The sequence below is a fragment of the Mytilus trossulus genome, chromosome 14, assembly GCF_036588685.1.
Source record: "Mytilus trossulus isolate FHL-02 chromosome 14, PNRI_Mtr1.1.1.hap1, whole genome shotgun sequence".
NCBI classification, from domain to species: Eukaryota; Metazoa; Mollusca; class Bivalvia; order Mytilida; family Mytilidae; genus Mytilus; species Mytilus trossulus.
The window spans coordinates 1,102,879-1,247,057 of NC_086386.1; the positions used below are offsets into that span (position 1 = coordinate 1,102,879).

At 33.1% G+C, this 144,179-nt stretch overlaps 4 protein-coding genes across 18 annotated transcripts in view; 2 read left to right on the forward strand and 2 right to left on the reverse strand.

Annotated features, from left to right (window-relative positions):
* Positions 1-6,385: 6,385 nt before the first annotated feature.
* Positions 6,386-49,765, reverse strand: LOC134696131 (cyclin-dependent kinase-like 5). 14 transcript variants are annotated; one of them, XR_010102901.1, is made up of 20 exons: positions 49,659-49,765; positions 44,476-44,563; positions 42,500-42,534; positions 38,456-38,501; positions 37,198-37,334; positions 35,358-35,478; positions 30,108-30,167; positions 28,914-29,004; positions 27,740-27,929; positions 27,144-27,224; positions 26,037-26,209; positions 23,776-24,628; positions 20,856-20,981; positions 19,951-20,062; positions 19,282-19,416; positions 13,638-13,773; positions 12,576-12,660; positions 11,511-11,738; positions 10,303-10,666; positions 6,386-10,234 (listed from the first exon to the last, which is right to left on the reverse strand). XR_010102901.1 is itself a non-coding variant. In XM_063557759.1 (20 exons), the coding sequence occupies exons 2-20, from the start codon at positions 44,510-44,512 to the stop codon at positions 10,379-10,381; spliced, it is 2,874 nt and encodes a 957-aa protein (XP_063413829.1). In that variant the 5' UTR covers positions 44,513-44,563; positions 49,659-49,765; the 3' UTR covers positions 6,386-10,378. The 14 variants fall into 14 exon arrangements, 13 of the variants coding, with proteins under 13 accessions (XP_063413829.1, XP_063413831.1, XP_063413830.1 ...); XM_063557759.1 differs by lacking the exon at positions 19,282-19,416 and adding exons at positions 16,262-16,285; positions 18,136-18,186 and having other exon boundaries at positions 6,386-10,666; XM_063557761.1 differs by lacking the exon at positions 19,282-19,416 and adding an exon at positions 16,262-16,285 and having other exon boundaries at positions 6,386-10,666.
* Positions 49,766-54,958: 5,193 nt separating this feature from the next.
* Positions 54,959-117,206, forward strand: LOC134697210 (centriole and centriolar satellite protein OFD1-like). Its single transcript, XM_063559333.1, has 29 exons — positions 54,959-55,257; positions 57,052-57,252; positions 64,142-64,210; positions 65,188-65,218; positions 68,477-68,584; positions 69,069-69,211; positions 72,082-72,171; positions 74,898-74,981; positions 75,510-75,616; positions 76,238-76,357; positions 77,066-77,139; positions 80,420-80,511; positions 96,745-96,822; positions 97,651-97,718; positions 98,092-98,135; positions 98,521-98,672; positions 99,166-99,277; positions 100,360-100,402; positions 100,835-101,153; positions 101,710-101,815; positions 102,237-102,341; positions 102,534-102,627; positions 103,148-103,278; positions 104,445-104,648; positions 105,018-105,166; positions 105,572-105,709; positions 107,284-107,334; positions 109,376-109,428; positions 116,984-117,206. The coding sequence occupies exons 1-29, from the start codon at positions 55,162-55,164 to the stop codon at positions 117,018-117,020; spliced, it is 3,099 nt and encodes a 1,032-aa protein (XP_063415403.1). The 5' UTR covers positions 54,959-55,161; the 3' UTR covers positions 117,021-117,206.
* An 8,275-nt stretch (positions 117,207-125,481) lies between these two features.
* On the reverse strand, positions 125,482-136,825 carry LOC134697403 (protein ABHD18-like). Of its 2 annotated transcripts, none has more exons than XM_063559664.1 (12): positions 136,604-136,825; positions 135,804-135,965; positions 134,232-134,316; positions 133,142-133,242; positions 131,228-131,306; positions 130,730-130,814; positions 130,364-130,391; positions 129,953-130,091; positions 129,257-129,346; positions 128,990-129,094; positions 127,503-127,987; positions 125,482-126,252 (listed from the first exon to the last, which is right to left on the reverse strand). In XM_063559664.1, exons 2-12 carry the CDS (start codon positions 135,887-135,889, stop codon positions 126,201-126,203), a joined length of 1,335 nt encoding a protein of 444 aa, XP_063415734.1. In that variant the 5' UTR covers positions 135,890-135,965; positions 136,604-136,825; the 3' UTR covers positions 125,482-126,200. The 2 variants fall into 2 exon arrangements, with proteins under 2 accessions (XP_063415734.1, XP_063415735.1); XM_063559665.1 differs by having other exon boundaries at positions 136,672-136,822.
* Positions 136,826-136,891: 66 nt separating this feature from the next.
* LOC134697404 (probable bifunctional dTTP/UTP pyrophosphatase/methyltransferase protein) overlaps positions 136,892-144,179 on the forward strand; it is a 7,593-nt gene continuing 305 nt past the window's right edge. Inside the window, 5 exon segments of the mRNA XM_063559666.1 lie at positions 136,892-137,046; positions 137,824-137,961; positions 141,304-141,407; positions 141,963-142,027; positions 142,844-142,976. Coding sequence (XP_063415736.1) covers positions 136,957-137,046; positions 137,824-137,961; positions 141,304-141,407; positions 141,963-142,027; positions 142,844-142,976 — 530 coding nt within the window. The 5' untranslated portion in view covers positions 136,892-136,956.

The window sequence follows — 144,179 nt, forward strand, 5'->3', positions numbered from 1 at the left end:
TTATGGCAATCTTCAAATTACTGCTTATTGAGGTTAATTCTCATTATGACTTTGTTTTTAAATATTCGCCTAGCGGATCTAGATCAAATGTTGCTCCACTCGTTGATAGTATGTGAAAGATTCTAATGAGTTTAATTTAGGTTTTTTTTAGGTGAGCGATTTAGACTTTTTGTTTAGTTTATTGAGCTTGCTGTGCACTTGAACTTCATCTTTGAATCAGTGTGTCCATTTATGTTGACTGTTATGTTGCTTTCATTGGTTCGGTCTTTATCTCTTATGAGTCATACCCTAAACATAGCATACTGTTCGTCACGAGAAATTATCCATGTGCAGTCATGTAATAATACATATTGGTTGACAGATTCTTGTCACTTGTGCGCGTGATTGTTTCATTTACTGCATTCTCTTAGGGTTATCTTTATGATTTTCATTCAGGGAACTTTCTATTGTCGTTCAGCTCATGACAGACCTTGGAAAATATCTGTTTTATTTATTGTGAAAATTAAAATCACAAAAATACTGAACTCAAAGGAAAATCTAATCGGAAAGTCCATAATCACATGGCAAAATCAAATGACAAAACACATCAAATTCGAAGGGAAAAAGACTGTCATATTCCTAACTTGGTACATGTATTTTCAAATGTAGAAAATGGTGGATTAAACCTAGTTTTAAAGCGCTTAACCTCTCACTTTGATGACAGTCTCATCAAATTTCGTTATATTTACAATGATGCGTAAACTAAACAGACATAATTAATAAAATAGTCGAATAAACTCATCATAGATACCGGGACTAATTTTGTTTATACTGCAATCATCTATTTTACTATACAGATAAAGCTATACGTATAAACGTAAGCTTTGTACGTCAATGGGCTCAACTAACCTTTAAGCCCCGCCTACTTACCGGAACTACTGTATTTCATCAACAACGTCACGTCACAACCATGACAACGTGTAGTAACAATGGTCAAACTTTCATGAATTTATCTTGTTATGCATTTCCCCCGTTTCTAAGCCTCATAAAAAAATAAATTTCATATTTTAAGACACTATACGTATATTGTCTAAATATACGCCAGACGCGCGTTTCGACTACAAAAGACTTATTAGTGAAGCTCGAACCCAAAAAAGTTGAAAAAGCCAAATAAGGTACGAAGTTGAAGAGCATTAAGGACCAAAATTCATAAACATTTTGCCAAATACAGCTAAGATAATCTAGATAGAAAAGACTTAGCAAAATCTCATTGTGATAATAACAGTTCAACAAGACCAAATGGTTCTCAAAACATCAGAGATCAAACATCAAGACCCAGTTGTACAATACCTGAGAAACAATATATTGCTGTACCACAACAGACTCTGTCTTACTATTTATCAGGTCAAAATATAGTGCATATTCCTATAAACAATAGAAATACTATCGCTCAAATATGCCACCAACAATATCCCAAAGAACAAACTCCAACTACGAAAGAACATTCAATCCACCAATTAATCAAAATTCAAACTGGAATGGTGGTAGTAATATAGAAGGAAATATGTCAAGTAGAACACACCATATAGAACAAAAAAATAGTTCGGACTATTTTTTTATACCCGAGAGGCATCTAACTAAACCCAACATAGATAACGCTACTACTCTAAACTGCAAGAACATCAAAACCCGCACTACTGCAGTTAACTAATTATTGGAGAAGAATGACATAATTCTCATTCAAGAACATTGGTTGTTTCAATTTCAAATACATTTAATTAACGAAATAGGCACTAATCTGAATTTTGAAGGTAAAGCAGTTGATAAGTACAATCACATACATCCAGTCCAAGTACCCAGGAGATATGGGGGAGTTGCAGTTATTTGGAAAAAAGAAATTGACCATCTCGTAAAAGCTACTGACGACGGAGGCGAGCGTACAATGTGTAGAATTTTTAGACAACATATCAAAGCCATTACTAATTGTTTCAATATATATGCCGACACAAGGTTGCCATGATTTGGATGAATTTAAAGAGTGTATTGATCAGCTTTTTGAAATTATGCAAAAATACACAAGAAGTCATGATATTTTGATTTGAGATGACTTAAATAAAGATTTAACTAAAAAACAACAAAAACTGAATATCTTCTTCAATTTATTAAAGACTTTAATTTACAAGTCTGTTTCAATGGATCCACATATATAAAACCTAAGGGACAAGAATGCAGTGAAATTGATTAATGTATGTACAGTTATGGAACAGATAAGAACTTTCCTGAAAAGACCGTCATTAAAACCCTACACTCAAATGTATCTGACCATTACCCAATAGTTGTTTCATGTAAAACAAATCTACAAAAAAGACGAAATCAAAACGCCAGTCCAACTAGACCAAAAATCAAATGGGACAAGATAGATAAAGAGAATATAAGAACTTAGTTGATTAGAAGCTTGAAAACTTGAATATGCAGACAAAAAGTTCACCGAATAACAACAAGGAAATAGAAACATCACTTACCACAATTAGTAACATCCTAGATAATTGTGCACGCAAATGTCAACCAACGAAGCAGAAAATAAGAAAAATGAGAAATTTACAAATTTGGAACCAAGAGATATCCACAGCATATAAAGAAATGAAAATCACAAACTTACAATGGTATGAACATGATGAAGCGGGAAAACCATCAACCAATCTTAATACTTTAACTAAAAAAAAGGAGAATAAGCAAAATTTTCGCAGGGTATATAGAACAGAATTAGCGATGAAAAATTCACAACTTAAGGAAAAAATAATGAGAACTTAAGACACCAAAATATGCTTATAAACAAACAGAGAAAATCATTACGTGGTTATATTCAAGATCTGCATGTAGATGGTGAAATTTTAACTGGAAAAGACCAGGCTGAATAAAAAGTTAGTCAGTCGTTTGCTTGTAAATTTTGAGAAAAAAAATTGTAATAGCACCAGTCTGACTAGAGCCAGTCCTGACTATCAACTTGCGTTTACGGACGCAAGTGGATATATGGGGCTGTCTTTAATCATACTTTAACTGGACCTGAATTGTTTTCAATTTTATTTTTACCGAATTTTTCTCGTGTATTTCTCAATCTACGTTAACTTTCTCAGGTCTCGTTCCGAATTTGCTGTCTGTCCCGTGTAGATTTGGTCTATAGGATTATAAAGCTAGCACTTTATTTTATAAATGATTCAGAAACTATATCGGATTCACTCTCTACAGCCCAATGAATTTCAGAGACTGTTTATTCTTGGAACACTGTTTATTTAGAGAAAGTTTTTCGGCAAAATCACAAAGTTAAACCACTTTTTTACATTCCATACTAACAAACTATTTTCTGTATCGGTTTCAAAGTCTGATTGTACAATGTATTGTTCTTTTTCGCCTAGTTCTATTCGAATTCTCATCCAGATGATAATCTTGTTTCCATTTTGCCCGAGCTGTGTTTTGACGACTATTTTTACACGAATTAATAGTTGTACAATTCCGGTTTTTTTACGCATCATCCTACGTTTCTATAGGATAGATATCTACGTTCAAAAGAAAATTTCATGGGGATACGGCGTGCATCATGAATAAATATTTATTGCAACAATAAACCAAGAATAAAATAAAGTGACAAAACTCAATCTTTTATGCATAAGAACATGTATAGATAAATCGTGCAGATGTTAAAAATATTCAAGAAACAGAATATTTAAAAGTAAAGTAATACATTTTTAAAGATTAACAATGGGCAGAAGAATTGCCGGAAAACGGTAAAGTAATCTATGTCTATAAGTTAACAGTTACATGTTGCATCAAAACTCTCGGTACTCTGCATCTAGAAAAAGTTTCCGTTAAAATTGTCACATAGTTACCAAAAGATTTTTTTTAAATTTAAAATCACTTTATGATTTCAGAATCTGCTGCATTGGTGTATACATGTGTGAACGTCAGGAACGATATCTCGTGGCGTAACGTCATTCGGTATCGTGTTACCTTAACTGTCGAAAATTTTATATATGCAGGGGATAACCTCATAGATTCTTTAAATCAAATTCTAGATGACATTTTCAAAAAAGGATTAATTCCAGATCTGCTTAAAACAGGACTTCTCTCTCCTGTATTTAAAAACAAGGGATCAATTTTAGAAATAAAGAATTATCGTGGCATAACATTTCTCCCAGTTTTCTGTAAAATCATCGAATCTATCCTGAAATCAAAAATTCGGCCAATAAGTTTACCCATTCAATGTACTTTACAAAGAGGTTTCACACAGAAATCATCTCCATTAAATGCGTCATTCATCTAAGAAGAGGTAAATAGAGAATCAATAGATTTGGGAAAACTCATGATAATAGTATAATTAGACGCTAAGTCAGCCTTTGACGTTGTGGTTCATCAAAATTTAATGCGTAATTTATATCATCTTGGAATACAAGACAGACATTGGAATCTCATCAACAATCTCCATAAACATGCTTCATCTGTAATAAAACTTAATGGAAAAATGTCAAATGAATTTATCATTTCACATGGAGTGCGTCATGGTGGTATTCTCTGCGCAAATATGAGTTTTAAAATAACGATTAAATAAATATAATTCGAATGAAATTATTTTCTTCTGAATTGTCTGCCCATAGGTGGCGTTTTTAGGTTATGTGTTTTATCTGATTTGGCGGTTAAATCATTCGACACGACAGGGTCCACTCGATCGGTCACGTTTATTTTTTAATACTACGGTTTTCATAGATTTTGTATCATGCATTAAGAGGTTATTTTGCTTTACATGTGAGGGTTCACTGAATGAGCTATAATGAGTAAAATATAACATTCATAACTAGAGACTCTAAAGAGCCTGTGTCGCTCACCTTGGTATATGTGAATTAAACAAAGGAAGCAGACAGTTCATGACAAAATTGTGTTAAGGTGATTTTGATGTGTTTGTACATCTTACTTTACTGAACATTCTTGCTGCTTAGGGGGTCAATTTTGGTCATTTTGACTTATTTTTGAGTCTTAAATTGCTGTACATTATTGCTGTTTACAGTTTATCTCTATCTATAATAATATTCAAGATAATAACCAAAAACAGCAAAATGTCCTTAAAATTACCAATTGAGAAGTCTGCAACCTAACAACGAGTTGTCCGATTCATCTAAAAATTTCAGGGCAGATAGATGTTGACCAGATAAACAATTTTACCCCTTGTCAGATTTGCTCTAAATGCTCTGGTTTTCGCGTTATAAGCCAAAAACTGCATTTTACCCCTATGTTCTATTTTTAGCCATGGCGGCCATCTTGGTTGGTTGGCCGGGTCAAAAAACACATTTTTTAAACTAGATACATCAATGATGATTGTGGTCAAGTTTGGTTTAATTTGGACAAGTAGTTTCAGAGAAGAAGATTTTTGTAAAAGTTAACGACGCCGGACGACGGCCGCCGGATGCCAAGTGATGAGAAAAGCTCACTTGGCCTTTTAGGACAGGTGAGCTAAAAAGGGAAGGGGATTTAAGTTACGACGTAGCAAACATATCCAATATCATCTGTGAAACAGTTGTTCTGTAATGGTCAACCAACTCATGATAGAAAATACAAGCGCGGGAATATCGTATCATTTGGGAGATATACTCCATATGCAGGTGCTGCTGGCATGCTGCTTTAAGGAAATGGAAAGTTCAGAATGGGGAAGCTGAAATCATCTCGTTTGTACTAAAGTTTTGTTTTTAACCGACCAATATTGTCAATTTCTAGATATAAGTCAAGATATGAGGCAGACTTAACTGTATCTGTCGTATCCTTTATCTCTAGTTCGATGGCACAAATTTTGAATTATTTAGTGAGAGAACATCACAAACTGTACTAATTTATAAACTAATACATGGAAAATTAACAAGTATCAAAGTCAATAGAACATGACTAAGTGAAGGCGAGACATAATAAACTATACATTATGGAATAAACAGTTAATGCTACTTGGAATGTATCAAGGCTCTACGACTTGAAGTTGCTGGGGGGAAATGCAACAGAACTTTGTAACAGACAGACAGACGATTGCATTGGGTTCCGACTAGTTTTAATGCGACAGTCATATACAAGTTAGATGTTTAGTTGGCTATAAAACTAGGCTTAATCCACCACTGTTATTTTACTTTGTTTTCCCCTTTGGAGTTTAGGTATTTAAAACATTTAATTCAACACAAAGACGCTGCCCCAGTTCCCAGAGAGCAACATATGTGTCTCCTTCCCAAAGACTAGGTTTAATCCACCACTCTATGTTTTACTTTTTTCTCCCTCTTTGGAGTTTAGGTATTAACATTTAATTCAACACAAAGACGCTGCCTCAGTTCCCAGAGAGCAACATATGTGTCTCCTTCCCAAAGACAAAATTTATATAACAAACAAATAGTATCATTTTAATTTATTTATTTCATCCTTAATATAACAATGGCACATAAATATTTAATTATGGACGGTTTAAATGTATACTCATTTGTATAGGGACAATGTTGCAGCATATAGATAAATCTAGAAAAGACATATTTTTCAAGGTTATAGTCTCTTGACTGTACATAGAAACTTAAAGTTGTACTAATAGTCAAAACTATCAGATTTACTGTCATACAAATAGAGATTACCATAATATACATAGAGAATCAGATCAACAAACATAAATGATAATACATGGAAAATGCTAAAAAAATATTAGAGTTGTCAAAGTGTAAGAAAGAGTAAACAGATGTTTCAAGGTTTAAAGTGATATGTGTAACTGAGTAAAAAACATAAAATTATAGGAAAAAGTACTTGTAGAAATGTATTACTAAAATCTCATATGAAACAGAATCAGAACCTGAGTTAAATTCATTCAAGAATAATATTTTTTTCAGATTAATCTCCTTTTAAATAAGTTGTAAAATGCTATATCACTAAGTTCTAAGTCTTAAGATAATATTAAAGCAATGGATCCTTTTAACTGAGGTAGAATCACATACATATAAATTATAATACTGAAAGTTCCCAAAACTGAGTATACTGTGTGTAAATATAATGCTTGTTACCAATGTTAAGTTAGAGTCTTTTAGAAGCATATGTCCATATATGAATCATGAATCTTTGAAACATAAGATTAACCGTAAATTAACATGTAAATGAAGATGTGGGTTATTGTTTTAATTAGACAGTATCCCAAGGATGACATCTTGAGAGCAACATACCGTCTGCAACAAGGCAGGTGGCTTAACAATATGTCAAGCTCAACAGTCCATAACTTAAAAGAAACAATAAATGACTTGCATTACATATTAATATATTTCCAGGAATGACCTTGAAATCAATTAGATCTTGTATGCAGTGAACTGTTTCAAAACATATTGTATCACTTTTCCTCATCATCAGATGACCTTAAATAAGTTTAAAGTTGGTCAGCTATAGTGAAAATATTATTTGATTTGGGACTATTAATATGTCAAACATGATTCATATATGGAGTGAATCTTCAAAATGATGCTGCTTAAAGTTTGTCCCTAAGTTTGGTTTAAAAAATTACAAACATTTAAATTATGATCTAGTCTATTAGAATGTGGAAACTTATAAAACAATAAAATTCATGGCCATTTTACAAATAAATAAAAGCAACAACTTGATATGATAAAACAAAATATAAAATGTATAAATTCTATATCACATATGTCTATTAGGTACTATTATCAAAACACTTCTATATGTTGTATAGATATCACAAGATACAATTTAAAGCAGCAATAATGAAATAAAATGAACACAATTCATATATCTGTATCAATTATCTGCATACATGATGGTCCAACATAATAACTGGGTAAGGTCAAAACAGTCACAATAATAGTCATGTCACAGAAAATCATTTCACCATATGGAGCTGGGTTAAGTCAAAACAGTGATGATCTGTCATAATAACTGTCTAAGGTCAAAATAGTCATAATGATGGTCAAATCATCACCCAATGTGGGGATAATTTCAACTTTTATAATGTACCTGTTTATCAAAATGGCCACAATTTGGTTCTTAAATAGATCAATTTCAATAGCCACAAATTGATGATATATTAAAACAATTTCTTTAAAACGAACATCATTGGATTTAAAAACAAGCACAGCTTGGAGATGCTGTCGTTCAACGTTGATAAAATGGACCTAAAGGCTTCAAAACCCTGGCCATATCCTAGGATCAACATATTCCAAATTTTCCATTGTTAGAATAATGAAACTCCACTACTACATTATGAAATCAATTTTTTATCAAGAGGAGAGATGATTTTGGCTTTGAGCACTTCATAACATTATCACTAATTCTACAGATAGCTCAACATAAATAGCACTTTCATTATTTAAATAACTCTCTTTTAATAATCTTAAATAAAATGTCTCCACTTCTTCTAATCTTTGTTTAGGAGATTTTGCGACTAAAAAAAAGATAAAATAAGATATTTTATAAGTATAAGATCACTTGAAGTTTCATTCTTTGGAGATACATGTACTTTTATTTAAATCATGAAGTGGTTATGCTCTTAAGATAACAAAAAGAAAAGAATACGGTGTATAAGTTTATGACACTAAATCACATCTCACATATCCAGAAATCTACGCCCCTTTGCTTTTTTGAATATTATACTAAAGAAATCGGATACGGGTCACGGAAATTACATTAAAGTGATAGGGAATTTTTAAAAAATGTCTGTTATTATTTTAATTTAAGTGATAGACAGGTTGCCGGGGCAGAAAATGAATATACACAACAATATTCACCATTTAAACGAAACATAATGACTGCTGTTGCAAAAATACAGGTTCCTGAGCTATTCTAATAATCGAAGCGAGGGGCCTTTAACATTGCAGTGTAAAATACAGTCTAAAATGGCTGAAACGTTAAATTTGCAAAATTCGTGTTGAAAATTGGCTTACAAGGTCTTTACAAAAACAGGTTGCCGGTGTGAAATTTGAAACTTGAATTTCCAAAGAATAAGCAAGTCCAAACTTGTATGTATAGTCGTTGAACTTTAGGTTCCCACGTAAAATTAAAATGTCACTATTTCAAGAGAAATAAACTCACGAAAGCATTGAAAATTCACTAAATTCGCGTTCATTGTTTTGATTTTGACCGCCTGACAACTTTACGGAAATATCAGTGATTGTAAATAAGGACTCTGTGACGGGCAACTTATGATATCCGTGTTTCAAAGATTTTAATGATATCAAGCCTATCAAGCCAGTCAAGTTCAAACTTCTATCACGTGGTACAATTCTCATTTACATATTATGAATATTAACTAGCAAAACCACTACTCATTTCTGGCTATGATGGGCAAGAGAACAACATTATAATTGTTTTTCTCCATCTCACAGTCACAATCAGGTTTTGATCAGAGAGCAAAAACAACCACTTCACTGTAATGTAACGACAGCCTCTACATTGATACATTAGTTCAAGTGGTAGTCATGACATCAGGTATGCAGACAATTGTAGACATCATATTTCAAATTTCAATCAAATGTTTGATACAAATCAAAATTGAATGTAGTAAAATAAATACTAGTATATAAAAGTATTGATATGTATATAAAAGTGTATACCAGATGTGTTCTGTTTTGTTACATATTTATGTAGGGATCCCAATTCCCTACATTCTTTTGTAATCTGTATCAAGCCACTTGATTTGACAATATTATTACAATATACTTTGGTAATATATAATTAATTATAGAAATGATATTCTCCCTCCAAACATCAGTCTAGGATCACTTCAATACTATCATACAGTAAAGGCTGTTACAAGTCCAAAAACTGAAGGTCATAAAAAGAGGCAAATATTTCTCATTTTTTGTTAAAACTTTGATTCTTTCTTTTATAATCTCAATATAAGTTGTTTGTAATAAAGTATCATAATACTTAAGATTGTTTGAATCATATTCCTAATGGAAAATAACTTGACCATCTCTCATTGGAAGACAGCTTGACCATCTCTTAATGGAAGATAGATCTTGACCATCCCCAACCCGAAGATAGCTTGACCATCTCCAAATGGAAACCAGCTTGATCATATCCAAATGAAAGATAGCTTGAAAATTTTCCATAAGAATTTTGTGAGGTTTTATATTGAAAATTTGAATCAGGTTGTTTTATTTCTCTTAAAATTTTGTAAATTGGGTCAGGCTTTAACAAGAACAATTTTATTGGATCTTACTAATATTTCTTTCAGTGAACCAATGAAAAGGTGACGTTATTCCCTTCAGTGACCCAATGAAAAGGTGACTTTATTCCCTTCAGTGAACCAATGAAAAGGTGACTTGAAACAGCCTTTCTTCCATCATTTGTCCTTGCTGAACATTCACTCTCCTACAAAACATATGATGAACATTTATGTGTTGTCCCTGCCCCTATAATCGATGTGTGGTTTGCCCTTTCCACTTTTTAAAGGTCTTAATTCCCCTGGTTCTCGTGGTGAGTAATAGTCCTGATTATCGTCTAACACAGACCCAGGCCTAGATAACCAACCAGGTCTAAGGTCCACCCCTGTAAGGCGTGTGTCTGATTCAGATTTATTGTGATGCCAAACTTGGTCCATCCCTGTCAATGTTGATTGATGGGTATTTAGATGTAGTAGATGAACTCCAGATGATTTTTGTAATGGTTGTAATCGAGGATTCTGTAAGTATAAGAATAATTCATTATAAATATTATCATTGGTGGTTGACTTTTAGTAAATTTATACCAATATTAAAACAGTAATTATCAATTCGCCTTTCAGAATTTAATGCATCCTGGGTAATATTTTCAAAAGCGTACACCAAAGCGTTTTGATTGGTTTAAAACGTTATAAACAATGGAAATTCAACCAATGACGTAACGTTATTTTAACTTTGGGGTACGAACAATGAAATTACCCATGATGCTTTAGATTCTGAAACGGCCAATTAAGACACTACATCAAGAAAAATGGTCAGTCACTTCTTGATGTGCACACCAACATTTTAGCTCCTCTAAACCTGTTATGGATACTCAAACACACATTAGATTTGAAAAGCCCCCTCATGTTCCAACTCATCACTTTCAAAACTGCTGACTAATATGAAATCAATCTGATCAAAAGTACTGAAGAAATTTGTGACAAAATGTGTTTAGTTCCTTCAACATATTGAAAAATTAAAAACAATTCAATATGAATTCATACTGTCCTTTAGGACTGTAAAATCTCAGAAAGTTTTCAAGTAAATATTTGTTTGATGGCTTGACATAAAGTGTATGCAATATAGCCCCCACTTCTAGTACTGAAATATCTTTCAATCTGAACAAGACTTTTATCAATTTTTGTTAGCATCTAATGTAAAATGTTTGATATAAACATTTTTACAAATCAAGAATGCCAGTAAAATTATGAAGAATACTAGAATTCTAATTTTAAAATAATATCTTTTTAAAATTAAATAGATAATCAGAATTTGTTTGTGTCCTCATATATAAGGTTTATCACTATGAGCCTTAATCCTCACCTTATCTATTGGTGTCTTTGTTCGTTTCCGTAGTGATATTTGTTTGCCGTATTTACTTTCATACATATCCTTAGACATGTAATCTCTATTTTGTAGAGGTTCTCTGGCAGATATCTGAGCCTCACATGAATCCTCATCCATCTGCTCAAAATCTATCCGACTTGTTGTCCGTGACGGATTAAAGCGACTGGTTGGAGTTACTCTTCCCATGTTATCATTGGCTAGTATCTGTAAAATCAAAACACATATACAGTCTACAGAAAGCTAGAGAATTGTTTTATGTTCTCGTAACCTATCTCCTTCTCCTTTAACTAGTAAAGCCAAGGGGGGGAAATCTTCCCAAACATTAAGAAACAGTGACTTTCCTTAATAACAAACTCATTTGAACACTATCAGTTCTAATGCACAAAACCAAATTCAATGCACATGTTCATTTCAAAGTATAAAATTCAGATTTATATAAACTTCAGAATCATTTATCTCCATTTTTACTCCAGACACTATATGTTTCTTAAATAATATTTTCTGAAGCGTTACTGAAGAGAAAGCAGTTGTCAAATGCTCATCTGATATGGTAAAGTGACATCTTAAAGATTATAGACCATCAAATGAAAATATGGGACACAAAGTTCTCCCAATAATTACTTCTGGTATGTTTAGGTCAAGAAAGCTAAAGAGGCCTGTCACAGACAACAAGATAACTTTACAATTACAAGAATTGCTGATACATCCTAAGATTTAAATTGTGATGAATTTCACAAAAATACTTAAAATCATAAAGATTCCAGTAAAATTTATAATCAATTTTTATCTAGGATTTTTTGTAAAAAGATCCCCCGTGTTTATCTTGTTATTTTTTATACTTCCTTTTCTAAGTCTTGAGCATTCAGTTTTTATTTGTGTTAGTCGGTTAAAGAGCTCACCAGAGCTCATGTTTTTCTTGTTATTATGTATATCTATGCCGACTCTAAATAAAATTTACTTACTTACTTACTTACTTGTGTTTTTAGTCGTTGCATTATTTTATTCAGAAGTGTTTGTTGTAGAAAGAGGGAAAATAAATACCTGTAAAAATTTCTTTTTCTTTTTTTTCTTTGCGAGTTGATGCATGACAGAACCTGACTGTAGTTCTGTGTTCTCAATAGGTCGCCTAAAAATAAACATTGGTAAATAGTTGACAATGTAAAATTTGCCTTTCTGTCATGATATTAAATTAGCTATGCTATTTACCTGTGTGATTAATTGTTTTTTGCGAGCCTGTAACTTTTGTCACATACATGAGACATAGCCTCATTGTCATCAGCATCAGCCTCGGCATCCACAAATATTCACTCTGTCGTTAAAGTCTTTTTTAAATTCTAATAACTTTCTTAAACTATCCTGGATTTCTACCAAACTTGGATAGAAGCTTGTTTATGATCATAAGATAGTATCCAGAAGTAAATTTATTGAAAAAAAAATATAAAAAAATCTGTATATTACTTTTAAATGGACTTTTTTCTGCCAGTAAACAGTTTTTTAAATTTTGATTACTTTCTTAAACAATCCTGGATTTGAACTAATCTTGGACAGATGCTTGTTTTTGATCAAAAACTAGAATCTGGAAGGAAATTTTGTAAAAATATATATTTCCTATTTTTCCATATATTACTTATAAAATGACTTAGTTTTTCTTCCAGTTAACATTACACACAGTCTGCAGTTAAAGTTTTTAAAACATTATTTAGATTCATAAACTATCCTGGATTTTTACCAATATTACACAGAAGCTACTTACAATCACAAGATAGTATCCAGAGGAAAATGTTTGATAACTTTTTCCCCATTTTTGTTGACCCTGCAACTAACAGGAATTTAAGTATAGACATAGGGTTCTGTGGAACCCTCAATATTTTTTATATAGATTATAGACGATTGGTTTTCCTGTTTCAATGGTTTAACTTTAGTCATTTTTTGGGGCCCTTTATAGATTGCTGTTCATCCTGAGCCAAGGCCCATGTTGAAGGTCGTACATTGACCTATAATGGTTTACTTTTTACAAATTGTGACTTGGATGGATAGTTGTCTCATTGACACTCATACCACCCCATCTCCTTATATCTATATGTAAGTTGTGTTAATATCTACCATGAAGTCTCTTGCCCATACGGTCTATTATTATAGGTAGTCTGTGATGTCACTGGTTCAGGGTTCAGGTTCATGTACTTGGTATGTGCTCTAGCTTGAACTGCCTGATTGGTTGGTTCTCGGTGGAAACCAATATCTAGAACAAACAATAAACTCTTATGAAGCCTTATAAAAACTAGGAGAAACATACGGAACATATCTGTGTATTACATACTAGCAATATATATATATATCAAAATTACAAGTTGTATATGACTATCATAATATGAAATTCAACAGCAACAAAATATTATCAATTGGTAAACCCTGTGTTACACTTATGTATCATCTAATCTAGTATAAATCATGCAGTAAAGCTTGATGGGGCCTCCCTTATTATGTAATGGGTGAAAAGCTGATGCAATAGGTTACTTTTTTTTCAAATTTCATAATTTATATGAAAAGGGCCATGAAATTTGAAATAAATTCTAAATCTGTGAAAAGGGTGGCATGTCTGATGTCAAATCTTCTCACCCCTCCCACAAAAAAGATCAAAGTTTGCCCCTTTTTACCCCTATATTTAAGCCAAAATTAAATAGGGATAATATAAACTCCTGCAAAGATTTCAGTAATCTGATTTCTTGCTTAAGAATAACATTTGTCCTATAAAGTACATGCATATATAATATATCTGGATATTCTTTCTACAGTTGTACAACTAATTACTTTAATGAATATTTACTAATTAACATATAGCATGGGAAATACAGTTTGTCTGTCAATGTTCTAAACTGATAAGTATGGATGCTATACAAAAACATAACATAAATAGTGTAAAATAGTATTGATCTCTCATTGATATATTGTACAGCATTAGATCCTCATATTCTGTTTACAGTATTATAAATCAATATGGTTTTAAATGTTAGTTCTTGTATTTCCAGAAACATCATAGTTATAAAAGGTTATCTATCATAGAAAAACAATATTTATGTAATTCCTTTAATGCAGGGAGTAATAAATGGTCACTCCTAATTCTACAAAGCTTCTATCAATATGTGGTGCAGGATAACAGAGTCTGGCCATGTCAAAGTATTTCTTATCTACTAAAGCAAAGCATCAACATCAAGGTTGGAGAGTGCATCATACAGTAAATATATAATTAGACTACTACATTTTATTGTAATCACTTAAAATTTCTCTTCTAGTACTGACTGTAGGTAAATAGCTTAAAGATCTAACTGGAAATAAAGAAAACAAAAATCTACAAATTAATTGTTGTTGTTTGAACGCTTACATTAAAGTAACCTTTCAAATCAGAAAATTGAACTCTGACATACAAAGTAACCTTTAACATCAGAGGATTGACCTTTTACATTACACTTAGCCTTGAACATCAGAAAATTGAACTCTGACATACAAAGTAACCTTTAACATTAGAGGATTGACCTTTTACATTACACTTAGCCTTGAACATCAGAAAATTGAACTCTGACATACAAAGTAACCTTTAACATCAGAGGATTGACCTTTTACATTACACTTAGCCTTGAACATCAGGAAATTGAACTCTGACATACAAAGTAACCTTTAACATCAGAGGATTGACCTTTTACATTACACTTAGCCTTGAACATCAGAAAATTGAACTCTGACATACAAAGTAACCTTTAACATCAGAGGATTGACCTTTTACATTACACTTAGCCTTGAACATCAGGAAATTGAACTCTGACATACAAAGTAACCTTTAACATCAGAGGATTGACCTTTTACATTACACTTAGCCTTGAACATCAGAAAATTGAACTCTGACATACAAAGTAACCTTTAACATCAGAGAATTGACCTTTTACATTACACTTGGCCTTGAACATCAGGAAATTGAACTCTGACATACAAAGTAACCTTTAACATTAGAGGATTGACCTTTTACATTACACTTAGCCTTGAACATCAGAAAATTGAACTCTGACATACAAAGTAACCTTTAACATTAGAGGATTGACCTTTTACATTACACTTAGCCTTGAACATCAGAAAATTGAACTCTGACATACAAAGTAACCTTTAACATCAGAGGATTGACCTTTTACATTACACTAAGCCTTGAACATTAGAAAATTGATATCAGACAAACATATAAACATTAACACCATAGAACTCTAAATTAAGGATTACTAAGTATCAGAATCAGTAGTGCTATGAATTATGTTTCAACTTTCTTTCTTAAATGCCCATATGCAGCTCAAACTTTTATATAAGGGCCAAATAGTTATCAAAGGTACCAGGATTATAATGGCTCTAAGTCTGTAAAACTGACTTACAAAAAGACAAGTAACTTTATAAAAGGGTGAACATTGAGCATTCTCAATATAAAGATAAAATTCAAATTTAACAGATAGAAATGTGCCATATATTATATATATAGTAAAGAGAACTTCTAAAAATATAAGGGATGTATCCAAGAAACAGAATATTAGATTCTCCCAGACAATAGTGTTAAATTAATTCTCCCTGGCAGTATTGTTAAATTAATTCTCCCTGGCAATAGTGTTAAATTAATTATCCCCACTTCCAATAACTGATTGTAAGTCATCATTCAATAGTTTCTCCCTCTTTCCTTAGATACATTTCATATTTACCCACAATGCTAAGTGTTACAGATCCTGAAATTACCAAATAAACTACTGTGATAATTTATGTTTGATATGTTAATCATTGATATAACCCAGGTCTTTGTTAACACATGTAACTCAGGATTACTAAAAAAACTAGCTCTAATTGATAAATTTAAGTTTAGTAAACAATCAACATATGTTAGCAAAAGAACATTAAAAGTAGTATGTTAGTTACTTGAGCACTTAACTCCTATTAACACTAGTAACAATGTGGTTAAATTGGACAATTATTTACACAACAAGTGTTAAACAACTTGTCTGTTCATACAACGAAACTTGAATAATCAACTCAGGTGTTCACAAGTTAATATGGTGATACTTGAACAATAAACTCTTGTGTACACATGTTCATACATTGAAACTTGAACAACCAATACAGGTGTACACAAGTTCATACAGTGAAGTTTGATCAACCAACTCTTGTGTACACATGTTCATACATTGAAACTTGAACAACCAATACAGGTGTACACAAGTTCATACAGTGAAGTTTGATCAACCAACTCTTGTGTACACATGTTCATACATTGAAACTTGACCAACCAATACAGGTGTACACAAGTTCATACAGTGAAGTTTGATCAACCAACTCTTGTGTACACATGTTCATACATTGAAACTTGAACAACCAATACAGGTGTACACAAGTTCATACACTGAAGTTTGAACAACCAACTCTTGTGTACACAAGTTCATACATTATTAACTAGAACAACCAACTTGTGTGTTCCAAAGGTATTTACTTGTACAATCAACCCATGTGTACACAAGTTCATACAGTGAAACTTGAACCACCACCTTTTGTGTACACAAGTTGATACAGTATTAACTTGAACCACCAACTCTTGTGTACACAAGTTGATACAGTATTAACTTGAACCACCAACTCTTATGTACACAAGTTCATACAGTGAAACTTGAACAATCAACCCATGTGTACACAAGTTCATACAGTATTAACTAGAACAACCAACTTGTGTGTTCCAAAGGTATTTACTTGAACAACCAGCTCTTGTGTACACAAGTTCATACAGTATTAACTTGAACCACCGACTCTTGTGTACACAAGTTAATACAGTATTAGCTAGAACCACCAACTCTTGTGTACACAAGTTAATACAATGAACCACAAACAACCAACTCATGTGTACACACATTAATACATTAGGAACTAAAGCAGACAAGCTTTGACATGTGTATAGTAAAATACAGTTAATGAAAAACAGTCTGCCTGTTGTAAATCCAAAAAGTAAACAACTTATTCTTATTCACTCATTGATAAGGAATTGAATTAATTCATAAACTTCAATTATTATGGCACAATGTATATATATTTATTTGGAAACAGTCCTGAAAATCTAAACAAAAATATTTATATCTGATAAAAAGATTTCTAAGTTTCAATAAAGCAAATCTACAAAGCAAAATCACATAATATCTATTTTACTAAATGTATGTCATGTGATCTATCCCATAATCCAATGTTCCTAACTGCACAAAAACAGAGAGTAGAACAAAAAAGAAAAAGAGTGAAGAATTTCAGTTCAATACTGTGCATAAAACAGACCACAACATGACTTCTTTTAATCATTCTGAAATAGGGATGTTACTGAAAGGTCAAATCTTCAATTGAAAGGTCAAATCTTTAATTGAAAGGTCAAATCTTTAATTGAAAGACAAATAAAGAGGAACAGATTAGGCATTGTCTGATATTGAAAATTATTGACATCTTAATACAATATGATTTATAAAGTATACTACTTGATACAATATGATTTATAAAGTATACTACTATTCTCTTTGAAGAAGTCATTGTTGTGAACAAACATTTCTTATACCTGGTGTTGGACTTCTTGGTGAAGTATATTCCCTCATTGTTACACTCCCATCTAAATAAACATATCACCTATTAAATATGTGTACGTCTAACTTCATGTTACACTCCCATCTAAATAAACATATCACCTATTAAATATGTGCACGTCTAACTTCATGTGAAATCTTGTGTAGAAGCTGTGAAACAATCCCTGACAATGATTGGTCCTCAGAATATATAAGTTTCAGTCCCTTTCAATAAGATCTGTGACAGACCTTTATAGACAAGGTCCTTGTCAACAAATGCATGGCTACACAGTTCAGGTTATGTAACTTAATTGTAGATATGGCATTGCTGATTAATTTTAGTATTAAAAGTTTGTCTATCTTTAAATCAAAAGTTTTCAAGATAATAAGTTAAGAGTTAAGGTTAATTATTAGAACAAAAGATGGTTTAGTTCTTTAGTATTTTTTTAGATCTTCTTTAATGACTTTTTGTGTTTACTGTTTACAGTTTATGACTATCTTTTAAATTAATCAAAATAATAAGCAAAACACACTGATTTTTATAAAATCATGATTCAAGTGTATCAACTTCAATAACATGTCTGAACTTATGGTTTAAGTCACATTGGTATTTTTAATATTTGGAATAGCCAATCACTTTCTTGATTCTAGTCTTTCTATATGTATTAAAAGTTTTCAAGTTGAAGGCAAAACCACAAAAATAAGTAGGAAAATTTTAAGGACTATAATTTCTTTAGAGATAATTTATAAATTGAATAAAAGATAGATCTTTACATTCTTAACAATAGTCACACCTATTAAAGTTTGAAAGTTACCACATAACTACTTAAAATTTACAATTTTGTAGAATTTTGGCCATGACTGCCATTACCTTTGATATACCAAAATTGAATTGAAAAATCCAGTGGGGAAGATGTTTGAATAACTGACAAATCCCAGACATGAGGTCAAACTGCCATTAAAGGTTAAATGAAGTGAACCCTTTTAGCTTGTGAATTGAACATGCACATTGACTCAAATGTATCTCTGTAGCTAGCCATTCACCAAGCTGACATTGGAGTTAAAACAAATACACTCTTTACATTGTGACTTTCAAGCTAGCCATTCACCAAGCTGACACAAAATGTATTATAAAATTAAACCTAGTGTTTTAGATCTGTTAAGAGCAGGAGGCTGGATTTGTTTTATAGACACTGCAGGCTGTGTACCTCGAGCTGTCTGGATATTCTGAACATTTTTCATTATAAGAATTTCACGAGCTTGCTGAAGGTTGTCGTCTATTAATACAAGAAGAAATAGTGAAATCAGTTTCTCTTAGTAGATTAGATTTCTATGTTTTTGTAATGAAAACAAGGGACTGCAATTGTTGCAGTTGGCTTCATTTGGACTTCATAACTACAATAGTTTATTAATTTAAATACTGTCTCTTTAAAAAAAAAGTAAGGTTCTCAGAACCTCTGAAAATATTACTTACAAATTAATAACATAAAGGTGACCTGTTGGTTTATATCAATAAATGTGTAAGACATCCTTATTTCATTAGTATTATTCAGGAATTATGTTGGTTTATATCAATAAATGTGTCAGACATCCTTATTTCATTAGTATTATTCAGGAATAATGTGACTGGAAATTACTTGTTATACAGGAACTAATAATATCTATATATGGCACTAGAAAAGTAGCAATTAAATCATATAAATCATGAGCGAAATAATCTAGGAAATAAATTAGTTAAGGTTTTCAATAAATTCAAACGGGACAAACAAAGATAATTTTCCCAGTTGAACTGGTTTCCTCCCCCAACCTACCATAGTACTGGTTCCTGCTACGTTTGTTGACCTGCATCCCATTTCCTCCATAGTTTATAAAGCTACTCTCTCTATACTTGGACTGTTGTATGTTGGTGTCTTGGTTCTGTAGCTGAAGTCAAATGTAAAAATCAGTATTGGAGGCAAATTAAACTATAAGGGGTAGTTGGAAACCCTTGCTGTTCTTTATCTCAAAGTCAATGTGAGACCTTCAACACCTAGCAAAACAAACTCTCACTACACTGCAAATCATTCATAATTATTGTATGTAGTTAGGACAATGGCTCTATATATGTTGTGGAGACACAGTTGTGTAAAAAAATAACTAAGTTCTATTTAGGACTGAGTGCAAAGATTTTTTTCATTGTACAGTATAAACTTAAAATTTGTAAATCTTTCAAATTCCTGAATTTTCCTTTTAATTTTTTTATGTCAGTATGTTGACCTTGTTATGCACAGTAAGAACTGATTGTTTCATGGAGTTGTTTAGACTGATTGTCATTGGGTTAACTTGATTAACCGATATAACTCATTCATAAGAGAACAAATTCAGATTGGTGTTTTAAGCAACACTAAATACTTTAAGGAATGTCTGAGTTATCTCCCATTGTCCAATGACATCATTCGCCATGTAAGAAAAACTAATAGACACCATCTATACATAATATACATTGTAAAAAGAACTTATAGATATTCATGAAAAAGAAACACTATTAATTTGTGTAATCTAGTAAACTTTGTATGTATCTCAGTTTGTTTTAAACTGTCTCTTTGCGATATATATGCTTCATATCATATGACAACAATGTCATGCTGAAGAATGTACCATGAAAAGAGTAAATATTCATCTCTTTTTAAAAGAATTAAGGAAAGAGAGTTTTCCTTTGTGATAAACATGTAATTACTTTAGCATCAGATAATCTGTCTGTAATTGTCTGTATAAAGGATCCCTGGTGTGGTTTCTCCTTCTTACGACCTAATGTACTTGACTTTATTCTTTGGAGTTCTTCTTGCATAGCTTTGTCTAAGAACTGAAACAGAAAATAAATGTTAATATTTCCAAAATCTAATCATTTTCATAAAAATTTTGTTTTAAAATTATGAATTGTTGAGGACTAAAATTCCAGCTCTCTCTGGCGAGTAAAATCTTAGATGATTGTGGCTGTACTTGTTAGATATGATTGTGGCTGTACTTGTTAGATATTTTTGGGTTTTGATACTGATCAATGTGAATGAATTTGGTTTTACCATGGTTTTTTTTATTGTATCTTAATTATAAGGGAGACCTGATCAATTTTTTTTATCAGTATCTGTCTTTTATATTCTATCTGTCGATATATCAGTATGGGGACTTTTGAGTCTATAAGAAAGCGATAAGACAATCCCATTTATGTACCTTGATGATAATTGTTCATATCTAGATTTGATAAATAATAATAGCAAACAGAATGTCTAAAACCTCTTGAAAGGTTAGCTATTCAAGCATCTGTAACCCAGAAAATCTTAAAAAATTAAGAGACTCAACAAAAGTATTAATATGTTATGCCTATTTCAATATTTAACATGTATTGTCAATCTGGTATGTTAACATGGAAGACTTTTCTTATAGTTCAATCCATCTGCATCGATTGTACATGTTAAGAAAAAGAAAAAAAAAAAGAAAAAAAAGAACCTGACTAAATGAACATATCAATAAATTTTAAAAACTATGAAATGTAAAATACAGAAACAGAAATTGTGGAATAACTAGATATCATTGAGATGGAAGCCATCTCTGTGGGCCCCGCTGTCAATAATGTGGGGTAAATAAGTTGTATGGATAATCTGATATGAAGCATTATTTGAAGTTATTACATAGTTTCATGTGTGATTTCAATCTAAGATTTTAAGTTAAAACTGATAAATATTCTCATTTTACTTTCATAGTATAATAATGATATGACTGCACGATGTGAACTAATTGTTGACTACTCTAAGGTGACTTCTGGATATATGGATTGATGTTTGAACAATATGTTTAAAGGTGCTGCCCAATTGATATTTGTCACATATTTTTAGAATTATGCCTTCAATATATTATGACCCACCAAGTATAAAGTATGAAATATTAACGGTTCTCGAGAGGTAGAGCGGACACAATTTGTTAAGAACAACGAACGGATGGACAGACCGACAGACTGACCTAAGACCTAGGATGCATACATTATGACACATTCTCTGGTGTTGGTTTATATATATGTTAAGTTGAAAATGTTTGTCAGGTATAAAGTATGAAATAATAACAGCTGTCCTCTCAAAATATAGTGTGGATCAAATTTGTTAGCGATGGACAGACCAACAGACAGACAGACCTTTGACCTAGGAAGTGGTACATACATCATGACACACCCTCTGGTGTTGGTTAAAATGGATGTCAAGTATAATATTTGAAATCATAATGGTTCTCAAGATATAGAGCGGACACAATCTTCACCACAGGACACAGGATTGTCAACTGAAACCAAAGTTTTTTTTACGTTGACCTTTGACCTAAGAAGTTGTACATACATCATGACACGCCCTCTGGTGGTGGTTAAAATGGATGTCAAGTATAAACTTTGAAATCATAATGGTTATCTAGATATGGAGTGGACACGATCTTCACCACAGGACACGGGGTTGTCAACTCTAAACCAAAGTTTTTGACCTTGACCTTTGACCTAGGAAGTTGAACATACATCATGACACACCCTCTGGTGTTGGTTAAAATGGATGTCAAGTATAATATTTGAAATCATAATGGTTCTCAAGATATAGAGCGGACACAATCTTCACCACAGGTCACAGGATTGTCAACTGAAACCAAAGTTTTTTTGACGTTGAACTTTGACCTAGGAAGTTGTACATACATCATGACACGCCCTCTGGTGGTGGTTAAAATGGATGTCAAGTATAAACTTTGAAATCATAACGGTTATCTAGATATGGAGCGGACACAATCCCACAGGACACAGGGTTGTCAACTCTAAACCTAAGTTTTTTAGACGTTGACCTTTGACCTAGGAAGTTGTACATACATCATGACACGCCCTCTGGTGGTTGTTAAAATGGATTTCAAGTATAAACTTTGAAATCATAACGATTATCTAGATATGGAGCGGACACAATCCCACAGGACACGGGGTTGTCAACTCTAAACCAAAGTTTTTGACCTTGACCTTTGACCTAGGAAGTTGTACATACATCATGACACGCCCTCTGGTGGTTGTTAAAATGGATGTCAAGTATAAACTTTGAAATCATAATGGTTATCTAGATATGGAGCGGACACGATCTACACCACAGGACACAGGGTTGTCAACTAAAACCAAAGTTTTTGACCTTGACCTTTGACCTAGAAAGTTGTACATACAACATGACACACCCTCTGGTGTTGGTTGATAATCATATTAAGTATTAAGTATGAAATCATAATGGTTCTCTAGATATGGAGCGGACACGAAAGTGTTACGGACGGACGGACGGACGGACGGACGGACGGACGGACAGACGGACAGACGGACGGACGGACAGACTGATCACTATAGGGCGACCCGACTTTTAGTCGGGAGTCGGGGGCCCTAATTACAGATGTATGTATTAAACTCTCCTTTGCCACTATATGTATTCATTAAGTTTTTGGTCAGCATTAAATTTTTTTTAATTCATTCTCTTGGATTCAGTCTATAAACTGGTGCCATAAGTATCTCAGGTAAAATGTGTTCCACAAATATAATTTTCCACACGATCAAACATTGTAGGTGTCAAAAAGCAACAAGATTAACTGACATTCATATTGAGACTTACTTTTTTTCTTTCCTGCTGAGGACTGCCATGTTTGTCTACCAGAGTATTAGGAGCTTGAACATTAACGGTATAAGTGGAGGGTTTGTTTGTAGATATGTAAGTATTATTAGATCTGCCATCTCTAGGCGTCGGGGGAGGCTGATCGGGGGGAGTACTGTCTTTAGGTTTATATATTCTAAAATCTAAATCTGGAGAAGTCTTTTTCTTGAGGTATTTAGATTCTGTAAATGAAATGTCTAATTCTTCGGTTGTTGGTGTACTACTGCTGTCTTTAGACATTGTCTCGTCTTCACTAACGTCCGTCCGTGATTCTAAAGACACATTGTTAAAGTATTTGAATTCAGAATTCGTCCTATCCACCTGATACATCTTTTCTGTTTCAAACTTATCCACATTGGCTTTAGAATCAACATTTTCTATTGTAAATTTCTTATCTTTAGGTGTCCGTGGTATTATTGATTTAGCCGGAGGAGAAGCTCTCCCATTTTGCACTACAACAGACTTTTCAATGTTAAACATTTTTTCCTGTTCCATTTCTCCATTTATATTTTCTGATTGACTAGCAAATGTAATTCCTTTCTGTTTAGCAGAGTTTTTGCGTTTATCGTCTTTTTCCATCATTTCTATATCAATTCTGACTTTGGGTTCACCATTTTGTTTATCAGCGTTGGACACATTTTTCGCCTGTTTGATATATTTACTTTGTGCCGGTGTAGGAGTATAACTATCTTCCTCAGTGTCCATTCTCTCCTCCTGTCGATTGTCCATTCTCTCCTCCTGTCGATTGTTCAGGTCCTCAGTCATTTTTGGTCCAGTTCCAGGTCGGGTCATACTTAAATTTTTCAAATTTTCACTACAAAAACAAATACTACATATTATATCATACACAACATTAGGACTATAATGTATTTACATACCTATATCAGTTAATTATAGTTGTGTGGATACAACCTTGATTTTTATCAAATCTCTAGAGATTAAAGGTCAATGTCTTTGTTACTTTGTCAATGATTTCAGTAAATAAACTGATTTATCTACTGAAAGTAGTGGAGTTACTGTTACTTTTTAACATATCATGTGTATAAGCATGTATCTGTTGAATCAGTATGAAAGATACAATTAGTGAAGTGTTTTTCTAACTTGTGTTTACATGTGAGCTTTGTAAGGTGTGAGACTTTTCCTGTAAAATTTATACACCTTATCGCTATTTGGTCCAATCTGGGAAAAACAGTCATTTACACAACTTCCTGTTTGGGTCATGCCACCAAAAATAGAGGTCATCAGTAGTGAGCTGAGGGAGGAAAAACTTTTAGAAAGCGACAATTAAGGAACTTTGATAGGGAATGATCCACTTTTTCGAAATTAAAACTGAAGTAAAACATATTTGGGTTTGAAGTATTTATGGTAGTTTTATTTAAACAGGTATCATTAAAAGTATCATGTATGGTGCATTGTTTAAACAGGGTCCCAGATGGCTTCAACTGGATGAAAAAGTGTAATTTTAGAACTTATCCGGAATGGAATAAATAGCGATTAGATGTATTGGTAATGCATTGCTACTGAGCTCGATCAGTGAAGCGTGTTTGAATAAATATCTTTTGCATGCTATTACTAATATTAATTGTTAGTTACTGAACCACAGATTTAATTTTCAAAGTCATTCTTACATTGTGTTTCCAACCTATTTAATTATGACTCAATGGCTAGGTCAGTTGAGTCACAATTGTAGGACATACTGAAATGTTTAGCCAGTCACTTTTGCATGCTGTTTTTTTTTTAAATATTTACAAGAGCTGTTTTTTTTTCACTTTTGTTTTACTAATATACAAATATTTACCTGTTGACTTGGTCAGTCAAGTCACTTTTGTTTTACTTATATACAAATATTTACCTGTTAACTTGGTCAGTCAAGTCACTTTTGTTTTACTAATATTTACCTGTTAACTTGGTCAGTCAAGTCACTTTTGTTTTACTTCTATACAAATATTTACCTGTTGACTTGGTCAGTCAAGTCACTTTTGTTTTACTACTATACAAATATTTACCTGTTGACTTGGTCAGTCAAGTCACTTTTGTTTTACTACTATACAAATATTTACCTGTTGACTTGGTCAGTCAAGTCACTTTTGTTTTACTACTATACACATATTTACCTATTGACTTGGTCAGTCAAGTCACTTTTGTTTTACTACTATACAAATCTTTACCTGTTGACTTGGTCAGTCAAGTCACTTTTGTTTTACTAATATACACATATTTACCTGTTGACTTGGTCAGTCAAGTCACTTTTGCGTTTTTTGCTAGCACTATGATTGTTTAAACGTTTAATGGTAATGTGTTGATTACGATTGAGAAGTTGTTGAGTACGGAAGGCAGGATGTTGAAGGCAGTCGTCAATAGTATATCTATCTCCAGGTTCCAGTTTTAATGTATTCTGTTAACAAACAAATCATTTCATTACAAATCAACTTTCTTAAAAAAAGTATATTGAAATAGTATTTATATATATTAAGATTTGAGCAAAAATAGTAATATAAGATGATAAGAAACGAAGAGGATGTTTAATACATTTCACTTTTTCCTTGACCAAATTCCATCTCCCAATACCAACCATATCAACAATCCAGTAGCAAAACCTTCTCTTCTTCAACCAAATTAACATCACTCTTCAAAAAAACTCTCCATAGCAACCAGATTAACATTCCTATGTCATATAATTTTCCCTTCTGCAACCACATTAACATCCCTGTCACAGGACCCCCCTTTCTGCAACTACATCAACATTCCTGTCACATGATCCCCATTGAAACCACACCAACATCCCTGTCACATGACCCCCATGGAAACCACACCAACATCCCTGTCACATGACCCCCATGGAAACCACACCAACATCCCTGTCACATGCCCCTCTTCTGCAACCATATCTACATCCCTATGTCCCATGACCTTCCCATAGTAACCAGACCAACATCCCTATGTCCCATGACCTTCCCATAGTAACCAGACCAACATCCCTATGTCCCATGACCTTCCCATAGTAACCAGATCAACATGTGTCGCATAACCTCCCCATAGTAACCAGATCAAGATCCCTATGTTCCATGACCTCCCCATAGTAACCAGATCAACATGCCTTCTATATGACCTCCCTATAGTAACCAGATTGAAATCGCTATGTCTTGCTTATACTGCAATTACTGTATTGAAATATTTCAATGTTTTCTCAATTAGGTATTTACATGGTTTTGGTTTTTTATGGTAAAAAAAGTTTTGTGTGATAACAGTTTTAACTTATATATCAGATGAAAAGCTCACACTTAATTTTATTTCCTTAAAAAGAACAGTGAACCTCTTATTAATCATACCTCCATAAAGTCTATCAGGACACCACTGAGTATTCCTTGGTAACGTTTCTGTATCGTCTGTGGCCTGACAACGGAGGGAAACTGAAAGTACAACATAAATCATGATTACAAGTATCCATGGTAACATTTCTGTATCGTCTGTGGCCTGACAGCGGAGGGAAACTGAAAGTACAACATAAATCATTATATCAGGTATCCATGGTAACATTTCTGTATCGTCTGTGGCCTGACAACAGAGGGAAACTGAAAGTACAACATGAATCATTATAACAGGTATCCATGGTAACATTTCTGTATCGTCTGTGGCCTGGAAACAGAGGTAAACTGAAAGTACAACATAAATCATTATAACAGGTATCCATGGTAACATTTCTGTATTGTCTGTGGCCTGACAACAGAGGGAAACTGAAAGTACAACATAAATCATTGTTACAAGTATCCATGGTAACGTTTCTATATTGTCTGAGGCCTGACTACAGAGGTAAACTGAAAGTACAACATGAATCATTGTTTCATCTGTGGCAAAGTTTATTTTAAAACAACATGTTTTTTGTAAGTTTTTTCAAACAATTGTCGCGAATTGTACACCTTCTTACCTTAAGACCAGAAAATCGAGGATTTGTGTAGAACATTTTCATTTGATCTGGGGGCAACTGTCCCATGATTTTCTGTATAACATATAACTGGTCAATTTCACTCTCTCCTGGAAAAAGAGGTTGTCCATCACTGAGTTCTCCCAATATACAACCTATGGACCATATATCAACAGGTTTACCATAAGCAGCACTGAAAGATAAATAATCAAATATAAGCAGCACTGAAAGATAAATAATCAAATATAACAGATTTATCTCTTCATAAAACATAAGATAAATAATCAAATATAACAGATTTATCTCTTCATAAAACATAAGATAAATAATCAAATATAACAGATTTATCTCTTCATAAAACATAAGATAAATAATCAAATATAACAGATTTATCTCCTCATAAAACATAAGATAAATTATCAAATATAACAGATTTATCTCTTCATAAAACATAAGATAAATGATCAAATATAACAGATTTATCTCTTCATAAAACATAAGATAAATTATCAAATATAACAGATTTATCTCTTCATAAACCATAAGATAAATGAAATATCAAATATAACAGATTTATCTCTTCATAAAAACTTTTATTGTAAAATGGTGAAGAACAGACAACCTATCATATGTTGAATCTTTCCAGAAATATTGCAATACATGAATGTACCAAAATTATTTCTATGGTATTTAACACCTCTTCTTCTATGTGATGACTATAACAGAACTCAGTTTTCTTAAAACATACTGATTTTAAATATTTAAATAAACTGGTGTTTATTCCAAAAGATTGCCATAAGTAAGTAAGCTTGATAAGAATTAATAACATGCCACATAGTATTCCAACAGAAAAGGCTTGCTATACAACATTGTGTAAAGAAATTAATGTAGATTTACGATTCATACCAAGTTTCATTTAAAGACAATCGCTAAAAAAAACAATTCACACCTAGTGTTATTTCACTATATTGCAAGATGAGTACCTTATAAATAACTGTCTATTTTTTCAGCTTTTTCAAGAGTGTGGCCTATAAATTGCAAGAAAAATTTTGTCAGCCTTTTAATATATTATGGCTTAATAAAAATCTTAAATTTAAGTTATGCTTTGTCAATAGTGTGGCTTTACATATCCATGTAAATTTGTGTGTCCCCAAGACATATTGCAGTCTATACCTACCCAAGTAATAGTTCTGGAGATCTATACCATCGTGTGGCAACATAATCTGTATACACACCAACTAGTCCTGCATTTATACTACGTGCAAAACCTAAAACATTCAAATAGAGTCATCAACATTTCAACCATTTTTACTACAATATTATCTAAAATAACATGTGAAACTGGAAGCTACTGCTCACTGATGCAAGTGGATAATCTTCAGAGGCGGATTTAGGGGGGGGGGGGGGACAGGGGGCTCAAGCTGGCCCCCTCTTAGGTCAGTCAGTGGGCCCCCACTTATGAAAATTTCTGGATCCACCACTGATCTTAAGTGTAAAATATGCAAGTGTTCAGTAAATAGGAAATTGTTGAGTGATTAATCTGAAAAAGCATCACACAGTATAGCTGACTTATAGACTTATAAGCCTCTTTATTTATGATTGAAGCATAAAGTTATAGGAATTTTGTATGGTATATATCTTCAAATATAGTTATGTCCTTAAAAGAAGGTGAACTACCTGTCTTCCCCAAATGATAGAAACAAAACTGGCAAAATCAATATTTGGTTTTGGAAATTCAAAATATTACACTAAACATTATTTTAAATGCACAATGTTGTCCTGTATAGAACATGTGTGAGTTTAATTAAATCATGTCAAACTGTTTAACAGAGTAGAGGATTATAAACAAAGTAAGATTGTATTTCTATGTTGTGATGTTACACTATTGTTTCAGATAAGGGTGAAGGTTTGGTACCATTAAAACATTTAAACCCACTGCAATTGTTTGCACCTGTCCTAAGTCAGGAATCTGATGTTCAGTATTTGTTATTTGTTGATGTGGTTCATATAAGTGTTTCTAGTTTCTCCTTTTTTATATAGATTAGACTGTTGGTTTTCCTGTTTGAATGGTTTTACACTAGTAATTTTTGGAGCCCTTTATAGCTTGTTGTTTGGTGTGAGCCAAGAATCCTTGTTGAAGACAGTACTTTGACCTATAATGATTTACTTTTAAAGATGGTGACTTGGACAGAGAGTTGTCTCATTGGCACTCATACCACATCTTCTTATATCTATTGAACAACAATGACAATAGATTTATTCCTGTATACCTGTTGCACAACAACTGGGACACATACAGCAATAAATATTAAGTTTGGATTATATTTCACATGACTGAAGTTATCTTGTTTATATAGTTATTTTTACTTACCAAAATCACACAGTTTAAGTGTATCGTTTTTACTAATCAGAAGATTCTCTGGTTTTATATCTGAAATAAAGAAAATAGACATAATATCATTATCATTAACTACTCATATTTCAGTACCAGATTTTTTTACCATTTATATCAGCAATTAAAGCAATACATTATGAAACAACAAAATTTGTCTGAGTACAACATGTTTTTCTAAAATGATATCCCACAAAAACATGCAAAGACTAAAGTCATAGCAAAAAACTTTAATCAATAATAAATCCTGTCAAACTTTAAAGATTCATTCAGCTTTCATCTGTGAACATATAACAATGACTTTTTATCTTCTTATTTCAAGGTAACACAAATAAATATCAAAGAAATTACTCAATTGAAGTGCCAAGAGTTTGGTGGATGTAGTCTGAGGTGGGATGAGGGCCCTTATTTAGCCTACACAAATGATTTGGTGGAGGTAGTCTGAGGTGGGATGAGTGCCCTTATTTAGCCTACACAAATGATTTGGTGTAGGTAGTCTGAGGTGGGATGAGGGCCCTTATTTAGCCTACACAAATGATTTGGTGGAGGTAGTCTGAGGTGGGATGAGGGCCCTTATTTAGCCTACACAAATGATTTGGTGGAGGTAGTCTGAGGTGGGATGAGGGCCCTTATTTAGCCTACACAAATGATTTGGTGGAGGTAGTCTGAGGTGGGATGAGGGCCCTTATTTAGCCTACACAAATGATTTGGTGGAGGTAGTCTGAGGTGGGATGAGGGCCCTTATTTAGCCTACACAAATGATTTGGTGGAGGTAGTCTGAGGTGGGATGAGGGCCCTTATTTAGCCTACACAAATGATTTGGTGGAGGTAGTCTGAGGTGGGATGAGGGCCCTTATTTAGCCTACACAAATGCTTTGGTGGAGGTAGTCTGAGGTGGGGTGAGGGCCCTTATTTAGCCTACACAAATGATTTGGTGGAGGTAGTCTGAGGTGGGATGAGGGCCCTTATTTAGCCTACACAAATGCTTTGGTGGAGGTAGTCTGAGGTGGGGTGAGGGCCCTTATTTAGCCTACACAAATGATTTCTTACAAAATTAAGTAGTTTGAATCTCAAACATAATAATAAATTATCTGGAAAATTAAAATTGTAATATGCTTGAAATACCACGAATATTTACACAGATTTGGAGTCAAAAGTAGCAACATTTCATTGACAAAATCTGCATTTTCCCAAACCTATTTGCTAGTGGGTAATATAGAGCCCATTCAAGTAACACAAAAATATACATGAAATATCTTATTATATAATATGTTTTTTAGGGGGGGGGGGGGGGGGGGGGTTGAGATATCACCCCTCTTACTACTCCTCTATCAATAGACTGATGTTGACTAACTGGTATAACAATAGAATCAATAGAAATGGCTTCTAATTTCATTATTTTAGTCTGGTTGTAAAGTTAATTATCTAATGATGTAAATAATTAATCAGCCAGCACATGATAGATCATCTTATCTGTAAAACCAATTGATTCAAGTAAACCAATAAATACTCAGAAATACATATCAGTTCGTCTTATAACTTATCTGTAAAACCAATTGATTCAAGTAAACCAATAAATACTTAATACATATCAGTTCGTCTTATAAGTCATACATTCAAATGTTTGCCCCAAAGTTGGTCATCAGGTGCAAAAAGTGTCAATTTTGCCGATTTTTCGTCCTTTTTCTTGACCCCAAAGACCCAGGGATGCTGGTAAAAGTATCCAGCTGTAGCCTGCATGTAGAGTGGACCCTAGTTAACAAATAAACAGGTGTTAGGTCGGAGTGAATCTGATCTTGGTTCAGCAGTCTACAAAGGGTCATTTGGACCAAAAATACAGAATTTCACAATTTTTGCCGATTTTTTTTACTTCAAATGTCCCCAAAACCAGAAGTAGTTGTTTTCTATGCGTATTTTAATAATAATAACAATCAGTAGTTATATGGTGTGGGTTTGCACTATTTTCACAAGTTTTATGCCTCTGAACTTCCTGTGTAAGATACAGATGTGAAGCCCATCCAACCATAAAACCGAGATTTAGCCAATTTCAATTTTCCAAGTCCGTATTTGTGCTCAAAATGCTACTTGTACATGAGAAACTTTAATATGGATAGCCTCAGATTAAAGGAATGTGCATAACCTTTAATATGAGTATCATAAAGTGGACTTCTAAAAGTACGGAATGCCATTGGAGCCAAATAACGGTAATTTGGGTACGCCCACCATATGACGATCACCGCATGGTAAGGGTTAATAAAACTGATTGATTAACAAAGAATAATAGGATGGATAGAAAAAGACAACATGGTCTGAATAATGATCCCTGCATCCTGATATAGACCATTAATAAAATTGAGAATGAAAACAGGGAATGTGTCAAATAGACAACCCGATCATAGAGCAGACAACAGCATTTTAAGGATACCAATAGCACTGAGATAAATCCACAGAAATTGTAGTTATAAATACCTATTTTTACAAGCCACTTCTAATATGACAGTATAGACAATGTTTAAATACAGCAATAGATGTTTGCTCAATGTCCAGTGGCAAGTTTTAATGTTTAAATACAAATTAAATATGTTCTTCCAACTAGACAACATTTTACTGGTTGTATTGCTAGACTTTTGGATTTTGAATATGTTATACTGCAATGATTCTGCAGTTTATCCAATTTTTATTATCTACCAACTAATCATATACAAGATGTTTTATTTTCCACAAAGCATAAAGTACATAAAACTTAAACTATAACATAAGAACAAAATATCTAAATGGCAACTAACAAAACATGATATATAAAAGTTATCTCAACTTAAACTTGACATATAATCAATTTCACTTTTGTGTTGGTCCCGCGGTATAAATGTATTTCCCATGATCCTCTGACAATTGTAACAATGACTAGGAAAGCACTTTATGAAGTCAATACTTCAAAGAATAACAAAACCTAATAAACTAAAGATTAAATTCAAATTACATTACGAAGGGAAGAAGTTATTGCATTTAATGTTATATCCTGTGCATTTATTGGTATTTACAAATCAATAATCTTGTTAACTTGCTAGTCATTGTAATTATGCCCCATGTAAAGGAATTTAAATCAACCTGAAAAACGCAGAGATTCTTTGTGCAGATAGGATATATATTGTTCTTTACTTAACTCTGGTTTAAAGTATAAGTGACTGTAATGTCTCAGTCATGTTGGTTATATAAATCCATCATGATGTCTTCTAAACAACAGCATGACAACTTATCTAAATGATATATAAACTAGAGGCTCTAAAGAGCCTGTGTCGCTCACCTTGGTACATTTGTATATGTGAATATTCAACAAAGGACACAGATGGATTCGTGACAAAATTGTGTTTTGGTGATGGTGATATGTTTGTAGATCTAACTTTACTGAACATTCTTGCAGCGTACATATATCCCCATCTATAATGATTGGCCCAGTAGTTTCAGTTGAAAGTGTTAGTAAAAATTTACAAATTTTATGAAAATTGTTAAAAATTGACCATCGATTCGTCTGAAATTTTCAGGGCAGATAGATCTTGACCTGATAAACAATTTAACCCATGCCAGTTTTGCTCTTAATGCTTTTGTTTTTGAGTTATAAGCCAAAAACTGCATTTTATCCCATGTTCTATTTTTAGCCATGGCAGCCATCTTGGTAGGTTGACCAGGTCAACGGACACAATTTTTAAACTAGATACCCCAATGATGATTGTGGCCAAGTTTGGTTTAATATGGCGCAGTAGTTTCAGAGGAGAAGATTTTTGTAAAAGATAATTAGATTTACGAAAAATGGTTAAAAATTGACTATAAAGGGCAATAACTCCTAAAGGGGTCATTTGACCATTTCGGTCATGTTGACTTATTTGTAAATCTTATTTTGCTGAACATTATTGCTGTTTACAGTTTATCTCTATCTATAATATTTTTCAAGATAATAACCAAAAACAGCAAAATTTTCTTAAAATTACCAATTTAGGGGTAGCAACCCAACAACAGGTTGTTCGATTCATCTGAAATTTTCGGGGCAGATAGATCTTGACCTGATAAACAATTTTACCACATGTCAGAATTGCTCTAAATGCTTTGGTTTTTGAGTTATAAGCCAAAAACTGCATTTTACCCCTATGTTCTATTTTTAGCCATGGCGGCCATCTTGGTTGGTTGACCGGGTCACCGGACACAATTTTTAAACTAGATACCCCAATGATGATTGTGGCCAAGTTTGGTTTAATTTGGCCTAGTAGTTTCAGAGGAGAAGATTTTTGTAAAAGTTAACGCCGGACGCAGGACGACGACGACGGACGACGAAGGACGACGACAGACGCCGGACGCAAAGTGATGAGAAAAGCTCACTTGGCCCTTTGGGCCAGGTGAGCTAAAAAGAAGATGTGGTATGATTGCCAATGAGACAACTATCCACAAAAGACCAAACTGACACAAACATTAACAACTATAGGTCACCGTATGGCCTTCAACAATGAGCAAAGCCCATACCAAAGTCAGCTATAAAAGGCCCCAATAAGACAAAATAAAACAATTCAAACGAGAAAACTAACAGCCTTATTTATGTAAAAAAATGAACGAAAAACAAATATGTAACACATAAACAAACAACAACCATTGAATTACAGGCTCCTGACTTGGGACAGGCACATACATTAATAAAGTTAGTATCAATAGAAAATGAATTTGATGACCAACATTAGCAACTAACAAAATAGACAACCATAGCATGACAGAAACCTAGCAAAGAATTCCTTTCAAACCATTAAGGAATTTATTCACCATCTTATTTCTTTTCCAAGATAACTAGTCTGGCTGTTATAAATTCAATCTATCTGATAATCAAGTACTGTGGATTCATTATTTTTCTTTATATACCAATTATGATTATGTGGTTTTGTGGATACAGGTGAACCACGAATTCAAATGTTCGATGAATTACAAATATTCTTTACGCATTGTATGCCGAGATTGGCAAAACCACAAAATCAAATATCTACAAAAATACAAGTTTCCCTAAATCTAACGAAAATTAATACTCACGAAAATAATGAATCTACAGTAATAACAACCACTGTATGGCTGTTCTCTGAATGAAATACCCCACAATTTAAAAGCTTAATTCAAAGTATTACATCATCTGTATGGTGTCATTTAATAGCTTACCTCTAAGTAAAATATCCAGAAATGTCCTATTTAAAAGCTTACCTCGATGTATAATATCTTGAGTATGGCACCACTGTATGGCTTTACACAACTGGTATGTGTAAGTTTTCACTTTTTCAGCAGGTACACCATTTGGCATGTCTTCTAGAAGTTCTAACATATTCTATAAACAAACATCAAATATGTAAGCATAGGCATCTAATCAGTTCTAACATATATATATTCTATAAATAAACAATAAATATGTAAGACACAGACATCTAATCAGTTCTAACATATATATATTCTATAAATAAACAATAAATATGTGAGACACATGCATCCAATTAGTTCTAAAAAGTAAAAACACAAAAATACCGAACTCCGAGGAAAATTCAAAAGGAAAATCCAAAATCAAAAGGCAAAATCAAAAGTCCAAACACATCAAACGAATGGATAACAACTGTCATATTCCTGACTTGGTACAGGCATTTTCTAATGTAGAAAATGGTGGATTGAACCTGGTTTTATAGCTAGCTAAACCTCTCACTTGTATGACAGTCGCATCAAATTCCATTACATTGTCAACGATGTATGAACAAAACAAACATACTCAAAGAGTAAAAATGTCAAAAATAAGGGTACAGCAGTCATTATTGTGTTATCATCTTAATATCACTATAAAAACAACAAATGTAATATATTCTTAAATAAACAAGTTATTTTGTTAGGTCTACTTATGCATCCTATATTTTAGGAATAATTCACTATGATTAACCTATAATATCAAGACTTGTATTGGATACATTATAAGGTATGCTATAGAACAAATACTTGGGAAGCCAATTCCTAATTATGGTACATGGTAAGAACACAAAACTAGAGATGCAACTTTCGACATCATGTCATTCCAGTCTCATCTCTTAAAATAATTCATATGTCCAGTTGTAGTTGCTTACTTTATATAAGGATATATATATATAATTTTTTTTAACCTTGACCTTACAAAGCACTGGCTACTGGACAGAGGGTGCTCTTTTTCATATCCACTAGGTTTATAATCTCCCCTCCCCTTACCATTGTAAATATTCCTAAACTTAAACATTGACAGTACAATGCACTGGGCACATGGTGCTGTTTATAAACCTTTCATACTTAACTAGGTTTGGAATCTCCACTCCCCTTACCATTGTAAATATTCCTCAACTTAAACATTGACTGTACAATGCACTGGGCACATGGTGCTGTTTATAAACCTTTCATACTTAACTAGGTTTGGAATCTCCACTCCCCTTACCATTGTAAATATTCCTAAACTTAAACATTGACTGTACAATGCACTGGGCACATGGTGCTGTTTATAAACCTTTCATACTTAACTAGGTTTGGAATCTCCACTCCCCTTACCATTGTAAATATTCCTCAACTTAAACATTGACTGTACAATGCACTGGGCACATGGTGCTGTTTATAAACCTTTCATACTAAACTAGGTTTGGAATCTCCACTCCCCTTACCATTGTAAATATTCCTAAACTTAAACATTGACTGTACAATGCACTGGGCACATGGTGCTGTTTATAAACCTTTCATACTTAACTAGGTTTGGAATCTCCACTCCCCTTACCACTGTAAATATATCTAAACTATGTTTTAGTTTTAGTTTCTATTTCCACTCTATTCTCCCATTATAAAAGGTTCCCTAGCTTTCTACATATTCAAACACAAGATACAGTTTGCCTCTCTTTCTGAAGGCCTCTCTTAATTCTACAATATTATCATGTTATAAGGTTCCCTAGCTTACCCTTTCTACATATTCAAACACAAGATATAGTTTGCCCCTCCTTCTGAAGGCCTCTCTTAATTCTACAATATTATCATGTTATAAGGTTCCCTAGCTTACCCTTTCTACATATTCAAACACAAGATATAGTTTGCCCCTCCTTCTGAAGGCCTCTCTTAATTCTACAATATTTTCTTGTTTCAGGGTTCTCAGCATGTTCAGTTCCCTTTCTGTAGTTCTCTTTACATCATCATTATCTGAAATGACAGAGTTGAGGGATATCATAAAGTCATCAGATATGTAATAAAAGCCGGGATTGAAACCCTCCCCCCCCCTTTTTGGGGACGATCAATGCATTTTGAATGGGGACATGTAGTTGGAAACACACTTTTGACTGTTGAACTATTAAAATGGACAACAAGACTAGTCTCATGACTTGCCAATTAAATGATATAAACTTTGATACCCTTTGTCAGGTTGTAATTCAGTAAAACATGCATGTTTCCATTTCCAATACTTATGGGTCAGATAATATATTAACGTTTATTACCTTAAAATCTTAATTTATGGTTCATTAAATATTATTAAAAACAAACAGTCTAAGTTTATTGGGTTTTTTAAAAGTTTGAAAAGCTTCCTATAAGCTTAAGTACAAACAATGTTGTTATTTAATATTAGGAACAACCTTTAACTTACAACAGTGAGAAATACATAACATCAATAGAAAATCACTTCAAACAAAGAGACCATTAATCCATAGAAAGTGATTGTGGTTATACAGTGTATAAATCTGATATAGGCGAACTTTAAATCAAGCGTTGTTTTATACACAAATAATCAATGTTCTTTAGTTACTGCATATATGACACTAAGGTACTCTGTTCAACTTCATGAAAAATCACTCAAGTTATTCTTCCTAGATAGTCCATGGTCATTAAAGGAAACTCTCAATAAACCTTATATAACCATTGAAGAAGACTTCTACAGGAAAATATAACTTTCTTCATTGAAGGGCAGTTATTAAAGTAAACTCATAATTAACCTTATATAACCTTTGAAGAAAGACTTCTACATGAAAATGTCACTGAAATTATATTTCCTTAGTTGGAGACAGGTAAAGTTAATACAGTACAAGTAAACCATATGCCATCACTGATTGATTGGTTACTTAATGTCCACTACATATATACAATCATTGACTGATTACAGTACATATACCAGTCATTTAACATATCCCTGGTACTACTTTCATAGTACATGTAGTACATGTATTCTAATATCATCCATTTAATCTTTCAACTTTTTATAAAGCATCTGTAGTTATTTCAAAAGTCACTTTTCCCTATGGAGGGGACATAAATATATGGTATTAACTTACCTTCGCTGTCTTTAAATTTCTTCACTGCCACCATTTCACCTGACTCCTAGAAAGAAACATTATATAATATAACAAGTACTTAATATAAAAGATTGCCACATCGTAACAAAATGTCACCACCACCATACAATATCATAAGAATGAACTTAGTCAATGATCTTTCATTTGTATTTGATTGAAAGGTACTGACCACCACACTGACCATGTACTGTATAAAGGTGCCGGGTGGAATACAATTGTTGGTACAAACACCACACTGACCATGTACTGTATAAAGGTGGAATACAATTGTTGGTACAAACACCACACTGACCATGTACTGTATAAAGGTGGAATACAATTGTTGGTACAATATATAGTAAATGGCCAATAAGTACCATGAAATTGATCAAATTAAAATGATAGTATAAAATAATCAACAACACAGGAGGGTCAACAAAAATCTAGCAAATATGAGAGCTTTCTGTCAAATGGTCAAATTGTGTTCTAGAGGTGTCAATGTTATAATAATCAAACAAAATTCTGAGAGGCTCAGAAGACTATTTCATTCAAATAATCAAAGATTTTCTGTCCAATAGATACAAGTCTCCCAAATAAATTGCATTCCTGCATCAAAAGATTCAAAACAATTTGGACCAATCATCAGCTGACATTTGGTGAACCAATATAAGGGTATATATATATATATAGACTCTCAAAGACTCATCCTCCTAAGAAAGTTATTCAATTGTACTGTTCTGATTTTCATTATTCTTGGCAAAAAAGAAGTAGCCCACATAAATCATTCTTAAAAGGAAAAATCCTTTTGGAAATTTACCTACTGTACAAGCTCACATGAAAGTAAGTCTGTCAATAAGTAAATATCTTATATCCATTACTTCTCCTTTACCTAAGTGAAATCTTTACCATAGCATATTCAGATTAAAAGAATATTTGATTGACCATGAAGATTAGAAATGATCTGTAGTTTACAATCACTTCTAATAAATATTGTTCAATGGTTTTAAACTTTCGTCTCCTGCAAAGAACTATCTGATAACCTGTCGTATATCACTTTAAACAGAAAGATTTAAACTATTGCATGAAATACTAACTTCAATTTACTTTTAAAGAGTTGTCAAGTTTTCTTTCTCTTTTGTTTCATTTCATCAAAAATTGATGTAAATCTAATTATGTATCTTCCTCCCATGGGCCTCCCATTCAATAAAAACTTATTTATTTATTCCTGAACAATAAATAATCGGTATAGTAAAGACGATCTGAGTTATAGATATCATCATAAATGACAATAAATAGGGAAACACCCATTGAGACTTGTGATCATTTTCACATCAAGTTGGTACTTGTAAATATATCAATTCTTTTCTTTACTGTCATTTCTAATATTTGGCCGAAACTATTTACAAAATGTATACCTTAATGTTTGAAATAAACATTTATTATTGTCGCTATTTACGAAATTTTCCTTTGATCTTACTGACTGATAATTTCCTTTCTCAGCAAAGTAGAGTAAAGTGAAAGATTACCACTAGAAACTTAGGGGAAAAGTGCCCCTTGTGAATGAAATTAACAATGTCGTCATAGGTAAAATAGCGATAAACAGATTATCATTGGCCATCTCAACGTGATTGCTTTTCTCACTTTCGCTGTACCTTCTCAAGCGAGAAAATCTATCTTGATGCAATTATCAAAAATAATCTATAGTTCTAGGGTCCAAGATGTATAAAATTATGGTTCTATCAAGCTTGCACTCACAAGGGTCCACAAGGTCCTAATACGACAGGGTCCAAGATGTTAAACCCTAATGTTTCTATCAAACGTTTACTTTACAAGAGTTCAAGAGGTCCTAATGAGACAGGGTCCAAGATGTATACCCTAGTGTTTCTATCAACCTTTCACTTTACAAGGGTACAAGGGGTCCTAATGAGACAGGGTCAAAGATGTATACCCTAATGTTTCTATCAAACGTTTACTTTACAAGAGTTCAAGAGGTCCTAATGAGACAGGGTCAAAGATGTATACCCTAATGTTTCTATCAACCTTTCACTTTACAAGGGTCCAAGGGATCCTAATGAGACAGGGTTTAAGATGTATACCCATGTGTTTCTATCAAACATTTACAAGGGTCCAAGAGGTCCTAAGGAGACAGGGTACAAAATGAAAAAAATACCATGACGTTTCTATCAAACATTTACAAGGGTCCAAAAGGTCCTTAGGGGACAGAGGACCAGGTGTATTAAACTAAACTGGGGACTAAAAGTTCCTTTAGTATAGAAAATGTCCTGTGTTTCTAACATACAATTATGATACTACAGATTTACACAGTCCAACTGTTTTCATTGAAGATAAGTAATATGACACTTGTTTAAATGATCAATATATAACATGCTTAGTGGGATCATGTGTTCACACAGAATTACATTTCTAATCAATTTACCTCTACGTTTAGTGAATAGAAGCAAGTACAAACAAATGTTATCACAAAAATCAGGGATTTTACAAAAAAGGAATTTAAAAACCTGTCATTAGTTTTACAATGTATATATATGGAGTGGTATTACATCCATATGAATGCATTATTAAAATACCAATTACGTTTACATTTCAACCCAAACAATTTCAACTGTTACTTCCGTTTTACGATCAAGTGAATTGTGGAGTTTTCACCATACACTTAGGTGTTCTTTCTGGAACTTTTATTTCCAAGAACAATTTCCATACCATAATCTATGAAAAATAACAAGGAGATTTTACTGATACATCATGTTTGTTTTATCTTAAGAAAGGAAGAAAAAAACATCTTAAAAGTTTGCTTTTTAAAAATGGGAAATGTGTTCATTGGCCACAAATTATGCCCCCTGGCATATAATGTTAATTTACAGGTCTTGATGATGTACCGATATCCCCATGGGGCTGAGCAATATTATACTCATGAAGCCCTACATACCAGTATAGATATCCCCATTGGGCTGAGCAATATTATACTCATGAAGCCCTACATACCAGTATAGATATCCCCATGGGGCTGAGCAATATTATACTCATGAAGCCCTACATACCAGTATAGATATCCCAATGGGGCTGAGCTATATTATACTCATGAAGCCCTACATACCAGTATAGATATCCCCATGGGGCTGAGCAATATTATACTCATGAAGCCCTACATACCAGTATAGATATCCCCATGGGGCTGAGCAATATTATACTCATGAAGCCCTACATACCAGAATAGATATCCCCATGGGGCTGAGCAATATTATACTGATGAAGCCCTACATACCAGTATATATATCCCCATGGGGCTGAGCAATATTATACTTATGAAGCCCTACATACCAGTATAGATATCCCCATGGGGCTGAGCAATATTATACTCATGAAGCCCTACATACCAGTATAGATATCCCCATGGGGCTGAGCAATATTATACTGATGAAGCCCTACATACCAGTATAGATATCCCCATGGGGCTGAGCAATATTATACTGATGAAGCCCTACATACCAGTATAGATATCCCCATGGGCCTAGCAATACTCATGAAGACCTACATACCAGTATAGATATCCCCATGGGGCTGAGCAATATTATACCCATGAAGCCACATACCATTATCATCACCATCCTGTATCAAGCTTACTTACATAACATCCTCATCAAATGATCAAGGAAAGTTACAATAAGGAAAACTAAATGTTGGTATGACATGTATGAGGAAAATCATGTAGAATTCTACTGATCACTCTAGATCTCATCATTGGGTGTAGAAAAAATATTTCTGCTTGATAAATGCCTTTGGAATTTTATATAATAAATCTAAATTATTTTGACACAAGTCTATTAATGGGACCTTTATAAAATAACAATAAACCCTAGTTGTTTTGAAAGCATTATGTATTTGTTTATGATATATATTATAACATTTTTATTACATATTCTTACAAAACATGTTACACGCACTTCCTTTAATAACATGTGAAGGAGTTAAGTGTATATAAATCAAGACATAAATCAAGACATATAGATATAAATACAATCTTACCTTGTGACGACATTTCAGTACCACTCCGTAGGCTCCTACAACAATAAGTTAACCAATATATTACCATTTTAGACAAAACCATAAAAATACAACTTCCATATTAATATGTAAGCAAGAGTGCACATGCTGAAATGTCTAGCATGGGTTACTTTCTGATAATGATTTAGTTTATGATGACTTTTTTCAGATCAAAGTCTCACAACAGGAATAACTTTACATTATAAGTTATCCATGAAATAAGGTCAAGGTTCTAGGATAAGGGTTATAGTTGTTAATTTCTGTGTCATTTTGGTATCTTTTGGAGAGTTGTCTCATTTTGGTATCTTGTGGAGAGTTGTCTCATTTTGTTTATAGTATTTGAGAAACAGATCTAATTGCAAAAAAGTTACATTGACCAATGAACTGTGAAAATAAGGTCAAGGCTCTATCAACTCTGTCAGATGAACATGTACACATTAAATTCATACAATTAAACAAATATAGTTGACCTATTAATTATAACATCCTACAAACAGATCTAATTGCAAAAATGTTACATTGACCAATGAACTTCAACTGTGTAAATAAGGTCAAGGACCTTTCAACTCTGTCAGATGGACGTTTACACATAACATTCATTCTATTCATCAAATATAGTCATGATATTCATTGTATCTGAAAACCTGACCTAATCACAAAAAAATTATCATGATCACTAGCTATGAGGTTAAGATTGTCTTCATCTCTAAATCTTTGAATCTAACTATACATACCTTTGCCTACGACTCCTGATATTTCGTACTTGTTCATCACATATCATGTATTATAGTCTAGATTGTCTTCATCTCTAAATCTTTGAATCTAACTATACATACCTTCGCCTACGACTCCTAATATTTCGTACTTGTTCATCACATATCATGTATTATACTCTAGATTGTCTTCATCTCTAAATCTTTGAATCTAACTATACATACCTTCGCCTACGACTCCTAATATTTCGTACTTGTTCATCACATATCATGTATTATAGTCTAGATTGTCTTCATCTCTAAATCTTTGAATCTAACTATACATACCTTCGCCTACGACTCCTAATATTTCGTACTTGTTCATCACATATCATGTATTATAGTCTAGATTGTCTTCATCTCTAAATCTTTGAATCTAACTATACATACCTTCGCCTACGACTCCTAATATTTGGTACTTGTTCATCACATATCATGTATTATAGTCTAGATTGTCTTCATCTCTAAATCTTTGAATCTAACTATACATACCTTCGCCTACGACTCCTAATATTTCGTACTTGTTCATCACATATCATGTATTATAGTCTAGATTGTCTTCACCCCGTAATCTTTGAATCTAACTATACATACCTTCGCCTACGACTCCTAATATTTCGTACTTGTTCATCACATATCATGTATTATAGTCTAGATTGTCTTCACCCCGTAATCTTTGAATCTAACTATACATACCTTCGCCTACGACTCCTAATATTTCGTACTTGTTCATCACATATCATGTATTATAGTCTAGATTGTCTTCATCTCTAAATCTTTGAATCTAACTATACATACCTTCGCCTACGACTCCTAATATTTCGTACTTGTTCATCACATATCATGTATTATAGTCTAGATTGTCTTCATCTCTAAATCTTTGAATCTAACTATACATACCTTCGCCTACGACTCCTAATATTTCGTACTTGTTCATCACATATCATGTATTATAGTCTAGATTGTCTTCACCCCGTAATCTTTGAATCTAACTATACATACCTTCGCCTACGACTCCTAATATTTCGTACTTGTTCATCACATATCATGTATTATAGTCTAGATTGTCTTCACCCCGTAATCTTTGAATCTAACTATACATACCTTCGCCTACGACTCCTAATATTTCGTACTTGTTCATCACATATCATGTATTATAGTCTAGATTGTCTTCACCCCGTAATCTTTGAATCTAACTATACATACCTTCGCCTACGACTCCTAATATTTCGTACTTGTTCATCACATATCATGTATTATAGTCTAGCCACACCAAGGGTAACATTCCAGCATTCTGAAAAAAGTATAAAAAAAAGGCAAATTATAAAACCTGTTATAAAAGATACAGGTCTAATAAATAGTTGTTTAGCCAAAAATGGTTCCAGTTTGTTCCTAGTGCATATTAAATGTGTTTTTTTATATTGTCAAAAGGCAATCTATGTTATATGTAACTGTTTATAACCACTACCATTTTCCACATCAACAATTCAAAACAAGCTTAAAATTGTTTTTTCTCTTTTGACTGGCAATACACTTTTGTTAACAGATTCAGAATCAGAACAGAATATCATTTAACTTTATCTCATATAATTTTCCCTTTATTGGAGTGATAATTAAACTAACAGAACTTCAAGTTATTTGTTTCAAAAGTTAAATTGTGCCATAAAGATGTTTTCTGGTAATAGTTTCACATTAGATTCCAACCTATAAATATTGGATTGTTTCTGTCTCAGACCTCAAAGAATATTGAAGATGGAAAATAGTGCAGAAAACCCCCTATTGCATGTATTGGTTACATCACAAGGTCACTATATAATGAATTAACTGCTTTATCAAACTGTAGTTTGCATTTGAGTTTGGGTAAATAAAGAACTATGAATCATCCAGACTATTCCTTCAAAAGATGACCCATTGTTCTAAAGGGAAATAACTCCTTGTAAGTTGTAGGTATATATTACAGTCAAATAATAACCTTGAAATCTGAAGGTAAGGACAGTTTGTTTTAAAAGTCAGTTAGTTGTTCAGAAAATGAAAAAGATACACATAAATTTAGTTACAGGTCTTCCCTATGGGGCCAAAAATATTGTTGAGGGCTCTAATGAACTGATCCACAGAACTGATACTGTGATAGGCTTACTACATAATCTAAAGGTACAAGGGGCTTAAAAAGATAATACGCTAAAGTCCTGAGGAGTTTGTCCAAAGGGTAAAAAAAAAATACTTGTTAAAGACATTCACCTCAATGAGCATATTACCAATTAAAATGAGTGAGGTCAATACAAATGTCCGAAAGAGCCACTAAATATTGAACCCTGACCCCAATTTAACCTTTATAATTAAAGTTATATGTAATCAAACCTTTATAATAAAAGTTATATGTATGACTGTAAATACATCTTTCTTCAATTAAAGTTAAAGTTAAAGTAGAATCTCCAGCACGTCTAGCATAAAGTTAAAGTATTAATGTAGAATCTCCAGCACGTCTAACATAAAGAACTACAACTGAGTGTTCAATCAAATATTCTATTCAGGGAAAGAAACGCTTCAATTGAAAAACTTGAATGTCTTTTTAGAGTTGAAAGACCTTTCTACTTCAGAATTAATCCCAGTTAGAATCAATTGTTAATTTACATGCACTGTGTCGAAGTATCAAAAGACTGAGATCATTAATAATTTAATAAGTTTTTATGAACAACCAATCTAAATAGTTGTCAGGGTATTATCTGTAAGAAACAGAGTCTCCTGGTTTGCACCGATAAATAGCCAATTCATTGATTACCTCAGTTAATTAATAATTTTCTATTATCAACCATTGAATTGTTCCCGCAAATGCAACCATAAAATATTCAATAATTGTAAATAAATAATAATATTTAAATAAGTTTTACTTGGAGTTGGCATGGTTAAAATCAAATAGACAAAAATTCATAAACTCTAGCTATATATACTGTATAGTCAGCTTTAACTGAGACTACTATAACACCCTTACCCTAACACTTTTAATCAACATATTTCAATAGATTCCTGAATTCATACTCAACTAATATAACAAGTTCTCCCAGAAAACCAAAACATTATAAATCATGTATAAAACATTAAAAAAATAAAAGGAAAAATTAATATTGAGTTCCTTTATGATATAATGGTTAATAAAGATTGTAATGTACAATGTATAGATTTTATACCTGTTTATATCTATGTAGAGGACTCAATATTATATAGCCAATTTATGCCGAGGTGGCGTAGAGGAATCATCAATCAAGAGTAAGAGAAGAGACATTTAATTTTTAGAGTATAAATCGAAATATATATATACTGTGGATGCATTTATTTTTCGTGGAAATCAATTTTCATGGATGCCAAAAACTTTCTTATTTGCGGATATATGATTACATAGTTTTGTCAATCTCTGTACATTGCTGTACATGTATACAAAGATTAAGAAAATATGTTAATTTTTAAACATTTGAATTTGTGGTTCATCTGTATCCACCCCTGATAATTGGTTTCCAGTGAATAATAATGAATCCCCAGTACATTATCATTATAGGACAGACTACATATATTGACATAATCTGACATTCCTAATGACATAATTTACCAAAATCACTGTGTTATTAAAAAGGTTACAGGTTTTATTATTAAATACTTTCAAATGAAAATAGTCCATCTTAAGCTTACATGTACAATACATATATACAAATCTTATAACTATTGTTTTTGGTAAAATGAACATGTAGACTATCAAAAGTTTTAAAATAAACTTGAGACTGTTAAGTTTAATAATCTATTATATAAATCTGTGATACAAACATCTGGTAAGTATTGATAATGTATACAATAGGTTCTGTTTACTGGGAGTAAACTTAACCTTTTAACCTCTATTCTTCAAGTTGTAAACCTTGTTTAAAATTAGTTCAGAGTGAAATGACACAAGTCCAGTTCTAACTAATAATAGAACTAGAACTGGTACAAAACAAACAAAGGTTATAAAGAAAGTTTATCTGAGATAGGCACATATATTCAGTAAAACTTGGTGAGGTCCAGTCATTCCTAACTAGACTCATGTTTTATTATGCTACACAAAAGAATAACTCTTAATTTTTTCGTTCATTGACAACAGATTTTTTTTTTAATTCTTAAAATACATTTGTTTCTGAAAAAAAAATGTATACAACGAAAAGATAGCAAATAAAAAATTCACAAAAAATTGAAGTATATTAAATGTATCAGGTTTAGTGTAATGCATATTTGTTTATTGTTTTAAGCATGTCACTATTAATAGTAACTTTTAAAATTGATTTACCTTATTGATTTTAATTCATAAGATGATTATGACACTTGATTTTTCAAGTAAAATTGACCTTTCTAGCATTTTTATTAGTCCTTTATCATACATCTTTGACACATAATTTATAGAATAATTGTTAGACATGTGGATAAAATGTAATAAGTAAATTTCATTTCTTTATTTCAACAACTTCAAGATACTAATTTAAGGTCAATTATATATTATCAGAGGTGTTATATTAAATAATTAAACAGACACCTTATTACACAGCTCAATGAACTTTTCATGTCCTCAAAATTGCCTTAAGGAAAGAAAAAGATACAATTCATGAAGTATTCTAAATAAGTATCCACTTTGATGTCAATACACAGCCAGCTTTTATTTTTTTTTATTAGCTTCCTACATTGGAGAGTATATAACAAAGCACTTTCAGTTGCATACAAAAACTGACAAAATACTTTCCTACCTGTAATTACATATCATGTAACTGCTTAAATTTGATATATAATCTTACCACATTAATTCATATTTGGTAATCTGGTTATACATTATAGATCTTGATTTACAGAGTTACATGTACTTTATGTTTAAGCAAGTGTCACTATTTATATATTTAAAATTAAGTACATGCACATGAACATGTACATTGTAACTGTCAAGCTGTTCAATCACTCTTTATCAATCTTAAAGAGTACTATAAAAATGGTGCATAATCTGCAAATCATAAAAACTCAAAATTATAAGTTGCATAATAAGTCTTCAAGTCAGAAATCTGAACAATGTTAAAATCAAGACTGATGACTTTAAAATAGCACAAAACTTCTGGCCCAATAGCTCCTATATTGACGGGAGATAGGACCTTTATTGGGACTCTGGAATCAGGTGTTTTTAAGCTCAGTAGTTACCCTTTTGGAATCCAGGAATTCTTTTTCTAATTTTGGGATGTCAGAATTTAAATTTATTTTTATTAGGACCTCAGGATTTCATGTTTTCAAGTCAAGGATTTTGGATATCATTGGGACCCCTCCTGCCACCCTCACCCTACATTCCCTATATTAACACCTTTGCCAAATTTTGGTATTATTGTTATGTGTTGGAAAATCATTGTTATTATAACTACATGAACTATAGCTTTGGTGAAGTTACCCTAAATATTTCTAGTTCTCTTTTATATCTGATATATAATGGTTTGCCATGATTTGAATGATCGTTGTAGCATAAATACTTTTGGTACCTTCAATCTTCTGTTCAAGTCTTAGATGAATGAACTTGCCCTTGTCCATTGGTCATCACGAATACCGTATAGCGGATTATTTTCACGGTTGTAAAATTTCGCGATTTTCATTAAATAAGGTATACGAAAAATTTTGGCGGTTATTATTTTGGCGGATTCAACCTTTTTAACATTACCTTTGCATGTACACTTTTAAATTGGCGGAATTTATTTTGGAGATTTGGTTCTATCTGCGAAAATAAGCGAAAATTTACACCCCGCGAAAAATAACCCGCTATACGGTATATGATTATCCATGATTTAATTTGTCAAAATATCTCACAAATACGAGGAAACCTATTACATTTTAAGGAGGTAACTTTATTTTAAAACAATGAAGACAAACTTGTTTTTGTTATTAAACATTACACAAACTTAATTACAATTAAACCTTTATTCAATATGAAAACGGTTATATCGTGTCAGGGAGCAAACATGAACTGAACAGGAGAGAACATAATTTTGCCAAAAATCAACTTATTTATTGTGTAAATAGATCTAGAACACCAAGCCCCCTATTTAAATCCAAACAAATCTGTAGATTGGTTTTCTTTTTGTCACAGATGGATAACAACAAACACTGTGTGCGTTTACTTACAAATATTTTGGTTTGCTTTCTTCGTTTTTCAAAACATGTTGGAATTGCTTCACGGAATCAATACTTTTTTTTTTAAACTTTCACACTCGCAATATCTAGTTAGATATAAATTCAAGCTATAACATGAATTTAACAATCAGCTATTAACCTTTAGATGATACAGTAGCTGGTGAAGACACTTATCCTTTTAAATAATGTACAACTTTTGCAAACAACAATAAATTTACTTTTTACGAACTTTCTTGTCACCTGTCCGCCATTTATATTTTCCTTGCCAACATACCCACAATGCAATGTGGTTTAAACTTTGACCTCATGTCAGGTAAGGTCAAATATTATAAGCTACGGCTATTGCTACATATTTGATAATTGATGGGAATTTCTTATTCGTTTTATTATTGCAGGTTCTGCTAGTTGTTTCAGATTTAATTCATTTCTGTAGTCATCAATCTGTAAGAACCCATAACAGAAGACGTTACTAAGTTGGAAAACTTGTGTCTAATCCATTTGTCTCTTTTTGGAACAATAGAATATATTTAAACTAAACCCATAACAAATCGCCCCAAAGGAAAATCGCCCTCACCTAATCGCCCCATTTTTTCACCAACTCGCCCCACTTCCTAAAAAATCGACCCACTCTTGTTTACCAACTCGACCCACTTATCAAAAGGGTAAAATACAATTAAAATAGGTTGGATAACTTGCACCACTTATGAAAAGTGTTAAGATCCCGCTAAAATAAGGTCATTCAACTCGCCCCTCTTGTGGAAAAAGATGATATCCCGTTGGATATGTTCCTGACACTTATTTATTAAAAAAAATCAAAAAAATCAATACCTATGAAACCTTAAATAAACATCTTTCGTAATTATTTTCTGTTTGTTTACATAATGCAGTTAGAAGTTAGTATCAGTATGTCGGTGACGTGAATGTCAACTCGCCCCACTTGTGAAAAAAAAATCCTAATGAATTGAGTTATGTCAAATCGCCCCACGTATGAAAAATAGGGAAATCTTGAGATTGAGTCATGCCAACTCTCTACACTTATGCAAAAAGAAGAAATACTGTCGAGTTTATGTCTGCCAACGTAACAAACTCATAAATAGGTATGAATAGAATTAATGGCTGCCAACTAGCCCCACTTATGAATAAATTAATTAAACTGTAATGAATGGAGGCCTTCCAAGTCGCCCCATTAGAGACATTTCATAAGTTGGGTCTCTGGACCCACTTATGCAACGTTAGAAATGCATTTTTTATATATTTTTGTTGTTGCAATAAAACAGAAAGAAGTTAGTACCAGCATTTATGTGACGTGTTTTTTTTTATTTTGCGGCAGAATGTGAATACTTTTACTAACAAAAACACGACACATGCTTATTGATATTCAATTGAAAGTAACATTTGCCTTCCACTGATTCCTCTTTAGTGTTGCATTATTCTTAATTCAAAGACAAAAATAACCAATCCGGTAAGTGCTAGGATAACAAATTGCTGCTAATTGAAATCCTTTAATTATTGACATATATCGCATTAACTGGTTTGTTTTGAATTGTTATGCAAATAACTTACACGAATTAAGTTATTCTCCAACAATACGAAAATTATATTTAGAATTATAATTTCGGAAAGTGAATCATTATTTAATTTCAATAATGATTAGTTTATGAATGAATGAAAGGAATACATAAGGTTGTGTTCTTTAATATATAAGTTTACGCCACGAATATTTCAAATACAATTAAAATGGTAAAACTTAATTTTATAAATAGATTAATAATAAAGACAAAAAGTACAGTTACTGTCTGTTATTTTTTTTGTTAAAAAGCTTATGCAATCCTTAAAAAATTGAAATAACCATGTATCATGTTTATCACTGTGCAATTTATGCAAAAGATTTAAAATTTCATGAAAAACAAATTCTTGAAAACAGAGACACATAATACAATTTGTATTATATTTAAAAATTGGGTATTTCATCAGAAAAGTTCTCAGATTTATATATTGATTTTGGTGTTAATTATAGCTAGGAACAGTTAATATATATGTTCCTGATACAACGAATCTCTTACGATATCAAAAAATTATGGCCGAAACGACCACGATCGATTCAATCAAGACCGAAACGTCTTCCTGTCTGTTTTGAGAAATATAATGGCCATTCAAGAAAAGTCGTTTCGACCATACTTTTATGGACGAAAACGACCAAGATCGAATCAATCAAGGCCGAAACGTCTTATTTTTAAAAATACATATTTCCTTTATCACCTACTATAAGGATATCTGAATATGTTTACCAAAAAAAAAATTAAAGTAGGATAAGCAGAGAGCGGACCTATGACGAATATGTAATCAGGGCGAACGGACACGATACCATAGAATATACAGAGTGTTAATTAATTTTATTTACTCTACATCGGTCAGTGACAGTCTATATGTATAATCTGTCCCTGGTGCCAGTCACAGTCATAAGGGTACTTTACTTGGGCGTGCAGGCCCTCGTACCGCTGTAACTTCTCATTCTAATGACAGCATCATACATAGAGAAATAAAATCTCAATCAGACTGTAAAAATAGCAAGAAGGTACTGAAAGCATTTCTTATCATATTCAAAAGTTATAATTTGTAATAGTAAAAAAAAAAGTCTGCGAAATTTTACCTGGTGACAAGTTTATGATATAAAGTTCACGACTTTAAAAATCTAGAAATTAAAATTGATAATTTTAGTCAGAAGAGCATCAGATATTTAGGAACAAAATGAGCTAAAAATACAAATAGGTTATGGGGTTCGTGTTGCTTATTCTTTAGTTTTCTATGTTGTTTCATGTGTACTATGGTTTTTCTTTTTCTTTTTTTTTAGCCATGGCGTTGTCAGTTTATTTTCGATTGGTGAGTTTTTGGGAGCAATTGAAGAAACATATTAACATGCTTTATATTAAGTCTTGTAAGAGAGAAATACAGCAGTGATGAGAAGCTTGCATATATTAAATTATTGACATACGTGTCCCTCTGGCACTACTGGTGTGATACATGTGTTCCTCCGGCAGCAAGAGGATCAATACTTACTCTAGGACTATTATATTCCCAACTTACTTACTTTCCCAGATTTAACTTTTTAAAATTTTACATATTATGTTTAAACTTAATTTGTATATATTTAATGCATTGTATAAAAAATGATTGATAATAATAAAATCCCTATACCGATATAAGGAATCCCTGATATCTCGGCCTAAAATAAATTCAGACTTATATATGTTTAGGGGCCAGCTGAAGGACGCCTCCGGGTGCGGGAATTTCTCGCTACATTGAAGACCTGTTGGTGACCTTCTGCTGTTGTTGTTTTTTATATGGTCGGGTTGTTGTCTCTTTGACACATTCCCCATTTCCATTCTCAATTTTATTTATACATTATCTCATAAATTCGTAAATAATTCTAATTAAGAATTAATTGATGCAAGCTATAGGCCACTTTATTGTAGTTTTAACATGGACAATATACAATATAGACAATACTTTATTATTAAACCTCAGACACATAGGTCTACAAGAGGACATCATGTATTCACGTATACACATGTTTATACCAAGGATTTATTTACTATACAAATCCTTGTTTATACTCAATACATTCACACTAAACATAATAATGCAACATACATGTTAAAATATAGCAGAAGTCAATTTACAAACTACCATAACCATACATTCAACTAAAAAAGACTAACATAAATCACAAGTATCGTGTAAGAATTTTTAAAAATATTGGGGTATACATGGGTAGGCATTGTATTCGTGAAATTTTTTTTTGCCCGAGCGATTCTGAATAGGACAATTAAGGGAATTTCTATGTCCGAAAAAACGTATGTGTATGCTCTTCAATGAACATCCCTTGTTTTCGTTTGTAAAGAAGCAGAGGGCTGGCACTGTGATTTTTCAGAAGGAGGTGTAGCCAGCATGAAGTTCAGAACAGTTGTCGTATCTAGGTCAAATATGTCAATTTTGAAATGTATAACAAATAACAGTCAAAATAAATGAATTAGTAACATCATGTGCACCATTTAAGGTGGTACGGGAGTCTAAAATAAAAATGATTAGAATTTTTGTTAAATACTAAGGCTTTTCTACCTAATGGCATAGCTATATATTACCTTAGCCGTATCTGGCAAAACTTTTCGGAATTTCGATCCTCAATGCTCTTCAACTTCGTACTTTATTTGGCCTTTTAAACTTTTTTGGATTCGAGCGTCATGCACTGATGAGTCTTTTGTAAACGAAACGCGCGTCTGGCGTGTATATAAAATTTAGTCCTGGTATCTATGATGAGTTTATTTACTTCCACTGGGTCGATGCCACCGCTGGTGGAGATTTATTTCCCCGAGGGTATCACCAGCCCAGTAGTCAGTACTTTTGTGCTGACATGAATTATCATTGATATGGTTATATTTATAAATTTAATGTTCACAAAATTTTGATTTTTTTAAAATACTAAGGCTTTTCTACCCCAGGCATAGATTACCTTAGCTGTATTTGGCAAAACTTTTCGGAATTTCGGTCCTCAATGCTCTTCAACTTCGTACTTTATTTGGCCATTTAAACTTTTTTGGATTCGAGCGTCACTGATGAGCCTTTTGTAGATGAAACGCGCGTCTGGCGTATGATACAAAATTTAGTCTTGGTATCTATGATGAATTTATTTCATACTTTGCCAAAACGTAGCATCTATTGATACATGTCGAAAAATATAATAAAAATGATAGGCCACCGCACATTTTGTCAAGCTACGGGACGGGAAAAGATGGTAAATTTTGTATGGATGATACAGGTAAAAACACCATTTTGTAAATAGAAACTTTACAAAATAATAGAATTGTTCAATACTTCTGGCAAAGATAGCTTTCATACACTGCTTTGAGAATATCAAAAGAAAAGATAGGGTCACCGTACGTTTTTTCCCGGCTAAAATACAAAATAGGAAAATTCCACGTAGAATCCTTCAGAAAATGCACTGTTTTAGAGTTACCTCCCCTCACAAAATGCCAATTAAAATAAACTAAAAACAACCAAAAATAGTTAATATTTATAAGTTGTATTCTTAAAAATTGTTTCTTATAAATGAAAATTCACATTGAATATCTGCATTCCTGCATCAAATTTTGCTAACTTGATCATGGAAAATCTGGACCTTTGGTTCTCTTTTTTTTTACGATTCAAGATGGAGGTAGACACCCCAAAAAATTACTTACTCGTTATCCGACCGTGCAAGGGCTGTATATAGCCAGTCAAGGTCGTTAAAAACTTCCATTTGTTGTAAAAAATTACCGACCGTGCGAGGGCTGAAAAGCCAGCCAAGGTCGTTAAACCCATGTATAAAAAATTAAAGTGGTCTTCCTTAATTTTATTGAATTTAGAGCATGGGTTTGTTCACAAAGCGAAAGAATCACGTCATATTATAAGAATTTATTATTAGTACTTGATCGTGTGCGTAAATAGCCAGAGCCTTTCTTTTATCCAATGGAAAGTCCCTAAAACATTAAGCCCGATGTAAACAAAGCGCTAATTTCGAAAATGGCTGATTATATGAAAACAAATGAGACCCCTGGTTAATGACAGGTCTCTACGTTGTTAAAAGAGAAAAGAAAGGGTATTTTATGAAGTTAAATCTTTGTGAGACAAAAAAGTTGATTGTTTAGCAACTATATAGTAAGCAAATATTGGAAAACTAATAGAATGGCGGAGGATAAACCTGAATACTTGTCGGCAGAAGCACTTCGTAATCGACTGTATCACAGTCTTCGGGATAAAGGGGCTGTAGACACGATTAAGGTAATAATTTGAATATATGTAGGTAAAGTAATAAACAAGCAATTCATCAAATTCACGTGCGTAATTTTTAACTGAAAAATTTCAGGAGAAGAAAAACGTCATTTTTGGTGTGATAAACATGTGTGGACATGTTTCTCGGTGTATATTTATATTGTTTTCTACATGTTCATGTCCCATATTATTATAAAATTTAACAATAATTAACTCACTTCATTTTGGCGTAGTTGAACCCTAGTATTAAATATGAAGTGACTTATATGTGTTGGACATGGTCTATACAGATGAGGGGAACGATAGGAGGGGTCGTGGACCCGAAATCCCGGGCTTAAAAACATGAAATCCCGGGCTTAAAAATACAAAATCCAGAGGTCCCGAATCTGAAAAAAAGAATTTCAGGATCCCGAAGGTGTCAATCGTGAAATCCCGAGCTTAAAAACACTATCCTGGAGTCCAGATAAAGGTCCTATCCCCCCTCATAGATGACATCATGATCCAACAGCTGCAGCTTGTCTGGCAAAACAGCCTATGGATGTCAGAGCAAATATGGACTAATGTTTGCCATAATCATGCTAATTAGAAAATACTTATTAATATTGATGGTATTTTTGTGGGTCTAGCTGTTAACTTAATGCTTGAGGGGGGATAGGACCTTTATCAGGATTTCGGGATTGACCTTTTCGGGTTTCGGGAATCCTTTTTTTTGGATTTCGGGATGTTGGGATTTACTTTATTTAAATTGGGGAACTTAGGATTCTGTTTTTTTAAGTCTGAGATTTCAGGATCAGGACCCCTCCTATCCCCATGCTTCGCTCATAAGACCATGTACAAGTCAAAAGGCATCTGGTCAAATCAGCCCTTGCTAAAGTCATTTCAGCATTTAGTTGGTCTTTATTCTAAACTTTTTGATTGAAATATAAAAAATAAATATATTTATTCAATATTTTTAACATTGGTGCTTAAATGGCTACAGCGGTGCTTAAATGGCTACATCAGGTGCTACATGGCTACATCGGGTGCTGATTTAACCAGGTTCCTTCATAGGTATCTGAAAACATGGTTACTTTTCGAAATCAATTGCTAGTTTCAGCTCAATAACATGAATGATTGACTTCATTGTTACATTTTCTTTATTATTTGAAATACATCTATCATGCTTATGAGGTATGAATCATATACTGGGGATTCATTTATTTTTGTGGGTACCAAATTTCGTGGTCAAAGGAAAACTTGTATATTCGAGGATATTTAATATCCTGGTTTTGCTGTACTCACCATGCCCATGAAATCCATGAAAATTGGTATCCAAGGAATAATAATGAAAATCCTGTTTCTTTAAATCATTTAAATAAACTGGTAATGTTTTTTTTTTTTCCAATTGTGACTTGGATAAAGTGTTGTATCATTGGCACTCATACCACATTTTCTTATATCTATATAATGATATTATTATATAGTCAGCTTTAATTCCTCTGAGTTGATAAAAAAACCAAAACATGTACAAATATCAAGTGTTTTCAGTGACAAATTTGTTATATATATGTAAATGAAAGCTAGTGGATTATTGAATCAATTTTCTGACATAGACAGTCAAAAAATGAAAATTGTTTTTACCCTAACTCATACATGTAATTTGACTTTTGAAAGAAGGAACAAAAAAGGCCTTTTTATGTCTTAACTCTGACTGATAACATGTACATGTTGTAGCACCTCTGTTTTTCACTCCTTTTAAATGCATGGTATATCTGTCAACAAATTTCAGATATGTATATTAAATATTCCACTTTTTTTTTAAAGAGCCAGTTGAGAAACAAAATAGTTGAAGAATTACAACAGTCTTATAAAGGTCACTTATCGGTCAGAGATCTCAAACTGCCAGACGAAGGATCTTTACTACACAGAGCAGCTAACAGTCTAGTCGCTGATCACCTTAGGAGTTGTCAGTATGATTACTCATTTAGTGTGTTCCTTCCTGAGAGTAGAACAGCTAAGGACAAGGTCAGTATAAATAGGTCAATACTACACAGCTAACAGTCGCGTTGCTGATCACCTTAGGAGTTGTCAGTATGATTACTCATTTAGTGTGTTCCTTCCTGAAAGTAGAACAGCTAAGGACAAGGTTAGTATAAATAGGTCAATACTACTCAGCTAACAGTCTAGTCGCTGATCACCTTAGGAGTTGTCAGTATGATTACTCATTTAGTGTGTTCCCTCCTGAAAGTAGAACAGCTAAGGACAAGGTCAGTATAAATAGGTCAATACTACACAGCTAACTGTCTATTTGCCAATTACCTTAGGAGTTGTCAGTATGAATACTCATTTAGTGTGTTCCTTCCTGAGAGTAGAACAGCTAAGGACAAGGTCAGTATAAATAGGTCAATACTACACAGCTAACTGTCTATTTGCCAATCACCTTAGGAGTTGTCAGTATGATTACTCATTTAGTGTGTTCCTTCCTGAAAGTAGAACAGCTAAGGACAAGGTTAGTATGAATAGGTCAATACTACACAGCTAACAGTCTATTTGCCAATCACCTTAGGAGTTGTCAGTATGATTACTCATTTAGTGTGTTCCCTCCTGAAAGTAGAACAGCTAAGGACAAGGTCAGTATAAATAGGTCAATACTACACAGCTAACTGTCTATTTGCCAATCACCTTAGGAGTTGTCAGTATGATTACTCATTTAGTGTGTTCCTTCCTGAGAGTAGAACAGCTATGGACAAGGTCAGTATAAATAGGTCAATACTACACAGCTAACAGTCTATTTGCCAATCACATTAGGAGTTGTCAGTATGATTACTCATTTAGTGTGTTCCCTTCTGAGAGTAGAACAGCTAAGGACAAGGTCAGTATAAATAGGTCAATACTACACAGCTAACAGTCTATTTGCCAATCACATTAGGAGTTGCCAGTATGATTACTCATTAAGTGTGTTCCTTCCTGAAAGTAGAACAGCTAAGGACAAGGTTAGTATGAATAGGTCAATACTACACAGCTAACAGTCTATTTGCCAATCACCTTAGGAGTTGTCAGTATGATTACTCAGTTAGTGTGTTCCTTCCTGAAAGTAGAACAGCTAAGGACAAGGTCAGTATAAATAGGTCAATACTACACAGCTAACAGTCTAGTCGCTGATCACCTAAGGAGTTGTCAGTATGATTACTCATTTAGTGTGTTCATTCCTGAAAGTAGAACAGCTAAGGACAAGGGTGCAATCAACAGTTTTTTTCTATGACGTCATGTTTTGAGGGACCATGCATATGTGACCCTTACTGGTGGACTGATTAATAAAGATACATGTATAAAACTAGATATCACTGGAATCAGAATGTTCTCTAGTTTATAATGAAATAAAAATAATGTGTACTTTTAATATATTATAAAAATTTCATCCAATGAACATGGGGGAAAAAAGGTATAATTTTAACATAAAAAACTTGAAATCAGGTCAAGTGCACACCCATGAAGACATGATCCATGCACATTTTTCATAATCGAAACTGTATGAATTTTGTAGGTTTTTACCTGACCTTTCAAAAAAATCTTATTTCATGGTACGGTTTCCTGCTCCGAAAAGAGCTACAGTGGCTGCAAATAAGTTTTCAATTTTCACTGCTAAAAAAACAGACTGTTTACAGTGTTGTCTCCCCTTGAAACATGTTTATTTAATATAATTTTAAAAATTATTTCAATCATTCAACCTGTTTTAATTGAAAGCTAATTAACTATTTTTTACAATCAAATACAAAAAACATGATACTTTTTCACCAAGTAAGTAAATAAACAGGGGTTTTCCTCCATGGTTATTTTTAGACGGGGAATAACCCCTAGTTTTTAGTACGAAACTGTTTATAGCACCCCAAGGTCAGTATAAATAGGTCAATACTACACAGCTAACAGTCTAGTCGCTGATCACCTTAGGAGTTGTCAGTATGATTACTCATTTAGTGTGTTCCTTCCTGAGAGTAGAACAGCTAAGGACAAGGTCAGTATAAATAGGTCAATACTACACAGCTAACAGTCGCGTTGCTGATCACCTTAGGAGTTGTCAGTATGATTACTCATTTAGTGTGTTCCTTCCTGAAAGTAGAACAGCTAAGGACAAGGTTAGTATAAATAGGTCAATACTACTCAGCTAACAGTCTAGTCGCTGATCACCTTAGGAGTTGTCAGTATGATTACTCATTTAGTGTGTTCCCTCCTGAAAGTAGAACAGCTAAGGACAAGGTCAGTATAAATAGGTCAATACTACACAGCTAACTGTCTATTTGCCAATTACCTTAGGAGTTGTCAGTATGAATACTCATTTAGTGTGTTCCTTCCTGAGAGTAGAACAGCTAAGGACAAGGTCAGTATAAATAGGTCAATACTACACAGCTAACTGTCTATTTGCCAATCACCTTAGGAGTTGTCAGTATGATTACTCATTTAGTGTGTTCCTTCCTGAAAGTAGAACAGCTAAGGACAAGGTTAGTATGAATAGGTCAATACTACACAGCTAACAGTCTATTTGCCAATCACCTTAGGAGTTGTCAGTATGATTACTCATTTAGTGTGTTCCCTCCTGAAAGTAGAACAGCTAAGGACAAGGTCAGTATAAATAGGTCAATACTACACAGCTAACTGTCTATTTGCCAATCACCTTAGGAGTTGTCAGTATGATTACTCATTTAGTGTGTTCCTTCCTGAGAGTAGAACAGCTATGGACAAGGTCAGTATAAATAGGTCAATACTACACAGCTAACAGTCTATTTGCCAATCACATTAGGAGTTGTCAGTATGATTACTCATTTAGTGTGTTCCCTTCTGAGAGTAGAACAGCTAAGGACAAGGTCAGTATAAATAGGTCAATACTACACAGCTAACAGTCTATTTGCCAATCACATTAGGAGTTGCCAGTATGATTACTCATTAAGTGTGTTCCTTCCTGAAAGTAGAACAGCTAAGGACAAGGTTAGTATGAATAGGTCAATACTACACAGCTAACAGTCTATTTGCCAATCATCTTAGGAGTTGTCAGTATGATTACTCAGTTAGTGTGTTCCTTCCTGAAAGTAGAACAGCTAAGGACAAGGTCAGTATAAATAGGTCAATACTACACAGCTAACAGTCTAGTCGCTGATCACCTAAGGAGTTGTCAGTATGATTACTCATTTAGTGTGTTCATTCCTGAAAGTAGAACAGCTAAGGACAAGGGTGCAATCAACAGTTTTTTTCTATGACGTCATGTTTTGAGGGACCATGCATATGTGACCCTTACTGGTGGACTGATTAATAAAGATACATGTATAAAACTAGATATCACTGGAATCAGAATGTTCTCTAGTTTATAATGAAATAAAAATAATGTGTACTTTTAATATATTATAAAAATTTCATCCAATGAACATGGGGGAAAAAAGGTATAATTTTAACATAAAAAACTTGAAATCAGGTCAAGTGCACACCCATGAAGACATGATCCATGCACATTTTTCATAATCGAAACTGTATGAATTTTGTAGGTTTTTACCTGACCTTTCAAAAAAATCTTATTTCATGGTACGGTTTCCTGCTCCGAAAAGAGCTACAGTGGCTGCAAATAAGTTTTCAATTTTCACTGCTAAAAAAACAGACTGTTTACAGTGTTGTCTCCCCTTGAAACATGTTTATTTAATATAATTTTAAAAATTATTTCAATCATTCAACCTGTTTTAATTGAAAGCTAATTAACTATTTTTTACAATCAAATACAAAAAACATGATACTTTTTCACCAAGTAAGTAAATAAACAGGGGTTTTCCTCCATGGTTATTTTTAGACGGGGAATAACCCCTAGTTTTTAGTACGAAACTGTTTATAGCACCCCAAGGTCAGTATAAATAGGTCAATACTACACAGCTAACAGTCTATTTGCCAATCACCTTAGGAGTTGTCAGTATGATTACTCATTTAGTGTGTTCCTTCCTGAGAGTAGAACAGCTAAGGACAAGGTCAGTATAAATAGGTCAATACTACACAGCTAACAGTCTAGTCGCTGATCACCTAAGGAGTTGTCAGTATGATTACTCATTTAGTGTGTTCCTTCCTGAAAGTAGAACAGCTAAGGACAAGGTCAGTATAAATAGGTCAATACTACACAGCTAACAGTCTAGTCGCTGATCACCTAAGGAGTTGTCAGTATGATTACTCATTTAGTGTGTTCATTCCTGAAAGTAGAACAGCTAAGGACAAGGGTGCAATCAACAGTTTTTTTCTATGACGTCATGTTTTGAGGGACCATGCATATGTGACCCTTACTGGTGGACTGATTAATAAAGATACATGTATAAAACTAGATATCACTGGAATCAGAATGTTCTCTAGTTTATAATGAAATAAAAATAATGTGTACTTTTAATATATTATAAAAATTTCATCCAATGAACATGGGGGAAAAAAGGTATAATTTTAACATAAAAAACTTGAAATCAGGTCAAGTGCACACCCATGAAGACATGATCCATGCACATTTTTCATAATCGAAACTGTATGAATTTTGTAGGTTTTTACCTGACCTTTCAAAAAAATCTTATTTCATGGTACGGTTTCCTGCTCCGAAAAGAGCTACAGTGGCTGCAAATAAGTTTTCAATTTTCACTGCTAAAAAAACAGACTGTTTACAGTGTTGTCTCCCCTTGAAACATGTTTATTTAATATAATTTTAAAAATTATTTCAATCATTCAACCTGTTTTAATTGAAAGCTAATTAACTATTTTTTACAATCAAATACAAAAAACATGATACTTTTTCACCAAGTAAGTAAATAAACAGGGGTTTTCCTCCATGGTTATTTTTAGACGGGGAATAACCCCTAGTTTTTAGTAGAAACTGTTTATAGCACCCCAAGGTCAGTATAAATAGGTCAATACTACACAGCTAACTGTCTATTTGCCAATCACCTTAGGAGTTGTCAGTATGATTACTCATTTAGTGTGTTCCTTCCTGAGAGTAGAACAGCTAAGGACAAGGTTAGTATAAATAGGTCAATACTACACAGCTAACAGTCTATTTGCCAATCACCTTAGGAGTTGTCAGTATGATTACTCATTTAGTGTGTTCCCTCCTGAAAGTAGAACAGCTAAGGACAAGGTCAGTATAAATAGGTCAATACTACACAGCTAACTGTCTATTTGCCAATCACCTTAGGAGTTGTCAGTATGATTACTCATTTAGTGTGTTCCTTCCTGAGAGTAGAACAGCTAAGGACAAGGTCAGTATAAATAGGTCAATACTACACAGCTAACAGTCTATTTGCCAATCACATTAGGAGTTGTCAGTATGATTACTCATTTAGTGTGTTCCCTCCTGAGAGTAGAACAGCTAAGGACAAGGTCAGTATAAATAGGTCAATACTACACAGCTAACAGTCTATTTGCCAATCACCTTAGGAGTTGTCAGTATGATTACTCATTTAGTGTGTTCCTTCCTCAAAGTAGAACAGCTAAGGACAAGGTCAGTATAAATAGGTCAATACTACACAGCTAACAGTCTATTTGCCAATCACCTTAGGAGTTGTCAGTATGATTACTCATTTAGTGTGTTCCTTCCTGAAAGTAGAACAGCTAAGGACAAGGTTAGTATGAATAGGTCAATACTACACAGCTAACAGTCTATTTGCCAATCACCTTAGGAGTTGTCAGTATGATTACTCAGTTAGTGTGTTCCTTCCTGAAAGTAGAACAGCTAAGGACAAGGTCAGTATAAATAGGTCAATACTACACAGCTAACAGTCTATTTGCCAATCACCTTAGGAGTTGTCAGTATGATTACTCATTTAGTGTGTTCCCTCCTGAAAGTAGAACAGCTAAAGACAAGGTCAGTATAAATAGGTCAATACTACTCAGCTAACAGTCTATTTGCCAATCACCTTAGGAGTTGTCAGTATGATTACTCATTTAGTGTGTTCCTTCCTGAAGGTAGAACAGCTAAGGACAAGGTTAGTATAAATAGGTCAATACTACACAGCTAACAGTCTAGTCGCTGATCACCTTAGGAGTTGTCAGTATGATTACTCATTTAGTGTGTTCCTTCCTGAGAGTAGAACAGCTAAGGACAAGGCTAGTATAAATAGGTCAATACTACTCAGCTAACTGCCGAGTCACTGATCATTTTAGGAGTTTTTAGCATGACAACTCATTTAGTAGTTCCTTCCTGAAAGATGAACAGATAAGTGCAGGGTCAGTATAAATAGGTCAGTTCTCCACATCTTATCAAGTCGCGGATCATTTTAAGAGTTTTTAGTATGACAACTCATTTAGTAGTTCCTTCCTGAAAGTAGAACAGCTAAGTGCAGGGTCATCAGAAAAAGGTCATTGCTCCTTATTGTAGTATTTTAATCAGTAAGACTTTCTAAGATAGCAATAGGAATACTTAAAATCTGAATTCAAAATAAGGCATAAAGCTACAGTTTTCAATTTGTTAGCGGGCATGACGTAAAATGGCGAATCAAAGAATTCAACTTTATTTATAGCTCATATAGGACAATGCTGTTGATTAAAAAATACTCCATTCCAGGACCTTTTGTTTTCCAAATAATTAATATATCCAATAATTGATAAGTTCCAGGTCGACAGGTTCAAACAGAAAGATTTGAAAGCAGAGAAAACTGTGTATCTTATAATCGGCATGACTTCATCAGATGACAATACCAATACTAAAATAAGGCTTACGCATAGTTATATACCTTAATTCAGTCACGGACCCGCGAAATCACAGGTGTGTTCTAGTATATAATAATAGATGTAATATTTATCTTCAGATATTTCCTACAGAAGATATCCTCCAATTACTTGGTATAAGTCCTTCCTAAGTTCTGTCAGTAAGACTATTATGATATATAATAATAGATGTAATATTTATCTTCAGATATTTCCTACAGAAGATATTCTACAATTACTTGGTATAAGTCCTTCATCAAGGCTGTTCAAAAAAATGGTAAGTAGAATTTTCATTAGAAAATAAAGATCTACTTATCCCAATGATTTCTACCATGTCTGTCAAATTGTCATCGTGAATTGTCTGATCAGACAAATATCTTGAATTGTTTGATCTGACAAATATCGTGAATTGGCTGATCAGACAAATATCGTGAATTGGCTGATCAGACAAATATCGTGAATTGTTTGATCAGACAAATATCGTGAATTGTTTGATCAGACAAATATCGTGAATTGGCTGATCAGACAAATATCGTGAATTGGCTGATCAGACAAATATCGTGAATTGGCTGATCAGACAAATATCGTGAATTGGCTGATCAGACAAATATCGTAAATTGGCTGATCAGACAAATATCGTGAATTGGCTGATCAGACAAATATCGTGAATTGGCTGATCAGACAAATATCGTGAATTGGCTGATCAGACAAATATCGTGAATTGGCTGATCAGACAAATATAGTGAATTGGCTGATCAGACAAATAGTGTGAATTGGCTGATCAGACAAATATCGTGAATTGGCTGATCAGACAAATATCGTGAATTGTCTGATCAAACAAATATCGTGAATTGTCTGATCAAACAAATATCGTGAATTGTCTGATCAGACAAATATCGTGAATTGTCTCATCAGACAAATATCGTGAATTGGCTGATCAGACAAATATCGTGAATTGTCTCATCAGACAAATAAAACATTTGTCTGTTCTGGTCAAATGTTTGGGAGACATTCTCTTTTGGTTGTGACTTATTATCTATTTCTAACTAATACCTGACCAAAACAATCACTGCATAAAATACTTTTAATATGTGCTTTTAGCATTCAAACACAAAAACAATGACTGCAAACAATTCATGAAGTGCCTATATCATTCATACAACAAGTTAATATCAAAACAAACAATGCATAAAACACATAAATCACAGACACTATTTGTATTACAGGTTATTATTGTTCTGTATCTTATTTCAGGTGTCTGGTAAAAAAGATCATGCTACAAAAGGTAATACAAGTTATAGCAATGTCAAATGTAATGAATACCAAACAAATTATAGCAATGTCAAATGTAAGGAATACCAATATTATAGCAATGTCAAATGTAATGAATACCAATATTATAGCAATGTCAAATGTAAAGAATACCAATATTATAGCAATGTCAAATGTAATGAATACCAAACAAATTATAGCAATGTCAAATGTAAGGAATACCAATATTATAGCAATGTCAAATGTAAGGAATACCAATATTATAGCAATGTCAAATGTAAAGAATACCAATATTATAGCAATGTCAAATGTAAGGAATACCAATATTATAGCAATGTCAAATGTAAGGAATACCAATATTATAGCAATGTCAAATGTAAGGAATACCAATATTATAGCAATGTCAAATGTAAGGAATACCAATATTATAGCAATGTCAAATGTAAAGAATACCAATATTATAGCAATGTCAAATGTAAAGAATACCAATATTATAGCAATGTCAAATGTAAGGAATACCAATATTATAGCAATGTCAAATGTAAGGAATACCAATATTATAGCAATGTCAAATGTAAAGAATACCAATATTATAGCAATGTCAAATGTAAGGAATACCAATATTATAGCAATGTCAAATGTAAGGAATACCAATTATAGCAATGTCAAATGTAAGGAATACCAATATTATAGCAATGTCAAATGTAAGGAATACCAATATTATAGCAATGTCAAATGTAAGGAATACCAATTATAGCAATGTCAAATGTAAGGAATACCAATATTATAGCAATGTCAAATGTAAGGAATACCAATATTATAGCAATGTCAAATGTAAAGAATACCAATAGTTAACAAATTATAGCAATGTCAAATGTAAGGAATACCAATATTTAACAAATTATAGCAATGTCAAATGTAAGGAATACCAATATTTAACAAATTATAGCAATGTCAAATGTAAGGAATACCAATATTTAACAAATTATAGCAATGTCAAATGTAAGGAATACCAATTATAGCAATGTCAAATGTAAGGAATACCAATATTATAGCAATGTCAAATGTAAGGAATACCAATATTATAGCAATGTCAAATGTAAGGAATACCAATATTATAGCAATGTCAAATGTAAGGAATACCAATTATAGCAATGTCAAATGTAAGGAATACCAATATTATAGCAATGTCAAATGTAAGGAATACCAATATTATAGCAATGTCAAATGTAAAGAATACCAATATTATAGCAATGTCAAATGTAAAGAATACCAATATTATAGCAATGTCAAATGTAAGGAATACCAATATTATAGCAATGTCAAATGTAAGGAATACCAATATTATAGCAATGTCAAATGTAAAGAATACCAATATTATAGCAATGTCAAATGTAAGGAATACCAATATTATAGCAATGTCAAATGTAAGGAATACCAATTATAGCAATGTCAAATGTAAGGAATACCAATATTATAGCAATGTCAAATGTAAGGAATACCAATATTATAGCAATGTCAAATGTAAAGAATACCAATAGTTAACAAATTATAGCAATGTCAAATGTAAGGAATACCAATATTTAACAAATTATAGCAATGTCAAATGTAAGGAATACCAATATTTAACAAATTATAGCAATGTCAAATGTAAGGAATACCAATATTTAACAAATTATAGCAATGTCAAATGTAAGGAATACCAATATTTAACAAATTATAGCAATGTCAAATGTAAGGAATACCAATTATAGCAATGTCAAATGTAAGGAATACCAATTATAGCAATGTCAAATGTAAGGAATACCAATTATAGCAATGTCAAATGTAAGGAATACCAATATTTAACAAATTATAGCAATGTCAAATGTAAGGAATACCAATTATAGCAATGTCAAATGTAAGGAATACCAATATTTAACAAATTATAGCAATGTCAAATGTAAGGAATACCAATTATAGCAATGTCAAATGTAAGGAATACCAATTATAGCAATGTCAAATGTAAGGAATACCAATTATAGCAATGTCAAATGTAAGGAATACCAATTATAGCAATGTCAAATGTAAAGAATACCAATATTATAGCAATGTCAAATGTAAAGAATACCAATATTATAGCAATGTCAAATGTAAGGAATACCAATATTATAGCAATGTCAAATGTAAGGAATACCAATATTATAGCAATGTCAAATGTAAAGAATACCAATATTATAGCAATGTCAAATGTAAGGAATACCAATATTATAGCAATGTCAAATGTAAGGAATACCAATTATAGCAATGTCAAATGTAAGGAATACCAATATTATAGCAATGTCAAATGTAAGGAATACCAATATTATAGCAATGTCAAATGTAAAGAATACCAATAGTTAACAAATTATAGCAATGTCAAATGTAAGGAATACCAATATTTAACAAATTATAGCAATGTCAAATGTAAGGAATACCAATATTTAACAAATTATAGCAATGTCAAATGTAAGGAATACCAATATTTAACAAATTATAGCAATGTCAAATGTAAGGAATACCAATATTTAACAAATTATAGCAATGTCAAATGTAAGGAATACCAATTATAGCAATGTCAAATGTAAGGAATACCAATTATAGCAATGTCAAATGTAAGGAATACCAATTATAGCAATGTCAAATGTAAGGAATACCAATTATAGCAATGTCAAATGTAAGGAATACCAATATTTAACAAGTTACAGTATTGTAGATCAATGAGGTAATGTCAAATGTAAGGAATACCAATATTTAACAAGTTACAGTAGATCATCGAGGTACTGGCAAAGTCATAACCAAGAGTAACCTTTCAATGATTTAACTAGTTACAGTAGATCAACGAGGTACTGGCAAAGCCATAGCCAGGAGTAACCTTTCAATGATTTAACAAGTTACAGTAGATCAACGAGGTACTGGCAAAGCCATAGCCAAGAGTAACCTTTCAACGATTTAACAATGCTGAGGGCCCAGAGCCCTCACTACTTAAGAATCAAGTAGCAATGACTTCATTTTTTATAACTGAGAGGAGGAAGTGATGAGATTTGAAAAAGTAGTGTTTATTCACTCTCATCACTACAATGTGATTGGATTGAAATAATGATATAAAGTGTGTCATATTTTTATTTATTTTTCTGTAGTTCAATTCATACCTGAGGGTACAATTAAAGAATCATTTGTTTCAGTTTATGCCTTACATGTATAGTTTCACAATTATATTTTTCCTCTAGTCAGAAAATGTTTGTTATTTTAGGATTTTTGTGGCAGATATTGTGTGAGTTATCTGCTCTTCATTCCAATGCTTCCAATGAGGCAGGTGTGCAGACAGATTTAATCAGAGTTGCAGCAGTATCATCTTTAGGTATGTATGAGTTATCCCCCCTTTATTCTACTTCTTTCAATGAGATTATAATGAATAAGCCGCAATGCAGAGACACTAACTTATGCAACTCTTATTTATAACGTTTTTAAATTTACCTAATGTATTGTAAAGTCATGTGATTAGTATGCTTTTGCATGCATAATGTCTCTAGTCAGTGTAGTGAAATATGCACACTTCTTTGTATCATTCACAAAAGCAAAGAACTACCACTAAACCAAACAAATAAACCCAATAATTAAATAGCTTCGTAATACTTACTACTTTATAACACCTTAATAGGCCTACTTCATTTATGTTAACAGACAAAACAAAACAACTTATGATGATATAAAGTTATCCCTACACACTGTAAAGTATTGATTTACTTTAAATATATATGTTAACTTGCAGTAAAATGAGATGTGTGATCTATGCAGAAGTTTGCTATCCTATCTTGATATTCTGTAATGATTTATTATTTTAGACGAGAGACTTAATGGTGTAGATGATTTTTACTCCTCCAAGAAAGATGAACACTTTAGAACAAGTTCTGCTGCTGTAGAGGATAGACTGATGTCATTTCAGAGACAGCTGGAGGAAAGATACAGAACAGATCTCAAATTAGAGGTATGGATATTGTATCATTAATATGCTTCAAGTCAAAAATAGTTTGAACTTCACTTATTTCTCTCACTAGAACTATCTAAAAAGATGTCAAATAAAGCAATTGAGGAACAATGAAAATAAGATTTCACTGTGTGCAATCAGTTAGAATTAACAAATGATTAAGAGTAACTAAGTCTCTTCCTACACTAAGCAACATAATGTGACACATTAGCTTTAAAAATAAATTCTAAAAGTGACTCATCTGTATCAAGGGTACTCTAAGGGAAAAAAGGTATTCTGTTGATTTTTTTTCTGAGACAAAATTAGTAAAGGGTATGTAACATGAGTCATGATGTTACACCCCTTAACTTAGCAGGAAAAAATATTTCTCAACTGTATTGAGCCAGGCATATACAATGTCACATTTCACACATACACTGAGTAATGATAAAACAGATGTGACTGCCTGAAGTAAAAAGAAAGAGTCATATAAACCTATTGCCTACTCAAACCCAAGCTATTCACTTTAACTGTGTTTCTATCAGAGAGGTGTTTTAAGTTACCCACTTCAACAAAAATCATGAGTAAATGTTATATGTTGCTTACAATAAGTTAAGTCACAATTCACTTTGACTGTGTTTTTATTGGAGAAAAGCTTTCAGTTAAATGCCATGAGATAAGTTGAGAAAAGCTTTCAGTTAATTGCCATGGGATAAGTTGAGAAAAGCTTTCAGTTAACTGCCATGAGATAAGTTGAGAAAAGCTTTCAGTTAACTGCCATGTGATAAGTTGAGAAAAGCTTTCAGTTAATTGCCATGAGATAAGTTGAGAAAAGCTTTCAGTTAACTGTCATGTGATAAGTTGAGAAAAGCTTTCAGTTAATTGCCATGAGATAAGTTAAGAAAAGCTTTCAGTTAATTGCCATTAGATAAGTTGAGAAAAGCTTTCAGTTAACTGCCATGAGATAAGTTGAGAAAAGCTTTCAGTTAAATGCCATTAGATAAGTTGAGAAAATCTTTCAGTTAACTTTCATGAGATAAGTTGAGAAAAGCTTTCAGTTAACTGCCATGTGATAAGTTGAGAAAAGCTTTCAGTTAATTGCCATGAGATAAGTTGAGAAAAGCTTTCATTTAACTGCCATGAGATAAGTTGAGAAAAGCTTTCAGTTAACTGCCATGTGATAAGTTGAGAAAAGCTTTCAGTTAACTGCCATGAGATAAGTTGAGAAAAGCTTTCAGTTAACTGCCATGTGATAAGTTGAGAAAAGCTTTCAGTTAACTGCCATGTGATAAGTTGAGAAAAGCTTTCAGTTAACTGCCATGAGATAAGTTGAGAAAAGCTTTCAGTTAACTGCCATGAGATAAGTTGAGAAAAGCTTTCAGTTAACTGCCATGTGATAAGTTGAGAAAAGCTTTCAGTTAACTGCCATGAGATAAGTTGAGAAAAGCTTTCAGTTAACTGCCATGTGATAAGTTGAGAAAAGCTTTCAGTTAACTCCCATTAAATAAGTTGAGAAAAGCTTTCAGTTGACTGCCATGTGATAAGTTGAGAAAAGCTTTCAGTTAACTACCATTAGATAAGTTGAGAAAAGCTTTCAGTTAACTCCCATTAGATAAGTTGAGAAAAGCTTTCAGTTGACTGCCATTAGATAAGTTGAGAAAAGCTTTCAGTTAACTGCCATTAGATAAGTTGAGAAAAGCTTTCAGTTAACTGCCATGTGATAAGTTGAGAAAAGCTTTCAGTTGACTGCCATTAGATAAGTTGAGAAATGCTTTCAGTTAACTCCCATTAGATAAGTTGAGAAAAGCTTTCAGTTGACTGCCATTAGATAAGTTGAGAAAATCTTTCAGTTAACTGCCATTAGATAAGTTGAGAAAAGCTTTCAGTTAACTGCCATGAGATAAGTTGAGAAAAGCTTTCAGTTAACTGCCATTAGATAAGTTGGAGAAAAGCTTTCAGTTAACTGCCATGTGATAAGTTGAGAAAAGCTTTCAGTTAACTGCCATGAGATAAGTTGGAGAAAAGCTTTCAGTTAACTGCCATGTGATAAGTTGAGAAAAGCTTTCAGTTAACTCCCATTAGATAAGTTGAGAAAAGCTTTCAGTTGACTGCCATTAGATAAGTTGAGAAAATCTTTCAGTTAACTGCCATTAGATAAGTTGAGAAAAGCTTTCAGTTAACTGCCATTAGATAAGTTGAGAAAAGCTTTCAGTTAACTGCCATGAGATAAGTTGAGAAAAGCTTTCAGTTAACTGCCATGTGATAAGTTGAGAAAATCTTTCAGTTAATTGCCATGAGAAAAGTTGAGAAAAGCTTTCAGTTAACTGCCATGTGATAAGTTGAGAAAAGCTTTCAGTTAACTGCCATGTGATAAGTTGAGAAAAGCTTTCAGTTAACTGCCATGTGATAAGTTGAGAAAAGCTTTCAGTTAACTTCCATGTGATAAGTAGAGAAAAGCTTTCAGTTAACTGCTATGTGATAAGTTGAGAAAAGCTTTCAGTTAACTGCCATGTGATAAGTTGAGAAAAGCTTTCAGTTAACTGCCATTAGATAAGTTGAGAAAAGCTTTCAGTTAACTGCCATGAGATAAGTTGAGAAAAGCTTTCAGTTAACTGCCATGAGATAAGTTGGAGAAAAGCTTTCAGTTAACTGCCATATGATAAGTTGAGAAAAGCTTTCAGTTAACTGCCATGTGATAAGTTGAGAAAAGCTTTCAGTTAACTGCCATGAGATAAGTTGAGAAAAGCTTTTAGTTAACTGCCATGAGATAAGTTGAGAAATGGTATCAATCATCTGCAATTAGGGAGAAAAGACTAACTCTATCCAAGACTTGCCAATTTTGCATTGAGTAACCATTTAGTTATATTCTACACTTTATTTTATTACACCAGCTGGCAAGAATGAAAGATAATGAGATAGCTAGGATTAAGATGGAAGAGAAAGAAACCTCAAGGAGAGAACTAGAACACCTCAGGAGAGAAGTATGTAGTTAGGTTAATAATGACACAGAAGTATGTAGTTAGGTTAATAATGACACAGAAGTATGTAGTTAGGTTAATAATGACACAGAAGTTTGTAGTTAGGTTAATAATGACACAGAAGTATGTAGTTAGGTTAATAATGACACAGAAGTATGTAGTTAGGTTAATAATGACACAGAAATATGTAGTTAGGTTAATAATGACACAGAAGTATGTAGTTAGGTTAATAATGACACAGAAGTTTGTAGTTAGGTTAATAATGACACAGAAGTATGTAGTTAGGTTAATAATGACACAGAAGTTTGTAGTTAGGTTAATAATGACACAGAAGTTTGTAGTTAGGTTAATAATGACACAGAAGTATGTAGTTAGGTTAATAATGACACAGAAGTATGTAGTTAGGTTAATAATGACACAGAAGTATGTAGTTAGGTTAATAATGACACAAAAGTTTGTAGTTAGGTTAATAATGACACAGAAGTATGTAGTTAGGTTAATAATGACACAGAAGTTTGTAGTTAGGTTAATAATGACACAAAAGTTTGTAGTTAGGTTAATAATGACACAGAAGTATGTAGTTAGGTTAATAATGACACAGAAGTTTGTAGTTAGGTTAATAATGACACAGAAGTTTGTAGTTAGGTTAATAATGACACAGAAGTATGTAGTTAGGTTAATAATGACACAGAAGTATGTAGTTAGGTTAAAGTTTGTATTAAGGTTAATAATGACACAGAAGTTTGTATTAAGGTTAATGAAGTATTCTAGATACACCTTACTGTAGTGGAACAGATGGTTACCATCCTGGATCATCATTTTCTCTAATTCTTCCTTGATTTATCGCTTTCCTGACCTGTTGATTATATATAATTTCTACCACTGCATCGAGTGAAATAAGATATTTATCCACTCGAGACTGTTAAATTTTCAAATTTAAAGTCCGAGCTGCCTCGGTGAGGACTTTAAAAGTGATAATTTAACTGTCAAATTTGGTGGTGGAATCTGTTTCTCTAATGATTTTCTAACATTATGCAGGCAAACTTATTCCTTCTTTTCGAAATGATTTGGAAAAAGATTTGTTCTTTCTATGTGACGTCGTCAGGCATGGTTGCCTTTTTTCATGCCGTCACAATAGGAAATTTAGAGGAAAGCAAGAAAATGCGACGTCACACTCGGATTTTAACCAATGAAGTACTGAGATCAAACGAACCACACTTTGATTAAAAATTTTATACAATGGGTGCAGAAAGGGATAAATTGACGAAGAATTAGAGAAATCTATTTAATCAACATGTGGTACTTTTGATATTAGTTGTTTAATTGTCAAAATTCTATTATGATGTCAAATTTTCTTGCTTTCCTCCGAAATTCCCTTTGTGACGACATGAAAAAAGGGGACAATCCCTGATTACGTCACTTAGAAAGAACACATCTTTTTGCAAGTCATTGGTAAAAAAGGAATTAACATTGTGCTTCAAATTGTCTAGAATCATTAGAGAAACAGATTCCACCACCAAATATTGTGCAATACTATAGTTATCCATTCTCAAGAGTTTAAAGATTTAAAATTCTCAACGAGCCTTGCATTTTAAATTTGTGAATAAATTTTGTATCATACTCAATTCAGTGGTAGAATCTATATTTATCCAAAATCAATTGATATCACAGATATATATATAGTTTACGCTCAATGCAATTGATCAAGAGTTATTTACAGGTTTTATTTTGACAAGTCAAAAAAGAAAATCCACCAGTTATATCTCCAACATTGAATTGATACAAAGGGAAATAACTCTAAATCATCTTTTATCAAATTTAAACCTACATATTACTGACAAATATCTTACAAAATATGCACTGTAAAACTTTAAATCATTATTTATATGCAGCATTTCCTTAAATAACATTGATTTAATCTTACACTTTTGTCCATTGATCAACAATTACATTGCTGAAGGCATACACAAATATTTTACAAACTTCTTAATTACAATATAGAGCCTAGATAAAAATTTCAACTGGAAGCTACAACATTTGAAACCTACCTTCCATTTTTGTCGAGCCTTCGACTTTAGTCGAAAAAGCGAGACATAGCGATCCTACATTCTGTCAGTGTCGGCGTCCTCAAATATTCACTCTGTGGTTTAAAGTTTTTGAAATTTTAATTGCTTTCTTGAAATATCCTGGATGTCTACCAAACTTGGACAGAATCTTGTTTATGTTCATAAGATAGTATCCAGGAGTAAATTTTGTAAAAATAAAATTCTATTTTTTCTGTATTTTACTTATAAATGGACTTAGTTTTTCTGCAGGGAACCATTACATTCACTCTGTGGTTAAAGTTTTAAATAATTTAATAACTTTCTTAATCTATCCTGGAATTGTTCAAAACTTGGCCAGAAGCTTGTTTATGATCAGAAGATAGTATCCAGAAGTAAATTTTGTAAAAATAAAATTCCAATTTTTGTGTATTTTACTTATAAATGGACTTAGTTTTTCTTCCAGTTAATATTACATACAGTCTGCAGTTAAAGTGTTTTTAAAACATTTTTAAGATTCTTAAACTATCCTGGATTTTTACCAAACTTGGACAGAAGCTTTTGACAATCAAAAGATAGTATCAAGAGGAATAATTTTATTGATTTTTTTCATCATTTCTGTTGAGTGTGTGATTAACAGCAAAAGTAGGCCTTACAAATTTTTTATGACATTTGTTTTCATTTTAGTTGGAGAGACAGTTTCAAACGAAGAATGATGCACTACTTCTGAAGGAAAGAAATACAATGGAAAGAATTCAAGCTGAGCAAACGGTAGATTATTGTTTATTAAATAATTCAATAAATTTCCACCATTTTTTCAAATAAACAAAGGGAGACAATTCAATCCCTATTATTCAAATTATGATTTCACTAACAGGTTAAACTGTTGATATTGTTTCATTTAAATCACAAAACAGAATAAGATCTACAAATGTAGAAGACTTTTAAAGCAATTCACTCATATTGTAATTTCATTACTTAAAAAAAAGCTTCCAACACCTGCAGGGAAAAAAGCATTTGTAAAGAAATCATTTGATGTAATAATTACATGTCTCGATGTACTATTTGGGAGATGAAACAGTTTTCTATTCAAACCTGTGATTGCTTGTTTGGTAATTATTACAACTCAACCAGGTGTGATTCCTTTCATTGGGGACAGATATTTTAGAGTGAATCACCTAATATATTGTTATGTTTTTCAGTTTTTACTTTGAAAAAGCCAGCACTGATTGAAAATCAGTAAAACCTTATAATTACATGTCATGATTATATTCTAAATAATTCTATACTTGTTTCCAGATGCATGATAGAGAGATATATACACAGAGACAGTCTTTACTGGACGAAATAGAAATCTTACGGAAAAGAGAGGCTGAAATCAAACGTGAAGATGAGATCAATCACAGGTTTGTTTCATATGATTTAAGATTACAAGTCACTTATTGGACTCCACCATTGTTATGTTATATTCTGATCAGTTATTAAAGGTCATATACAGATATCAATCACATGTTATAATTTTCCCTACAACTGAGTAATAAAATTAAGATCGTCATATTTCTTCCAGAAACATAAAACCTAGGTATTTGACTACTGTCAAAAAAAATTGACAAAGACAGCATGATATGTGCAATGCTCAAATTTGAAAATGTAAATTGAAGGTCATATTACTTTTTAGTGTAATTTTTTTTCATGGAAACATAAATCAATTTTATCATCATTATTCTATCCTTTTTAAAATCATGAATTATAGATAAAAGAACTACTCTAATCACTTATAGTTTATTCTATAGGAATATTGACAGGATCATGGTTAGAAAAAATCTGACCATTTTGAATGAAAGATACTTTGATTTAAGGAAATCTGACAGTGTTTTCATTCTGTGCAACAAGTTAATCCTATAAGTTTGACAGTATAGACTCAAAGAAAGATTGCATCTTACAGCAGATTTCTGACTAGAAAGTGTCTGAGACTTTCATGTTTAAACTGTTTAAATCATTTAATTTCGATTAATCATTTTTATCAGAGAGGCCAAATTAAATGAAGACAGAGTGAAAACCAAAGAAGAAGGAATACGTCATCGGGAACAGGAAGTAAGAAAGATGGAGGTTGAACATGAACAGAGGCTGAAAAATGAAATGACAAAGTAGGTTAAAAATATGAAAAACAAATCTTGTTTTCTTTAAGAAGAAAGTGAGTACTCTGTTTAAGAAGTCCACAATGCGATGTTATAAAGAAGGAGTTGTTAGTTAACATTTAAGATCATAATACCTATATCTCTAAAGTACTGCAAAAAACCTAAAAGTTGTATAGTACATAAGGGGCTGTTGGAAACCTCACTATAAAGAAAACAAGATAATTGGATTTATCCAAATGTTGTATATGGAAAAAAAAATCTTATACATGTCTAAAATGGACCTCAGTTATATAAAGATATTGTCTGGATAGTGTACAGAAAATATCTTTCAAGTATTATTTGATATGTACATCAAGTATTAATTCATCTGCTCTTTATAAAGTTTTGTCATTAATTGATTCATATAAGTAAAGGAATGACATTTAGACCCTGGTGGAGAGTTGTCTCATTGTCAATTATACCACATCTTCTTAGTTGTATATACATCTACAATAAGAAGGTCAAAGTGGTACCAGAGTTTCATATAGACAATTAACTATTCTTTATAGTTGTAGATTAGCAGAACAAATGTTTGCTTTTTCTTTGATTTAATAATGAAATAGCTTTGTTCATATAAGAGCTATCTTTTCAGCTTTCTATTAAAATAGATAAGCTGGCTATTTACCTTTCTTTCTGTTTATAGATAAGTTTGATATCAATCTTTGTTTCTATTTATAGATTTAAGGTAGAAGAACAAGCTAAATACATGGAAAGAGCCCAGAATATAGAAATACGAGAAGCCAGAGTCAAAGGTAAATACATATATCAAGTATTCCAAACTATGTTCTTTAAAGATATTATAGAAATGCTGATGTCCCTTCAACATTGTAAGTGGTCTCACATACAGTTTGGTGATATTTTAATCAGATTTATGACATTCATCAGTAGGTTATTTCAGCCAAATCTCTGACAAACTGGAAAAGCAGAGGTGATCCATTCTTGATTCAGTAGATCTGAGTAGTTTATTGGAAGTACATGTATATCTCTGTTGAGAGATTACTGATTGTGATTTTAATAAAAAACAAATCAACAACAACATGTTAAGCAAAACCTTGTATGCGATATATAAAAACTTCTCAGCTTTGATGAATCTGTACACAATACCGATTAAAATGATGTCTTACTTTAAGGATTGTGACCCCGAATGGTGAAACTACAGCTAATTTTATATGTCGCATAGTTGTGGTATTTTGGCCAGTGGCAAATAGTTTAACTGGCATATTCCAAACATTTCCTGTATCCTATTGTCATCAGTTTATTTAAAAAGAAAAAAACATAAAATTGGGTTTCTTTTGAATAAATAGAATAAAAACTGTAAAATAAGCATAAATAAGGTTACTTTAAACATATTTTGTCCCTATTATTATATGAACTAAATTGTAGCTGAGTTGAGAAAAATATTGAAATAGTGTATTTCTTATATATGATACTTGGAGCCTTTTAACTATAAAAAGTACAAAAAATATAAATTAATGAAAAAAAATCCATGTTACACTAATCAGTAGTACAGGCCAAAGAAGAAAAAATCAACACTTTGCATGTGCAACTTTTGGTTCCATATATAGGAGAGAATTAATAAAAGTATCATGACGTCGCAATAAGCTGAAAAACTTCAAAATTTGAACAGAGTCTGGTTTTCTTATATCTGGTTGCTATGTACAAATCTGTAATATTTGCATTAAATATACAAAACTGATGCTTTAAAATTAATGTACACATGCCATACAATATTTTTCAGAATTGTTTTAGTCCATTCACTAGCACATTTCTATGCGAAAACCTCACTATATTATATGTTTGTCCCTTTAAGGGTGCAATCAACAGTTTTTTTCTATGACGTCATACTTTGAGGGACCATCTTTAATTGACCCTTAGTGGTGTTAATGTTAATGAAGATACTTGTATAAAACTAGATATCATTAGAATCAGAATTTTCTCTAGTTTATAATGAGATAAAAATAAATTGTACTTTTAATAGTACCAAAAAGTTTTATCCAGAGAAAATGGGAAAAACATTGCCTAATCTATGCATAAAAAACATGAAATCAGGCCATGTGCACACCCATGCAGACATGATACATGCACATTTTTCATATTCAAAACTGTATGAATTTCATAGGTTTTTACCTGGTCTTTCTAAAAATTTATGCTTCAGACTACGTTCGCCTGCTCCGAAAAGAGCTACAGTGGGTGCAAAAAAGTGTTGCACTTTTCACTGCAAAAAAAACAGGATGTTTACAGTTTGTCTCCCCTTAAAACATGTGTATTTAATCTAATTTTTAAAATTATTTTAATCATTCAACCTGTTTTAATTGAAGCTATTTAACTTATTTTTACAATCAAATATAAAAAACATGATACTTTTTTACCAATTATGTTGATAAAAAGGGACTTCCCTCCAAGTCTATTTTTAGTCGGGGAATAACCCCTAGTTTTTTATACGAAACTGTTTATAGCACCCTTAAGCAAAACCTTGTATGCGATATATAAAAACTTCTCAGCTTTGATGAATCTGTACACAATACCGATTAAAATGATGTCTTACTTTAAGGATTGTGACCCCGAATGGTGAAACTACAGCTAATTTTATATGTCGCATAGTTGTGGTATTTTGGCCAGTGGCAAATAGTTTAACTGGCATATTCCAAACATTTCCTGTATCCTATTGTCATCAGTTTATTTAAAAAGAAAAAAACATAAAATTGGGTTTCTTTTGAATAAATAGAATAAAAACTGTAAAATAAGCATAAATAAGGTTACTTTAAACATATTTTGTCCCTATTATTATATGAACTAAATTGTAGCTGAGTTGAGAAAAATATTGAAATAGTGTATTTCTTATATATGATACTTGGAGCCTTTTAACTATAAAAAGTACAAAAAATATAAATTAATGAAAAAAAATCCATGTTACACTAATCAGTAGTACAGGCCAAAGAAGAAAAAATCAACACTTTGCATGTGCAACTTTTGGTTCCATATATAGGAGAGAATTAATAAAAGTATCATGACGTCGCAATAAGCTGAAAAACTTCAAAATTTGAACAGAGTCTGGTTTTCTTATATCTGGTTGCTATGTACAAATCTGTAATATTTGCATTAAATATACAAAACTGATGCTTTAAAATTAATGTACACATGCCATACAATATTTTTCAGAATTGTTTTAGTCCATTCACTAGCACATTTCTATGCGAAAACCTCACTATATTATATGTTTGTCCCTTTAAGGGTGCAATCAACAGTTTTTTTCTATGACGTCATACTTTGAGGGACCATCTTTAATTGACCCTTAGTGGTGTTAATGTTAATGAAGATACTTGTATAAAACTAGATATCATTAGAATCAGAATTTTCTCTAGTTTATAATGAGATAAAAATAAATTGTACTTTTAATAGTACCAAAAAGTTTTATCCAGAGAAAATGGGAAAAACATTGCCTAATCTATGCATAAAAAACATGAAATCAGGCCATGTGCACACCCATGCAGACATGATACATGCACATTTTTCATATTCAAAACTGTATGAATTTCATAGGTTTTTACCTGGTCTTTCTAAAAATTTATGCTTCAGACTACGTTCGCCTGCTCCGAAAAGAGCTACAGTGGGTGCAAAAAAGTGTTGCACTTTTCACTGCAAAAAAAACAGGATGTTTACAGTTTGTCTCCCCTTAAAACATGTGTATTTAATCTAATTTTTAAAATTATTTTAATCATTCAACCTGTTTTAATTGAAGCTATTTAACTTATTTTTACAATCAAATATAAAAAACATGATACTTTTTTACCAATTATGTTGATAAAAAGGGACTTCCCTCCAAGTCTATTTTTAGTCGGGGAATAACCCCTAGTTTTTTATACGAAACTGTTTATAGCACCCTAAACGTATAAAGAAAAATTACAATGCTCAGTAGACCTTGCAATTTAAGTTTGAAAAATGTAAACATCAGTTGAAAAATGCTTCCTGTTTAAAATAAATTATAACCTTTATACATCCACTTATATTCAATAACTTATCTTTCATTTGTAGATGAGGAAAGGCGTGTGAGGGATGAAAAAGATAAAATACAAGAAATCAAAGACCAGCTGAGGGATAAAACACTCAGAGTTAATGAGTTAGAGGTAAACGAAAGGAAAAATCTAAAAATGGAATCATATTTATTCTATTATTAAACTTTTATTAAAAATGAAAATCTGATAAACTTTGTTAATATCACAAGTGGACTATTAGTCACATAGTGTGCTATAATTTACTGGTTTTATTTCACACGCCATTTACTTTAAGTACTAGTGGGTGATATATACAGCTTGGTTTTAGATGGATATCACTTCTATAGAAGTATTCCCAGAAGTTACAATCTGCCATTATAGTCCTACTGTTGTGAACGTTAAATACCGCGGCAGTACCTTATAGTAAACGTAACGTCGTTCCTGGCAAATTTGACAGTTGCCGATTTAACGTTACCAAATTCCGCCAACATGTGGCGTTCGGATAACATCTTTGTTTTCTAGCTTGTTATGAATCCTACATTTCTTTAGTTACTTGTATTTACATGCATTATATTGTTGAATCGGTGTCGAGACTTATATGACATCGTGTTTGCTTTCTTTATAATTCATATTTATTTACGCATTGACAGTTGTTTACATGATAAACCTTGACCGGCAACGGACTATATTATTACACGCAGGGATAAGGCGTGCTTAGGTCTATAAAAACCGGATCTTTCTTATAACGAAACGAATTTAAACAGATCTTCAAAGATTCCAAGAGGTAATTTTGCATACACGAAAAATTCATTCAAACGTTTTAATCTATTGTATTTCATTAACCTGTATTTATTATTATTGATAATAATAATCTCTTATACTTTTAAAAGTTGTTTAGTCATTATTTAATATCCAGAAACCAAAGATATTGTTTTTAAATTAAAGATTGGCAACAATCTTTACACTGGTGGCAGCGAATTTAGTTTTCTTTCTTAGGAAAATTTTAAGAATCTACGTGAATATTTTATTAGGCACGCAATTGTTAAGTACATACATTGTTTCTGTCCATATTTTATGATATTTGGTTACACATAAAAAAAAAACTAAACATAAAAAAAAGACACTTCAACGAAGGCTGAGAAATAGATAGTACAGTTGGTGAATATAATTAAATTATAGTATATATTTAAGTTATTTTAAATTCAACAAGGATAAATTTTAATCTAAGTTGAAAGTAATAATTTTATAGTTAGTTAAAATCTATATCAAATACTAATCCAAGTTGAAAAGGATATAATATAATAGATAGTCAGAATCTATATCAACAAGGATAAATTCTAATCCAAGTTGAAAAGGTCATAATTTAAAATTTAATATATATCAACAAGGATAAATATAAATCCAAGTTGAAATTAAATAGTTCAGGGGTACAATTCAACAAAGATAAATTTTAATCTAAGTTGAAAGTTTAAATATAGTAAAAGTAAATACCATATTCAACCAGGATAAATTCTAATCCAAGTTGAGTTTAAATTTAGAAGTCTATTTTAACAAGGATAAATCTGAATCCAAGTTAAATATTAAGACCATAATAATTCAAATAGGTCCAGACCGTCCAGTAATTATATTTATAGTCTATTTCAAAGTTAATATTTAATAGTCTATTTCAAAAGTTTTCTTTTACAACAAGGATAAATATAAATCTAAGTTGTAAATATAAGAATATTTGGAAAAGGTCAAAGTTGAAAAATTTATAGTCTATTTCAAATTTGTTATTTATATAGTCTATTTCACAAAATAAGGATATATTCATAATTTAAAAGGTGTTCTAAAAGTAAGACATAGGAAATTGTTTTTCTATTTCAACAAGGATAAAAAGTAATCTAAGTTGAATAATTCTGAAAAACTACAAGATTTTAAAACTACAAGATTAACAAGGATAAAGTTTAATCCAAGTTGATTAGTAAAATTGAAACTCTTGATTTCATTTAGAAATTAAAAGTAAAATGTATAATTTAAGAGACAGATCTCGTATACCACAGGGGTCCAATTCATTTAGTAGGGGAATAACCACATTAGCTAGTCCAACCATTCCCACTTCGTCTGTTGCATCTACAAATATTGATACCTGCTCATTTGGCGATGTCACGTCTCATAATTATTTAGCCTCAAACCATGCTATGAGTTTAGACCAGGGAGAAATAAATACAAGCCCCAGGCCATTTAGTAGTACTGCGAGTAATATTCAAAGGGAAGTAAGCACAAACCCATTTCTTTTCCCAACTCAAAGTAAGAGTGATAGTGCTATAGCGACTATAACAAGAGAAAAATCATGTGAGAGTGATGAAATAATAAAGATGAGACAAGAATTAGAGGCATTAAGAAATGAAAACCTTCAGAAATCATATGAGAGTGAAGAAATGGTAAAGATGAGACAAGAGTTAGAGGCATTAAGAAATTTTAAGAACCTTCAGATGAAGAATAATGCTCAACATTTCACTGAGAGTAAATCTGACCCTGTTATCAGAAGTCCAAATAGTTACGCAGAGACCCAGCAACGTTCAGCAAACTCCTGCAACAATACAACATTGCCAGAGACCCATCAACGTTCAACAAACTCCTGCAACAATATAACATTGCCAGAGACCCAGCAACGTCCAACCTACTCTTATAATACCACAACATTGCCAGACACCCAGCAACGTTCTACACATACATACATGGATACAACACTGTCAGACACCCAGCAACAACAATCATATGCCTATGCTGATATGACAACACCTGAGATCCAGCATCGTCCAAACTATTCTGGTACCAGTACAATCATGCCTGAAATCCAGCAACGTCCAGACTACCAGCAGTATCCAAACAATTCCCCAGTATCAAACTGGTTACCTAGACAACAGTATGGCAGACCACAGCAACAATATGGCAGACCACAGCAACAGTACCATAATATTGAAAACTCCAAGATAGACAATGGGAGAAGAAACAGAGTGCCATTTTACAACGGCAGAGATCCATGGAATGCCTACTTTATGCAGTTCGAGCTCATTGCAGAGATAAACAGATGGGATACTGATACTAAAGCCATTGAATTAGTAACAGCACTTAAAGATGAGGCAATGGTTTATGCTTCCTACCTCTCACCAGAGACCAAAAGATCTTTCTTTGGGCTATGTGCAGCTATGTCTAATAGATTTGGTGACCATGGATATCCAGAGACATATAGACAAGAATTGCATACATTAAGAAAACAGGGCAAAGAAAACATCCATGAATATGCTTCCAGAGTAGAAATGCTAGTCAGACGGTCATTTCCAACTATTGACGCAGCCACTCACAGTACATTGAGTGTAGAGTACATGTTAAGGGGATTACCTGACCAGAGCATTGCTATAGAGTTACTGACAAAGAGAATTACCAGTATGACTGAAGCTATCCACCAGGTGACTTTATATGAAACATATAAAAGAGGAAATAAAGATAGAAACATCCGTCAGCTGAGTATGCAGGAAACTGTTGATTTTGATGAAGCTGAAGATGATATCGAAATAAGGAAAGTTGGTGGGAAAAGATATGTAACTGAGGAGAGGCTTACACAATTTGAAAGAGGGATCACACAGTCATTAGAGGAAATAATTCAGAAGGAAATGACAAAGTATTATGCACAACAAGATTATGACAGTAGTTCATGGCCACATAAGCAAGTGTATACAGACCGTACAACCAAGATGAAGAATCTCAGATGTTTCAACTGTAATGAGGCAGGCCATTACATAAGAGATTGTCCAAAAGAAAAGAGAAGCCCCTATCATAAAGAAAACAGAAGTGGTTTTATAAGGAATGATGAAAGGAGTCAAAACCAAACTGAAAAGTCTTTAAACTGCTAAGGGTTGAGACTATCGACCAAGTGTCAGCCCCTAAACATGGTGAAGAAAAAATTAAAGAGAATAATTTGAAATGTGAAGAGAAACCTTGCCAAATGAAAGAACATTTGGTTGAACCGAAAATATCAGTGGGTACAGTTATGAAGAGATCATTTGAAGAAGATAACCTAGATATACAGGACCTAGATTTAAGCCTAGAGATGTTGTTTGAGGAGTCTAAGGAGATACAACAAAACACACCAGAGAACACACCAGAGGAGGTAATGGGTAGTGCAGAAACGATCAACAGGATAGAAGAGATTATCGTTGATCGGGTGACAGCAGCTAGCATTGCAGTTCCAGTGGTCATTAGCAAGATTGCGACGAATGCAGTTAATGACACTGGAGCAGAGGTGACTGTTCTGAGTGAGAAGTTGTATGATCAGATTCCTGAAAGTAAACGTCCAAAACTAAGGAGAGCAGCAAGAAATTGGGAAGTTGCTGAGGCCGGAAAGAACTTGACAACAGGAGGGATTACAGAGGTGGAAGTTAATCTAGGGAGTGAAATCTTCAAATGGCCAGTTTATGTAGCGCCCATTGAAGAGAACAAGTTATTAGGCTATGACCTAATTGATGAAATGAAAGTAGCCAGAGTCGGAGAAAAGGACACCAACTCTGGGCTTATCATTGACAAAGAAGAAGACAGAAGTATGTTCCTGTCAACTAGAGATTCAATAATAGAGTCGGTATTGGTAGATACCGAAAAACCCATGATAGCATGTACGCAGGACATACATGTATATAAGGACAATATTACTAGTGCATGTTATAAGGGTATACAGACGGACAAGGTCGATGTTCAAATGTTGCCTGAACTGTTGCAATATGTTGCAGAAGAAAATGAAAATGTAACAGTAGAAAATATGACTGTTACAGAAGAAAACATAAAGGTTACGGAAGAAAATGTAAGCGTTACGAAGGAAATTGTAATTGTTCTAGGTACACAAGATGATGAAAATGTTCCAGTTACTGAAGAAACTGTAAATGTTATAGTTACAGAAGAGGATGGAAACATTTTCTGTCAGGAGGAAAAGATAAGTCAACTGAAAGTAAGTTTCAATAAAACAGATTTAGACCAAACTAGGAATGAACTTGGGAATAAAACACATGTGACTCGAGATACACAAAAAGATTGGAGGAAACGGAAGAAAGAGCAGAAGAGTACACAGGAGGAGAACAGAACAGAAGAGAACACAGAAGGGACAAAGAACAGAAGAGAAAAAAGAGACGAACCAATAATACAGTGAAGTTGTTGGAAAAAAGAAGACGTCGAAAATTCTAATAACATTTATTTATATTGAAAAGAAACATAACTAGACATTTGTTGATATCATTTATATGATTGTATATTGTTTTGTATGCCGTTGGTATAATTTTATCATTATTTATACGTGTCATAGATCGTGGTAGGTTATTCCGATATTCGTGATTTAGACAGGAAGAAATTTTCTTCATTTTAATTTCTATTGAGACAGCAGGTGCTTGTTTAAATTTTGCTTGATTGCATAATGAATTCATATTTCACAGTTATTTAAATTTCGAGACGAAATTCTATTTTGACGGAGGGCAGTGTTGTGAACGTTAAATACCGCGGCAGTACCTTATAGTAAACGTAACGTCGTTCCTGGCAAATTTGACAGTTGCCGATTTAACGTTACGAAATTCCGCCAACATGTGGCGTTCGGATAACATCTTTGTTTTCTAGCTTGTGTTGTGCCGATATGGTACAATAAGTAAAGTGTATGTGTGATAAACAGAATACCTTTAATATCTGTTGATCTCTGTAATCTGGTGAATATATAAGTCAGCAGACAGCAATAATACAATAATACATGTGTTCAATATAGTAAGCGGAAGTAGAAGGGAAGTCTCCCTGTGACGTCACTCAGCTGCAGAAGGTAGCATGCAGTAGAATGTGGACTGGTTCTTCCTACACACACTAGCGGCACCACATCCGCCCCATTCTTGTAGAACCAGGCACATTCTCAAACTATAAAAGAAACTCAAATGCAAGATAAAATAAGGGTAATACAAAACATTAATAAAACTATACATATATATATACACTTATGCAGTTATCAACACATCCTTGGTGATAACAAATATTTACATTACTAATTCAATAAACAATGTTAAGTTTCACGAGCTAACGGGGCCTAGGGCCCCAGCTAGCTGAATCTTGTCGCAGCTTTGGGATGCCATAGAATTTTAGGGCATTGTCATTTGTCGTCCAGTTTAGGATAGTAAGTGGGACGTTGCGTCTCTCACTAACAGCTACCGCCACTTCCCGTAAGTTCCATGGATGGTTGACAGCACAGCACGACCATGGCGTCAGAAATGGGGAGTCTGTCTCAAGGACCAGCTGGTGTGGCAAGATTCTGGATATGGCATCTGTGTTGCAAGCATTGCTTGCATCTTTAATAAACTTGCCAGTGATGCCAAATACTACGCGAGGCAGGCTTTGCCACTGCCTCAACTCCTCCACATTCCCAGCAAAACAATGGCGATGGTAACATAGGTCAGGGAAATTTTCAGTTATCAATTTCAGCACACGGGCTGCTGCTTCTCCAGTGCCCTCATCACGGCAGTGTAATATGACAGGCAGTTTCATCCGTTGTGCCATCTCCAGCATCTGCATGAATGCCTGCTCCTGGCATTCCCTCATCCGCTGCCTGCACTGTTGTGGAGTTCTGCACCTCTTGCAGTCACAGCGTGTTGTGAAATCTAGGCCAATCTCACCAACAGCAACACATTTGTGATTACCAAGCAGGAACTCTAGTTCTTCCAGCTGCTTTTGGGTGACCCCCTTTGCTGCAACATGTGGATGAATCCCAAATGAAACATATACAGCTTGGGCAGGTCCTACCTGTAGAGCCCAATCATTCCAATGGTCAGGGAACACATAATTGGCAATCCCATAGTAAAATGAGTTGTTGTGTTCCTTTGGAGATATTGCTGACTTCATATGCAGGAAAGTCCTAAAATGAAGTCGTTTCAGAACCAAATCCAAGTGAAAATGGCTATCCACAAAAACGAACGGCTCTGGCAGTGATGGCACAATGTCCAATATGGGGCTGCCCTCGTATGTGAGAATCTCCACAGGTGACATCAGAGACTGCTGTTGCGCTGAGCCCACTCGTCGTAGTAAGCTTGCCATGATCTCCCAATTTGTAAGGCTAATGACGTGATTTGGAGGGTTGGCGGTGATATGTACCAGACAGTCAGGACTATAGTTCTGTGCATAGTACACCAAGAGTTGCTGTTCCTGATCATTGAAACCGCTATTAACACCTTCATACAACTGTCTGTCAATGACGTACTGCAGTAGATCTTCGAGATTGGCACAACCGAACCAAGATTTTATACGATGGAGGCAGCCGGTCACCAGTTGACACCATAGGTGAAGATGTTCCTCATCAAAGAAACATCCAAGTCTGTGCTCTTCTGTGTGCCGTAGCGCTAAGGAGGACGCCTGTACCTCTTGTCGACTACACTCCCAACAGGCAGTGGACCCAGACCAAAACCATGGCAGGTGTGTCTTCATCATGTGACGACGTGTCTTTTCCCTGGACATTATTCCACAGACAGGGCACTTCCGTAGTCTATTTTTGGAAGGCACTACTACTCTTCCTTCTGATTGGCTTTCATTTGTCTCACCTGATTCTCCCTCCTGACAAGGCTGACTAGAAAAACTCATCTGTGACATACCTGTCATGCTACTGTGTGCTTCAACATGGCCTAGGGCCCCAGGAGAAGTACCAGCACCTGCATCACTGTCATCAGGACCCACTTCATCAATTACCATCAAGTCCGCCACATCAAGATCTGTACAGTCGGACCGGGTATCATGCCACTCACTGTGCGGACTAAGCGATAAAACATCTTGGTCTGAACGAGACCCTTCTTCCATTCTGGAACAAGAAGAAATGAAAACATATCATGATTATTAAAAACATACATATATTTTAGAAATAATGTTATCAGCACTAATTGAAATATACAAGAGATATATACATATATACAGTCGTGAAGCTCCCACACAATACCTATTTTGTTTGGTACCGTGTTGGGCATCTGATTGGTCTACCGTATCTGGATGTTTGCACTGAGGACAGAGAGGCCGAGGGCCTCGTCTCGCCATCTGTGCCACTGACTCCAGTATCAACATTGTCCTCATTGGCATCGTTACCCAGACTTGAATTTTCCCCAAGGCCTAAATCGGGCCCCGGTTCCAGTTCTGGTGTGATTGGGATATGGGCAAAGGAAGGGTCACCTAAAGACTGAAGTGCTGTATCATTGTCAATCAATTGGGTATCCGATTCAAACATGCTTTGGACATTAAAGTCCACACCATAGGGAATGGTATCGTCAAGATCCCAGCTCTCATCGAAATCGCCTTCTTCCCTGAACATTGCATGTCTTAGTCTCTTGATCCAGGTGGGAATATCCCTATCATTGCAACGCTTCAGTTTGTCATGATGTACCGTCGAATCTCGTTTACGTCCCCTGATAGTATACAATGGAGGTCTGCTTGATATGACCAGAAAAGGTCCACACCATGGCGATTTCAGCTTTCGACTCTGTCCGACTTTAGTGGTGGAGTCTGCCTTATAGACTAAATCACCGGGGTTGTATTTATGTTCGACTACTCTGAGGTCATAATCCCTCTTTTGCCGCAGCTGCGAAGCACGGAGATTATGTCTTGCAAATTCATGTGTTTTCTGCATCCGACTTACTAACTTTTGTACATAGGTGCTAGGAGTCATCTTGTTCTGGCCATATTGAGGTATTCCGAGGAGAAGTTGAATTGGTTGAATGGTCTCTCTCCCTAACATCATCTGATTCGGGGTAAATCCAGTTTGTCTATTGACCATCGAGTGCATTGCCATCGCCAGAAAGGGCAAATCTCTATCCCAGTGTCGACATTTTTTCTCGATAAAACACCTTATCATTGCTAAAACAATTGTGTTGTACCTTTCCACTTGCCCATTCGATGAAGGGTGATACGGGGTTGTCCTCGTTTTTGCAATTTCCAATGCCTCGCATAACGTCTTAAACAGATCACTGTCGAAATTCCGTCCTTGGTCTGTGTGGACCTCTAATGGACACCCAAACGTGACAATAAAATGTACAATAAACTTCTCAGCGACCGTCTTGGCTGTTTGCTCAGGTAAAGACGCCATTTCGACCCATTTAGTAAACTGGTCCACCATCATTAGAACATAGTTGTTACCGCTCTTACTGGTGTTAAATGGTCCAAGTATGTCAATATGGACTCTCTCCATCGGATAGCCAGCATGGAACTGTCCCAGCGGAGCTCTTGGGTTAACATGAGCCTTTTTATTCTGGGTACACATGGCACAAGTACTAACATAGTCCTCACAATCCTTTCGCATATTGTACCACAAGAATGACTGTTTTAATTTTTCAAGTGTTTTTTTCTGACCCAAGTGTCCCGAAACTTTAGTGTCATGACAGTTTCGCAGCACCTCTTCTTTCAATGCTGTTGGTACAACTAAACAAAGTCCTTGGCGCTCTGGACAACCTATAAATTGGTAGTAGAGTACATCGTTAAACATAAGGAAACAAAGTCTACATAACCATAGAGATCTGGTAGCCTTTCCTCGCAAACGGAGTTCAGCTTGTGTAGGATCAGCATCTTGTTGCATCCAAGTCAATATTGGAGCTAAATCGGGATCTTCTTGCTGAAATATCTTTAACTGTTCCGGGGGGTACTCAGGTGCCCAATTACTACACGGATTTCCATCAGCATACGGTAAAGTGTCGTCTAGACTTGATGATGGGTGCGCTTCGCAATCCACTGCCAGAGCCGGGGGCTCTTGGTCAGGGGATTTGTCCTTTTCATTTTCAGGGACAACAGAAACAGTACGTACTGCTGCCATAAGAGACTTTGTTGCCAGTGGAATCACATCATCTACATCGTTACCAAACCTGCTCCATTGGTCATGAGCTCGCATGCAATATCGGCAGCCGTGGCATGGCAGTGTTGTAGGATCAAGTCCTGCCTGATAGCAATCACATTCAGTAACATCGTCTCGGATGCGGCTTAGGCCATCAGCGTTTAGATGTTTCTTTCCTGGTCGATGTATTATCTCCATATCAAAAGATGACAGCTCTTCTAGCCATCGTGCAAGCTGCCCTTCAATGTGCTTGAACCGCATCAACCATACTAAACTATTGTGATCCGTGCGGAGAATGAAGCGCCTACCAAGCAAATAATGGCGGAAATGCCGACAAAATTTTACCACAGCTAATAACTCTTTCCTGGTGGTGCAGTAACGACGCTGAGGCTTCATCAGAACATGGCTGGCATAACATATAACCCGTTCTTTACCATCTTGTATTTGCGATAACACCGCGCCTATAGTTGTATCGGACGCATCGGTGTCTAATATGAACTGGTCATTGGGATTAGGATACGTCAAGCAAGGTGCACTTATTAACGCCGTTTTTGACTGTTGGAACGCCTTTTCGTGACACTGTTGCCATTCAGCTTCTCCTGTCTGGTGAGCAAGGTCGTATAGACATGCAGTCATTTCTGCATAGTTGTGCAGGTGATCCCGGTGGTAATTGACAAACCCTAGGTATGACATGAGTTCTTTCTTTGACTTGGGAGTTGGCCACTTTTTCACTGCTTCTATCTTAGATGGAGAAACGGAGATGCCATTAGCACTCACCAGTTTTCCTAAAAACTCAACTTCAGGCTGAAACAGTTGACACTTCTTTGGTTTCAGCTTCAGGGTATACTGTCTAAATCTTTCAAATGCAGCCCTCAAATTAACGAGACCATCCTCGAAGTTGCGACCGAGAACCACGACATCATCAAGATAAACTAACACCTGTGTCCAAGTAAGTCCTCTCAAAACGAGTTGCATGGCCCGCTGAAATGTTGCTGGGGCGTTACAAAGGCCCATTCCCATTCTGGTGTGCTCGAACAACCCATATCTTGTAATGAACGCCGTTTTCTTTCGGTCTTCTGGCTCAAGCTCAATCTGATAATAGCCACTGGCAAGGTCCAATGTACAGAACGTGGTGGTGCCTTGGAGTGAGTCCAAGCAATCCTCAATAATAGGAATAGGGAAGCAATCTTTTATTGTTCTGTCATTTAAAGCTCTGTAGTCAATGCACCAGCGCACGGTTCCATCTTTCTTTCTTACCAGCACTGGAGCTGAGGCCCATTCAGAAGATGATGGCTCAATGACACCTGCTTGTAACATCTTGTCAAGGTGCTGCTGTTCGAGATCTTGGAATCCAAGAGGTGTTCTTCGCATCCGGTGTTTAACTGGAGCGTGGTCTTTGGTATCTATTTTATGCCGGACAGCTGTAAGGCATCCGAGATCTAGGTCGTGCTGTGCAAATACATCCTGGTATTCGATTAATAACTTCTTGAGTTTTAACTTATCATCTTGACTAATTACATGCTTTATAGAACGTTCATACAGGTCTGTTAAATGGGATGGCAACGTAAACAATTCTTCTTGGCTTAAACCTGGTGCCGTGGGCACCTGGGTTTGTGTTTCTACGATGCCACGACGGACATCTGGAGTTCGATTTTCACTTTCTTCCGAAATCTCCTCCATTATACTGTCAATCTCTTCTAAATGACCTATCGGTGTTCCCTTTTTAATACGTATGTAACGATTCCCATCATTCAAAATAGTTACAGGGCAAGATTTGCCTTTTCCGACAACATGCGAAACTAAAACTCCACTGGCAAGAGAGCATGGTTCCAAAATAAACTCTTGTTCGGATCCTCTGTGTGTATCTATGCTGAAGATCATCGTTGAATTTGGCGGGACTGTAATTGTGCGTTTAATGCAGACTTGTTGAGAAGCACTATCATCAGATCCAGTAACGAATGAGGCAGGTATAACTCTGTTGTTAACTGTAAGTGATGGAGTGTTGAGGTTGATGACTGCACCAAGCGTATCCAGAATATCTAGACCTAGAATGACATCATCTGTAAGTGGTGCCCTACACACGTCCCACCTTATTTCTAATCCATCTATATTCAGGAGTGTGTTCCTAATAATCTTGCCAATGACCAGTTGCTCGCCCAAACCACGTAGCGTCACTGTTTCGGAACATTCTATATTCTCCGGTATTAATTTCTCGTTGACGAGTGTAATCATAGCTGCTGTATCAACAATCATACTTGCATTTTGTTGAAATACTGTTCCCCGTACTGCCAAACTTTTTCCAATTGTACGTCTTATAACAATATCAGACGAAGCCGTGGGCCTCGGTTCTGATTTGTCGGGTGGTATTTTCCCTTGGCCATGTGATTTTAGAGTCGAGTGTTGGCCTACCGGCTCGACCCGTTGGCATTTAAAGACTCAGTTGTTGGAGTAGAGTTTGGATAAGCTCTGTCGCCAGGTGAAGGGGACCGTTGTTTAAAGTAGCCTTGATTTCTAGAATTTGGTCGTGGTGATGGCGAACGTTGACGTTGAGGACTAAATGACCTCTGTTGGGGACTATATGACCTTTGTTGAGGACTATATGAACTTTGATTAGGAGGTGGTGTAGGTGATCGATACGCATTGTACTTAGGTGGTGTATATCTTTCGGGAGACCTACCACGTGTATGTTGATCAGAAGAAAGCATCACCTCTGTCAATTTGGTCACAAGTTGAGTCAAGTTCCTCACTTCCTTTTCCAATGGACTATTAACAGTACTAGCACTTTCTGTGTCCTGTGATTTACCAGAGCTATCAGCAAATGAGACCTGTCTGTGAGCAAAATTTGGACTTCTAGATCCATAAATAGCCTTCTGATTCGCTATGGACGTTTTCATGATTTTCAACGCCTTATTGATGGACTCTGGGTTCCTTTCAATCACGTGACGGGCAGCCTCTTTGTCCTTGCAACCTCTGAGGAATGCCTCTGTGCCAATTTGATCAATGACAGAATTGTCACATTTATCATACCCATCCATTGCAACAAAATGGACCCGTTCAGCAAACTCCTCCAGTGTTTCACTGTCTTGCTGCCTCACATACTGCAACTGGCGTCTTGCTGATACAGGTTCGTCCTTTTTGCTGAAACGCTGTTTCAGTGCTTTCCTTAAAGTCTTATAGTCATCATCGATGTTGACCTTTCTTGCATATTCTAAAGCCACATCAGCTAGACAGTCCAATAGTCGGCAAACTTTCTTCCTATTTTCCCATTGTCTCCTTCCTGCTGTTCTTTCAAACTGATAGATAAAGGCTTCCCACGTAAGAAAACCTCTTCCTGTGAAAACTTGCATTTTAGGAAGCTGGGGACTTCTACTCCTGTCTCTCGCCCCAGAGTTTTCCTGCCACCTAGAGCACTCCCTATCAAGAGAGGAGTCTGACGAAGAGCTGTGGCTTCTTTCCTTTTTCTTTTTAGTGCGTGATCTTGAAGACCTGCTAGTGTCAATTTGCATTGGTGACGGGCCTGTGGATGCTACTGTTGTCATCACAGGGGTCATAAACGCAGGCGGAGGCTGTTGTATCATTGATCCTATATGAGGGTACAGAGCTGGTCTACTCTGTACTAAGGACGCTGCATATGATTCGCTACTTGTAGCTGGTGCAACGTGTAAAGGTGTACTAACATTGATACCCTGTGATACATATGGTGTACCAACATAGGACGGTGCAAAAGTAGCCGTTGCTGGAGTTGTGTTATGTTGGGGTTTGTATTCAGTGGATACTCCCTCTATGCCTTTGAATGGATGCTGTGTTCCCATACCTGAGTTTGTCCCGTGCAGAGCCGAGGGCCCTGGCACGCTTCCCTTGTCACTCAGTAGTGGCAACGAACCTTGCATATGATAGATCTCCTGGTCACTACCAACACTTTCTGGCATGCCTTTGCCCTGAATCTGTTGAAACAACAATGTATTGTGCAGAGCCGGGGGCCCTAACACATTACCTTTGTCACTCGATACTGGAGTTGTACCTGCCTTAGATTCAGGCTGTGTAGTCTCATCAATTGACATAATTGGCGAGAGACTAAATGCTGGAGGCTTATTTTGCAGTAATGGAGTACTGGCAATATATGGACTAGCTTCAGATTTCTGTTTAACAGGAGTATCCATAGAAGGGAGCTTGACTTCCTTATTTCTCTTGTTAATCAAATCGCTAACACTTGATGCCATCTGCTGAAATGAACCTGGGTGTTCAAATGCACTCTTGAATTGCACGGTACTTGCCTCATCATTAGCAGCAGCCATTTTGTCTAGCCGCCTTCCCAAGGCATTAAACTTATCCGATGTTAACTCTTCTAAACGTTTTCCGTTAGCATCAATCTTCTTGTCAATTCTCTGTTCTGACCGTTGCACTTGTTGGGATATTGCCACGATGTTTTCTGTACTGATTTTTGTTGCTTCTTTTTGTTCAGATTGAATATTTAACAAACCATGGAAAATCTGTTCAATGCGATCCTCACTTTGTTTCACCCTGCTTTCAGTCTCAACAGCTCTTATTGCATTTGCTTTTCTATCCGCCTGAAACTCTTGGTATAGCTGTTCCAATGACATTTTGGTATTTTCAGCTGGTTCTGTCAAAGTAGTATCAGCTATATTTTCTTTTGTGAATATGTCATCTTGTATCAACTCCTCTGTTTCAATGTTTTCCTTCAGTTCATTCTCATCCCCAATTCCTGCCATGTTGTCTTTATTTCAAATTACAATATTCTTAAATATTTCAAATTACAATATTATGCAACTCAAAACAATATTATAAGTTGCACTGAGTAATTACTCAAGGCAAATAAATCTCAAAATCACAACTTTTATGTGTGACTCAAGACATAAACAATGCAGCTTTTTTATAAAAGCTACTACTTTTACAATTTCAAAAATGCAGGCAACAAAATAGGATAGAACTGGAACAGAGACTCAGTTGACACACTGTACTTTATTATACGGTGTATAATATGTTACTCATAAAATATTTATGAGTATATACCCTCTTTAATATAAAATATCAGTCTAAATTCAGTATAAAAATAATGTACGAAACTAAGTTACTGAAATCGAGACTGTTTCCGGTTTGCGTCTGCGCAATGGAGTATTGCAGACAAATGACTTCCGTGAAGAAGGACCTAATGGCGATAACCGGAAGTTCCTAACCTTATCTGATGAAAAATATCAAATATGAAGATTTCATACGTGATAAACTGTAAAAATTTGATGCAATTTAATCTACTATCAATCTGTATTAAATTTATGGTAATGCTTACGTAATAAATTTACAAAAAATGAAGCATCAAAAGTTTTCAAATCTGTAAAGGCGCCCTCGTGGAGTCCGCCTCACTTGCAAAAAATAATTCGTTCTTTGTCGTACGACGCCAATGTTGTGCCGATATGGTACAATAAGTAAAGTGTATGTGTGATAAACAGAATACCTTTAATATCTGTTGATCTCTGTAATCTGGTGAATATATAAGTCAGCAGACAGCAATAATACAATAATACATGTGTTCAATATAGTAAGCGGAAGTAGAAGGGAAGTCTCCCTGTGACGTCACTCAGCTGCAGAAGGTAGCATGCAGTAGAATGTGGACTGGTTCTTCCTACACACACTAGCGGCACCACACTTGTTATGAATCCTACATTTCTTTAGTTACTTGTATTTACATGCATTATATTGTTGAATCGGTGTCGAGACTTATATGACATCGTGTTTGCTTTCTTTATAATTCATATTTATTTACGCATTGACAGTTGTTTACATGATAAACCTTGACCGGCAACGGACTATATTATTACACGCAAGGATAAGGCGTGCTTAGGTCTATAAAAACCGGATCTTTCTTATAACGAAACGAATTTAAACAGATCTTCAAAGATTCCAAGAGGTAATTTTGCATACACGAAAAATTCATTCAAACGTTTTAATCTATTGTATTTCATTAACCTGTATTTATTATTATTGATAATAATAATCTCTTATACTTTTAAAAGTTGTTTAGTCATTATTTAATATCCAGAAACCAAAGATATTGTTTTTAAATTAAAGATTGGCAACAATCTTTACACCTACTATAAGGACTATTTACACAAGAGAGAATCATATTCCATTGAACTGATAGTTAGCTCTAAGTCCCAGAGCGTGTTATATGCCACTGGGCTTATACCTCTAATAGTGAACTGTTACTACTAGAGGGTTTAATCTGTCACTAATTGTATTTTTTAAGGACTTTCTTTTTAATAAGCTCCCTTCAAACAGTAATATGTAAATACAGAAGAAGAAATCATAGACATATTAGCAGTATATTAATTAGAAAACTATCCACCAAAGTTTGAATAACATGGACTTTAGAAACTATAGGTCAATGTATGGCCTTCAAAATGAGCAAATTCTATACTGTATAGTTAATATAAGTGGCAATGACATGAAAAAATGTGAAACTAAGGTATACATGGCTGATCCTCTTGTTATTTCAGACACAGCTGCATGAGGAACGCCATAAAGATATGTCAGCGACGAGACAAAATGAAGTTCTTAATGCTAAACTGAGAGATGTAAGTAAGAAGATAAGTCTGTTTTAAGTGTGGTCAATATTTTAGACACAATCTGATTTATATACAGATTCTGTCTCCATACTTACAAAGATCGGAAAAAAACTCTGTTCTAATTTCTATTTTTAAAGAATTTCGAGATCCTCTGGTTTTGATGGATTAATATACACCTTTTAAGATTTGAAGACTAAAATTTAATTGGCTAATGAAATTATTACCAGAATAGAAAGTCAAACAGAGTGTTGTTAGATTCTTGTAATCAAAGCTTACCCAAAGGATCTGTATAGTAATTAAACTGTTTCAGACATTGCCTGTTTATTAGAAGTATAAGTGGGTATCCTAGTATATTTCAGGTCCTGTTGATTTTTTTCCTGAGCTGTGAAAAATTTTGTCATGTGTATTCATTTAATTTTTGCAGTTAAAATTTTTAAGGATTGAGGATGAATAATATTTTCATTGATTCATGATTTTGTATGACTACTGTAAATTCAGAAATTGTTGCATGCATTCCTTATTTGTCATTTAAGACTAAAATGTGATTTTAACTTTTGTGATTTTCAGAGAAATCCTGTCTGATTCATGTAAAACTTCAAATTGCGAGATTTAATTATTGCAATTATAAATCTGTCCCATTTTTCACAATAATAAAAACCTGCCAAAAATATCTAAATTTACAGTATCATATTCTGCATACAATCCCATAGGTAGTTTGTGTTTGTTCGACAATATAATTCTTAGTTAATCTTTTTAAAATATGTACCCCATGAATATAGATGAACCTGTGGTATATATATTGTCAGGAAATACTGATACAAAATCTTTGTGTTTTAGATGTCCGACTACAAAGTATTGAAGGAACAGAGTGTTGTTAACAGAAATGAAGTGGAGACTTTAAGGACGTATGTATCTACTTATATATCATTAAGGATGTATGTATCTTCTTATATATCTTATACAGCTGACCATAAGACATAACCCAAGATGTTGTTTGAGCTATTACAATCATTTGTCATTTATGTGTAATCATTTAAACTATTGGATGCTGATTTCTAAATAATCCATTGGTGCATTATAAATCAAACAAAGTCACATTATCGGAAGGGATTTTGGGTTTTTCGAAAACAGAAATAGAATGCATAGTTTTGGCAAAGTCAAACATATTTGTTGTTATATATTTACGTTTGTTGCATATTAAGTAATATTATTCTATTTATAGGATGTTGTTATATGTTTACGTTTGTTTCATATTAAGTAATATTATTCTATTTATAGGAGATTGGCTGAGGTTTTAAATATGAATGAAAGAGAAAGAGGGAGTAAGTACTTATATATTTGTAAAAAAAGTTATCTTATGGAAAAGAAATGAATCAAGTGTAAAATCAGCATTGAACCATTTAATCGTTACTTGAAATCTATATCTTTTCTTAAACACTTTAGTGGAATTCAATGTAACATTCAAAGCATATTTACAACATAATTGATCCATCATGAAAATCCTATTTTAATATTTTAACCTCAGTTAATAACAAGGACACAGTTAAACTTGACATCAAAGAAGGGTTTTTCTCAGGTAATAACTGATATCTAAATTTGCTTGGGTTCTTGTTATAAATGTTTAAATATGCTGTTTTTCTGTGCATGTCACAATTGACAATGTGTACATTCTTGTTTTTTATTACAATGATTTAATATGTTGTTTAGGACAAGAAGAATTATTACGAGAGTTAAGACGACCCTCACCAGAGACATTAATGTTACAAAGAGATTTAGAGAAGGCAAGGGAAAACTTACGACAGGAACTGGTTATAGCCGGAAGTCAGAAAACACATTTAGAAAATAGACTACAAGAAGAGGTAATGATCAAGTCATTAGTAGTTATTATCAACATTATTGGATTAACACCCTTTATTTGTTATGTGTAATCAATGCTGCAAGCTAAGCATCCATTTGTTTGATTGAATGCTATATCAGTTCACATTGGCAATCTTGCTGGCAGAAATATTGTTTGAAGAATTTTTTTTCGCACAAAACACTTTTTCAATTAAAAATTGGATATTTTGTTTTGCCCAAACTTATCCTTCAACGTTAATTTTATACCATATAAGTTTATTCCAATTCAAATTGTGTGGGTTTTTTTTCTACATTTTTTTGTTGTTGTAATTTTCCAACCTTCATAAAGCAATAAGACAAGACTATCTTAAGCTACTTGTGTACTCTGAATACACAATTTAGAGTGAATAAACCTTACACTTTTTAATACTCAGTCAGTTTTGTCAAGGGGATCGTTAAGCTGTGTAATATATTATGAGAAGGTAAATGTCATGACTCATTGTATTTTTGATCTAGATGGATAGAAACCGAGACTTAGTGAGAAGATTTGAAGAGCAAACCATTACTATTAAAGAAATGAACCGGGAACTAGTGGATCTAAGATCACAGTTAACAGTTACTCATCAAGGCTAGTAAAAAGTAGTATGAAGAAAATGGGGATTCATTAATTTTGTAGACATTAATTTTGGTGGATTTAGGAAATTGTACTTTTGTGTATATCTTATATTGTGGTTTGTCCAAGTTTGCATAGAAACTTAGAAAATTTATACTTAGTTTAACACTTAAATTCATGGTTAGCCTGTAATTCAGTGGTTGTCGTTTGTTTATTTGTTACATATCTGTTTTTGTTCATTTTTTTACATAAATAAGGCCGTTAGTTTTCTCGTTTGAATTGTTTTACATTGTCTTATCGGGGCCTTTTATAGCTGACTTTAGGGCCAAGTGAGATATTCACAAAAGTCAAGATCTATCTGCCAGTAAATTTTCAGATATATTGGACAACCCGTTGTTGGGTTGCTGCCCCTGAATTGTTAATTTTAAGGAAATTTTGCTGTTTTTGGTTATTATCTGGAATACTATTATAGATAGAGATATCCTGTAAACAGCAATAATGTTCAAAAAAGTAAGATTTACAAAAAAATCAACATGACTGAAATGGTCAATTGACCCCCTAAGGAGTTATTGTCCTTTATAATCAATTTTTAACAATTTTCATAAAATTTGTAAATTTTTACTAACATTTTCCACTGAAACTACACAGACAAGTTCATTATAGATAGAGATAATTGTAAGCAGCAAGAATGTTCAGTAAAGTAAGATGTACAAACACATCACCATCACCAAAACCAATTTTGTCATGAATCTATCTGCTTCTTTTGTTTAATATTCACATATACCAAGGTGAGCGACACAGGCTTTTTAGAGCCTCTAGTTTATATTACCTGTATTAATGAGATCCCAAAAATTGTTAAAACAAAGATTCCATAGTATACCTTATGTTTTTTTAAGGAACATCTTACTAAATGTCCAACAAAAAAGCACATGTATTAAAAGAAGATGTGGTATGATTGCCAATAAGACAACTATCCACAAAAGACCAAAATGACACAGACATTAACAACTATAGGTCACCGTACATGTTTTGTGTTGGCAAGGCTTTTTATATTATACAGCTATCAAGTTAACAGCATTTTAATTCTATTTTTTCAGCACTGACAAATGAAGTATACAGAAAACCTGTAGATGATACAGGGTAGGTTATATACACTATACACAATACATGTTGTACACAATACATGTTGTTCACTATACACAGGTGATGTAGGTCAAATTATAGATACAAGTCACACAGGTCAAGCTATACACTTTACACAATAAACAGGTGATTCAGGTCAGGTTGTTCACTATACACAGTTTATATCTGGTAGTATAATACACATGATTGATAAACCTTAGATTATACAGCATATACATGTGTTAGACAGTAGCTTTTAAACAATACACTAATTTTACAAGGTATTTTCTGTATGTATGTCTCAAATTTAAACAAGTATTTTTAATGTCTTTATTTACCTCCACTAATTTAAAAATCTTGATTTGCCTAAATAAAGTGTATACTTTTATGTTCAAGGATCATCAATACTATTATATTTCATACACTTCAGAAATATTTTATTGATTTCAGTGCACCAGGAGTATTTCGTGGATCACGCTCCATACCTCTCCCAAGAACAGATTCAGATGATGATTTAGATGACGAGTTTCAGACGTTACCTGGTAGTCAGTATGCCAGTAAACTTGCCAGTCCTAAACGTCGGCCACACAGAGATTATGACGAGGATGATATGATGAAAGACATAGAGGCAGAATATGACCTACCGACCTCTAAACAAGGGAGGAAACTCTATCCAGGCTTCTCTGAAGATGATAGATCATCTACTGTGTCCGCAGATGTTGTAGCAGAGGCTAAATATAGATTAAAAAGTCTTGAAAGAGAGGCTCAGGTGAGAAACAAAAATTAAAGATTTTTTTTTTTAAGATGCTCAAGTGAGTGAAATAGATGGAAAAAAATAAGAGAGAGGAGAGTCTCAGGTGGGTTAATTCATAAATTAACAGCTGAAAGAGAATTACTTAATGAGTGTACAAAAATCATGATACAAAGATTACAAAGTGTCTCTGTAAAGTGTCTCCTCGGCTGGTTGTAGTTATCAGTCTGTCAATTAGTCTGTATTGTGAGTACCTTGTGAAGTAAGTTAATGATACCCACTAGAAAGTGTTTCATGAAAAAGATTTGAATTTGATTTTTACCTGTAAAGTCAACATTTAAAATTTGATTAATAGTGGCCAAAACCAATTTTATAAACTTAAATTGTTTTTAGAACCCTTGAGAGTTCACTTGTAAATCAATTATTAGTAGAAAAATCAATTGTTATTCATTCAGTATAATCACAAAAATTTATGTATCAAAGAGATTATCATAATAACATTATATTCATTTAATCAATCCACAAGGTCACATGATAATCATGTGATATCTTATGAAACCTATTATATTTGTAGAATCTTGATAAAGCCTACAGAGATTTCCATTACAATTTAACTAATCCATCAGCTGGTCCAGATGAACAGTCAAGGTCACATGGTAGACATGTGATAGAAAAAGAAGGTAGCAATTTTATTCCCATAACAGATTATAATTAAATATAATGCTTCATTGGACTTAGGGTTATTAATTAATCTAATTAAAAGTATGGATATGAGCAAAGTTGAAGTCCATATAGACATTTTTAAATAAGAATAATCCACTTCAATGATTATCTAAATTTTACATTAGAATTTTGCATCATGACCAAAACCTCAGCATTTATTTTACCTACACATTATCAATCAGTAACTTTGCCTCTAAACTTGCCCTTTATTACCATATATCAGAAACCTATGGTTGTCAATGAAACAGAAAACCAACATAATAATAAAACTACATGAAAAAATTTAAGTCACGATAAAAAAAATATGTAGAATTGAATACATCTGTAATGTTATTTATGTTGATTTAGTTTGATTAGCAATCTCCAATGTTGTTTCAGTTGTATCTGAAAGTCAGAAGAGAGTGGCCTCCCCTAGTGCTAGTCCAATCCACAGACCAATGTCATCCACACCATACCAAGGTCGACAGTCCAGTCAGTTAAATGGTAAATTAAACCAATAATGTATAAGAATAATATTTATGTGAACTTTTAAAATTATTTGTCAAATTAACAGTTTTTGCCAAACTCATCAAAGACTATTTTACAAAACTTCACGAGAAAAAAAGAAAAATATGTTGACTATATTTTTCAAATACTTTATGAGAAATCCCAATAATTTGTTGACTATATTTACAGATAGTTTACGAGAACTAACAGAGCAGTCGACATCCAGGAAGGAACCACCACCCAGATTTGATATGTCCAATATGTCAGATGAATTAAATGACAGGTATAATAAATATCACATGGTTATTTTGTTAAATATATTCTCTTGTTTAATTTGCTTTTGACAATTTAGGGATCTAGCATCTTTTAAATTTGTATAGATTGATTATTTTAGAAATGTTTATTCAAATCAAACCATGGAAATCATTAAAACATTAATGGAAAATTCCTCACAGTTGAAGTATTAAAAAATACTAGAATCTAACTGTTTAGAATAAGAATAGAATTAATTGTATTGTAACAATCGGAAAGAAATGAAAACTGATATTCTGTAATTTACTTTTTCTATGGTTATACAATATTGATGAAAGTGGTGTGTAATATCAAAACACAGGATCAACAAAAACATTGATTTGAAATGTAATTAGATATCTTTTCATGAATATCTTTGAATTTAATTATGGAAAGAAGATTGCCTTCCACTGTTTTTTTCCCCTCTTCAAATTTACACCCCACTGTTTATATGAACAGGATCTGTTTAACATTAAACAGTCCAATGGTGACTAATATTGGTTTATTTTCAGGACTGGTGATGAAAGGGTTGAGAGACCAAGACCTATAACAGTAGCTGACTTAGAGGCCAGACCTGGGTCACCTAGTATTGTAGTAGTCCCTGGTTCAGAGTCTAGTGCAGCTACATCAGCCATGGAAATAGGTAAATTGCATACTTTTGTCAAGATATGTTCTATATCTAAAACATACTGGGGTGAGTCTTCTTTCTCTGCCTCTATGTTTTCCTTTGTTATCTCCTCTAAAATTTCAATATCAAGTTGCGAAAGATTATCCCTCTTCTTCTTCAATGTCTCACATAAGCTTTCCATTTCTATTTCATTGTGTTGTGTTGTGGTTTTCTTGATTTCTTTTTCAATGTTTGAAATTCGTCTAGTTGCAGCTCCTCAATTGGCCCAGTCTAACAGCCTTTTTTTGTCATTATATCCTGGTCACGGCACCAATGCGTCAGATGGGTAAACTCAATGTCTGGACAGGCAGTCAACAATGTCTGTTATTTTGAGTGTGTTACTCAACTCAATATAGTAACATATTACATAACAGTAGAACAACGTTAACAAAAGATTTGGTGACCTTACAATAGATAAATGAAAATGGCCTTAAAAGTACTGAGAATATATGATATATAAATTAGATTGAAGAATGTCAGTTTGTATTATTGCAATTCTCACCCAGTGGTTTTATTTGCATGATAAGAACATCACAATTATCTCTGTATTTGCAGTGTGTAAATTATTCAACATTAAAGTTGAATATGTCACTCATGATCAATCAGATAATCACTACATAATGACTCCTTTTGACGCCACCCCCTTTACTCAATAATGACTCCTTTTGACGCCACCCCCTTTACTCAATAATGACGCCTTTTGACACCACCCCCTTTACTCAATAATGACGCCTGAGATAAACTGCTTTGACTACAAAATGTCTGTATCAGACTTTATCAGACTTTATAAAATTTCTATCCAATATGAAAAGGATATTCATAGGAATACAAACTTAAATTTATTTGATGAAATATTTGTTTTTGGCAATACATTAATACATTGTAGCATAAAAGCATATTTTCAGCATTTTATTGAAAAATCCTATGCGAATCAAGCATGCAAAAAAAAATCCATTGAGGAAAGGGTTAATAAGCAGTCAAATCTTTATATTTCCAGGTTTACTGTAGATACATTTTAAATGTGTTTATCGATAATTGCCCTACGTGTAAGTCTAGGCTTGACATAAAAAAGAAATCTGATTCAGTTTGCCACATCAGTTTCAATTATGAAAAATAAACCTGACAATAATTATTGTTTTCAGACAGAAAAGATATATACAAAACCCCCACTGGTCCTTCAGGAGGGAAGCTTGCTCCAATATCACTGGATACTGCATGGAAAACTCCTACCTTGGAAGACGAATGGAAGTCAAAGGAAACCAGTAATCTTCCACCATTAGGAGGCAAGTTACCTCCCTTATCATCTGAGAAACCATCTTTAGATGATAACTGGAAATCAAAAGAAGGTTAGTGACGTCATTCAACAATTTTTATAGACTCAGAACAACAATAAGTTTGGCCTATTTTGTCATCAATGTCTTTGTTACAAGTATGAGTTTGACCTATTTTAGACATTTACCCAAAAAAATTGTATAATTATATTTGTCAGTGAAAATGAAAATAAAACAAACTTTTATATTCATGCATCAAAGACAAAAAATGTAAATTGTAAGTCTTCTGATCCTTACAAAACCAACTTAAACATTTCCAACATAGAGGCAAATATTGTTAACGATGAATTGGTTTGCAGCGTTTACCAAGATATTGATTCTTAACTTGGTGATTCTCTAATTGTAGTTTCTGAAAATATTTATTTACTATATGAATTTTAACAGATGAAATAAAAGAAGAAGAAGAAAGACAGAGGAGAGAAGAGGAAGATGAAAGAAGATGGCAGGAAGAAAAAAGGACAAGAGAAGAAGAAAGAAAGAAACGTGAACATGAAGCTTGGGAGCGTGAGCAGCAAGAATTAAACAAGTTACAGGTTAGATTTTAGGCATGATGGAAAACAGTGCAAGTAAAATTGTTTATTGAGACGGGGGTATTATAATGTTACATTTAATACAGAGGTCTAGGAGAGGGACCTAAGATAACTTTACATATTATAGATGCCTAATAAAAGGACCAGTATTAAGTACACATGTTACCCATTTATTTAGGGGCCTAGGAAAGGGAACAATGATAACTTTTTATATATAGACCTAGGAGGAAGATTGTGTTAAGATCATGTGTTGCATGTTTATAGAGTGGTCAGGATACATTAAACTACACAAATATCTTCCATCTTAAGTTACCAAGCGACTAATCATACCATCTCCTTTTGAGGAACATTTTTTTTTTCTTTTTTTTTTTATCTTTGAATAGAACTGATTTTAACTTTTTCCATCAGGGCAAAGATTTTGATGACTTGGACGGTGGTGCTCCTGATATAGAGGAGGAGAAAAAGCTAGAGTCAGAAGACACCATTGACCCAGTGATGAAACAGTACATGGAAATGGTCCAGCAGCAGAAAGACAAAGAAAAAGAGGTAATAACCAGCTGACTATTAATCTGTGTAGCAGAACACAACATATAAATGAATTAGTCAAATATTTTGCATTGTAACCTCCATACTTAGGAAAAGTTGACTTGTTGCATTTTAACAGTGATGCTATTTTTGCCAGTAGGATACATTTTCGGATTAAATTATTCCCTGGAACTTTTATTGGAAATTATTTTATTTTCAACATGTTGAATGGGTCAGATTATCAAAAAACTTTTGTAAATTGTTTTATGTCTTTGGTCAAGTTGTTGTCTGTTTGGCACATTTCCATTCTCAATCTGATTGAGTCCCTATCCAATATACCCTCATTTTCCGGTGGCAGTCCAAATTTCTCCGACCATTATCCCAGATGGCCACTATTGTATCAACCTACCTATTGTATTTATTGTGAACTTGTTCTCGTCCTGAATATGCATGAAATATTTGCCACTGGACGTTAAGCAACCAACAATCAATCAATCAATCAATCTGATTGAGTCTTTTATGGATATTGGATCTAATTGATCCTAGAACCTGTAGCTATCTGCCATACTATTTAAAAAAAAATATTATTGAATGCTACACAAGTATTTCTATTTTATCAATGTATTATTTTTTATCCAAACAGAAGACAAAAGTAAGTAAACAAGTTGTGTTGTCATGGAAACATAAAGCATTGTGAATGTATCATGTGATTGGAACTTGGTATAGTTTGTATGTCAAAGCATGTACATTATGATATAGCTCATGTCACCAGTCATTGCATATGTATCATTTGATTTGAGATTGGTATAGTTTGTATGTCAAACCATGTACATTATGATATAGCTCATGTCACCAGTCATTGTGTATGTATCATTTGATTTAAGCTTGGTATAGTTTGTATGTCAAAGCATGTACATTATGGTATAGCTCATGTCAACCGTCATTGTGTGTGTCAATATTAAGCATGATTAGTGTCAGTTAAGCAGTGTTCTGGCTTGATAGTAGAGTATCCATAGTTATTTAATAAGAGCTAGAAATTCATATTTTTCATTTTGCAACTTTTTCAAGCTCCATTCACTAATGTAAGAAAGCTCTATAAGAAAATATAATCATTGCTTTGGTACCTTAGAAAATGGAATATCTAAATTCATTATATACAGTAATAAGAAGATGTGGTATAATTAACAACAAGACAATTATCTAACAGAGGCATAAGATTTAAAATATCAGCAACAGTATAATGTGTGTGAATTTTGACTTAAAGTAGTGTGTGTAAATCAGGAATCCTTATAGCCTGGTGTTGATCATCTCAAAGAGATTGATTTTCACTCTTGAGTCTGTACGTAATATAGCAATAATAAATCTGCATTTGATTAAATTATTGTCTCAGCTATTTAATATCTTTACTTAAAATCAGACTTAATTTGCCTGGTACAATTATATTTTTAGTAGTAAAACTAACAGTAAATAGCATTCCTTTTGTTTAGTAAGACTATCAATATTATGTACATACCAGGTTTTCAGAATAATTAAAATCCCTAGATATTTCACACACTTTATACATAGGCAGATAATTACATCATTTCTATTTTTAGGTTGTTAAGAAGTCAGTAGATGTATGGTCCAAAGGTCACAGACTAAGTCAGGTCAGTTATATTGATATCATACTTACTTATAACTATTCACACTTTGAACCTTTGAGTTGTACTAAGCAAATAAATATTTCTTGTCATAATTTAATATAAAACATTGTAAAACATTCTTTTTTGACTATCTAGAATACATTTTGTAAAAATAAATCACATCATAAAAACTCTGGACCATCAAGCTAAAAAAATGTACAAATTTTTGTGGAGCATAGTCATAACTTATATTTATGATTTATATTTATGTATGTATGTTCTATATCTTCCTCCCTTAGTTGGAGCCAGTGATTTTGCTAGCGCTTGTCACTTTCGTATTTTACGAAAAGGTTTTCGAAATGACGAAAATATTTCATATCAATTTCGTCACTTAAATTTTGAAAGTGTAAAAATATTCACACATCAAATTACTTGAATTCTACCTGTCTTTATGTTTCTGACAAGTTTATGACCCTCAGGTAATTAACGTTTACCAAAGGTGTTAAAAGTTGTGATGACAAGTAATCCGCCTATCGCCAATCAGATGGGTCACTAATCCCTTAATTATTATTATAAAAACCCATAAATGACCATCATAATAATCTATTAAAGTTAAATCAGTCAGTCAGCATTTCATTTTAATCATTTCTCACAAATCTGTCGTATTTTCGTCATTTGAATTGATAATCTTCCCGGACATTTCGACTTTATTTTAATTTCAATATTTCCCTTACGATCATAATTTGCAGTTTGCTTGTCGTAGTTTCGTCATTTTAACGTATTTTCGTCATACTTTATATAAATATTCATCAAAAACTTTCGACAACTGCGATTAAAAAGAATAAACTTTATTCAAAACGTATATTTTCACTTGCAAACAGGTGCTTCCTGTTCTACGTATTGTGCATGCGTAAAAGTTCGTAGATGAATCCGGTTTTATTCTGAAATTATTAATCAATTGTCACTTCCCGTTTTCATTTCATTTCGTTTAAAAATCGAAAGTAAACGTGATCTACAGTCATTAGAATCGTATAGATACAGATCCTTCTATCCAATATGAAAGAAATTGATTCCATATAGATATTTAAACGTATTTTCAAGGATATAAATGATTGTGAAGTGAAAAAGTCGTTATAAGTTCATTTGTGCAGTGGTTAAAAAAATAGAGGCACCCAACTTTTGTTGATCAGGGATGTGCCCTGAAAATAACTGAAGTGAAGTTGTGAACCATGTTACCAGATCCCTGTTCTTATCTTCATATCTAAGCATCACATCAGTCAATTCATTCCATATTGCCAATAACTGCCTACATTAGCAATCCTAAAGTCTTCAAAGATCCTAGACTAGTCCTTGAAGGACTTGGACATATATGTATAGCTAGTTTGATAAACATCCTAGACCCCTTGCTATTATAAAAAATAAGCCTGATTTTTATCACGCGCAAAAGTGACTAAAGCCCTCAAAATCCTAGCTAAAACCCTGGTTGGAGCACCATGATAGTTCATTTTGTAACAGAGGACATTTAACACACTGTATCAGAACAGATTTAATGTGATCATCTGCCTGCTTAGTTCCCAAAGCCTAGTAGTGAAGAGTCTTACTACCAGAAAGTTAAATTGCCCCGAAAACAATTAGTACAATGCATACCAAATTTATTTGTATTGTTTACCCATCAACTAAGAATAATGTATTTTTGTTAGAATGTACAGAAAAAATATTTGTAATAACTTTTGTAGGACTCACCCACCCAATAAATACAAAATATTTCTGAAACTAAGTAATATATCATTTTTGTCGAGCCTTATAATTGGACTTGGTTTTCCTTCCAGTTAATATTATATACAGTCTGCAGTTAAAGTTTGTAAGACATTTATTAGAGTCATAAACTATCCTGGATTTTTATGAAACTTGGACAGAAGCTTCTTACAATCAAAAGATATATCAAGAGGAATATTTTTATTGATTTTTTTCCTCATTTTTGTTGAGTCTGTGATTAACAGCAAAAGTAGGCGAGACACTGGGTTCCGAGCTTACAAAAGCATTTTATTTGTATTTTTTTTTGTAGGATACAGTCACCCAATCAGAACAAGACATATCTGTCGCTGAGGATATTAATAGGTAAATATTAAAATTAGTTAATGGAAGGTCATTTATAAATAATCAAATATGAAAAATGGCTCATGGGCCAATCTTAAATTTTTAATCTTTCACTGAAAGTACTACAAGACGAGATCTTATGTGTGTATTGTGAGACCAACTACAGAGATCTATTATATTGTGTTTAGAAATCTACTGAAACAGATTTTATTGCTGACCACTTTGTCAATCTGAACCAATTTTAGCAGATGAACAGTACTGAAAGTTATTTATGTAATATCCAGCTCAAATAAAAGACATGATCAACAAAAACAGTTATAATTGTCTGTTTCCTTGATTTTTTAAATTGTTTAAGTTCAAATCTTTTCAAAAATTATAGAAATACATATAAAAGGTTTCTGATGAGAGTGAAAAACATCAACTAATGTGGAACAAATAAAATATATCTTTAAAGTCTAATGTGAACACAGCGAAAGAACCAGTTTTGTGAACGATCTAGCTACAGATTCTCTTTTTATCTGTTTTTTTGGTGACCAATAAGGCTATTTACACCTTATTCTTTTCATTGAATACTATAAGATTTGATTTAGAACAGGAAAATTGAAATGATTTGAGAAATATAATTGGAAACAGTTAAAAGTGCCTATGATTTAGACATCCCATGTTAAAGTAAATACCAATGAGACTGACTCCTGCCACCAAAAATGTGGTACATGTACTCCTGAGTCGATTTAATGTTATAAGACCTGTGTTGCATGGGACTGTTAATCTTGTTGTTTATGTAGAATGATACACAGTATAAAAGAGACAGGATATGCTGTGTGGTACATGTACTTCTGAGTCGATTTAAATGTTATAAGACCTGTGTAACATCAGACTGTTAATGTTGTTGTTTATATCTGTATAGCATGATACACAGTATAAAAGAGACAGGGTATGCTATGTGGTACCACAGGTTGGTGACACGTGTGACACAATCACCAATAAAATCACAAATGTCATGTTTAAATTATAAATCACATAAACAATCATTTGTCTTTGTTAGGAATATTCATTACACCATGCAGACAACACTTTTAATGAGAGAAATATTCATAACAATATGCATTTAATATCATAAATAAAATGAGTGCTTTGGTTTCCAAGTTGTCTAAGAAGTTCAGGAATTGATTAAAAACAATGCAATCAACATCATTATAAATATTGTCATTGTGCTCTTTCATTTCATATATTTTGGTCAAATTAAAAAAAATCCTAAGAAAATTGGAATTGTTATTGATAGTTCTGCTGTCTGCTGAGAGTACATCTGATAAAATAATTTCTGTTTATTTAGATATGACCACAATGAAAATGATTGTAGTAAACATTCAATTGTGTTAATAATGTCAGGACAATTTAACTCACAGATTTTGTTAACATCATTATAAGATCTTCATTGTGTATCATTAGTAATAAAACTTGTTAAAGTATAAAGAACATTGTAATATAAATCATTTACATCAAACGAATACTCACTCAATAGTATGTCTTATTAGATGGAATCTAGACAGATGACTATTGAAATAAATTGTGAACTGCAATAGTCCATTTGCCAATTTCTGATTTGATTCTGTTATTACACACTTTGTAAATAAATTAATTCCCTTTGTGAATCGTACACTGGTTCCAAAACATAGCAAATTTAAAGTGGTGTATCGGTGGTTCAACTAATTTTTCACAAAAAACAAATTCTGATGACAAAATTATTTGGCTTAACAACAAATTAATGCTTTTAAAAAATTTGAAAACCTTATAGATTACTCACATTTAGAAAACAGACACATTTAAAGGGAAATCACACTATTTAAACTACTAATAATAATTCATTTAAATTTAACATGTAGACAGCTCATACTTATTACAATATTTTAGGCGAAAAAAAAATTGGGGTCACCGATGTTGTTTTCGAGATATGACGTCATCAAAAAGTGAAGAATTGCGTTATACCGTAAAATAGAAAATAGCGCTCAAAAATGCTAAAAGAAGGCAAAATTATTGAAAAACGATGTTTAACTGGTTTAACTATAACAGTCAATTGTAACTTTTATCTTAAACACATTTATTTTTCTCAGTTTCCTTATTTTTTAAGGTCCTTTTACATTTCCCGCCATTTTTAATTGCCATTTATTCTAGATTTTTCTTGAAATAAAAAAAATCTACTAATGTTTTTTCCTTCAAACTTCTGCATTAGTTGCAGCTTCAGGGGAGATTTTAAAAGCATAAATAAAAAAGGGGGGTCACCGATGTTTAAAATCCGCTACAATGGAAATAATCTTATTATCGATTTTTGGCGGGAATTATAACTTTTTCTCTTAACGTTTCAGAACGACGTTGCTGGCATAGCAGCATTTCTTGCAATGCTTTGAACTATTGGGTTAAACCTTTTTACTAAAAAATTGTAATATTATTTTTTTTATATAGTAATATTTTTTTTAGGTATTTTGATTATGTTATAGATAATGCATATTTTAAGGTTTTTCTTGTCGTAGAACACACCGAGGGGTGTCAGGATTGATCAAATGAAAGACCGACCGGAGGGAGGTCTTTCTTTGAACAATCCTGACACCCCGAGGTGTGTTCTACGACAAGAAAAACCTTAAAATATGCATTATCTGACTTATATACCGTCAAAACATAATAATTTTATAAAGATTTGTAAAATTTAGTATCCTTTTTTACCGGCAACACTAGAGTGGGATATTCCTTTCTAATGCGTTCAGGTTTTAATACGCCCTGCGGCTCATTTAAAATGTGAAATAAAACTCACTAAATAATTTAGATATAAACCTTTTAAAAATTGTTATCCCTACACAATAAAAATATTACTGTAACTGCATGAAGTAAGACACAAATGTATTGTTACCATCCGATAACGGTGTATGACAAATACAAGACACATTGTAAGTTATTTATTGTATCACTTAGCTTATGGAAAAGGGGGAGGGGGTATTTTTTTTTCTCTTTTTGTTATGTTATTTCTATCGCGGAAAAGTTGTTATTTATTTTACCATTTTATTTGAATCGAATGAAAAATTCAGAAAGATTGTCTTTCGAAAAGCAATACGTTTTATGAAAAGATAATCAGGATAAAATTATATACCCTCCCCACCGACCCTTTCGTGAGTTACGTTAATGTTATTCAATTATTCAATCGAATATAAGATTATTTTATTAGTTAGTCATTTGATAGAGTAAAAGATATACATAAATTTTAAAAAGTTACGAACTGACAAGAAGACGTATATAAATACATGTAGGTGACAGTATGAATTCCTATTCAGTGTGTATCGTTCTGAATATGCATGAAATATTTGCCACTGGACGTTAAGCAATTAAACTATTCAGTTTGACTCAATAAGATTTTCAAAATCTTACACACGAATATGTTAAATCTGGATTTATTTTATGAAAGTCTACATTAAAATTCATCTGACCTATATGATAATGTTTCTTTATTATAGCGATTAATCAACAAAACTTCACGTTATTTGTTTCTAAAATTAAATTGCGGGTCTACAATAACGGTTTCTTTTACATCTATCATCGGTTGAACTTTAGAAAATAAGTTTCCAAATCGGCAACAAAAAACTATCAGACGAATAAAATTTTGAAGTAATCATAGATTGCATGTTTATCAAGGAAAATAATGACCTTACACAGGTCATTATTTTATGCTTTAGAGCATATACCATTGAAACATGGTATCGTCCGGGTTGATTCTGAAAAAGAATGACCTGACGTTCTGAAAGAAAATAACTCCATATAGGTATATAATAATCATTAAACATACAGTAACAGTTTATTAAAAAGTAATTGTCAAAGTTGGAGTCATATTAATTTTTTATTGCATTTGTTGTATAGGAAAAACTAATGTGTGCCTCATGCCGTATTAAAAAAATAATTTACGACTTGCAGATTTAGAATCTTCTACTTCGGAAGATTGAGGGTATCTGGGCTGAAAAGTAACACGTTCCATTTAGACTATAAACAGAATAAATCCACTAACTTGTCTATTGCACCGGGAATATAAAACCCGAAATGCCGTGTTTAAAAAGCCACAAACTCAGCACTTTAAAAAAAAAAGCCCTCAATGACACCGTTTTCGGTAGAAATTTAAAATTGGCTAACATTTCTGTTATTACACAACGCTCCATAATCGAACCAATTTAAGTTCGAGTTCCAGTAAAATTTTGAGTTCAAAGTTCAAGTTTGATTTCGAATATTTTTTCCAGTAAGATTTCTAGTTTAAGCTCGAGTTACACTTAGAAACTTCTGAGTTATACTGTTGGATAGAATAAAAATTCTGGTAATTTTGAGATCCGATGAAATTAAGATTAAGAATGTGGTTTCTATTTTCTGTTGGTGCACCTCTTTATGTTTGAAAGTATATTATTTTATCACATTTATCTTTCATTGTGGTAAATGCACCTATTTTTGCCAATACTGATTAATGAGGGGGGATTAGGACCTTTTTCGGGACGTCGGGATCAAGTGTTTTTAAGCTCGGAATTTCCGGATTGAGCCTTTCGGGATCCGGGATTTCTTTTTTCGATGTTCGGGATGTCAGGATTTTTTTAAAAATCTGGACCTCGGGATATCATGTTTTTAAGTCCGGGATTTCGGGATCAGGACCCCTCTAACCCCCGCCCCCCTCATTAATGATAGTTATTTAAAGAACTATAGAATAAAGAGTTTTAAAATCATCTACCTTTGTATAAAAAAGCTGGATGTCCTTTTCAATCACGGAAGGGATCCGACAATCTCCCCTTAATCCTGTCGACAGTGATCAAATTGAGTGACCTAAACTCGAACCTATATCTGAACTTTTATTTCTATTTTTTTTAATTTTTTTTACCATTTTTTTCTTGATTTTTGCAAAACTTTCAGTGGCAAATATTAGATGAACATCATCACAAACATTTGTCTATATGAGTGGAATATTCTTTCACCAGACGGACAATTAATTTGTTTGTTACAGTTTAGTAGTACTCTGTGAGACATGTATATATCTCTACAAAATACATGTGTGTGTGTGTGTTAAATATTTCTCTTGTTGGAGAATGGTAAAGCCAAATGTATAGTACGTGTTGAATTATTATATATATATATATTCCCGGTTTCGGGACGTATTATGGTATACATCTGTCCGTCCGTTCCGTCGTCAAAATGTCGGACATTAACTCAAAAACGCTTTAACCAATTGGCATAAATCTGGCGAATTGTTTATATTTATTGAAGTGAGCTCCCTTTCTTTCTTTTTTTATGAGTTTTTATTTCACGTTTCTGAGTTATAGGGTTTTATTCATTAAAAAAGGGGGATTTTCCAGTTTTCGGACAACTGTAACTCAATAACGCTTTCATCAATTCTCATACAACTTTGATTAATTGTTTATCTGTTGATGTAAATACCCTTTTGATTTTCATAAATTTCTAATATGACATTCAGAAGTAATGAATCTCTCTGAAATTGTACCACAAAATTCAATATCACAAATGACAGGCTGAAATTGATCGAAGGGGTACATGTAATTGCTCAAAACGTTCAGGAATTAATAGGGGCCACAAACAAGCATTTTACTAATTTTACTATTTTACAATAACTTTTGTTTAAGTGTATGGATCTATCTAAAATTGTAATACAAGGTTCAATACCACACAGGGACGGCTGGGATTGAGTTTGGTGGTAATTACTCCTAGAGGGGAGGGGTGGCGCTTCATTTTTTGGGGCAAATTTTTCGAAATATCTCAAGAAGAAATCTCCAATTGCACAGTATTGCACAATAGATTTTAAATATCTTTGACCACATTTATTTTGTGTCAGAAACCTATATTATGTCATTTTTATTTTTTATCACAATCCAAATTTAGACCGTATCAAGCTTGAATATTGTATCCAAACTTGCCCTAACTGATCCTAACTGTTCAGGGTTCAGAGGCGTTAGATATTAAAGGAACATTTGGGAAAGATGGACGACACTTATATCATTTCTGTCGTCACATTTGAAATAAATAACGGTATCAAATAGGACTTCACACATTTACGTCCAGTGGCAAGTTAAATGCATATTCAGAACTAGAACATATGAATTTTGACTCTGCTTTGTAAAAACCCGACAGGCTGAGCCGGATAAATTCTTATATGAAATGAGATGTTTGATGAATTATTTATACATGTAGTATGGAAGACTATATTTATGACGTTGCATGCATCAATATTTTAAACATGTAGTATAACGTAATCAGAGATCAATATTTTAATTAGATTGGAGAAAACTGTAAGTTGAAACTCATTGTTCTTATTTACAACCCTCTTTTGAGCAGAAAACTAGATTCCGATAGCTAAACGCTAACATGCTGGTTCTTTTGGTCTATTTGTACCCCCCTCCCCGCCGAAAATATACGCTGAACCCTACATGTACATACCGCATTGCGGCGATACGCTGCCAAAGTTGTGCCATTTCATTACCTATTTTTTTGCCATACCATTTCGGGTAGCATTTTCATTTTTGCACTTAAGTTCAAGATGAGTCAATAGAATTTTTTGAAATTTAGAATTCAATTAGATATTGAACATAAACATCAGAAAATAATAAAAAAAAAATTATGTCACTGACTTCGTTTATATCGATAAAATGGTTGGAGGGGGTACTAACTAATGACTAAGTTACATTGAATATGCTATGAAATTCCAACGTTCTTAGTGTTGATTACGCATGATGATTATGTGTTTTGTATTGGTAGATCCTTTTTATCATAATGGTCTGGATAGTGGGTCATTAATTTATTAATGTTTATTTTGTGTTTCCAATATTTTTTATTCTTTATATTTTAGCAACTCATCATTCAATCTTTTTTTTTGCCTTTTATTCTGCAGTATTTGCCAATTATTTTTTATTCCACAGGTAAACCCCAATACAATCTAAAAACTCGCTAGTACAACATACCAGTTTTAAAAAATATGATATGTCCATTATCATTTCTCCTGCTTTAGTGGAACGTCCCTTCGAGCGCTCGCTTTTTCATAAATTAGCAACCTTTACGACGGAATCGAAAACGGCGACGTCATAATACAGTTACGACACTATGGCGGCGCCGAGAGCGATGCGTATAAACAATAGTGTGATTTCCCTTTAAACTTGCTCTTTCTGCTAGCTCCCCATTGTATAAGAAAATGAATGTCCTTCATAAGGGAGACAACTAAAGAGGGATCTCTAATAACAGGGTCAATTGAAGGGAATTGGCAAATAGCCTATTCCTAATATAAGACCAAGTCTGCTATGAAGATTAGATTTGTAGGAATTGCCATCCAATTGCTGGTTGACCTCTTATTTGACTGTTTTCTTATATTCTTTATTCGCCTTATCTTTTATTACTGACTACAGATTTGAAATGCTAGGAAAACTAAAGGACAAGATTAACTCTTATCACTTGTTCTCTTCAAATTATTTAGATTTTTTTAGAAATAATTCTTTAATTAATAATGTAACTGTGCTATTTAGAGCTAGGTAGTTAAATGTGATATATTTATCTTCTTCAGTAACAACTCAGAAGGCGGAGGATTCTCAGACTGGTGAGATCATATACACAATGGATTGGTTACTACGGTTACTTAGTAAGGTGCCTGCAACATAAAAGATTTTATGACAAAGAGAGGGAGAGAGAAATTGTAGTGGACAAATAACTGTGATAAATTATTGTAGTGTCAAGTCAGTTTATTTTTAACATTTTATTTATATCATGAATAAATTAAATTATATGAAAACATGTTTTTATTTTATTTTTGGAGAATAACTGTTTATTTATTTTTGTTGATTGAGGAAAACATTGGTAGATTATATTTGATTAAGTGGTTTTATCAAAGTCTGAATACACCTCATTGCTAATTGGAAATCTGTCCCACTTGAACCTTTGATGCAAACAAAACTCACTTTTCCATTGTGGCGTCAGATATTTTCTATCATGATCTCAAAATTTTACGGGAGCTTTTGTGATGTCCAGTAATGGCGGACTAATAGTGATAAGGTGTATACAAGCTAGCTACAAAAAATGTATGCTTAGTGTAAACATATTTATTATTAGTGTATTGCTTGGTTGAACATTTAGATTTGTGGTTTAACTATACCAAAGAAATTCACAGAAGTTATTTCCCATTAAGAGATACCAGTATTATATTTTAAGCTTTTCAGGCATCAATTGTGGATATCATGGTCACAAATTGATTTTTCTTGACAAATATAGTAATATGCTCTACATAGGGACACTAATTGAGGTGCTACTTTATTTAAATAAATATTTCAATTGGCAAAAAGAGTTAATGTATATTTTGAATTTTGATTAAGGTATACCTGGCCTCATGGTCATTAAACTTTCGAGCATGATTTTTGTACTCAGACTCGAAAATCAACCAATCAAGTTGCTGGATTTCATGTTTTGAGCATGATTTTTGTGCTCAGAGCACTAAGCAAAGTTTTATGCCATCAAGGCCTGTTATCCAGGACCTCACCTCATAGCATTGTTCAATGACTACATAAAAATGATTTTTGTCAAGCCTTCGACTTTAGTCGAAAAAGCGAGACTAAGCGATCCTACATTCTGTCGTCCACAAATATTCACTCTGTGGTTAAAGTTTTTAGAATTTTAATAACTTTCCTAAACTATCCTTGGTTTGTACCAAACTTGAACAGAGGCTTGTTTATGATCATAAGATAGTATCCAGAAGTAAATTTTGTAAAAAAATAAATCCATTTTTTCTGTATTTTACTTTTAAATGGACTTAGTTTTTCTGCGGGGAAACATAACATTCACTCTGTGGTTAAAGTTTTAAAATTTTTAATAACTTTCTTAAACTATCCTGGGTTTGTACCAAAATTGGACAGAAGCTTATTTATGATCATAAGATAGTATCCAGAAGTAAATTTTGTAAAAAAAAAAATCCATTTTTTCTGTATTTTACTTTTAAATGGACTTAGTTTTTTCTGCGAGGAAACATTACATTCACTCTGTGGTTAAAGTTTTAAAATTTTTAATAACTTTCTTAAACTATCCTGGGTTTGTACCAAAATTGGACAGAAGCTTATTTATGATCATAAGATAGTATCCAGAAGTAAATTTTGTAAAAAAAAAAATCCATTTTTTCTGTATTTTACTTTTAAATGGACTTAGTTTTTTCTGCGAGGAAACATTACATTCACTCTGTGGTTAAAGTTTTAAAATTTTTAATAACTTTCTTAAACTATCTGGGTTTGTACCAAAATTGGACAGAAGCTTATTTATGATCATAAGATAGTATCCAGAAGTAAATTTTGTAAAAAGATAACTCCATTTTTTTCTGTATTTTACTTTTAAATGGACTTAGATTTTCTTCTAGTTAACATTACATACAGTCTGCACTTAAAGTTTTCAAAACATTTATTAGATTCATTAACTATCCTAGATTTTTACCAAACTTGGACAGAAGCTTCTTACAATCTTAAGATAGTATCAAGAGGAATATTTTCATTGATTTTTTGCCTCATTTTTGTTGAGCCTGCGATTAACAGTAACCATATGCTCCGCAGGGCGTAGCTTTATACGACCGCAGAGGTTGAACCCTGAACGGTTGGGGCAAGTATGGACACAACATTCAAGCTGGATTCAGCTCTAAATTTGGATTGTGATTAAATAGTTGACACAGCATAGGTTTCTGACACAGAATGAATGTGTTCTAATGAACTTAAAATTTTTGTTTTCTCTTAGAGCAATTCACTATGCTGTTGAATATTTATCCTCTCAAAAAAATGTTTGAAGAAATTTTCTTTTTATTTATGAAATTTCAAATGAGACCAGATGCTCCGCCGGGCGTAGCTTTATACGACCACAGAAGTTGAACCCTGAACGGTTGGGGCAAGTATGGACACAACATTCAAGCTGGATTCAGCTCTAAATTTTGATTGTGATTAAATAGTTGACACAGCATAGGTTTCTGACACAGAATGAATGTGTTCTAATGAACTTAAAATTTTTGTTGTCTTAGAGCAATTCACTATGCTGTTGAATATTAATCCTCTCAAAAAAATGTTTGAAGAAATTTTCATTTTATTTATGAAATTTCATTTCAAATGAGAAAATTGAACCCATTTTTTTTAATCACATCCCCCTTTCCCTTATTCCAAATTAATCTCAATTAAATTTCTAATGGAGTTTGCAACAATAACTACTCATTTAAATACATCATAAAATATTAAGATGTAAAAAAACTGCTTGTTATCACTGAATGGTAAAGATTATTTTAATTTATCAGTTGGTAGTAAAAAGTGAATATACATTGTATATAACAAAGATTTGAGTTGATTCTGGACAAAGAAAGATAACTCCAATTAAAAAAAAATATTGCTATTTCACAATATTGTGCAATTAGATATTTCTTGCTTACTATTCTGGACAAAGAAAGATAACTCTAATTAAAAAAATATTGCTATTTCACAATATTGTGCAATTAGATATTTCTTGCCATTGTGCAATACTGTGCAATTGAAAAGACTTGCTATTGCACAATACTTAATATAATATTTTAGATCCTGATTTGGACCAACTTGAAAACTGGGCCCATAATCAAAAATCTAAGTACATGTTTGGATTCAGCATATCAAAGAACCCATAGATTTCATTTTTTGTTAAAATCAAACTAAGTTTAATTTTGGACCCTTTGGACTTTAATGTAGACCAATTTGAAAACAGGACCAAAAATGAAGAATCTACATACACAGTTAGATTTGGCATATCAAAGAACCCCATTAATTCAATTTTAATGAAATCAAACAAAGTTTAATTTTGGACCCCCATTTGGACCAACTTGAAAACTGGGCCCATAATCAAAAATCTAAGTACATGTTTAGATTCAGCATATCAAAGAACCCAACCAAATAATTTTTTGTCAAAATCAAATCAAGTTTAATTTTGGACCCTTTGGACCTTAATGTAGACCAATTTGAAAATGGACCAAAAATCAAGAATCTACAGACACAGTTAGATTCCGCATATCAAAGAACCCCAATTATTCAATTCTTGATGAAATCAAACAAAGTTTAATTTTGGACCCTTTGGGCCCCTTTTTCCTAAACTGTTAGGACCAAAACTCCCAAAATCAATACCAACCTTCCTTTTATGGTCATAAACCTTGTGTCTAAATTTCATAGATTTCTATTTACTTGTACTAAAGTTATGATGTGAAAACCAAGAAAAATGCTTTTTTGGGTCCCTTTCTGGCCCCTAATTCCTTAACTGTTGGGACCTTAACTCCCAAAATCAATACCAACCTTCCTTTTGTGGTCATAAACATTGTGTTTAAATTACATTGATTTCTATTAACTTATACTAACGTTATGGTGTGAAAACCAAGAAAAATGCTTATTTGGGTCCCTTTTTGGCCCCCAATTCCTAGACTGTTGGGACCTAAACTCCCAAAATCAATACAAACCTTCCTTTTGTGGTCATAAACATTGTGTTTAAATTACATTGATTTCTATTAACTTAAACTAAAGTTATTGTGCGAAAACCAAGAATAATGCTTATTTGGGCCCTTTTTTGGCCCCTAATTCCTAAACTGTTGAAACCAAAACTCCCAAAATCTATCCCAACCTTTCTTTTGTGGTCATAAACCTTGTGTCAAAATTTCATATATTTCTATTAATTTAAACTAAAGTTATAGTGCGAAAACCAAGAAAATGCTTATTTGGGCCCTTTTTGGCCCCTAATTCCTAAAATGTTGGGACCAAAACTCCCAAAATCAATACCAACCTTTCTTTTGTGGTCATAAACCTTGTGTTAAAATTTCATAGATTTCTAGTTACTTTTACTTAAGTTAGAGTGCGAAAACTAAAAGTATTCGGACGACGACGACGAAGCAGACGACGACGCCAACGTGATAGCAATATACGACGAAAATTTTTTCAAAATTTGCGGTCGTATAAAAATAGGCGAGCTACTGGGTTCCGCGGAATTACCATAATTTCATGTTTCACTGAACATGGAATGTGATAGTGTAAAATTAGAAAACTGGTTCAGGTTTTACCTTAAGGAAGTAAACAATGAAGTTGAGGTCCCATCAACTTTATAAAATTTGTACACATTTTCATTATGAGAGAAAATTTATATTTGTATATTTAATTATGACTTTGACATTGATTTACATGATACACTGAACATGGACATAGAATAGCAATGGCACATGTTCTTGATTATACATATTTTCATATCTTATTAAAATAAGACCATTTTATTGGTACATTTCTGGAACATCAAGTTACCTTATAGGCTATTAATTTACAACATATTATTATTAAACATAAATTCCCGTCGGAAGTTTCAAAATATTTCCGATTTTAGCCAATATTATTTTCTGCAGCACGAATAAAGGCATCAGTAGAAGATGGCTGTTCAAAATTCATTAATCGATAGAAAAAAAACAATCCAGGTTACAAACTAAAACTGAGGGAAACGTATCAAATATAAGAGAACTACAACAGAAACACATCACAGAAATGTAACACACAGAAACAAACTATAATATAACAATGGCCATTTTCCTGACTAGGTACAGGGCATGAAACCTTTCTCTGAAATGTCATTCATTTGTTGAACATATTTTCATCCAGTGAAACTGTCATTATCACAAGATTATACTTGATGTGCTCCTGATAAAAAGGGCAGTGTATGATAATAGCATACACATTTAAACACAACAGTGCACACACAGAAATATCTTGCCTTATTTTCTTGTGATTGAATTTATGCTGAAAGACTTAAATATGAAGGTTTTACTAGCTAAAAGTAAATGTACAACATAATCTAACTTTGATCATTTATGAAAATGAGATTAAGGTCAGATGAACCATGCCAGACTGACATGTCACCTTTAAATCAATCCATTTACCAAATAAAGTTGTCCCAATGCATTAAGCTTAAAGAACTTTGGGAAACAGACCAAACCATAACTAGAGGCTCCAAAGAGCCTGTGTCGCTCACCTTGGTCTATGTGAATATTAAACAAAGGAAGCAGATGGATTCATGACAAAATTGTGTTTTGGTGATGGTGATGTGTTTGTAAATCTTACTTTACTAGTCTTGCTGCTTACATTTATCTCTATCTATAATGAACTTGGCCCAGTAGTTTCAGTGGAAAATGTTAATAAAAATTTACAAATTTTATGAAAATTGTTAAAAATTGACTATAAAGGACAATAACTCCTTAGGGGTTTAATTGACAATTTCGGTCATGTTGACTTATTTGTAAATCTTACTTTGCTGAACATAATTGCTGTTTACAGTTTATCTCTATCTATAATAAAATTTAAGATAATAACCAAAAACAGCAAAATTTCCTTAAAATTACCGATTCAGGGGCAGCAACCCAACAATGGGTTGTCAGATTCATCTGAAAATTATAGGGCAGATAGATCTTGATCTGATTAATAATTTTACCTGTGTTGGATTTGCTCTAAATGCTTTGGTTTTTGAGTTATAAGCCAAAAACTGCATTTTACCCCTATGTTCTATTTTTAGCTGTGGCGGCCATCTTGATTTGATAGTCGGGTCACCGGACACATTTTTAAAACTAGATACCCCAAAGATGATGATTGCCAAGTCTGGATTAAATATGGCCCAGTAGTTTCAGAGGAGAAGATTTTTGTAAAAGATAACTAAGATTTACAAAAATGGTTAAAAATTGACTATAAAGGGCAATAACTCCTAAACGGGTCAACTGACCATTTCGGTCATGTTGACTTATTTGTAAATCCTACTATACTCAACATTATTGCTGTTTACAGTTTATCTCTATCTATAATAATATTCAAGATAATAACCAAAAACTGCAAAATTTCCACAAAATTACCAATTCAGGGGCAGCAACCCTACAACGGGTTGACCGATTCATCTGAAAATTTCAGGGCAGATAGATCTTGACCTGATAAACATTTTTACCCCATATCAGATTTCCTCTAAATGCTTTGCTTTTTGAGTTATAAGCCAAAAACTGCATTTTACCCCTATGTTCTATTTTTAGCCGTGGCGGCCATCTTGGTTGGTTGACCGGGTCACGCCACACATTTTTTAAACTAGATACCCCAATGATGATTGTGGCCAAGTTTGGTTCAATTTGGCCCAGTAGTTTCAGAGGAGAAGATTTTTGTAAAAGATAACTAAGATTTACGAAAAATGGTTAAAAATTGACTATAAAGGGCAATAACTCCTAAACGGGTCAACTGACCATTTCGGTCATGTTGACTTATTTGTAAATCCTACTATACTCAACATTATTGCTGTTTACAGTTTATCTCTATCTATAATAATATTCAAGATAATAACCAAAAACTGCAAAATTTCCACAAAATTACCAATTCAGGGGCAGCAACCCTACAACGGGTTGACCGATTCATCTGAAAATTTCAGGGCAGATAGATCTTGACCTGATAAACATTTTTACCCCATATCAGATTTCCTCTAAATGCTTTGCTTTTTGAGTTATAAGCCAAAAACTGCATTTTACCCCTATGTTCTATTTTTAGCCGTGGCGGCCATCTTGGTTGGTTGACCGGGTCACGCCACACATTTTTTAAACTAGATACCCCAATGATGATTGTGGCCAAGTTTGGTTCAATTTGGCCCAGTAGTTTCAGAGGAGAAGATTTTTGTAAAAGTTAACAACGACGACGGACGCCGGACGCAAAGTGATGGGAAAAGCTCACTTGGCCCTTCGGGCCAGGTGAGCTAAAAATGAGTTCATGGTCAAATGAACCCTACCATACAGACATGTACACTTTACAATAATTACATACACCAAATATAGCTGACCTATTGCATTAAGTACCGTATAGAATGAGATAACCACAAAAACTTAACATTGATCAAAGAACCATGAAAATGAGGTCAGGTCCAGGTCATATGAACAGTGCAAAACAGACATGTACACTTTACAATAATTACATACACCAAATATAGCTGACCTATTGCATAATGTACCAGACAGATTGAGAAAACCACAAAAACTTATTATTGATCAATAACTGAAAATGAGGTCAAGGTCAAATGAACCCTGCCAGACAGACATAATCATGTTACAATTCTTCCATACACAAAGAGAGTCATCCTATAGCTTTATTATACCCCACGCAACGAGTTGCGGAGGGTATAATGTTTTTGACCCATCCGTTTGTCAGTCCTGTTTCTTGTCATCGCAACTCCTCTCAAACCACACAACAGAATTTCACGAAACCTTTTCAGATAATAAGGACATACTATGTAGTTGGGCATATCAACGGGAAATTGCGATTCAATTTTTTTTCTAGGAGTTACGCCCCTTTGAACTTATTTGCTTTAATGTACTACTGCAACAGTTTGTCATGGCAACTCCTCTCTAACCGTACAACAGAATTTCACAAAACCTTTCCAGATAATAAGGACAAACTATGTAGTTGTGCATATTGACGGGAAATTGTGATTCAATTTTTTTTCTAGGAGTTACGCCCCTTAGAACTTATTTGCTTCAATGTTCTACTGCAACAGTTTGTTATCGCAACTCCTAACCACACAACAGAATTTCATGAAATTTTGTACATAATAAGGACATACTATTTAGATGTGCATATTGGCAGGAAATTAATTTTTCTTATACAATTTTTTTTCTTCTTACACTTATTTAATTTCTCCAATGACAATTTTGGGACGTGGGGTATGTGAGCGTGCTCACTAAGGTTCTTTAATTAATACAGCAATTGAGGGACAGGTCAAATCACAGAAACTAAACTGTCCATAGAACCAAAATTGGGATGAAACCCGTCAGACATATATTTACACCTAACAATCATTCTATACACCAAATACAGTCCTATTGTTTATAGTATCAGAGATATGGACTTGACCTCACAAGTTTAACCTTGATCAATAATCCACCTAAAGAAAACCAGTTATAACTAACCTCTATTTCCTATAATTGTTGGCAACTTTCATTCAAAACATAGTTTATTAAATAAATCAGTTTTATTGTTAAAATATCACAGATATGTAAAACACTACCATAGCATTTACATTGTTTACAAACTTATTTACTTACAAATCCACAATATTAATATAAGATTTTACTGTCTGAATTACTGTATATAGGGAAGTTTTGGTCATAGACCTTCATCCTGCACAATCAATTCCCACTTCATTTATTATTACATCCCTGAAATGCAAGAAATGAAAATCTGTCCCTTCTAATCTTATGTTCAAACCTTGAGCAAGACACAGCATGAAATAACTCAAAAGATGATATTCTACCAGATAATTATCAAATAAAAATATTGACTAGGAACAAACTGACAACTGTTATGTAAATCAATTACTCCACATATAAATGAATATAATATTACTACGATCTGACTGACTTCTGTTATGTAAATCACATCACTTCACTTTAAATAAAAATAAATGTTAAACTATTGACTGATATCTGACTAAATAATTCACTGTCTTCTGTCATAAAAAATAAATTGACTAAGATCTGACTTAATAATTCACTGTCCACTGTCATGTAAATAAATTACTTCACATTCAATTCAGACAATATTGACTAAGATCTGACTTTCACAGTGTACACAATACACAATTGAACACATACATCGGATTAAATGCTGCCAATAGTGTAATACTGGTGTAAAAAGAGCAATGTTTTCCCTGGGTTATCTGATGTAAAGAGACCTATGATCTGATGTAAGAAGACCTATGTTTTCCCTGCGTCAACTGTGATATTTTTTAATCTGCTCATTAAATGAATCTGCAATAGCGTGTCTGAAATATAAAAACATTAAACACATTATTTGCATGTTTTTAAAAAAGGTTAATGTTCATACACATTTATTTGTTTTCTAATTAGGTAAATGTACAAAACTTGACGCAAGTGTACAAGAAATGGCAGTGGCAAAATGGTCTAGATTATCTTATCAGAGTTATTTGAGAAGCATGTATACTGATTCAGTATTAAACCAGTAGTTCAAATAAACATTTGGCACTGGAAGGTCTAGGGCCTTTGACACTCTGAACTGAAAGGTCCACCACCTAAATTCCAGGTCCTACTTTTACTTGGAATATTTCATAACTCAGTAAGATACAAAATTAATGTGCTTTTTGGTGTTAGGTTAGCTTGTTTAATTGTCAGCGTCACTGTTGTATACCAAGTTTGATAATAAATGTAATTGTCTTGTATATTATGAATTCAAACAATTGTTTGTTTTTGGTATAGAAGAGGGTGTCACTGTGGGTTGGTGTGTTGTCTCAACAATTTTAAATTTATTACTAAACAAACAAACAAATATTTTTGAACGACAAATTTATGTGACGTATAAAATTTTCTGACGTCAGACACTCAAATCAATTAATGTGTTCGTAGATAGAAGATGTTTTTGTGTTCGGTTAAATTGTCCCCTTTTAAAATTGTTATACAATGATGACTGATGTACCCATATTTTGACTATTTTATTAATTGTGACTGTTTATTTAACGCATCATGTAAATATAACGGAATTTGATGAGACTGTTATTAAAGTGAGAGGGTTAGCGCTATAGAACCAGGTTTAATCCACCATTTTCTACATTTGAAAATGCCTGTACCAAGTCAGGAATATTATACACATTACTTGTTGGAGATTTTTGGCATTAACCTAGCCGTTGAACAATATGAACATTGCTGTCATCAATAATACAGACAAAAATCAATTTTGAGATCTTTGGAAAATTTGGTCTCTAAATTGGGAAAAATGTAAGGAACTTGCTATCAGGAATGGATCCGAATACTGGACCATGTGGATTGCTAGACAAATCCTTGAGGGGATATACGTTGACAATAGTATTTGACCTTACTGATGGTTAAAATGGTTGGAAAAGTTGATTTTTATTTCTTGTCAAATCGAAGGTCTGTTGGGTGTAGCTAGTAACCAAAACTAAAGTCTGATTACAATAGTAGAAGATCATGAGCCCTGAACTAAGGCTTAATTTAACCCCTGTATACAAATTTCTCGATCATTATTTAAAATAAAACTCACCTAAATTGTACATTGTGGAATAGAAAAGCGTTGATATGTCCTGAGTCTATATATCTGACTTGAGAACCAGGCCATAATTGCTCCAAACTTATAACATTGGTTCTGGGTACATAGGCATCATGGTTGGCTGCTACAATGATTATCAGACTTGGGTCCACTGGAATGGAAAAATTGCCTAAATGTGTGCATTCATCCATAACTCCTCTCATAAAATCTAGGGCATTATCTTTAAGACTCTTCCTGTCTATAGGGGATTTCCCCACTGTCTTGTTATCTCCCTTACACCCACTCTTCTTAACGATGTAGTCTTCCATTGAATGTATATCAGCTTCGACGTCCATTTTATCATCCATGAATGCATGACTGTGTCTTTCCTTCAGGGTTTTCTCAATGTTTGAATAAGACTGGTTTAACTTAGAATCTTCAAGTTTGTCAGAGTAGGTTTTAACAAACTCATGTCCCATGTTATAAGTGGATCCTAAAACCTACATTTAAAATAAATCATGTCAATTAGTGTCTATATTCTCCATGTTTGAAGGAGACTGGTTTAACTTTGAATCTTCAAGTTTGTAAGAGTAGATTTTTAACAAACTCATGCCCAATGTTCAGGCCCGTAGCCAGGAATTTCCAAGGGGGAGGTCGTTGTACTCACAAACTCAACTTTAACAGTCACAATTTGAACAGAAAATTGACTTTAACAGTGCTTATTTGTTTTCAAGGGGGGTTTGTCTGAACCCCGCCGAACCCTCCTGGCTACGGGTAAAATGTTATAAGTGGATCCTAAAACCTACATTAAAAAATAATTCATGTCAAAATTATGTCATTTTAGTTACAGAATTACTTTTAAAATAGTTTACTTCGATTATGTTATTTACATTCTAATTTCATCCTTGCATCATGAAACATAGACATTTTGACAACATTGAACATTTAAGGTAAAGAAATCAAACTTTTCAGATGTGAAATGACATTATTCCTGAATTTACTGCTAAAAACTTTGAAAATATCACAAAGTGCAATCATTTCTAATTCTTTATTAATTGTTTAACAAATTAGTGTTTATATTCTCAAGATTTCTAGGAGCACCTGCTGCAAAACTAACTCAGGTTAGATAATCAACTTTAAATCATGTTGCCCTGCCACAGAAGGTACTACTAAATCAGTAATGAAAGTGTTCAACCAAAAGACAAGGTTTCCTGTTAACAAGAGATAATTATATGTTAGATCTCTTCGTAAAATTTTATTTACCTGTCCAGGAGAGATGAGTGCATATTTGCCTGTTCAGGGGAGATAAGTGTGAACATTGACCTGTTCAGGGGAGATAAATTAAAGTCTGAATATTTACCTGTTCAGGGGAGATAAATTAAAGTCTGAATATTTACCTGTTCAGGGGAGATTAATTAAAGTCTGAATATTAACCTATTCAGGGGAGATAAATTAAAGTCTGAATATTAAACTGTTCAGGGGAGATAAGTGTGTATATTTACCTGTTCAGGGGAGATAAGTGTGTGTTTGATCTCATCAGCATAAACAGTGTCCACTGAATATTGATTTTCTAGAACCTTCCATGGTATTGCCTGGCTCATTACTCCCTGAAAAAAACAATTTAATGCATTCAATTATATATCCATGAATTAAAACTTTAAAAAACTTCCTTTATTGCTCAAATTACTAACGTTCTTTTATCATAAAGTCATTTATTATATGTATACTAGGCTTTGGATAAACTGACCCTGCAAGTGAGGCCATCTTACCTTTGTAAAGACAGTGGAGGCTGTTGTCCATGATAAACATGGGATCAATGATATTGGCTTTGGATAAACTGATGCTGCAAGGGAGGCCATCTAAAATGGAAAGAAAATGTTTTATTATTTAACCTTGATTAATAGATTCAAAGATCAATTCAACAAGACTGGAAAAAATACCAATAAACCTGTTTTTTTCACCTGAATTAAAAACATAGTATAAATGTTTGGAAGTTCGCATTCGCATTTCAAATTGTAAAGTTACAACATTTAAAAGTGCCGTAGAATTCCTATTTGATAAACAGCCAGGAAAGTTCAGACTCAGCTGGTTGGGCAGGTAACCGAAATATTTATTTTTGTTTTGAAATAAATGCAACTGAAATCAAGATGTTATGTTTTTTAGTCCGAAAATCAAATGATCAATTTATTTAACCTGACACTCCTTCTTACTCATGATTAATATGATTTGAATATATATTGGGGCATTCCATACATGTCCCTTGCAAAGCTTTGTTCTTATTTTCCAGTTTTTTATGTTGATCTCAAGAGGACTTTTGGTTAATTTTGTTGTTGGGTTACTGTCTCATTGAATTTATGCCCCACATGTCTATTAAGTAAAAAATGTTGCATATGGGATGATTCATATCATGAGTGGTCTGAATTAGGTAAAATAAATATTCAATAGTGAATAAAAACAGTACTTACAAATCCCCCCATAGATATGCCTGTTACACCTAATGGTCCAAAGCCATGTCGTTCACACCAGTTAAATAAGACTAGGGACTCTAACATCAGGGCTCCTCCCATCACAAACAGGTCACAGGTATAATGTAGACTGGATCTCCTGAAACAGTTATCAGTAGTTATTAAACCTCGGAAAGCAACTATAGATATACATAATTAGCCATATAAGATATTTATAAAGTATGGTCACTTTAAAATCATTATTAAATTAAAAGCAAATACTTGGTTCATTTTTAAATGCTATATGGATTAATCTATCTTTGGCATGTGATATTAAAGCTGAATTGTACAATTTTTCTTTCCTATTCTAAGTTCAATTTACAAATCTTTTTTTTCAGAATCTACTTCTAAATAAAATTGACTAAAACTTACAACTGTCTTTTAGGTTTCCTTAAACCATCTTATCTTCAGTTAAGGATTCATTCATTTGTAGTAGATTCAGAGACAAACACTCAGCTTTGCCTTACTTCAGATTTTTTTCACATTTAAAGAAAGAATCCCAAATGAGAAGGTTGTAATCTTCATTTCTGAGGCAAAAGGCAACATCAACAAAATATTATGTATTGCTGACTTATTGGTAAAAGTTTTGCTCATTGTTTAAGGCTGTAGGGGGATCTATATTTGATTACTTCTACATCATCTCTTGAGGAGTTTTCTCATTGGAAATTATACCACATCTTATTTTTATAAATACTCCATATTTGTCACATTGTTTGGTTTCCTCTTTATAAAGGATACAATATGGACTTTCCAGAATTATAGATGCTATTCCACTTTCTTTCAACAAAGGACGAGCTACAACTGTTCTTCTCCTCCAGTAATACTGAAATAAAATAATATTAAAACATCAATAGAACCTTAAGGTAGATAGGGGGTTTAAATCAAAATTGATAGTTTTATAAATTTCCTAAAATGTAGTTTTTATCAATATAGATATGTGTCAGAGGGCTTTTTTCAAGAGACAGGTTCTGCATAATTGTCAGATTTTGTATCTTTAATAGATTATGCACGAAAAAAACTATTTTGATTGATATACAGATAACTAAACAGCTGAATTTTAGATAAAATTAAAGAGAACTACTTTTGCAATGTGCTTTCAGATAATTAACAGAAATATTTGGGTGACAGGGCTCGCTTTTTGCAACAAAACAAAATAGGAAAATTCATAACACATTCCTTAAGAACAGTAACAATTTTCTACCTTCACATGTTCATAAAGTTATATATAATGCATACATGATCTCCAGTTCCAGCTAGTTGTAAACACACAGGTTTATGATGACTTTTCCACTCTTTTGGCAAGATCATTTGAAATCTACAATTTAAAATATAAAGCTTGGAATGTCCTGAACATGCATGAAATATTTGCCACTGGACTTTGAAGCAAACAAAAAATAGATAAATAACAAGCTTAGATACAGGCCTAAGGCCACACCAAATTAATTAATAGTTCTTTGAGATTTTACCCCAAAAAAATGGGGCGAGCGAGCGAAATTTAAATTTATATTTTTAAATTCTTCGCCTCAAATTTTGAAGAAATATGGAGCGAGCGATATTTTTTCTCTCTCAATTTTTATATCTTTTACCTAAAAGAAGCAACTGAATTTTCACCTCACTTAATTGAAAGGGGACATAATTTGATATAATTAAATTATCTCCCTTTTTATATGTATTTCAACTTTCTGCATTCTTTTTCATTTTGTTTTGTTGTTTGTATAATTAACACTGCACAAATATACACTTTTGAACATATTTTTTTATGCATGAACTTTATATGGCTATCTGCTTTTAATATGCACTGCTTTCATCTGTAGTATATGCACCTTCTGGTCCTTAGACACCCTCTGTAGTATGCTGGCTAGCTTCTTGTAACATAACTGCATGGTGTGTGTTTTGTGTTTATGCATATGGATCACTAACCAGTCAATCCAAGCACAGTGGAAACTGGGGGTTCTAGCTAGTGCTACTTTACAATTAAATATCAGAAAATAAATTACACCAAAACATACCAACATGGAAATACCTACATAACCTACATTTATAAGCCTATGTTATAACTAAGATTTCAACCAGATGCATCATGGAGTCAATGTTTGAGGCCCAATCAATGATATCAGAGTAAAGTCTTTGTGGCCCAGTGAGCTGTTTCCCAGACAAGGGGACAGGTTTATCAGGCATATGTAACTCATTTTGTGAGCTCATGAGTACCGAAAATGCATTAATTCCACTTGGTTTTGAATTTGATGCATCTTTAGTAGCAGTAGATCCATCATCAATTGTGAACTGCACATATTTAAAGTTTAGGTCATTACATATTGACCATACCATATTTTCGTCAGATATTTCGATACTAGAATCATCGAAACTGTTCGACTTACTTATTTGTATGGTTTTAATATTAATAATTTCACTTTGTGCATCGCTACATCGTTCAATGGCTTCTTGATATAGTTCCCTGAATGTCCGACATTTTGTTTGTGTTGCCGTATTTTTTAATATGTATGCCTTGTTGTTATTTTTGTCTGAATGTTTCATCACAGAAACAATCAGCACGTTTTCCATCTTTGCAACTTTTTTGATCAGAATCAAAAATATGCTTGACAAATGACAAACACTGCATATTTTCAAACGCTTAATTGATAAAGTTTTTTTTTTAATACCGGAATCGAGTTCGTCGAAAATGCGGATTTATTTTCGACGTGCGGGAATTTTATTTTTATTTTTATTTTTTGGTTTTGGCAGGTGAGGTGCGGGAAATTTATTTTTATTTTTTTATTTTAATTTCGGCAATTTAGGTGCGGGTTTTCCAAAGAACTACTAATTAATTTGGTGTGGCCTAAGCATGCAAACACATCTATATTGTAAGGATAATACACAGAATATTCTTTTATGAAAATTTTAATGATAAAATTATCTGGGTAATTTCCCCTTATAAAAATAAGCAAAATTTAAATATCATTGAATCAATCAATTGTTTTCTGTTTTTTTTGTTAATTTGCAAGAAGACAAAATTCATAATTTCTGTTTCTTATCAGAATCATGCAAATAAAAAAAATCAATATCTGGTGATTTATGTTTCATTTTTTAAAAGAAATGACAATTTTCACTTTTAAATGGTACTTGATAAAAAAAAACATCATATTAAAATACCTGGCAGTTTCTGTTTCCTTTGGCATAAGTCCTGGTATGCACTTCTTAAATGGTGATTCAAAATGTCCTTCCAGTATTCTAACATCACCTTGCAGCTCATCCTGTGAAAAATATTAACATAAAAAAATCACTCATTACGTTCAGAAAGAGATATATTTCTATAGCAAAATATGCATTAATTTTTTCAAAATTTATAACAAATTTTCTAAATACTTGTATCATTTTGTATGCATCTTCAGCAAAACTTAAAATAAACATCCACGAACATGCAAGCTTTCCTTAATCCATGAAAATCAGTAACCATGAAAATAAAAGAATCCACACAACAAATAATAAAAAGCCTTACACATAAGTAATTATAACCACTAATAAGTTAACTTATGTTACTGACTGAATACTGAGCAGACAACTTATTGTTGTATGTAATATTATATAAATAACACATAGCTGAGAGGATGATAGAGCAGATTGGTACCCTGAGAAAACATTGTCAACTGCGGCGAAGCCAAGGTTGACAATGCCTTTTCGAGGGGTTCCAATCTGCTCTATCACCCTCTCAGCTATGTGTTATTTAATTAATTATACTGAATGTCCTATCATTATTGGCTTTAACAGATTACTTTTATTTTAAAAGTATTTTCTATGACGTCACGTTCTTAACCATGTTACAGGCATTAGAAAAAAACAACTAAAGTCAAGCAAGATGTTTTATTTTATTTATTTTAACAGTCGATAATAAAATCTGGGCCAAAATGTAGAACTTAAGCATTGTATCTAATTCCTTGATGTAAATTCAATTCATTGTTCTTTGAATTATCGATTTCTGATTGGTCTAGACCAGAGGGTAACATTAAAAAAAATTGTCACTCGCTTAGCCATGTGATAGAGTAAATTGACACCCTCCTCTTCAACAATCAAAATATGGCATTTTAATGTGAATTATAATAATTTAAATTATCATATCATAACTTTAATTTGTTTTTTTATATTTAATTTTCAAAAGCCTCTGTTTTATTGATTAATTACTTTTATTTATATAACTCTATAATCATGTACAACTCTAAAACTTATTCCCTGTTTCCTATATTACCTTGTCTATAGTTACTGGATAATCAGGAGGTACCAGTTTGTAACATTCATCTCTATTCCCCAATATTTTCCTAAAGTCAAATATTCTACAAAACAAAAGACAGAATTAAAATGACTTCATCTCTATTCCCCAACACTTTCCTGAAGTCAAGTATTCTACAAAACAGAAGACAGGAATTAAAATGACATCATCTCTATTCCCCAATATTTTCCTAAAGTCAAATATTCTACAAAACAAAAGGCAGCAATTAAAATGACATGGTTAATAAAACTAAATACCTAGGTATTGATTATTTATGAATGCAAAAAAATACTTGATCACAGTATTTTCCAGAAAACTTTTATTTAAGAAGAGGCATAACTCTAATAAAAATAACTGGCAAAGTTCCAATGTCTTGTACATATTTTTCTTTCCCAGATACAAGGGCAATAACTACAACTTTTTACATATATCTTTGAGAATAGAAATCGATCACTCATTGATTAGTTTACCTAAGTAAAAAAAATATATGCTAAATAGAAAGAAATAACAGGTTTAGCATTAAAAAACTGCCTGTGATTTTGTATTTATTCAATATCAATAATATATTTTCAATCTGTTACAGTAAAAAGTGTTTCAAAAATTTTCAACATAGAGTTACATTTTTATTTACAAAAATAATCGTTATGTATTTGACAAAAAAAACCACTAAAAATTGTGATGTTTATATGCCTTCTTAAAAGTATTCTATAACTAAAAAAAAACTTAAAGACGCAAATTTCAGTACGAACAATAGTAAAGTTTTAAAACGTAAACTTTTTATGATTAAACTAGTGTTTATTTTGAACAGATTGACAAAAATATTATTAATATTGAATAAACACAAACTTGCAGGCAGTTTTATAAATGCCAAACATGATATTTCTTCTATTTAGCAGATAATTTTTTTACTCAGGGATTTCTCTTAGAAGAAGTTTAAAGGTCCCAGTGAAGAAACTACACAGAGAACAATAGCTAATGTATTTGTTCAATGGGACAAATGAACTGCCAAAAGTCTAAATGGACTAACTATATTGTATCAAGTGATCAGTGGAAGTATCACCACTGGGTTCGCAATAAATTGAAAAATTTGAATAAGAAATTAAACATCCTGAACATTTTTGTCTTATATTTTACAAACAAATTAAACATGTAAGAATTATAGCTTATATCTTTTTTTTTCTGAGAAGTACCTTGGCAGTTAATGGTCCTTTTTAAATAAGCAGTCATTCAATAAAATGTAGATTTCTCTATTGAAATTCTTAACTGTCGACACAGACATAAGTTATTGTCTGTGTAACTTAAACTTTTTATTTAACTTAAGTATAGATTCTGAAACTATCTCAAACTTTAATACATTGTAGTTATTTCTGGGTCAGCTAAACATAGACTGGATGGAAGATTCCATTCCAAATTATGGATTACTGAATGCACAAGTTTTTAAATTTTCTATTTTATCTTACTCAGAATATGCACACCTCTTTTAAATCTTCAAGCTGTCCTCTACTCTTGCAATTTCTTTGAATCATTTTATTATTAATCTATTTCACCTACTTTTTTAAGTTTTCTGGTTCTCCCCAGCCTCTAGTGAAGAACTTGGTCACTATAAGTTTTCTGTAGAACTGATCAAACCTACTCATGTTTGGACAGCTATCTCCAGGATTAATTGTGTTCAGAAGATGTTTACTTTGATTTGGTTGACACTTCCATCAATACCTAAAAATATCCATCATAAGTTAGTTATTTTTTGCCATGTTTGGGGGTTGTCCCTTACTCTACCACTTAATCTTCCATGACCCATCTCTACCTTTAAGAGTTAAAGCAAAATGATGAGTATATATCTGTAGTTAATCAGTTTTAAGACCATGGCAACCCCATTATTCATGGCTGGTAACAAAACAAGATACCTATATTTTTTGTGCCATATCTATCTAGAACCCCCAAGTACAATTATATTCTACAACATGTCGAGACAATGTCTATTGTCCAGAGCCAGGTAAGGTCTTTATGGGGTTATACAAACAGCTGTGAGTAGTCCCGGGATAGCCTTTAATATTGATACATTTTTTAAAAGTAGCGCGAACGCAACCACAATCAATCATTACTTAAAAAAATATAGACAATTTTCGGTTTGAAGGTTGGAGTAATCTATTTACATGTAGGGAGAACAAACCCAGGGCGAACAGACCTGAGTAAAGCCTACTAAATTACAGTAACAAGAGACTGTGTTTTCAAAATTATTCATTTGCACACCAAAAATTACAGAAAAGTCAACATGATGACGGTGGTCACTCAACGGTTGGAGAAGACGCATTCAGCATACTGGACACAAGGACACGTAGACTCGTACTTACACAAGATCGTCTATATACTGTTAAGTGTGTAACATAAATATCTTTTCACTTGAGATCTTATAACATACAAAAGTCAGGTTCTCGAAATATGTTGCCATCGACAAAACACCTCTACCATTTAAAGTGTTCAACTACAATCAATCAATGAATACTTTTTAAAATAGACAATTTGCGGTTTGAAGGTTGGTGTAATCTATTTACAACTTCGTCCCTTCCTAAAATAAAGGGGGAAATCGCTTTCTTCAAACGTTCAAGCGATCCATGAAAGTTTTTGTCACGTGACTGACATGTGGTTGACATGTAAACAGAAAACACATGTCTCTACTCCGGAAGTTGATGTTACAGATCACAAAATGCTACAACCTATTATTCATAATTTGAATTGTAAAAGAATTGTTTTAGCCAGTAGTTCACCTAGACGTAAACAAATACTTGAAAACATTGTAAGACTAAGCTTTGTTAATTATACTCTAAGAAATACAGATGACACTTTATAGTTCAAATAAGTGTGAGTATATGAGTTCACACTTCCAGAGACGGATTTGGGGGTGGGGCCAGGGGGAACAGTCCCCACCTCTTTGGGAAAAAAATTGGTTGCATATATAGGGAATCATTGAAGCATGACTAGAGCTAGTCACAGATAACTCTGACGTCCGATCACGGCCCCAGCTTATCTGGCAAAACACCCGTCGGACGTCAGAGTAATCTCGGACTAGACTAGAGCGGGCCACCTCTTAGGTCAGTCAGTGGGCCCGCCACTGACTTCTGTATATCTGTATTGCTATTATTGATACGTAAAAGTAACCAATTCTGGCTCTTAAACAACGCGGATGAAGGCGCCATTGATATACTGATATCCTGAGTGCACATTATAGTTGGTCCAAATAATTAAGACATCTTGAAAGGCTACTGTATTTTTTTCTTTCACGCCTTACATCGACAGGAAGGCGTCAAAGCAAAAATTTGAAACAGGCCTCCAAGATGTCCAGCCACTGATCCACTGTTTAAAATAAAACTTAACAAATATTCTTTGAGGTTGATAGGTTTTGGTATAACAAGTTGCAGGGTGTTTTTTGTTTTTAAAAAGCCAAGGATTCACTGTTTAAAAACCAAAAAACTTTCATCAACTTGCTGAGTTATTTGAATTTAAACACAATTTTTTGTTTTATTTGCCAAAAATTAATGCACTATATAGTCAGAGTTTCTGATTTTCATTGCAGGGATTAAAGTTTGAAATTGTGAAATCAAACTTTGAAGAAAATTTGGACAAATCTAGCTTCAAAAGTCCTGTTGATTATGTTAAAGAAACAGCTTAACAGAAGACTATCGAAGTGGCATCAATTCTTGCAGACAAACAGGTAAAGTTAATGTACATGCACCTTATCACTTACACAGGTAAAGTTATTGTACACATAACTTTTCACATAAGCAGGTAAAATTAATGTGGGTAACATGTACTTTATCAATTAAACAGTTTGAATAAAAGTACCATAATATACAAACAGCAGAGTTAATTAAATGTACCATACCACTCAAACAGGTAAAAATATGTGACATATTACTCAAACAATTTAATTAAATATACCATATCATTGAAACAGGTAAATAAGTGTACCATATCACTCAAACTGTGAAGCAGGTAAAGTGAATTTACCAAAAAGGTAAAAATAAACAGGTAGATTAAATGTACCATACTCACACCAACAGGTAAAAAAATGTACCAAATCACACAAACAGGTAAATTAAGTTTGCCATATCACCCAAACACTTAGTTTACCATAATACCCAAACACTAAGTTTACCATATCACCCAAACACTTAGTTTACCATATCATCCAAACCCTTAGTTTACCATTTCACCCAAACACTTAGTTTACCATTTCACCCAAACACTTAGTTTACCATATCACTCAAACACTAAGTTTACCATATCACACAAACACTTAGTTTACCATATCACACAAACACTTAGTTTACCATATCACCCAATCACTAAGTTTACCATATCACACAAACACTTAGTTTACCATATCACACAAACACTTAGTTTACCATATCACCCAAATACTTAGTTTACCATATCACACAAACACTAAGTTTACCATATCACCCAAACACTAAGTTTACCATATCACTGAAACACTTAGTTTAACATATCACTGAAACACTTAGTTAACCATATCACACAAACACTAAGTTTACAATATCACCCAAACACTTAGTTTACCATTTCACCCAAACACTTAGTTTACCATATCACACAAACACTTAGTTTACCATATCACACAAACACTAAGTTTACTATATCACCCAAACACTAAGTTTACCATATCACTGAAACACTTAGTTTACCATATCACACAAACACTAAGTTTACAATATCACCCAAACACTTAGTTTACAATATCACCCAAACACTTAGTTTACCATTTCACCCAAACACTTAGTTTACCATATCACACAAACACTTAGTTTACCATAATACCCAAACACTAAGTTTACCATATCACCCAAACACTTAGTTTACCATATCACCCAAATACTAAGTTTACCATATCACCAAACACTAAGTTCACCATATCACCCTAACACTTAGTTTACCATATCATCCAAACGCTTAGTTTACCATATCACTGAAACACTTAGTCTACCATATCACACAAACACTTAGTCTACCATATCACTGAAGCACTTTGTTTACCATATCACCCGAACACTTAGTTTACCATATCACCCAATCACTTAGTTTACCATATCACTGAAGCACTTTGTTTACCATATCACACAAACACTTAGTTTACCATAATACACAAACACTTAGTTTACCATATCACTCAAACACTAAGTTTACCATATCACCCAAACACTTAGTCTACCATATCACCCAAACACTTAGTTTACCATATCAAACAAACACTATGTTTACAATATCACCCAAATACTTAGTTTACCATATCACCCAAGTACTTAGTTAACCATATCACCCAAACACTTAGTTTACCATATCAAACAAACACTTAGTTTACCATATCAAACAAACACTTAGTTTACCATATCATACAAACACTAAGTTTACCATATCACCCAAACAATTAGTTCACCATATCACCCAAACACTTAGTTTACCATATCAAACAAACACTTAGTTTACCATATCACCAAAACACTTAGTTTACCATATCAACCAAACACTTAGTTTACCATATCACCCAAACACTTAGTTTACCATATCACCCAAACACTTAGTTTACCATATCACCCAAACACTTAGTTTACCATATCACCCAAACACTAAGTTTACCATATCACCCATACACTTAGTTTACCATATCACAAAAACACTTAGTTTACCATATCACCCAAACACTTAGTTTACCATATCACCCAAACACTAAGTTTACCATATCACCCATACACTTAGTTTACCATATCACCAAACACCAAGTTTACCATATCACCAAACACTAAGTTTACCATATCAACCAAACACTTAGTTTACCATATCACCCAAACACTTAGTTTACCATATAACCCAAACACTTAGTTTACCATATCACCAAACACTTAGTTTACCATATCACCCAAACACTTAGTTTACCATATCACCCAAACACTTAGTTTACCATATCACCCAAACACTTAGTTTACCATATCACCAAACACTTAGTTTACCATCTCACCCAAACACTTAGTTTACCATATGTCACCAAACACATAGTTTACCATATCACACAAACACTTAGTTTACCATATCACCCAAACACATAGTTTACCATATCACCCAAATACTTAGTTTACCATATCACCAAACACTTAGTTTACCATCTCACCCAAACACTTAGTTTACCATATATCACCCAAACACTTAGTTTACCATATTCCAAACACTTAGTTTACCATATCACACAAACACTAAGTTTACCATATCACCCAAACACTTAGTTTACCATATCACCCAAACACTTAGTTTACCATATGTCACCCAAACACTTAGTTTACCATATTCCAAACACGTAGTTTACCATATCACCCAAACACTTAGTTTACCATATTCCAAACACTTAGTTTACCATATCACACAAACACTAAGTTTACCATATCACCCAAACACTTAGTTTACCATATCACCCAAACACTTAGTTTACCATATGTCACCCAAACACTTAGTTTACCATATTCCAAACACGTAGTTTACCATATCACCCAAACACTTAGTTTACCATATCACACAAACAGGTAAATTAAATGTACCAGATACACTCAAGAAGGTAAGAAAAGGTTAAAATAAAAACCAGGAAAATTAAATGTTCCAAATTCACATGACTCCACAGACTAGAAAATTTTTAATTCAACTGGGTTTTTTTTCAAAATTTTGTTTTGACACATATGAAAAATGTGGGAATATTGGTCTTCGGACTAGAAGTTGGATTTTTTTTTAGTGCAAACTATCACAAACTGGTTGAATAAATGTCACATACCTCATGAACATATCACAAACACAGCATACAAATTCATAACAACATTCTGTATCCACCATTCCTGTCACAGCATGCCTATACACCATATCAAGTTTGACAGACACCTGATTACATGGTCTTGAGAACAGGTACCATAATGTTTGTCATACAAACACCTGTTGACCTTGTTATAGGAGCAGATATTATAGTTAATCACAGAAATGTTATTGTTTTGTTTTACAGACACCTATTGACCTGGTTATAGGAGCTGATACAGTAGTTACCCACAATAATGTCATATTTGAAAAACCAAGGGACAAAACTCATGCTTGTGAAATGTTAAAGCAGTAAGTCTGTATAGATATTAACTTCTAAATCATTTTGTCTTTGGTGGAAAGTTGTTTCATTGGCAATCACACCCATCTTTTTATCTTAATAATACTGTAAGATGAAAAACAATATAATTGCTATTACATTTTATCACTTTTTTATAATAAATAATGAAAAATCCTTGGATTCAACTGTTCAGAATTGATGATGCATTCAGATAGATTTCCATAAGTCCAAGACTAGTGGTATTAGCAAGACCCCTCTATATTTCATAAACCAAACATTGATTACACTTGTCTTGTAAAGTTATCATCCAATTTCATTCAGAAAAAAACACTCAGAATTTTCCATAAGTTTTATCAACTTTGACAGATCAAATCTGAAATTTTGAAAAACAGGCTCATTTGTCACTGCAGTCATAACCAATTATAAATGCTGTTTCAATACTATTCACCTTCATATTTTGCCAATCATACTTAAAATCTTGACATCCATGAAAAAAAGGAATGCACACAAATGAGATAATTTGTTAAGTACAATCCCCCTCTGATATTATCACTTTGATATTACAGGTTCAGTGGTAGTATTCACACAGTATGGACAGCTGTAGTATTATTCACACATATAAACTCAACAGGTAATATCATTAGACATTACAAAGTTTTATTTCTTTTTTTTACACCTAGCTCTGACATGGAGCAATACCATTAATACTGTAAGTTGACAAGATAACTATTAATAGGATTCTGTATGATAGTTAACACCATATGATAAGCCTAGACTGACTCAGCCAATTACAAAACTTTTATGCACAGTATTTATACCTGTAAAAAGAAGGTAGGTCCCTTGTGCTATTTGAAATCTTAAAAACAATTGTGATAAAGAAATAAGTTTAACAAAAATGCTGAACTCCAAGGCAATAAAGGGGCAGTCCATAAAAACTGACAAAATCAAGCTCTATCAATCAACAGAACAAGTGGAAAACAATTATAATATTCTGACAGGTACAGGTATTTTTCATAGAGAGGAAGAAACTAAAGAAACTAAAAAAATCTTTTTATGCTATAATTTCAATAAAAGCTGTCCTCTTAGTTATGCTTTTCAAAAATGATACTCAATGTCAAAGTTGACTTGCTTTATGTGTGTAAAATTTTCCATGAATTTTGAAAGACATTTTTTTTACCGAGGATTTCATTGTATATTGATATATCAGATTGAATCAACTTTAAATTTGGGCTAAAAAGAGTAACATCTTTTTTATGCTGGAGTTTAAATTTTTGTGTATATATAATCCCATTTTTACAAAAAAAGGCAATGTTTTGATTAATTTCAAATTCTAAAGTGTTATATTAGGGGAGATAGCATAGATCTTTTAAAATAAGTAGCAAGAAAACCATAAATTATTAGGAGGAGGGAGAAGATAATTTAAAATAACAAAATTTGTTTATTTTAGTATTCAAAGGAGATAGATTGTGTGCAGAAGATAAAAGATTTTATATCACAGAATTCCAAGAATCTACAGATGTTATGATGACAAAACTTACACCAGAAATCATTTCATCTTATGTGGATACAGGGGAAACATTGTAAGTGTGTTATTAGATATTATATACACTGTTACAGTATAATTATATTTGACAGGGACAAAGCAGGGGGCTATGGTATACAAGCTGTTGGAGGGGGAGATAACTCTTATGTGATGGGATTATATATTTTGCAGTATAATTATATTTTACAGGGACAAGGCAGGAGGCTATGGTATACAAGCTGTTGGAGGGGAGATAACTCTAATGTGATGGGATTATATATTTTGCAGTATAATTATATTTTACAGGGACAAGGCAGGAGGCTATGGTATACAAGCTGTTGGAGGGGAGATAACTCTAATGTGATGGGATTATATATTTTACAGTATAATTATATTTTACAGGGACAAGGCAGGAGGCTATGGTATACAAGCTGTTGGAGGGGAGACAACTCTAATGTGATGGGATTATATATTTTACAGTATAATTATATTTTACAGGGACAAGGCAGGAGGCTATGGTATACAAACTGTTGGAGGGGAGATAACTCTTATGTGATGGGATTATATATTTTGCAGTATAATTATATTTTACAGGGACAAGACAGGAGGCTATGGTATACAAGCTGTTGGAGGGGAGATAACTCTAATGTGATGGGATTATATATTTAACAGTATAATTATATTTTACAGGGACAAGGCAGGGGGCTATGGTATACAAGCTGTTGGAGGGGAGATAACTCTAATGTGATGGGATTATATATCTTACAGTATAATTATATTTGACAGGGACAAGGCAGGAGGCTATGGTATACAAGCTGTTGGAGGGGAGATAACTCTAATGTGATGGGATTATATATTTTACAGGGACAAAGCAGGGGGCTATGGTATACAAGCTGTTGGAGGGGAGATAACTCTAATGTGATGGGATTATATATCTTACAGTATAATTATATCTGACAGGGACAAGGCAGGAGGCTATGGTATACAAGCTGTTGGAGGGGAGATAACTCTAATGTGATGGGATTATATATTTTACAGTATAATTATATTTTACAGGGACAAGGCAGGAGGCTATGGTATACAAGCTGTTGGAGGGGAGACAACTCTAATGTGATAGGATTACATATTTTACAGTATAATTATATTTTACAGGGACAAGGCAGAAGGCTATGGTATACAAGCTGTTGGAAGGGAGATAACTCTAATGTGATGGGATTATATATTTTAAAGGGACAAGGCATGAGGCTATGGTATACATGCT

Coding starts and splice junctions, on each gene's coding strand:
- LOC134697210 (XM_063559333.1), top strand. CDS start 55,162: ATGGCGGAGGATAAACCTGAATACTTGTCGGCAGAAGCACTTCGTAAT. Junction 74,982..75,509: donor GAATTCAAGCTGAGCAAACG/GTAGATTATTGT, acceptor ACTTGTTTCCAG/ATGCATGATAGAGAGATATA. Junction 102,342..102,533: donor ACAGTCCAGTCAGTTAAATG/GTAAATTAAACC, acceptor CTATATTTACAG/ATAGTTTACGAGAACTAACA.
- LOC134696131 (XM_063557752.1), bottom strand. CDS start 44,512: ATGAACAAGTACGAAATATTAGGAGTCGTAGGCGAAG. Junction 11,739..12,575: donor AGAAAAAGAAATTTTTACAG/GTATTTATTTTC, acceptor TTGATTTTACAG/ATACTAGCCAATGATAACAT. Junction 10,667..11,510: donor CAAAGACACCAATAGATAAG/GTGAGGATTAAG, acceptor TTATACTTACAG/AATCCTCGATTACAACCATT.
- LOC134697403 (XM_063559664.1), bottom strand. CDS start 135,889: ATGAGTAGGTTTGATCAGTTCTACAGAAAACTTATAGTGACCAAGTTC. Junction 129,347..129,952: donor GCATATCTATGGGGGGATTT/GTAAGTACTGTT, acceptor TTTCCATTTTAG/ATGGCCTCCCTTGCAGCATC. Junction 129,095..129,256: donor CCTCCACTGTCTTTACAAAG/GTAAGATGGCCT, acceptor TGTTTTTTTCAG/GGAGTAATGAGCCAGGCAAT.